We start from the raw sequence: 101,170 nt of genomic DNA, 5'->3' as shown, positions 1-101,170 counted from the left end.
TCCTGGGTCCTCACCCAACAAAGTGCTTAAGCACATGCTTAACTTAAAGCATGGATATAAGACCTATTGACTTAAATGGGACTAGTCACATGTGTAAAGTTAAGCACACGCTTAACTGCTTTGCTAGATCAGGGACCCTAAGTGACCATATCACGGAAAAAAACACCATCAGAATTAGCAAAATTGGCCTCCACATGGGCAGTCTCAGCAGAGAGGCTGAGGATAGACTGGGCCAGGAAACTGAAATTCCTTCTTCCTGCTTGAGATGGTCAGTGTTGAAGCACATTGGTGGAGCAGCATGGGCAAGCTTGCACTACTGCTGTGCAGATCAACAGAGGGATTTGGTCTCCAGGCACCTCTCAAACATGAGTCATTTCAAAACAGGGGGAAAAAGCAGCAAGGGGCAGCTCAGCACTTGCGTACCTATTGCTCTGCACAGCCATGAGATATAATCAGGTTCATTTCCCAGGCCCACTCCCTTCCTGGGTAGCAGTGTCTGAGAGATCTGCAGAAGTAGGGCCCGACACTGGTGGGTTTCAGGATCAGGAGCGCCTCACATTGCTCTGTAGTGACTGCCTCTGACTATTTTAAGAGCAGTGATGGATTTTGAAGGGTGTCTTGCCCAAAGGAAAGTTATGGTAATATAAATCATAGGGTTTCGACAGGGTGGTAAATGAGAGAAGTAAGTGGCTGGGTGACCTAGGAGGAATAGTCCTTAATTTCTGTGCTAGAGGTATTGGGTTCAAATTCCAGGGTTGCTCTGGTGGACAGGAATTACATTTTAGGCTCCCAATTTTTTTGGGTGGAGGACGACACTAAGAATAAACCACAAGTGACAGATGTTAGTTACATCATTTAAGACACTATTGGAAGGTGATCAGATCTACAGGGATGAGGGCAGTGTAAGAACCTATACAGAACAGAATTCTCCAACACAGAGCTCCTAGATTTTCATTTTACATTACAACATTTTTGAGGCAGCTGCTGTGTGAAAAGGAACTGAAAAGCCTATCTGAAAAACATTTTTTTAAGTGTTCATATGGTTCAAATTCCTGTGTAAGCAGGTGTTTCATCCCAAAGAGTTTTCATAATAAAATAAAAAGGATGATGCTAATATGAGCGACTCTGATTAGGGGAAGAAATTTAGGCCCAAACAGGGTGACCAGATGTCCTGATTTTATAGAAACAGTCCTGATATTTGGAGCTTTGTCTTATATAGGCACCTATTAACACCCCCCCCACACACACACACACACATACACATCCTGTCCAAATTTTTCACACTTGCTATCTGGTCCAAGATCCAAAGTGTGACACTGAAGTTGTTAGAAACTGGTCAGAATGCCCTATGGATTCTATTTTTTTAAAATATCCCCCCAAAAGCTGACCCCCTCGACTGGATCTCTTTTATTCACAATGTTGCTTTTCTTACCTGTCCACTTAGTTCAGAGACTGCTACCTCCCGAGTGGAAGTACAAGATCACGGATCCTGTTCCTTAGGGAGGGCAGTGATTCTCAACCAAGAGTTCACTTACCCCCAGGGGCAAGCAGAGGCCTTCCAGGGGATACATCAACTCATCTAGATATTTGCCTAGTTTTACAACAGGCTACATGAAAAGCACTAGTAAAGTCAGTACAAACTAAAATTTCATACAGACAATGACTTGTTTATACTGCTCTATATACGATATTAGTGTTTCTCAACCTGGGGGTTGCGATTTATTTTATAATTATACAGTAAAACAAGAAAGTAAGCAATTTTTCAGTACTAATGTGCTGTGATACTTTTGTATTTTTATGTCTGATTTTGGAAGCAAGTAGTTTTTAAGTGAGGTAAAACTTGGGGGTATGTAAGACAAATCAGACCCCTGAGAGGGAAACAGTAATCTGAAGAGGTTGAGAATCACTGTCTTAGTGCACATCCCCACAGTAAAGATTGCTAAGTTTTAACATGGGAGCATGCTGAGCAGCTTACAATATGGTTTTGTCTTTCCTGTGTAAACAGGACCCCAAACTTTTACTCATGTCATGGACCCATGCTACAGCCACTATGCAGTTCATTATTTTTAAGTATGTTTGCGCATCCCTTACAAATATTTATAATGTTACAGTAAAAATGTAACTACCCTAAACGTATCTACCAGAAATTCTAGTGCACCCCTGAGACAAAGGTATTTCAGGCACAGCTGTCATCACCACACCTCTCAATTCAACTCTCATTTGCCCATGTGGATTAGACCCAATGCTTGCAAGCAATACATTAGGAACTTCCAGTTTCTGTATCTCTGTACAACTCTTATGAGCTTTTTAAAGAATGTCCTTCACTCTACAATACTTTGGCACACTGGAGAATTAGGAGCATAAGCACATCAAAACCTATTTTGATCCTTTAAAATTATGTTCCATCTAAATGCTGCAACAAGACATGGCTATTTAGATAAATTAGTAGACTTGTAATGTCTTTAGACACTGAGTTAATAGCTTTGAAATACTGAAAAACTATTGAAAGGGACTCTGCCAAATTGAAACTCATGTTCCTTTAAAAGATTTCCCTGTGTTCCCAACACTATCTTAAATCATAGCACGGAAAGAATTGTACAAATCTAACTGCCTTGTCACAGTTCATGCTGTTAGTTTGCTTTTGCCACTGCATAGACTAGCCAATTTATTCTCACTCTTTTTGTTTTTTTGGGGGGGTGGGGGGAATTGTCAGGTTTTTACACTTAGGAAACAAACACTGCAGATTACTGGGATTCCTTTTCAAGGATAGTGTTTCCATTTAAACTAAGAAAGAAAATAAAGGAAACATTCCCCCCACCACCATGTACTGCTTTCTGAAAGCCTGTTTCAACAAAGCTTATATGTTGGTCCTACAATTACTTCTCAGTGACCCCTAGTCTCAAGAGGAAAGATTCTTGCCTTAATGTCGCATCAACCCTTAACCTGTATAGTGAACTATGACTAACACTTACACTCATAAAACCTTATCAGTAAATGAAGGGATGCAAATAAGATTACAAATCCCTTTTTTAAAAGTCCAACTCAGCTGATCCTTGCAAAAGGAGGAAGAGAACCAGTATCGAGTGCCCTCCTCTGCTATTCCAGTCTTTCCATAACTATTTAATACATTCCAATAGCTCTCACTAGATGCTACATTTAACATCTTTGTTGTGCATGCTTTTGTGCAATACCATTTTCTTAGTATTTTGAGATCCAGACGAATTTTGTGATCATTTTCCTTTGCTTACCGTTTCAATAACATATGATAAGCACTCCAGCTGTCTAACTGAGCATGACTGCCCTGTTATATGCACATGCCAAATGTCCATTATCCATTCATGGTTTAGTAAATGCTCTACAGAATTGCCTTTCTGCGATTCCCAAGTTTCAGATGCTGAAATGTAGCTCATTTGTTCCCTAAATCCTCTTTTGACCCTTTCCCAAATAATGATAGGTTCTACTACACTGTAAAATAGTGACCCAAGGGAAACAATGGAAACCCCAACACTGAAGACATTTAAAACTAGAATGGGTAAAGCACTAGAAAAATAAACAGTTGGGAACAATTCTGTGCTTCTGACAAGGGTGGACTAGATGAGCAAAAAGGGCTTCTATCTTTGATTCCCCTTTCTATCTCCATTCACCTTCAGAGATCTTCTCAAGCTCCCTAATTGATTACTATTGCTACATGTTGAACATTCTGAAAGGGACAGTAATCTGGTTGAATCTGTTATTTTGTTCATTGTTTACTATTTTGTTTTCTCCTCCCCAAATCTAATCCCATTACTGGCATAAAAACCTCTCTCCTCTAGCTGAAAATAAACAGCTCACTAGCAGCTTCCCCCAAACTAGTACATCCCTCAGGCAATTCTTTCATCTCCTCAAAAAAGTTCTAAGATCAGCTCTGCTTAGGGCTTGAGGAAACAAGTTTACTATCTTGTTGGGTATCCTAAAAAAAAGCTTGTAAGGCATGCAGTGTAGAACAGTACATATGTCCATTCAGAGAAAATATTTTATTCATAGACGTTAAGGTGGGATTTTCAGAAGTGCTCAGTGCTGACCTAACTCAGCCCCTCCTGACTTTAATAGGAGCAGAGTAAAGGCAACTTGAGGACTTTTGAAAATCCAACCCTTATATGGTGTTCATATCACTTTGCAGGAGAAAGTTCTAGGTGTGTGCAGCAGTACGCAACTAATGGCAAGGCATTTCTGGGAAGAGGCTTATCTACTACAGTACTAGAGTCTGCTGAGACTTGTCAAAAGAATGTAATTCCCTTAGGTTGACTGCTCCCTTTATCACAATCCAAGATGTATGCCTAAAAACAACATTACTGCAAATACCCCTAAAAGAATACCATTGCCCTGAAAAAGACACTGGACTGTGACATTGAGGGACAAGTTGAAAATACTGCTCTAAGAATGAAGAACCTGCCCGAGACACCTCTGGGGAAACAGCTAGGTCCTGTTCAACTGACCATTTACTCATCTCCCCTGAGGTTATCAAGGGGAAGTTTTGCTCAATTTGAACACACCACAGTGGTAGCCACATACAAAAAGAAAACCCACACTCGCTGTTTAGAGTGTCCTTGTTTCTATAGCTCTATAATTTGCTCAACTATTTCTGAAGTGACTAAAGAAACCATCTTCTCTGTTGATCTTTGAAGCATATCTTTCTTCCAGAAGGTCAAACCATATACTGTAGTAGCATCCAAATGTCTCAGTCCCATTTTATAAACTGCCCCAAAGAGTTTACAACCTCCAACCTACAAACCTTACAATCTTTGATATGTTGGCATTTCCCATTCTATCACTACAGTCTATTCTATAAAACCCTCTGCTCCCCTACTGCAGATAAGCCTCACTGGCTCTCACCCAGCTGTAACCGTAGTAAAAGCCCAAAATAAATCACACACTTGAGGAACCAAATTGCCTGTCATTAGCAAATATGGAGGCGTGGGGGGTGAGCTAGCATAAAGCACATTTAAAAGTTGATGGGAGCCTATTGACTCCCAGTGGGCTTTGGATCAGGGCTACTTTTAAACTAAGATTCAATTACTGATGTTTGAAAGGATTTTATTGTGAGAAAAAGGTTATCCAGATACCTCTGCAGCATCTAACGTGCAGCAGTGACCTCAGCAGAGGATGTAGCTTTCTTCATTCTTCTCCGCTGGTTTTGTTGGACACTGTGTCCAATAAATGCATTCTCTTTCAGATTTTTTTTTCTGTGCAACAAGTAGCACCGTATGTCCTGATATTTAGGTAAAAGGCGTTAACTAAAATAAATACCAGGAACACGTTAAAAAATAGATTTTAATCTGCAGAATAATCTCTATTCAGCAGCATAAATATTGGTAACAGAGCTTTAATACTAATTCAGAGTATTATATTACTTTTCAACTCAGGAATTCAAAACACTTTACAAACAAATAAGCCTCCATATCCCAGTGAGTCAGGACAGTGTTATTATTCTCATTTTATAGATGAGAAAACCAAGGGAAAGAATTTAAGTGATTGGCCTATGACCAGCAAGTCAGTGGCTAAGACCGAACAGAACACAGACATCCTGACTCCAAGTCCCATGCACTAACCACTAAAAGATATCCCCGGCCTTTTTTATTTTACATTCATGAGTTTTATCATAAATCAGGCTTTGTCCACACAGGAAAGCTTTTTCTGTATAACATAAGGTGTGAATTTGAACAGATACCGTTATCTGAGTATTATCCCGGTGGGCAGACACTATTATTCCAGTATGCGACTCATTTTCCAGTTTATCTAATGTTGCTTGGAAAGGGGTTTAAACTAAACCGAATAATGCGCTCATACCAGAACAAGTGACACGAGGGGGTTATATCACAGGACTATGCCTGTGTAACTGGGGAAACTTTCTCATGTAGACAAGGCTTCTTTTTGGAGTCACTTAATTATTCTAGGGATGTGACAAGTAATGACTGGCCTGCACATGATAAATCCAATAAATGACAACCATTCAATCCTACGGGGATTATAGAAATTAGATCTGGAAAATATCTAAACTCTATTAGATCAATTGGGCTGACCCCAGCTGGTGCAGGATTCTTCCCTTGGATATGTTCTCCAGTTATTTGCCAGTCTGGAGTGACTCAGGTAACAAATTTCACTTTCCCAAATACACATGACATGAAGTCTCTCTCTGAACCTAGTGCTGAACTCAGAGAAGCTACTTCTGTGGCCTCATTTTACATTATATATGGTAAACAACCACAATAATTAGAACTAGATTTTTCCCACATGGAATTTTTCACAGGAAAAATATCTCCATCAAAATTTTGGGCCTGAACACATATTGTTTCAAACTGATATATTGAAATAAACATAAAATTTCATTTAAATTTCAAATGTCATCTACTTCTGTTTTTTTAAACTCCAAACATAGGATTGTAACATTTGAGTTTTTGGTGTTCACATGCTTCTCTCACCTCCATTTACTTTTCCTCCTTTTTTCCCACTGGAAAAGGTTGGAAGACAGTAACACAGTGAGAGAAAATGGGGAAAACCTATTTAATTACAACAGTAAACAGTGTGAAAAAGTAGTTTTTCTCCACTTTGTCAGTTTTCTAACTTTTGCAAGTCAAAGATGTCTTCCCATGAATAATCTAGTTTTCAACAACTCCCTATTTTTCTATTAAAAAAAAATGTCAGGAAATTTTCAGCCACCTCTACTACTTATTATCCAGACATCTCTGAATGGTACATTCCAGACGTGCCAGTAACTCAATTTAACCACCAAGTCTTGTTTTAGACTCACCACTGTTGTTGCCACTAGTTCTCAAGAGACCCCCTTTCCATTCTCCCAAGTTATTCTGGGATATTTAGCTCGGTGGTGGCTGACTACAGACTGCAGTTCCAAACCCTTCCATTTCAGCAATGAGTGGCTAGTGAGTCATCTCTATTCATGATCTTGATCTTCCACTAAAGCAGAGATGGGCAAACTATGGCCCGCGGGACCCTCCTGCCCGGCCCCTGAGCTCCTGGCCCGGGAGGCTCGCCCCCGGCCCCTCCCCTGCTGTTCCTCCTCCCCCGCAGCTTCAGCTCACTGCGCCACCGGCACAATGCTCTGGGCTGCAGGCTGCGAGCTCCTGGGGCAGCGCAGCTGCAGAGCCTGGCCTGAAGCGGTGCTCTTTGCTGTGCGGTGGCGATGGCGTGGCTGGCTCCAGCCAGGCGGCGCGGCTTTAGCGCCGCCAGCCGCCGGTGCTCCAGGCAGCGTGGTAAAGGGGCAGGGAGCAGGGGGGTTGGATAGAGGGCAGGGGAGTTTGGGGGTGTGGTCAGGGGGCGGGGGTGTGGATAGGGGTCGGGGCGGTCAGAGGGCGGGGAACGTGGGGGGTTGAATGGGAGCAGGGATCCCCGGGTGGCAGTCAGGAATGAGAGGGAGGGTTGGATGGGGCGGCGGGGGGCAGTCAGGGGTGGGGATTCCAGGGGCAGTCAGGGGACAGGGAGCGGGGGAGTTGGCTGGGGCAGGGGTCCCGGGGGGGCCCTTCAGGGAACAGGGGGGGTTGGATGGGGCAGGAGTCCCGGGGGGGCGCATAGGGGGTGGGGGATGGGCCACAACCCCCTTCCCTAACCGGCCCTCCATACAATTTTCAAAACTCGATGCGGCCCTCAGGCCAAAAAGTTTGCTCGCCCCTGCCCTAAAGCCAGACAGCCAAGGGTGTTCAGTCAAGCGTGCACTGTGCTGCATCCTGATTCTCTGACTCACTGTCCCAGATACCATACCAATAATCCTACATTTACTGTCACTGTTTGTATGGCAATAAAGAATGAAGGGATCCACCCCACATTCCTTCAAGTCATAAACAAACAAGGCTGAGGACACAAGTAGAATTTGTGAAGAGATCTCAAAGAGTGGATGTGTGCATAAGGTCACCACCACCCAATGGCTTAGAAACAAAGCCAGTGTATTAAACCAGCCTAGTCTACAACACACTTTTTAAACACAGTTCTACCCCCCACACTGGCTAGCCTATCAACCTATGCTAAAAACAAATCTAGCTGGAACAACGTTTACGTATGGGTCCTTAACTCTGAAGTCCAGCATAGATGGGACCTAGTAGCAAGAATGTCATGAACCTATACAGAAGTGCTTTTCTACAATGGCTGCTTAAAGGAAAATTAAGAAGCGAAAAACCTCTAATTTGAGAAAAAGCTAAAGAAGACAGACAGAGGAAAACTATAAGGGGCATAAGTGAAGTGGGACAAAGGCCTGAACAACAAGGATTTTAGTAGGACCTATCTACATAACGCTCATCCTGAGAATGCATGGACTAGCAAAACAGCTTCTTCTTTTTTTTGGCTAGCCCTTTGGATTACCATGCTGCAGATCCATTTTTCACCCATTGCCATATCCTAAAGTTACAGCATATTGGCATAGTAGGTGCATTCTAAGTGTGACACCTGTGCAGAGATTATTAGGACGATGCTTTAGCCCAGGGGTCGGCAACGTTTCAGAAGTGGTGTGCCGAGTCTTCATTTATTCACACTAATTTGAGGTTTCGCATGCCAGTAATACATTTTAACGTTTTTAGAAGGTCTCTTTCTCTAAGTCTATAATATATAACTAAACTATTGTTGTATGTAAAGTATATACGGTTTTAAAAATATTTAAGAAGCTTCATTTAAAATTAAATTAAAATGCAAAGCCCCCGGACCGGTGGCCAGGACCCTGGCAGTGTGAGTGACACTGAAAATCAGCTTGCGTGCTGCCTTCGGCAGCTATACAGGATTGGGTAACCCCTGCTTTAGCCCAATCCTGTATAGCTGAAACCTCTTAATTTGGAAAGCTAACAGGATGATAGGAAACAGGTATGATGATGATCTTCCACCTTCTAGGAAGGGCTTTATGAAATCCAGCCTGTTAACGTCCCATGCTTTTCCTTTCTTGGCTTTGTCAGTTACTGGCCATTCCTGTGAGCACCACATGCACAGCCCACACGTTGTCCCTTTGCACCTCTGCAGAACCCACCGGTCACCGACCTATTTCCTTTCCTCCCTAAAAGTCACAAGCAGGAGAAGGCACCAGATGGATAAATCACCACCACCCCCGCCCTAGGTCCAGCCTCACCCCCTGGGACCTGGGAAGGCACCGCGCGCTGACTGCTCCAGGGCAGACGGTCAGGAGGCGAACCCGGCGCTGTGATGTCAGGGAGCTGGCGGAGCACTGCCGGGCTGAGCCCTGCCGCACCTGCAGAGCCACCCACCGAGAAAACCCAGCAGCAGGTGCCGACCCAGGCCGGAGGGGCGGGCAGCCTGCCACGCCGCTCTCAGCCCGGGGAGCAGGGCGCCCTGGGGACGCAGGCTGGACAGCCCCCGCCCGGGGAGCTGTTCCAAGGAGAAACAGGGATGAACCCTCGCTGCTTCGGCGGGGGCCAGGCAGCCAAGCCTCCCAGCCGCCTCCACCAGGCACCGGCCGGAGCCGGGCGCGGGGCAGAGCGCGGCGGGGTCCGGGGCGGGCGCTACTCACCGTGAGGAGCCGCAGTGTCCAGGCGCTGATGCTGCCGGCTGCTCTCCCTGCGCGCCGCTCCAGCCGACTCCGGCTGGCCGCAGCGGGGAGGAGCCGCTCGGGCCAGTGTCAGGTCGCGGGAGCAGGCTGCGGGCGAGCCCGGCGGGATGGGGAGCTGAGGGCGCCCCCTGCCGGACTGCAGGTGCGGCGAGCAGCCCGTGTCCCACCAGCCCCCTCCTGGGAGCGCTCAGGCCCCGCGCCCCCTCGCTAAGCTGAGATGCCCCAGAAAGCCCAGCTGGGCGCCTGGGGGAAGGGCAGTGCCAAGAGGTTTGGGGCCCTGTGCACTATGGAAATGAGGCCCCCACCTTTCTGCCGGGGCCTGGGGACTTCTCTTTGGTGCCTGGTTGCAGTAGCAGTGGTGGGGCCAAGTGCCAGGTTAGCCAGGCCTGAGGCCACCCCTCCATTGTGCCGGGGGCGGCCAGGCCACGTCGGCTTCAGTGGTGTTGGAATGTGGCAGATGGGGTCACAGCGCTGCTCCCGCTTTGTCTTGGTTTTTTTTTCTTGTGGCCAGGGGCCATCTGAACTGGGGCCCTGTGCAAGTGACCCAAATGCACACTGGTCAATCCATGCCTGGGGAAGAGGGGGTGTTATAGAGTGGCACCAAGCTGGTCATTCAAGGGGTTTTTAAACAACTAGATGATCAGTGTTAAAAGAACCTATTTTGTGAGTTCCTGATAATTAAAGGCAGAAATTAAACTATTCCCCCTCTACCCACGTTGGTGAATGTCTGTGTTGTAGATTAGAGACACAAAGTAATATCTTTTATTGAACCAACTTCTGTTGGTGAGAGAGACAAGCTTTGGAGGAGCCACACAGAGCTCACTCTCCCAGGCAAGGATTTTCTCTCAATTTGTGCCTAGTGCAGTAGAGAGCACTTTGTTGGTGCTCAACAAATACCAAATGAGAATAAGGCTAATACAACTTCTGCACATGCCCACTTACAACATTATGCAGAACTGCTATGAAAATTCACCAACCCAGGCAAATGTGCCCAGGCACCCCAGATTATCATCTGCTGTTCCAGGAACAGCAATGTGTCATTTCACCTATCAAAACATATGGGTTGCTTTAGAACTACAAAATATTTGTTCAGGATATATTGGTATACAGATAGCATTTGCTCTGTTTGCTAGGAACAAACAACCCCCTGGTAGGAATGCTCAGTGTGGGAACCATGCTTGTAGGGAAGAACAGAGACAAATGACCATTGACCCCATCAGAACAGTACTTTAGCTCAAAATGCAGTGTTTTGTGATGAACTCACTCAGAACGCTAATATAGTCTCCCTTGAGGAATATGCCCATATCACTTGTGAATCTGAAGCTGCAATAGCGACATCACACGCCCTTTTTAAAAAGAGTCCTTTTGTGTGACTATTTTACAAGTGTCCAGTTCCAGTATTGCTGATTCCATGTGTTCAAAAATCATGAGCTAGGAAGTGCCACAAAATCATGAGATTGGTTTAAAAATCACAAGATTTTAAAAATAATACGTTTTAGGTTCTTTTTATTTGCTTTTTGGTTTTTGAGCATTTAGGGTTGATGTTTTCAAGCTTTTCTCTGCAACCACGAGAGCCAGAAGCATTGTAGGTTAACATCCAATCCCAGAAACCATTAATAATACATATGCATCATTTGTAATTAGCAAACTGGGAACTGAACATCAATGCCAGTTTGCCTTCATTTCCAATTGGATACATATCAGTTTTAGAGAGAAACTTGCATGGGGCATGCTGGCTTCTGTCTCTCCAAGCATTGGGCTTATTCCCCTTCAAGAATTTCTAGGATCAGATGTAATGCATTTGAAAATCATTTCACTCTGTCACGTTATTGAACTGGAGCCAGCCTCGAGGCAGTGCTCTGCATTGCAGTTCAAAAGACTTGGCTTCATTCCCAGTCCCAGCCTCTCTCCTTCCTCCAAGTCAGCAGAATTCAATTGTGACTCCTTTTAGCTGATTAAGGAGTGGTGTTCATGGCCTTTGAGTGAGTTCCACCCAGTTCTCCCAATCCAAAAGGAAAGAGGCTGCATCAAATGAGGTTGGAATGGGGAAAGATGGAGGGGGAGGAAATGGGAGGGATTCTAAAGCCTCCAACAGGCCTCTGGAGGAATCCAGATTTCTTTAACAAGGAAAGAAATCCTTGTTAAAGCCTACAGGCTCTCTCTCAAACCTCATTGCTGAGGTTGTCATCTGATAGCATGAAACAGCCCTATGTCAAAAGCCACGTTAGTTACCAGAGGAATAAAGACACTCATGGAAAGCGTTTGCCTTTTGTTTGGACATGTCTGGAATGGAAGGTGACAAAATAACATGCCTTGTACTGACACTTAAAATTGCAATGGCTTTTCAAACCTGGGTGAGCTTTCCCTACCCACTCTATTACATTGAAGAGTGTAACTCCAAGGCCTGATCAAGCTGGCACCGATAGCCTACATTGCAAGCAGGGGTGGACTGGCTCTAAACAGATCTTTTCCACCTCTAATCTCTACACTTTAATCCAAAGCAATAATTATAAAAGATTAGGGGTTAGAATAAGCTCCCCTCCTCTCTGGGGCTTGTATACACCCCCCCTTCCCTGGCTGCTGCAGTGAGAGCTTCTGTTCCTATTTCAGTCCATTCTGACCACTGCAAAAGGTGCATTTCTGTGAAGCACATGGTATTAATCTTAATTTAAAAGAACACTGTGCAACCATAGCCTTAGATCTCAATTAAATTTATCTTTGACAGCCTGCTGGAAATGAATCCTATGCAGCCCCTATGGTCCAGTGGGTTTGTAAAAAACAATCTAGATCTTTCATCAATAGAAAAAACTGCCCTATCATTTATATAAACCCATCAGATGCTCTCAAAGCCCTTAGATCAGAGATTTTCAATCTGTGGGGCACGCCCCCCAGGGGAGCATGGAGTAATGTTCAGGGGAGCCCAGCTGGGGCCCAGCCCAGCCCCCACATGGGGCCGGAAGGTACTGCTGCCCAGCTCTGTTCCTGGCTCCAGCCCCAGCTGCCTGCCCCGCGCCTGGGCTGCCCGGGGATCTGCACACAGGGTCCCAGCTGCCCAGCCACCGTTGTAGGCTGAGGGTCCACTCCCACCCCCAATTGTGGCCCCAGCATCAGCCCCCCTACCACTGTCTGCATCCCCCCCTCCCAGAGCCATGGTCTCACTCCTAGTTGGGGGAGGGGGGCGCAGACAGGGGTAAGAGGGGGCATGAGGTAAAAAGTTTGGGGACCACTGCCTTAGATAGATATTAGCAAACTGCTTTAAGATCCAGAGATGCCTCTGTATGACACATTATTCTAACAAATCTCTAATGTTTCATGGCAGTTATGGATCCTGTGAAAAAGACTTAATTGTAGAGATTGTGCTCCAATTGCAGAGATCGTGTTGCAATTGCTGAGAGTAGTCATGTGCATGCAAGACAATAAGACAGGAAAGAGAACTGTGCAATTTGAATGGATCTCAAAAGAGAAGGCACTTTTCTGGTACTGCGCAGCACCATAAATCATTGAGCTTTGGAGGTCAGCATTGCTCTCTCTTCACTGGGCATACTCTGTCACACACATCCCTGATCTCATCTCATTTAGGAAGTGACAGAAAAGGAAGCACATATCCTACATTCCTAAAGGAGAGTTCAAACTTGATACGGACTGACCAAGAAAGCATCATCTGCACTTATACAAAGTGTGTCACTTACAGAATATTGACAGTGCCTTTATTGCTTCAAGTGTAATTTCCCTCTCTCGTATTTGAAGCTGTTATAAAAGATTATGTTGCAGATGTTACACATTATACACACACACACACACACACACACACACGCACAAAAGCTGTGTTAAAACATTATTAAGGTTGCAAAGTCAAGCATTCAAAAGTTACAAAATGCCAAAACAAAGGTTGCCTGTGCAATCTTATTTTAGTCCCCTTGTACATATGCATGATGATACAGCCTTTAATTACATGACCACATACTATCTTTTCCACAGGTCCCTGCAGGGAAAGTCCTGCTCAGCCCATCTTCGTCTGGAGCATACTCAATGTGGATAGAATCTTAGGGAATTAAGATGCAAAGCTCTAGCAAATCTCTATTGAGGCTTATAACTAGGCCAAATTTTGGCAGATTTTCGCTAAAACAACAAAAGGCACATCTCGGACACAGGGGCCCTCTTTCTCCACAGCCAAATTTCAAGTCCCTGCTGCATCAAAGCAGGGGTGGGGTGGGATGTGCTAGAGTTTTTAAAAAAATAGGTCACCAGACATTTTTAATATGGGCAAAACAATGAATTTTTCCCTAGTCTCAGAAATGGCTGAACCTGAACCCTTTTGGCTGAAATGATTAAAAAACACATCAGCCTGAGGCAGACACCCAGCATGGAAAATTTCAGCCCAAACAGTTTAGAGACTGACAAAGTTATAAGCAACTAAAACCAGTGTCTTAAAATAGGAATGGGCAACATTTAAAGGAGATGCTAGCAACCACGCTGCAATCAATGGGTATAATTTTTCAGAAATATAGCTCCTTCCTATGATGATGAAATGCCAATTTGGTAGCTTGCCTTTGGATTTTCTTTAACCTTTAGTCTCTCTGCTTCCCTGGGAAAAGTATTCAAGGTCCATTATGCCCTTTGTTTGTACTATCTGAATGAAATAAAGACTTCCGGTACTGGAGACTTCACTATAATTAATATGATCACACAATTGTTTTAGTCTTTTATTTTTTTATTGAAAGTCTAGTTTGATAGCCCACCCAACCTTAAGGGATAGGATTTTCTAAAGCACTGAAGTCAAGTGGGAGCAGAGTTAGAACAATGCTAAATGCTTTAGATTAGAAAATCCCACCCTAGGGGTGAAATCCTGGTAAATGAGATTGGTATAACGAGGTCCCCAGTGGACTTCACAGTGTCTTCTGCTCTTCTCCAGTTAGAAGTGACTCTTCCCTTTCACCCAAGTCACTGGGGCAGATCCTCAGGCTAACTATGGATGGTTTGTGCCACCCCAGAGGTCTGGGTTACCTACAATTTTTAGACAAAAGTGCATAACAACAGTGGGCATATGGATAAGATCATATAAAAATAATTCCTATTAAGGGTACAATTATTTGTCACATATGCTCAAATACTAGTGAAAATCATATTTGCGTTGCCCATTTATTAGACATGTTCATGATAAGAGCTTCAAGGCAAAGTATTTGCATAAGTAAACATGAGCATCAAACTGCAGTTTTGTTTTTTAACTGAACTGGCCTACATGGCTCCTTAAAGCACTGCAATTCTTAAACAAGAATGACAACTCTGGCTGCCTATTAAATCTAAAAAGACTCAACTTTTCAACATGAAAATTCAGTCACACACTAACCCAGGATGTTTTCAGAACACAGGTTGTATCCTCCAGACTTTCCTAATATAACATCCCCAAAATTCTGATGCTGCATTCATTAGCTCTCATGACACTAATGCTCATCTGTGTCCACTCTTCTTGTACGTTCTTTTGGCAGAGGGTTTTTCCCGGCTGTTTTACTTCCTCTTCTTTCCAACTCTTTTAAACCAAGCTGTAAAGCCAGTCAAAATTTTTTCATATAAAAATTTTGTCTGTACAATGCCTAGCACAATGCGATCCTAGCCCAACACAGGGGCTCAGAGGTGCTGCTGCAATACAAATATTATTATTTTTTTAATTTTTAAAAATGGCTTTTCAACTAAACCAAAAAAAATTTTTTTTTTCAGAAAAATGTTTGTCCTGAGTCAGGACATCACCTCTGTATACTTTACTGATGCATCTGAATGCCAGAGCTGGTTACTCCTTATCCCTTCAGATTACCATCTTCAGCACACAAGATAGAAAGTCCTTAGGCCACCTGCAGCCATCTTCGGTCTCAGATGCTCTTCTTTATCCTTTACCCTGTTTTGTGATTAGCATAGATTTCCCAGTTGAATGAAATCCCACACCTTAAGAGCCTGCTGTGCTCTGACAAAGCTAACGTCCTATCAACTGCCAGTGATATGTGCTATTATGTCACTATGAAATAAAGTGATCATGCTAGACATACATCTAACTGGTTGCATAACACTGTTGAAGGGAACAGCACTAGCAAAGGGTAACATTTTCAAAACTGCTGAGTGACTTTAGGCTCCTAAGTCCAATTTTCAAAAGTGACATAGGCGTTTCAGAATTTAAATCTCATTAAAAGTCAATGAGACTTAGACTACTAATTATTTTTTTTAAAGGGGGCTTAGGGACAGATTTTCCAAACTTATTTAGGAAACTAGTAGTATTTTCAAAAGCACTTAAGTAGATTAGGCAGCTAACTAGCGCACATTTCAATGAGAGTTAGGGTCAGATTTTCAAAGGTATTTAGGTGTCTATGGGATTTTCAAAGCCCCCTACACAGGTTAGGTTCTTAACTCCCATTGAGATTATGGTAGTAGTTAGGTACCTGACCTGCTTAGGGATGTTGAAAATCCCACAGACACCTCAATATTTTTGAAAAATCTGGTCTAACATACACATTTGCAGTTTGGATCTTCCAAGTTCAAATCCAAATTTGCATGTTTGTTCTTCTATAGAAACTTTTCCATACCCCACTGCATCGTGCACAAAAAACAGACTTTAAATACTGAATTTTTCAGTTCCAAACTAGCTTACCTTACAATCAGTGTAAGAAACACAGAATGGCTGCATTATTCAAGGAAAATTAGATTACTGCAGAATAAAATTCTCTTCTTTCCCTTCTGCCCCCTGGATCAATCACATCCACTATAGCTGTTGGTTGCAAAACAGTTCCAACTTCAGGTAGATGTTTTTCAAGCTCAGACTCTGCCTGAAGATGAATTTTTCTGGGAAGCTCGAGCAAAAGCCCTGTAGCCATTTTAAACTTAAGGGAAAGTGAAAAGAGAGAGAGAGAGAAGGGTCTAACCATGCTTACTGTAGAAAGGTCAACAGAAAAAAATAGCTGTTTGGGCAAAAACCCTCCTCACACACATACTTTGCAGGTCTTATAGATTTAAGTTTATAAAACTAATTTAAGGCTGTAGATTGGTTTAAGATACTTATGCAGCTTTAAAGCCTTCCATCAGTGTAACTGTAAACTAGCTCCAAAACATAATTTGGGGAGGAAGCTAAAAGCCTTGAAAGTTGGTCAAGGACAGAAGACACTCATGTGTCTTAAACATTGAACGTATTGTACTAGTACATGCATGCTCAGGCATGAAAATACATATTCAATCTACAATATAAACATGCCTTTGAATGACTAGTACCTATTATGCGTACAGGTGCATGTGAATGATAATCACATCACATTGAATGTTTGAAGTCTATCTAGGCTTCAGACTGTAGTGTTGCATTGAGGTTTGTCACCTTCTTGGCTGACAGAACCCTTCCCCACATCCTCAGTTCTTAAGGCAAGAAGTTTGCACAGCAAAACTCAATAAGTGTGAGCTTATTAATTAGCCAATGCTGATTTAGGAAGGTCCGTTACCATTTTATGTATGTGTGTTATTTTTAAAAGGGTGCAGAGGCACTACTGTTAGAAAAGGTCATGTTCCTATGATCAGGAATGGATGGTCAGACACTGCACAATTTATAAAATGCCATCTAAAGCAGTGTTTTTCAACCTTTTTTTGGGCAAAGGCACACTTGTTTCATGAAAAAAATCACGAGGCACACCACCATTAGAAAATGTTAAAAAATTTAACTCTGTGCCTATATTGACTATATATAAAGTAATTCTCTTGAATAGGAATCAAATAAACACAAAGAAAGTATTTTATAATTACTTTATTATGAAATAGTAAGTAAACAGAAATATGAAAAATTATAAAATACTTTATTCAGTGCGCAACCTGGGCCTGTTTGGCTGAACACAAAGCTGATATTCTGAGCTATTTATAGTCCTTAACATCAGTGGTGGGATTCAAAAATTTTAGTAACCAGTTCCGACATTCAAGCATGGTTTAATATTTTTTCCCACGGCACACCAGGCAACATCTCGCGGCACACTAGTGTGCCGCGGAACAGTGGTTGAAAAACACTGATCTAAAGCCAAAATCAGAGTTGAATGTTGATTGTGTATGACTGACAAGTTGAGAAAAACAATATGACTGAATGCCACAAAAGTCCTTCTGTCCCCTCTCTGTTCTTTCACTGAAAAAAGAAGAGCTCAAGACACAGGCGCCAATTTTTTTCTGTGCCGGTGGGTGCTCGCGCCCCCGGCCCCGCCCTGACTCCACCCCTGCCCCAACATCCCCGCCCTAACTCCGCCCCTCTGTGCCCCTATTGGACCCCTCCCCAAATCCCCGCCCAGCCCCGCCTCCTCCCCCAAGTGCGCTGCGTTCTCCCTCCTCCTTCCTCCCTCCCAGGCTTGCTGCGCAAAACAGCTGTTTCGCAGCGCAAGTGCTGGGAGGGAGGGGGGAGAAGCAGGACATGGTAGCGCGCTCAGGGGAGGAGGCAGAGCGGAGGAGAGGTGAACTGGGGCGAGAGGGCGGGGCGGGGAGCTGCTGGTAGGTGCAGAGCACCCACCAATTTTTTCCCGTGGGTGCTCCAGCCCAGAGCACCCATGGAGTCTGCACCTAGGGCTCAAGAGTGGCTTTTATTTATTATAAACCAAACTCACAACTTGATGGAGACATCTAGTGTTATATATCATTTGAATTCCAACCATAATCAGAAGAGACAGTGAAAAATCAGATAGTGACCTCGCACAGCTGGGAAAAATGAACAAGATGGTACTATCTTAAATAAGGCACCTACCTTAAATAAAAAGTTTCATGTTAAGAATCTCACCCATTACAAGACTTTTTTTGGGGGGGGGGGGGGGGGGGGGAAGGGGAGTGTGCATGAATTTACCCCTAGAAAGCGCAGGCCACTGGCTAAGGCCCTGATTCAGCAAGGAGTTTTAAACAGATGTTTAAAGCATAGCACATGCTTAAGTGCTTTGCTGAATTAGTAAATACAGAACCAAACCATTATGTGCTAGAAGTGTAAAGCTTGTGTGTAATATTCTAGATATAGAACTGTACTGCACATTAAGCAGGGGAGGTCATTGTTGGACTTATCAGAGGAAGGTGTGTACCTCTTTAAAGGGTTAGAGAGGCATGGAGTGATTTTTACAGCAGCCACAGAGCAGGTCAGCATCCCTCCCCACCATGTGACCGGAAGAGAGGGGGTACTATATAGGTCCATGCTGGGTAGGAAAAGCCCTCTTTTACCTGGGCCAGCCAGAACAGCATCCACCATCCCACCCATGGAAGTGGTGAAATACCAGGTTGTCAGGATGTGCTATGGGCATTACACTAGTTGCTCCTTTCTCAAGGAGGCTGGGAAGGAATTTTTCCCTCACCGCCAGATTGGCCAAGGCAAAGTGGGGGTTATGTCACCTTCCCTAGAGAGTATTCAGGGGAGCTTAGTTGGAGCAAACATTAAATGGGAGATAGGTTGTGACATCACAACCTATTATGTAAAGGTGGGGCAGATGTCCTGTGCAGGTACTGCATAGGGAAGGGATACAGCGCTCAGATAAAATGGATAAAGGATTTAAAGGAAGTATTCATTAAAGGAACAGAAACGAGGGGTTTGGGACTCCTATGACTGTCACGGCAGGGAGCCAACCCCTCCTCCTTTATAACTCCCCCCAACTCTCATTCAAGGGAGGGGATGGTGAGGTCCCAGCAGCAGGTTGGCAGGGGTCCAGGACGGGTTAAGGAGAGGGCTGATGGAATCCCTCCCTCCGTGGACAATAATGGAATTACTTTCACTGTACACTTATCTGCTGGGTATTCCCAGACAGTTAAGAATAAAGTTGTGGCCTAATTAAGCCATATCAAGTGCCTCCTGTACTTCTGGGATAGGTGGACAGCCTTCAAAATTGCATCAAATGCCAGTTGTTTTGATTAATTCAGCCAAAAGAAATTTCATTAAAGAGAATTCCTGTAATATGATTCTCACTCTCATTCCCTTGTTCTGTTTGCTTTCTTTTCCTTCATTCCAGAACAATTGCAATCAGACAATACTTGCTCCATCCCTAGACAAGAGCATTCCACTACAACTAAAAATTGGTGATCTGAACTAGTGTCAAAATGTATTCCTCTTCTAGATGTTTTAATGGCTCCAGCACGTACGTCTGTTAAAAATAACTCAAGCCAAATTATAATGCAAAGTAATAAATGGTTTATTTTTCTTTCAATCTTACAACAATCTTTAGCAAAACAAGATTAGTTAAGTTTTGCGATTGAAAGTGATTTATTATACCATACACCATTGATTTTGTTTATGAAATATGGTACTTAAGTTTTATTTAAACATCTGTATATAGCTCCAGAGTGGAAAAGTGACGAGTTTCATTTCTCAATAGTTTAACAGAACAAACTAGCATGGATGTGAACATGACTTATTTGTCAAATTAAAGAATGCTCTTACTCTAGCTTTTTCAAACCACAAAATCCTATTCTTATTGCTCAGACACCCTACCATGTGTACATACCTGTACATCTACAGAAGAACAATGAAAAAGCAAATTCTGTCTACTTAACTACATATATACTTTTAACTGGTAAAAGAAACTATCCAATAATAATGGATTATAATACTGTAGGCATAGGTGGAACTGGAATACTGTGCAGTACTAATAATAGCTAAGATGTATAGTGCACCATATTTCTCTGTGTAATGTAATAGAAGATAACATTTTTTATAAGTAATTGGAAAGATACTTTGTATTTTGAATCATGCATAATAGGTGAGGGAAGAATAGTCTGCAGGATTTTAATTTAGTGGTTTGGTCACATAAAATGTGAGCCATGCATAACAAATATTTTGCACATATGTACATAACCTTGAAATTATTTATTTTTTAAAGTCTGTAAAAGTGTTGTAGTGAAGAGATATGAAAGCACTAAACAAGATGTTAAACATACAAAAAGATGTTTGGTCACCAATTTTAAGTTGATCTGTATTATTTTCATTAAGGGGTTCATTTCCAAAACAATGGCAGGGATGCACACTTAAATCCTCATGCATTGTTTTGAAAGTTGGCCCTAAATGTTAACATTATTTGTTGACACATTCCAGTTTTGCAGGTTGCTCTGTATTTGTCTGGTGTCACCTGGTGAAGATACTGAATGTGTGTAACCTTGCATGTTCATTTAAAAAGGTGAACATTAGTGCTCTTGAAAGCTGCCAGATTAAGCAGCACTCAAAATCCTTTATTTGCCCACAGAGCAGGATGGACAATAGCAAAGCAAGCTTCCCCTCCCACTGCCTCCTACTATTTGCACCTCACTCCTGTTCTATAGGGATTTCTAGGGATGAGAGTGCAGTTCAGTCTTTATTGCCCATTTAAATGTTTGGCCCTTCTGCCCAAGACAGCAGCAAGGATGCCAACTGAGATGTAAGCACCAGGCTACGGGGAACGTGACTGAAGCCATCAACTAATTTCACATACGGTGCCCAACAAAACAATTTGAACAAATGGTATCTGTGTATCAGATTTTACATACTTGCAGTTCAAAACAGTAAACAGTCATTCAATGTTACTGTACAACTTTTACACCCCCGTAATAACATTTAATACGAACTGCAGGAACACAAGAAATTAAATTTAACCATCAGCAACATCATTTCTTACAAGGAATGGGCCTCCAACATTGCAAGTCAACTCTACTCCTCCATACACTTGTCAGCTATGGGGAACGTCCTGAACAGCGGTTCAAAAGTCTTCATCACCTGAGGGCTTTTGTGCATTCAGTTTGAAAACGTTTATAACGTCACTAAACTGGTCTGTAATTAAGGCTCAAAATAGCAAGATCTCCACAAATGGTAGGCTAGCAAAATGTTCCAACCTAGTATTTTCAATGTTGCTATACTAAGGAAGAACTTAAACAAGTTTACAAAAATGGACGGATTTCATTTAACGCTTGAAAACAATTTTCTTTTTAAAAGAAGAGACACAGATCTGGTTAGAGACCAGCTCCTCCAAGACACTGACAGCAAACAATCAGAACATTTAAAAAGTTGGTCTGATTTGTATATTCAAATACTCATTGTAGTAGAAGGGTAACAGGAATACAGAACATGCAATAATATGAAAAACTTGCCTAGTAAATTCAAGTATAAGGTAAGAGGTGCAAGTAAGAAATTTACTGCTTGTACTATGCATGCTAGAAATGTTTTAAAACACAACTGAAATAATTCTGTGGCTCATTTCAGGTTTCTCTAATACGCATAAGGGCTTGTTGCATATTTGAACTTACATGTTTTGCTAGTTAAACAAACAAACATGTCTTTCAATATATATCTAACTAAGATTTTCAAGTTACATGATATGCGTTGATCTTATTCTGTTTAGGCTTAACATTGGACAATTTCTTTATAAAGGAAATGTTTATTGAAAAGCAAAATATCTTTAACCAAGTTTCAGTTAAGCCAACAGGAAAAAAAAAAAGTTGTGAAACACCACCCCTCTCCTCCCCACAATCTTCTAACCTTTTTTACATGAATAGGACTGAAATAGAAGAGTCCTATCCAATTCTAAATAAATATACCATCTAACAGCTGAATGGAAGGTTATTGAAAGCTGACACTTTAAACTGCTACTGCAATTCTCACTGCTTTATTGCCAAGGAAAGGAAAACACCTTTGAGAGAGAGAGATATTTAATGACTTTTGTTTGAATTCTTGTTTTCTGTTGCTCTCAAAAAGGTAACGTTTAGATCAAATGGACATTCTGATGATTGAAAAGCTTGGGAAAGAAGATTATAAACAAACCTAAACAGAATGAGAACAAAGTAAGAAAAATCCATCAGGTCCTCTAACAGCATACATCACAAAGTGAAATAACAGTGGTATCCAACAAGCTTTTCATAGTAACAATGTCAGAGACAATGCTAAGTGAATAACACTGTCTGTTTCCTGAGCTCTCTCCTGGATACATATGCATACAGCATTCACAGCAGCATGTTTCTGGAAGTGTGTTATATGGTTTATTTCCACAAAAAAAGAATTTTAACCAACTTCTTCACAGGCTCTGTGGCCTTTAGGCTTCTCTGATGAATAGCTAAACATTTGTTTTCCTTTCTAAGAATACTGTAATGTAAACATTGCAATATATAGATTATATTCATGAAAAAAGTTGTTCCCTTGGGTGCTTTTCTAAAATCCAATCATCATCCTAGTTTAGACCCCAAACTGGGAGAAGAATAGGACTTCATAAAAAACAAACTTTACAACATAAGCAACAGAATATCTGCTAGATGTTTGTGGGACTCCTGTGGTGAACTCCATCCTCCTTAACAGCTGCTTGTCATTTTTTGAGAAGTTGTGGCCAGAAGAAAAACAAAAAGATTAAATAACAGAACTTGGTGGACATTTTCCTCTGCATTAAGGGGAATCTGATAATATAAAACAGCTGTTCAAAATAAATACAACCGTTATGTTTTGCACTGTAATTAAAGTAGTCTGAAAGATTAAATGATTATTTGTTTTCTATTTTAAGTGTACACACACACACACTCTTTTTAGCTATCCCATTTTCATGCTGCCTTTAAAGAAACAGAGCAACATGAAAGCTCTTGCTGTGTTCCATTCCATATCCTCTCAGCTGTAACACAAATAATGGCTGATTTATTCATGACAATACTATGAAAGCCAGTTTTGTGCATCTGCCAAAACTGAAAAATGATGTCTTTTCATGTTGTGGGGCTGTGCTATAAAAATGTATAACTATGTTCAGTATAATATACAAGTTCAGAAATGAGACAAAATGGTATATTAAAAGAGCAAGGACTTTTCTATGCTACTTCTTCACATACAGACACTGTGACGAGGCACTTCAGAAGAACAACTGGCAGCTCAGCTGTTTAACTGATTGAAAGAGATATTAATTTTTAAGTGCTCTATACAGTTGCATGAACACAGGTGTAAACAGAACTGTTTGGCCTCCGATACAAAACAATATTTTTGAAAGAAAGTGCTGAGGTTTGGAAATCTGTCCTGCATATTTCCAAATGCCACTATTTAACATTCAGTTTTAAAGGATTAATAAAATAGAAGTGTATTTGAAGTTAACCCACTCAATAAGCTTTGGTCACGATTCCAAAAGAGAGTGTAAGTCAATGAATTCTCTCAACTATCTTCTTCGTCATCACTGATAAGGTCCCTTTTGTCTAGGCTGGTCTCCCGTTCACGCAGGAAGTCCTCACGAATGGCTTCAAGTTCAGTTAGCTCCAAGCGCACTTTCTCCAGGTGGTAGGTCCTCCGGTTCCTGATCTGACGCAGCGGGAAAGGATTCAGATCTCCAAAAGCAATGTTGATCAGTTTCCTGAAAGATTACCTAGCATTAGATGATCACCACTGGATCTATGGCTTTTAATGGCAGTTTTAAGCTTCATTCACTTTAGTGCTTTATACATGATGTGAAATGAATCTCTGGCATAGCCCTCCCCATGTACCTAGTGTGTCTTAGATGAAATGTTGAAATTTTAAGGTAGCTTTGGAAAAGAAGCAGTTTTAAAATGACCACTTTAGTTACAGAATGTCCCCTTAAATGCTGGCCAGACCGCAGAAGCAGCTGCCAAGTCTACACTGTACTATGGTTTTATGGACATTGAAATATTGTGAGCAGGAGGTGTAACCAAGCTTTGATTAACAAGAGTTTCATCAACCAGGGTGGTTACTGAATATTTACTTCCTAAATATTCCTTCTTTCAGATCTTCTGCTTTAGTTCTGCTGAAATTAATTCAATACTATTGCCTTGAGAAATCTGACATTAGGTTACTGTACAAGTCCAAATGCACTGCACTTTCAAAATAAATGGGCTACAACAGTAGTTGCATTCTGCATTTCATGGCTCCAGAAAGTACTGCATCAGTTTCCTTATTAAAAAAAAAAATACTATAATTCTATTTAGCCTATCCTTGTAGGAGAATAAGCAATATTGCTGATCTGCAACTGTGATAAAACAGATCTTTAATTATTATATCTGAAGTTCTCTTTTCCCCTTAATAGCTCATTCGAGCACCTGATTAATTTCAATAACAATTGGGATCAATTTGTTAGCTTCTCTTAAGATGGTCTGCAGTTTACAGATTGAAAGGCTGGGATTTTCCTACATTCATATTGTATAAGACTCAGAGGTCTTACAGGTTAAAACAATAATTTCCTTGTTTCTATGCACACAAACATCAATAACCTCTCACTAAATATATACTCTAAAACAGGTCATCTGAAGTACAATTTTTATCATAATGAGACAATTAGATATACACCTCTACCCCGACATAACGCTGTCCTCAGGAGCCAAAAAATCTTACCGTGTTATAGGTGAAACCGCGTTATATCGAACTTGCTTTGATCCGCCGGAGCGTGCAGCCCTGCCCCCCGGGAGCGCTGCTTTACCGAATTCGTGTTATATCGGGTCGCGTTATATCAGGGTAGAGGTGTACAATTCTTATTTCCCTGTACATTATTCTGAAGTTGCACCAATGCACATATTAGTCGGGACTTTTCCAATTAGGCAGCTTAAACTTCAGAAATGTGTTAGTGCCAATTAATTATTCCAGCCTCTGGAAAATGTCCAGGAATAACATAACTGAATGTCTATCTTTCCTGTACTATGAATAGGATGATGTGTGTTTTTCCACAAGACTGGACTCACATCTATAACAGTCATTTTTAAACATTTTTTTTTATCACTTAGCTTTACAAGTTCAAAAATATTTTTTATAAGTAAATTGTTTGTAAAATGGTGAACTTGAGAGGCTAGAAGGGCATGAATCATATAGCCTACTTTACAAAGATTGATTTTTAAATTAATCAATTCAGCTTAAATCCACGAGGTGGCACTATACTACTATAAAATATTTTCATACAAGTGTCAATTTAAAAGTCAAATACAGAATGGGATTTAAAAAACAGAACGCAGTGTGTATGTATTACGAAGCTTTTCTACACCGACATGTGCCTATAATTTTTAAAAAGTAAATAGTTGGGGCCCCAAATTTTACAGACTTAAGCCAACTTGGTTTAGTAAACATGCCTCGGTAATACAAAAAGGTTTCTGTGGGAGCTGCAGTAATCCAATTTTAAAAATCAATATTGAATTCCATCACTAGGTGTTAGACACATTTATAAAAAAGAAGGTCCAGCTTTACAAGTCTTGTAAGCCTCAAGATTGACATTATCTCAAAGAAAAAAGCACTACTGTTGAAATTAGGGAGAGACAACAATTCAGTCTGCACACATCAGTTTCTGGCAGTGTTGTTGTGGGAAGTCATTTTAATTCAAAGGAGATTATAGGTTAAAAATTCCTGGAATACTCCAAAGGCTCAGATTTAGTAAGCACTATTTATCTTTCTGTTGCTTTGTGTGTTTAAAAACATTTCCACCCACCTCCCCAAACCCACACACACTTTTCTCCACTTGTAGGTTGGGAGTCATGATCATCATTTTCCTTTGGCCAAGAACTAAGCACAACTCTCTGCAATCATTCCTTAAATCATCATCAAAGGGTGGGGCGAGGGAGTCAATGCTGAGGCACACAAAACATTGTGTACCATCCCCTCAGAGCCACTTTATTCTGGGGAGCCAAAGCCAAACTTCCCTCTCTTATGTGGAAGTGCAGAAGATTTTCACTGGGTCAGCCCCTCACATTCATCTTTAAGCACTGGGTGAGACTATACAGACAAGTTAGTCTTTTCTTCCATTCAGAACTCCCAAACCATACAGGGAGCTCTGAACAGGAATCAGATTTTAAACCCTAATTCACATGCGATTTATTATAGTAAATAATACCCCACCCGCCCCCTCAGTTTAGCTGTTATCAGAGAACAGCCAAGAATGTTTAAAAAGTTTCAAGTGTATTACTGTTGTTCTAATCCAAACAAACTGCTATTTTATGAAAAATAATTTTTGTTTGCTGTTATTTAACTTACCACCCTCCCTGTATCAAATATTTAAGAACATTAGGTGCTAATTTATGCTGAATACAGTGCACATAAACTGCACTACCTATGCAAAGAAGAATTAAGGACAGAATAGCACTTATAGCACTGTCTAGTTCCCATAATCTCAAACACACACACATGCCAGAATATAAAATTTTCTGACAACCCAATGCTTGCCTATGTACATGTATTAGTAGTACACAAGATAACCTTGATTCAATAGGACATGTCCATATCTCTTAACAACTTATAATCTAAGCATAAAGTAAGGGCAGGGACTATCTTTATGTGTGTTTCTACAGCACCTAGCACAATGGGGCTCTAAGTGCTACTATTTATTTTATTTGCAATACAAATATCAATAAGAGTAAATGGCAACACTACATAGTAAATATAGTAATATGGGGTTAAATTGCCGAATTGCTTAGAAGATGATGCTTTTATCATTTTATCAGCAGCTATTTTTTTGCTTTTATATTCTGAATGGGGGAAGTCTTTCACATACACATTTTAAGGAAGAGGATAGACAAAAATTAAACCAGTGACTAGAAATCTCACTAGATATTCTTCTGAACAGATGTCATTCATCTAGGTGAAATGTCTCATTTGTGCCCCAACACAAAATATTGTTGATATTAAATATGTTTTTAAAGTACTTACCTAGCATCAAGAATGGTGCGAGTGAAATATCGGAGGTACTTGAATATGGACATTGAATCTTGCAGTTTTAAGATCTCCTCTTCTTTGTATTTAAAAAGAGCCAGGGCAAAACGGAAAATGACCTGGATATTCAAAAAAGATTTATATATATACACACACACATTACATTCTGAATACACTTTTATAATAAAACTGGTTTTTAGAAATATTGTGGTCTTCCTGCATTAGTGTGTGCTGTTTAGCATAATGGCAGCTTTCTGTAGGGGAAACAGCTCCATTTGTGATGTTCAAACATTTTTTCCCAGGTACAATAATAATTTGGGCACCATCAAAACTAATGCCCAAAGGCTTCTGAGCTCTTTACAAAAACTAATCTGTAAAGCAAAGACAATATGGCCTAATAAACCACCAAAGCTGTTTCAGAGTTGAAATAAAAAAAATGTTCTGCATCATATTTAAAAAAAGTAATTGGCTTTTCAGTGCCTGGGACCTCACAATCTTGTCTTGTGGGGTATTTGAACACTTGGGAATATATGTTATAGGGAACTGCAAGCCAATTCAACTTTTGCCAACAGCTGCTCAGTCAGTCACTGGTAGGAGTTACAACAGTCTAGACACTCTGTCTATGATGGAATGGGTTCAGCAGGCCTAGCACTTTGCAACTCTGTACAGGTATATCTTATCACAGTATTGTGGTCGTTTGAAAGTTATTTTACACAAACAAACAAACAAACACACACATAAAAATAAAAAAAAATAAAAGCCACATTGTAAACTGGAATGTTCACTTAAGAGAAGGTTATGGTAGTGAACTTACTACTCTTGCCTATTTCCCCCCCCCCCCATCTCTCTTTCTTCCCCCTTCCCCTATTTGCTTAAGTACTGTGTTCCTGTTGTATCTATGTCTGAGAAAAATAAAACCTTTTAAATAAAACTGTCAGTTTTATTCAGCTACCATTTCATATGCGAGTTTCTGCTGAGGTACATTTATAGGCAGCTGTTTGTCTCTTTTTAATGCTGCAATTTTTAATTAATGGGTTACATGCCCCGAGCACTAGATGGGTGTCTACAGAAATAAATTTAAAAAAATTGCTGTAGGGTGACAGGAAAACAAATGCCACCTCCCTATTCTGAGCCAAGTCTTGCACTTTCCTACACCTCTATTTTAGAATATTTGTAACCCAGGAAATACTGGTTAGATATCTGCTTATTTCTCTAAAAGGACTGTGATGCATTTAAAGTGTTATGAAAGGGAACTATCTAAATACTTGGTTTTATTCTGCTTATTGAAAGTTGTGGAAAATTTCCAAGTCCCAAAATTTCGACTTAAAATGGAAGAATTTGTTGGCTGGAAAAGCTGTTTTGTAAATTTCCTCCTCACTCCATTTTTTGACCAGCTCTTAGAACTAACATACTCTTGTGAAATACAACCATCCCCCACCTTGAATTTCTCAACACCACAGTGTCTTGTTACAACATCTAATACGAACTGAAAAACATCTAGCTCATACAACTCACCTTTGATCCCTCATATAGGAAAGAGTCCCATATTTTAAAGAGGATGTCACTGACCACGCTGTCCACAAATACCACCAGAAACCAGTTGAAAGTTATGAGTGAGTAGTCAAGTTTATATTGTTCAAAGTGAGCATGCAATCGTGGCAGTTTCTCACTCATTAGATCCTTGAACACTCGCTGGTCAACCTAAAGACGACAGACATGCTATTACTGCTGCTAAGCACTTACATAGCTCTGTACGTGTTTCAAAGCACACCACTTTTTATTAGACATTTATACTGTAGTAGTACTTAGAAGTCTCAGTCAGGTCTGGGTCCCCATTGTACAAGGCACTTACATATACTAACCAATCTATTCTCACAATAGCCCCATTGTTGGAGGCAAGCATTATTACCTCCATTTTACCCAATTTCTAAGAAGTAGCTTTCAAAGTCAGGATTAGATTGAAACCATATTTCAGCAGCAGTTTTCAAGACTGTTTTATTTTGGCATAATGCATACCTGAGAGCCTAGCAGAGTTTTAGTATAATAATCACGAGGCATGAAAACTTCCACTATTGTAACCAGACACCAAAAAGCATCTTCCTGTTCCAAGTAGAGAAGTGCAATTGCTACCAATCTAAAAATAAAAAGAGACAGTTTTGAAAACAGGCCCACTAAAACACAAATCAAATCTATTAAAACTAAGTTTTAAAATAAAACTACCTTACTTTTTGTTCATCAAGGAATAATGGACTGATAATAGGCTACATTAACCAATTTGCTAAATACATTTAAAATTATTAGGATAGCTCGAACAGGAGGCATGTCTTGGGCGTCAGTACTTCTATTCAGCTAAATAAGTGGACAAATTAAGGCAAAAGGAAGCAAACTGATTTGCTGGAAGCCATTCTGTCAGTGGCTTGGCCAAATTAAAGTATTGGGAATCTGTTGGTTCCAAGGCCATTGCTGTGGTTCCTAATCCGCACAGCCTCCTTTAATGGCAGAGTTGAAAATAAAGACCCTCCTACACATTATACACAAAGGAAGTCCTGTGCATTATTTAAATAGCCTTCTGTAACAGAATTAAAGGAGTTAACATTTCTTAAAGCTATTGTTTTATGTACAACACTGCCAACTTGAAATTTACCATAATTTTAAAAATGAGCTAAAAGTAATTCTAAGGGCTATGCATGCCCGAGACCCCACGCCAATATTTATGGATGTATGATCACAAGTTACTTTAAAAAATTCTCCCCCTTTTTGCTGTGTGTTTCACACAAATAATCAGAAAAAACTAACTGACTATATAGGGGAAACTGTGACAATGATTACACATAGTTTGGCAGCAAACTCACAAAATAAATTAACAGAAAAAAGGTAAAATCAATATTTCTCACCAATCCCTTCCACGTTATAGTCATTGTAGGTCTTAGTTGAGAAATTAGGCTAAAAAATTTCCAATTGAAGCATGATATTTTCCTTTGATTTCCAAGTTATTTAGTGAGCTTTCCAAAAGTATCTAGCATCTAAAGTGAAATGACTGTGCAGCTTTTCAAGGTATTTTGTGATATACTAAGGCCCACTCCTGCAAGCTGCTTTGGCACAGGAGAACCTTTGTGCCTGCAGAGAGCCCCACTGAAGTCAATGGAGCACCATGCGCTTGCAGGGATCAGCCCACATAGAGCATCTTGTAGGTTTGGAGCCTTAGAAGTTTATTTGCCAAAAGCTATGGAAAAAAAAATACATTGATTATATTTTGTTGTATAAAGTGATAATCGTCTCTCTTTTCTGGTAACAGAGAGAACTGAATTTCATTTTTGCCTTTTGTGAAGAAGCTGGGATGGCCACTGAGTCAGAAAAAAACCACAATTAAGGAGTGAACTGTTTGAGGAAAAATTCCCCTAGGGCTGTACTATAAAGCATTCTAAGTGAAGGAGCTTTCAGGAATGTAACAGCAAGTGTGGCATATTCACGGCTTCCGAAAAAGTAACTGGTTGGGCTGTGTAGTTTGAAAAATAAAATAAAAATACTAATGTGTCTGTTTTACTTTTCCATTTCATGAAAACCATAACATGATCAAAGGACATTTAGCTGCATTTCTGGTCTTCCTGTTTGCACAGTCAAGGGGAGCGATGAAAACCAAAGTTACATTAAGTGCACATAATATCAGACTTGACTTTTCTTTTTCAAGTCAGATTGCCTTAATCTAACATCACTTGCTTGTTGAAACTTCTGAATGTGGAAACAGTAACTGCTTAGGACATCATAGAACTATGACAGCTTCTCAGACTTTGCAAGGTGAAGGAAACTACAGTGAGGGCATAGATATTACCTTTTCCTTAAGTTTTGTGAATCTGCTGAAGTCTGAGAATTAACGTTCAAAAACAGCAAAAACATTTTATAATTATTTTATTAAGTTAGGTCACACTCAGTCTGAAATTCTAATTCAGCCATGAGGTTTCTTGCATTGTCTCCTTAATCACCTGGTGTTGGCCAAGAGCATGATGGCTCTGATCCAGAATAAGCCATTCCTTTTGTTATCTCCAAGGGTAGTTCATTTTTGAGCACAGTACAATTACCTTCAGGACCCAAGTTTTTCTAAGCACAAGTGACTGATAAGCAATCAAAAGGGAACACTTCTGTTCCCTGTGCCCTCCACCTTTGTGTGAAATCCTATAGACCTTGTTTAGGCTCCCAATCCTTGGACAAGTCCAGTGGCAAAGTTGTTTAACTAGTTATTTCTTTCATTTATCTACCACTGTAAGCAAAACTGACTAACACACTTCATTCCCCAACTCCACTTTTTGCTAGGTTCTTATGTCAGCAGCTATCTCTATACTATTTAAGCATTCCAAACCAACAGATTTCTGGGCTTTCGAGATAGCAACCCGTCTGCCTTGATTTAGGAACTTTGTTTTTTAAATCTAAAAAAAAACCCCAAACTATACATAATTCTCTCTAATTTATGAGGATTTCATTTCATTACAAAAATATGATTTTATATAATTTTTATATAATTGTATAATTTATGAAAATTTCTGTGTCACACAGTGTTATTAGATTCACCTACATATGAACCAGATTGGATTGCATTTCCCCACTCTCTCCTTTTGCCCTATCTCTTTCTTCTCTTTACCAACTGCCAGTACAGCAATATCCCAATTAGGTGTCTCAAAACAATCAAGGAGAAGTGACAACTTTAAAAATGTTGGTGGTGGAGACAAAAGAAAACCAGGAAGAAAGTTACAGAAGAGAATATCACTCCCCTCCCCCACCTCGCGGCCCCACCGAGCCAGTCTCCCCTACCACCAGATTCCTGCAATCCTTGATTTTATTTTATTTCTGGGTCACATTTTCTTAGTAAAAAAAAAGTAGAAGTATCTGTTGCATAGTGAATACTAAACAGAATGTTCTTGCTCTAGCTGAGGCTTATGTGAAAATAACTGGGAAAATTTTGGAAACATTTTGCACACATTAAGACACAAGATTAATTTACCACAAATTCCTCCCAGAGAGGAATCCTTTTGGGATTGTCTACACTATTTTTTGTTGTTTTTCTTTTATGCACACATGTAGCTTCACCAGCTTCATCTGGTATAGATTTCAAACCAGGACAAAGCTGTACCAGGCAAGTCACTTTACACCAATGCAGTAAACTTACTAAACTCCACAGGTGTTAGCCAGTGTAATTACATCAGTGAAAAACTATATCAATGGGGGGAAAAAGTGCAGACAACCCCTTCTTTTACAGAGGACTTTTATGGATCCTGAATATTCTTCTGTACTTATGTTAGGAATGCTACAAACTCTTGAAATGTTTTTTAGAATGGAAACACCAGGGTCAGGATTTCCTGACTGGATTTATTAGCATAAGATGCACTAGGGCAAATGATAGGGTCTGTGGCCCTTTACTCCTGGGGGAAGTCTGTGCCAAAAAATTAAAAATTCTGCGACCAATATTTTAAAATTCTGCAAAATTCTGCATATTTTTTGTCAAAATAATGCAATATAATCCAGCTAGTTTCAATTATTTTGGTAATTTATTTAAACTACAATACAGTGGATGGAGAATGGGAGCGTGGGGCATTGGAGGAAATCATCAAACCCTCTTCCCTCCCCCCACATCTAATAGTAATGTAGCTAGTATTGACCCTTTACATCTAATTATTAGTCAAAAAATATATGCACCCATATGCTCAGTGTTACATCATAGGCAACTGAAGAGCAAGTGAGGGCCAGAGACTCAAACTCACAATCTATACTGGCTATTGACCATCTCCAAAAAAGTTAGTAGCAAACAGTTCATGGAGCACATTTTGATAGGAAATTTTTTCAGTCCAAAAATTTAGACCAATTCTAATCACTAAAGCACCATAAGCATTTATAAGGCCATACTGTCCTTTACAATAAGGCTCCTTTACACCAGTCTGGCAATGTAAAGGAGTCTTAAAATTTTTTACACCTGTTTTATACTCTTGGGGGAATTCGCTACGAACAATTAACTAAGCAGGGAGGCTGCTACATTCTCCTCTGCCAGAGGGAACAGAGCCTGCCCTACAACTACCTCTTCAGAAATACCCCAAAGCCCTGCCCCTCCACATCAAGCATGCTGCAATAGCGAGTGAGAGGGACAGAGTGTCTCTCTCTCTCTCACACACACACGACTACCTAGTCCCCACACCTCCAGGCCGTGATTTACATCTCTACTGGCTGCTTTGGGTGCCCAAACTGACCTGTCTGCACTGCCAGGGAGTGGGCGCATGACCACTCTTGCGGCTTCCCTTTGCTTCCCTGTCAGAAGTAATTTTTCTGTGGGTAAGCAAAGAAATCTGCGGGAGCAATGAATTCTGCGCATGCACAATGACGCAGAATTCCCCCAGGAGTAGCCCTTCTAGTGCCAAACGTTTTTAACCATCAGCCAGAACTTTCATTTTTTTGTTTTAAACTAAAGACGGAGATAAAAGCAACACAAAACTTCAACTCAATTAAACACCACATTCATTGTACAAGTTCCCTCCAATCCTACCTCTTCTGCAAAAATCTATTTTACAGATTTCTGTCAGTCTATGCTTATGGCCCAAGCATGGATTTTTCTCCTCATTAAAAAAAGCCAACAAATTAAAGCACTTGATCAAGTTGTCAACTCCTCTGAATAGAAAAAAAACTGTTATAATCTAGTGCATGTCTTTGAAAGATGAACAAGTATGCCACAATATGGCCCTTAGATGAACTTGTTTCTCATATTATAGGAGGGAGAATTAAGCCCCTTATTTTTCAGGAAATTATTTATCAATTTTATGATCACTGTCTTAAAATGGCACTTTTAAACATTATTTTGAATGACTTTTTTTCCTGCAAATTCTTCCTGTTAAATAATTCAACTATTTGATACATTTACTCCCAAACTGTTACCAACGTTTGAAACAGCTTCCAAATTAGCAAATCAGCAAGATGAGGAATTTCTCTAGTGAAGTCAACTATAAAAAAATTCATCTTCCTGAGGCACAGTGCTATCCTTACTGTACAAGTCTATTAAATGTTTCACTATACAGCTCTTTTATTTATCAGATTTGAAATATAATACCTATTGAGACCTTGGCAATATCCTATATCAGGATTTCTCCATGAAAATGCCAGAAGGACATTTCTTAGCTTCTGGATCCCTTCAGAAGTGGGGGAAGAGTAATGCTTGTTGTTTGGCAAAGTTCGCAAGAGATCCAGCTCTATTTGTTTGGATGCAGGATTCTGTTTTTCAAGGGCATTCTGAAGCAGGGTTTGGAAATATCCAGGATCAGTGCTGTCCTTGCATTTTTTAATGTGGAGGTTGATGCACCACTTCCACATCTTGGAACGATGTTCATGCGGGATTCCAGAGCGGATAAGGGTCTTCAGTTCTGGACAGCATATCATCTCCCTGTTCATTGTGCTTGCAAAATAGTTTTCCCATTTTACCCCTGTGGAAATCTCCTGGTTTTCAGTGAGAGAAATGGATTTCAGATCTAAGGCTCGCACCTTTGCTACTAATTTCTCTTCCTCATCGTCTTCTGGGACTGTCTGAAACCCATAAATATCATGTTCACTGTAAAGAAAAAGAAAAAAAGAATATGATTTCTACAAAAAGTTTGCAGTCTGGTATGTTCTAAGGAAATTCCAAATAGTCATTCTTAAGTTACTTTGGCAATAGTTTATATAGCAATATCCTTAAAACCATGCCAGAGCTTTCATACTATTTTAATAAAAGTGTTAAAGTTCCCTATTCAGTTTATTACAAAATATATTTTACTTTTTGAACCATTCTGTATTCAAAGGCTGTATCTACATTTGGAATTAATGTTATCTAAGTCACTGCAAGGAGTTTAAGCCACAGAATTATGGGTCAACCATGTTGCATTAATATCTGGAATAGTTAAATGTATTGGATAATTTTGCCGATATTTAATTTGATACCAAATTATTTAATATAATTGAAACAAAGTATTGTGCTTACAAGGCCTGTTATGTGATTTCACCGATATAGTTATGCTATTATTCATGGAAGGAAAGTAAACTAGAAATTAAAAAAAAAATTACCACTATCAATTTTCATATGCAAATATCTTTGGCCCAGCAATACACATCAGTCAAGAAGCCTAGGGTATAAGTGTACTGTTCAGAGGGGAAATGGAGGATAAGAAAACATTGTATATTCATTCTCCTGAAGTACTTTTAAGATACTTAAGACTTTACAATATATATGAAGTTTCATATCTGAAATCCATTCTCCGCCCATGCCTCCCTCCAAATACAGACTGGATGCCCTCAAAATAATTAATTAGCCTAAGGTTTACCTGACAAGGAAAGGTTTAAAGAAAGCTTGTTCTGGATGCTCACTGCTGTCCACTTTCAAAGCATCTTCAAGCAATCGAGTAATGACATCACGAGCAGGGCTCTGTTCCTCAGAGCAAACAGGATTCTTCATTTCTTGAAGCAAGATCAAGTATTTACTTTCTATCTGACAAAGTTTGGCTTCCAGGCTAGCACACTGTAGAGAATAACATGCCAAATTACTGTACTAATTTGAAACACAAATACATGTCACACTAAGTATTTCTAAACATCTGGTTCAAAATTCACACAGCCTAAAGATCAAAAGGATACAAATCTATAACCTGAAAATAGTCCATTTTCCTTTCCTATTTTTACATGCCCAGAATGCACAAAATGACTCAAACATTTGAACAAACATTTTGAAATGGATTTTATTTTATTATACTGTTTATGATAGCAAATACTATAATTAAATGCTGCATACTCAGACTGGAATGGATCTTTACAGTCACAACTTACTGGTGGGGGAGGGAGAGGGTGTCTTATTTTGGGCTGAGTTGTCATATGCCGAGTATCAGCACAAAGGTGATTTTTTGGGGGGGCTGCGGGGAGAGGAGGGCACTTTGAACAAAATCCATTCAGCCACTGATGTGTGATATGAGTGGTAGCACCAATCTTTTATACTCTTAGGGTACGTCTATACCCAGCCGCTAGTTCGGCAGCTGGCAATCGAACTTCTGGGTTCGACTTATTGCGTCTTGTCTGGACTTGATAAGTCGAACCCGGAAGTGCTCGCCGTCGACTGCGGTACTCCTGCTCGGCGAGAGGAGTACCGCGGAGTTGACGGGGGAGCCTGCCTGCTGCGTCTGGACCGAGGTAAGTTCGAACTAAGGTACTTCGAACTTCAGCTACGTTATTCACGTAGCTGAAGTTGCGTACCTTAGTTCGATTTGGGGGGTTAGTGTAGACCAAGCCTTACAATTTAAATACAACTGACATTTTAAAAATCTAAGCTTGTGTGTGCGTGTAGTCCTCAAAGTTTGATAGATATTGGTTATATATATCTTCAAAATTATAAAATGTTTCAAAATTCCTTGCTTTCACTCTCCACATACAGACTCCTCTAGAGTCCAGAAATTATGATCCTGCACCTCCATGCCAAAAACCTAGCCCCACACATACTTATATCATTCAGGCCTGGCTACAACTTCATGGAATCCACATATGAAACATACAAAAACGCACTCCACGTCTGGACATGTCCTGCTCAAACAGTATATCCACATACATAAACATACCTAATTAGCCCCAAGCAAACAATAACTTGACCACATTCATTCAAATACCCTACTCATCTGTACACAAATGTGCTCTAAATCTACATACGCTGACACAGGCTACAAAAAAAATTTATTCACTCTTCCCACTCACTAAAGCTTACTGTACTCAATGTGACATATTTAGTGTACTGTTGTACATGACAATACAGTCTCATCCTTAACTGCATTTCCTGACTTGTGTGTCCTGAAAAAGCAAAATGTTGCAATCTTAATGTTGCATGAAATATTCTGTGCTCATAAATTAAGACTGCAGTTTTTAATTCACTGGTAATGTCAAGTCATACAAATCTCTGAGAAATCATTCATGCAGCAAGATTAAATAGATTGTAACAAGCACAGTGGCATTCATCAGAGAGTCGCCATACAAAAAATATCTAAACAGTTCCATTTCTACTGTAGAGTGGAGTTTCTTGGGCAGATTTACAAATGAAATTGCAACACAATGGAATATAAACAGCATGTGTGTGGGGAATAAGTCATGCCCACATTACCATGTGTCACTCTTCAAGAAAACTGAGAAATAAAACTTTTAAAAAGACAATGGATTTAAGGAGCTGTGCAGTTCTGAGTGCTGAAAGGATCATTTTCACTGTTTAAACATTTCTCCAATATCTATTTTAGACATTTTCAAACAGAAGTGGAACCCTTCAAGTATAGCAAAACTGAGTTAATCGGACCTTTGCATTCAAGTCTCTCTCCCTTGTTTCTGCATTTCTTCGTAGAGCAGAAAGTTCCAAAATCTCCTTATTTAAAAATTTATTCTGGGTTTTGTAACCCTGAAGATTGTCCTGTTAATAAAAATAAAAATTGAAGTTTACCATCTATAGATATTGACATTTAAACTTCTACTTGACAACATACAGTAGAATATAGGACAAGCAGTCACTATTAGATCTTGACTTGACCTGAAGAAAAGCTCTGTGTAGTTCGAAAGTCTGTATCTCTCACCAACAGAAGCTGGTCCAATAACAGATACTACCTCGCCCATCTTGTCTCGCTATTAGATCTTGTCAGTTAAATATCACTACCAAACCACATAATATTATTTTTCTAGCCTTGCACAAAAAAAGCCAAACTTACATTGCCAGTACAAATCTCCAGGAATAGGTTCAATCAATTGGTACCATATATATGATTACTTCAAAGGCTATGTCCACGATGCAGAAATACACATATCTAGCAAAAAGCTCACTCACTTTAACCTGTCTAAACCCTGACCTCCAGAGCTTGAAGTTATGTGGTGAGTGAGAGAAAGATGGTACTTTTCAAACAAACAATCATCTCTTGCTACTCCCACATCTTCAACATTCCTCATCTGCTACATCCACTTCTGTTAGTAGATAAAATACTATTTGCTTATTCATTTCTGTAGTTTAATCCCTTATTATCCAGAATTCCTTATGCTCTGATGTAGGAAGTTGCGGATGAAATGACAAAAAGGGATTTTCCCTTTGAAAGTTTTATTTAAATAGGAACACATTCATATTCCAAATTGTTTTGGAGTAGAGTAATTATCCAATGGCAAGCAAGCTTAAATGGTAGTTTACCAAAAATACAAATTTTGTTTGAACCCAAACTCCAATATCCTATAAAACTGTGAAAGGAGTTAGGGGAGAAAGTAGGTCACTAGCAATAGGGTCAGCACTATTAATTCTGACTTTATTGCTGGTCTATTCCTCCTTTTACGTCTAAGTCACCTTTCCGTCATTTTACATTGGTCTTTTATTTCCCCCCCTTATTCCTTTTACTCTCATTTATGTTTACCATCTGTTCTTTGTTTCTGACTCTTCTTTTACATCCTTGTTTTCTCTTAGGGTTACCATATGTCCGGATTTCCCCGGACATGCCCGGCTTTTCAGTCTATAAATAGCTGTCCGGGGGGGATTTTTAAAAATCTAAAAATGTCCGGGATTTCCCCCGGTCGGCTATTTATAGACAGAAAAGCGGCGGCCAAGCGCCGCTGGGCACCCAAAGCCCCTTCCCGGCTCCCCCCATCCCCTGCAGCCTTACCACGCTGTCCGGCCCTGCAGCTGTCTTCCCCCTCCTCCACTCCCCTGAACGCTCCGCCCACCTGCTCCTCCCCCTCCCCTGCTTCCCGCAAATCAGATCTTCGCGGGAAGTCTGAAAAGAAGCAGGGGCAAGCGGGAGGCAGCAGCAGGTAAGCTGGGGCGGGGGGCGCGAGAAGGAGAGCTCCGGGGAGGCGCGGCCCTGGCCGAGCGGCTCCCTCCGGCCCGGGCCGAGTGGCGCCCGGCAGCCCCAGCGGCTCCAGCCCAGCTCGGGCCCCAGCGACCCCGGCCCCAGGGCAGCGACCCCGGTTCCGGCCGAGCACCCCCGGCCCGGCTCGGGCCCCAGCAGCGCCGGCCCCGGCTCCGGCGGCTCGGGCCCCAGCAGCGCCGGCCCCGGCTCCGGCGGCTCGGGCCCCAGCAGCGCCGGCCCCGGCTCCGGCGGCTCGGGCCCCAGCAGCGCCGGCCCCGGCTCCGGCGGCTCGGGCCCCAGCAGCGCCGGCCCCGGCTCCGGCCGAGCGCGCTGGCCCAGCCCCGGCCGAGCACCTCCGGCCCGGCCCCAAGCCCCGCAACCCCGGCCGGAGTGCAGCCCGATTCCTGGGCTCTTTAAAGCCGGCCCTGGTCAGAGGACAGGGAGGGGGGGTTGGATGGGTCGGGAGTTTGGGGGGGGGGGGCTGTCAGGAGGGCAGGGGTGTGGAGAGGGGTTGGGACAGTCAGGGACAGGGAGCGGGGGGGTTAGATAGGTCGGGGGTTCTGGGGGGCTGTCAGGGGGGCAGGAGTGTGGAGAGGGGTTGGGACAGTCAGGGACAGGGAGCAGGGGGGGTTAGATGGGTCGGGGGTTCTGGGGGGGCTGTCAGGGGGGCAGGGGTGTGGAGCAGGGTCGAGGCAGGCAGGGAGCAGAGGGAGTTGGATGGGTCAGGAGTTCTGAGGGTCCTGTCAGGGGGCGGGGAGCAGTTGGATAGGGCATGGGAGTCCCCGGGGGTCTGTCTGGGGGTTGGGGTGTGAATATGGGGTGGGGGTGTGGATAAGGGTCGGGGCAGTCAGGGGACAGGTAGGGTCGTAGGGGGTTCTCAGGAGGGGGCAGTCATGGGACAAGAAGCAGGGCGGCTTAGATAGAGGGTGGGGTCCTAGGGGGCAGTTAGTGGCAGGGGTCCCAGGAGGGGGCAGTCAGGGGACAAGGAGCGGGGGGGAGGTTGGGGGTTCTGAGGGGGGCAATCAGGGGGTGGGAAGTGGGAGGGAGTGGATGGGGGCGGGGCAGGGGCGGGGCTAGAGCGGGGCTCCTCCCCCCCCGTGCCCTCTTATTTGCTTGTAGAAATATGGTAACCCTATTTTCTCTCTACCCCCTATTTTTTCCCCGGTATTCCTGATTACTTCTCAAGGTATTCTTCCTCCATAGCAATTACTGTATTCACAGGTGCCGACTTTCCAAAGTGCCCGGGGGGGGGGGGGGGAGGGAGGGGTGCTCAACCCCAGTTCACCCCAGACCATGCCCCCACTCCACCCCTTCCCTCAAGGCTCCGCTCCGCCTTTTCCTGCCCCCTCCCCTGAGCGCGACGCGTCCTCGCTCCTCCCACGCCTTCTGAATGCAGCGAAACAGCTGACTGCGGCAGGCGGGAGGTGCAGGGAGGGAGGGGGGGGGAGGTGCTGGGGGCGAATTGATGGGGGGCTGCCGGTGGGTGCTCAGCACCCACCATTTTCCCCCCGGGGGTGCTCCAGCCCTGAAGCACCCATGGAGTCAGCGCCTATGACTGTATTACTGAAAACACAATATACTGTACTACAGCAGAGTGGACCAGCACAACACTTTAGTGGCTATGGATTATATTGTCCTGCAGGGAGCAAAATGTAGATCCCAAGCTCCACTGGGAAGAGAAAAAAAAATCTCATGGGTGTGAGTATTCTAGAGCAATTCTGAAGGTTCTAGTGATCTCTTACACAGGATGGCCTATTGTGAAGCATTATAGAGAACTAGGGATTCCTCTACCCCCAACGGAGAGGCACACTGCTCTTACTTTTAGTCTGTCCAGCTCCTGTAGTTCCTTGTTAAAAGAGGATGACATGGAAGAATTTGCTGTTCCACTTTGGGAGGATGGATTGTCCTCACATTCACTGAGCTGATGAGAGAGTTTCATGATCACTTCATCTTTGGCTTGAATTGTTTCCATTAACATACCCAGCTGCTCATTGAGTTCTCCAACTTTGCATTTCAGATTCTTTACTTCCTGCTGAAGACTATCTTTTTCCAGATTTAGCTTTTCAAGCTGGTTGTTGAGACCCAAAATCTGATCATCTTTTTGGTGTAGCAGCTCTAATTTGTCTTTTGGAACCCTGTCACAAAGATGGCTTGCAAAGTATTTATCGTACTGGGAAGACCGGACTGTCTGCTGCAAGAGTCGCACAAGTTCCTGAAAAGAGTAAAGTAAAGTAAAGTGAGGGTGGAGAAAAGGCAGGAGACATTACAGCCTAAGAATATAATTATGTAAAACGAAAGAAAAAAAGACTTGGAATATTACATGAAGTAACAAGTGCAAATGGAATAAAGTCAGTGGGTTTTTGGAGGCCACTGAAGCAAAGAACAATAATTCTAAGTGGGTACATACACCTGGCACACCATTAACTGATGTATGTATTAAGCTATATTATGTGTCAGGCTTGCAGAAAGCAGTGTCAGCTGTGGCCCATTAGGTAGCTGAAGAGTGGAACTGAGCTCATTAAGAGGAAGCTCTAATAGGCTATACATTTCAATAGGATGTAATGGGGCTGTACTTCTGGGATAGAGGAATGGAACTCCTCCCCTAAACTAAGATGAAGGGTAGAGCCTGGGAATGAGACTAGTGTTCTCTCCTGGGGGCCCAGTGAAGATGGATCTGGAAGTTCACAGTGGTTTGAAGAAACGTGTAGATGTGTCTAGGTTGAACCAGGGCCTCACGACAGTGGAGATACTGGTAGATTATTTTGTTCCCTAGAATAAAACAGGATACAGCAGAGAGAACTGTGCCTATAAGCCTACCTATCAAGCCTGAGATCCTTGGAGGCATTTGGAGCAACCCTATGGATTTCGAGAGATAGGTTTCCCATGTAACAGGAAAGCCAGACTCTCTTTTCTTCATCCTCCCCTGGGGTTTATCACCTTTCTTTGGGTATTTTATTCCAAAGAGCCTGAACTGCTGAAGAGAACAGTTGGAGCCCTAACCCAGCTGGAAAACCTCAAGTCTCTTACAAAAGTGCTCTGCACAATCAAGGAACCAATGCTGAATTGACTGGTCAGAGATGAGGTCACTGATAACCGAATGGCTATCAGCATATCACATCATCACCTGGGGTTGGTAGTCAATAAGGAAGCGGATGCTAAGAGAATCTATCAGTATACAGTGTTGACTCCAGGCTTGATTATTTTAACTCATATCTAGGAATGAATGTACATACCCTAAAAAAGTTTCGACTGCTACAAAATGCAGACTGTTTAATCATATAAGTTACTGTGAACACACCCTTCTGGCGCTCATCTCCCAAAGAACCCCAGTTCAACATATCTGTCCTGATATTCAAAGCTCTCTGCTAGATTAGCCCTAGCTTTCTTTAAGATAATAATTCTTGGCTACGTAAGAAGTAGCTATGACAGCTATGTTCTATTGGACCAATGAAACTATCAACCAACTGGGAGGAGACCGGTGAGTGTAGAAGTAAGAATTCTCACAGGAGCTGGATCTAGAATAGGGAATTCACTCCTACGAGAGGACTGACTGCTTTCCACAAGTAAATGTGGAACTCATTTAAATTTAGTTAGCTTTCCCCTCAATAAGGTCACATAGGAAAATTCAAAACAACCCGCCTCATAATCTAATAAAGTTGGAAAGAAACAGAGTTGTTTCTACTAGCTTTAAATATGTGGAAAACACTCATTTACTACAACAATAGGGGCTATGTAAGTACCTACACAGAGTGTGGATCAGTACTTAAAGCTGCTGGTCTAAGCCTTGTACCATGCTCTATCAAACCCTGTTGGTGATACAGACTGTATCCAAATTAGGCATAAATGCTTGTTTTTCTCTAATGTGATTAGGAAAGAGATGGATCTCAGACATGAGAAGTTCTCCGAGGGAGAACAAAGGGGGACTGCAGATACAGGGGGTGAATAGTCTTTAATTCCCTGCAGACATACTCTGGAAAGCTGGTTTCAATGGGTAAATAAGGGAGGATATAAAAGCCAAAAGAGCAGTTACTGAACCCTATGCAACCTAAAGACTTTTCCATCTCTTGGTACTCTGTTTTGAGATTTTCAAATGCACAGGTACATTTAGCATTGGTGTTTGTAGTTTAAAAGGGTGGATTTACTCTCAGTTGTGGACAGGCCTGACAATGCTGTGCTTGTCCTTCTTGTGTGAATTACCTTTTGGCTCGACAAATCTTTCTTTAGCCTTTCCAACTCTTCTTGCTGGCTTTGAAACTTCAGTTGCATTTCAGAAGCTAGTTTGTTGCCATTCCCAGAATTCCATTCAACTGGAGATGTGTCACTGCTATTCCGATTTTTGCTTGATCCAATCATTTCTTTCAATGGACGTCTTGCTTTGTATGGAATGCGGCCAAAATCAAATGGAAAGGCTGAACTAGTCACTCCTGTGTAAAACAATTTGTTCTAGAGGTTTCAATGCATTCAAAAAGTTTCTTTATAAAATATGTCTGCATTTGCTCATTAAAATTAGACTTATACCAAAGTTTAAACACACCCAACACATCATTGTTGAGTATGACTCATTTTCCAAGTTGCTTCCTTTGACATCTCTTTTGGCATTAAAGGTCTTTTTTTAGAGAGACCATGAATGTGAGACTGAGGAAATATGCTTGACGAATTAAACAGAATTTTACATACTCACTACAAAAATGAAAGACTTTCCAAGCCACCAAGTTTACTTTGCCATGGAAGCAAACTACAGTTAACTGTTAAGATTTCTTCTGTTTTAAACAACTATGGCCCTAACCTTAAAATCAGACCCAACAGGCAGCCACACCTGTGCAGCACCATTTAAGCTACTAGTGTTCTCCATAGGTGTGAGGGTCCTCCTGAATGGAGCAGATTGCAGGGATGAGTGCTTTTGTTTAGACAGAAGGATGCTATCTCCTACGTTAACTAATGCTTCAGGACAACCGAAGAGCTCTAAAGAGTTGTGCAAATTTTCATGAAGTTACTCCAAAAACTTATGACTATAAGAATTAATCAAAGCATAGATACATTTCCCACCCATTATCCCCCTCCCTCGTCAAGTAGCAGCAACCAGGAAGTTGCTTCATCCACTTTGGATGAAGAGTGACACCTCTGAAGTCTGAAGCCAGTGACTCCCCTAAGTGGCTGGCTCTACATAAGATTATAACCAAAGATCTTGACTCTTTCCTTCCCTCTTGTAGCCCTGCGTCTCAACAACAAAACAAAGACACGCCTGCCCACGGAGTCAAATACAAGAGATCTCTCGTATACCTTCGTCACATGCACCACAGAATACAGTACTATGGACAAACCACTGTTTGACCCTTGAATACATCACAAGGAGATAATTTCATGTGCAAAGGAATGGTTGTAGATACAAAGATTTGGTTTGCAAAGAAATGACTGAATTCTTGTTATATTTTCTGAAGATACAGCTAACAGTGTGGTATATTAACAGAAAAAGAATCTTCTGGTACCTTTGTTTCCTTCTGATGCATGTTTCCGCCTTTCTTCCAGTGCCATTGACTCCTCTAAGTCCTTTTGGGTTGGATCTAACATCTCCCACTCTTCGCTGGTATAAAACACACTCTTACGATTTTCACTGTTTCCTTTTCCAGATCTTAAGGAAGACATTGAATTTCTGTGGAATAAAGAAAATAATCACAGAGATGCCATTTTCTCTCTTGAGGGGGAGTATATTTTTTTAAATTTACCTTTTTAGTCACATCATACATGTACACCTTATGAAAATCACCCAAACAACATACACTTTCAAAACACATCAATGAATCCTCTTTGTTAAACAGAGCTTAAATTAACAAAACCAACGCTAAATAAAATGCAAACAAAACCCAAGTAGTCGTGTCCTGTAATACCTACCATCAGTATTTAAGCACTGATCATAACATATTCAAGGGCCAGGAGAGTGGCTTTGCTGCAGCACGTGGTACTGTGAGGCAAATGACCAAAATACATGAGATCCCTATGGTCTTTCACTCCTGGCCCTGCTCTATCCATTTGTTTTGGCAGTGAAACATTTGGTTTTTCTGGGGAGTGGGGCTTTGTTTTTTTTGTTTTTAATCTATTTATTTAAATAGTTCTTTATTTTAAATTTAGGGTAAACAACTGCTAAGTGTTAAACAGAATAGGGAGTATGCAGGTCAAAAGGCTACTGTGTATTATCGTATCACAAACTGAATTAACATAAAATTGGGGTCATCCAAAAGCGGAATCTATTGTAGTTACACAGATGTTGAGGAGAGAATCTCCATGCTAGTTAGAATGCTGCCAAGCTATTCGAAAGGGACTTGCAAAGGCAATCTCTAGGGTCCAATCTGACAGTTTTGTAGGAAGCGTAACCTATTTTTCATATGAGTAAAAGATTTTATGCTGTAGAAGCACTGTAGTCACAAAGGCCTAAACCAACACTGCATATCAATATATTTGTGCACTTCAGACAGATCTGAACATTGCATCTCAAGTCTCTTTCTAAATGTAGCACCGCTACATTTAAGGATCAGTTAACTTGTCAAATACAAGTATGTTTAATCTCCAGCCTTTAAGGATGGAGGCCCCATCTTCACCCTTCCCTGGAAGCAGCTCACCTCCCGTTTACGGAAAAGTAATTGACTTACAATGCGTATTTGACCATATAGGTGTCTCACTATTGAGACTATTTGCTGGCTTGACCCAATGCTTCCCTAAAGTTTTACAGGAAATCTGTCGTCTGAGCTAAGTGATCCGATACACTATACATATCACAATACCATGATTCCAAATAATTTGGTTCAATTAAGCAGTCTGATAATGATCATTTTGATACAGTTTTTTTAAACCACAATGTAATCCTTCATAAAGCAAGGAACATCTGATTTGCAAACTTGGCTGGGATTTGATTATGTATTCAGTAATCTTTTCACGGCTATTCTTTCTGTGTATGTAGGACTACATGATCCACATGGGAAAGTGAGCCAGTTATTTCTAAGTCACTGGTTCAGATCCAGCCCCGGTCCTTAGACAGACATCTACAAAGTCTGTGTGGAGTGAATGTGGCAGTCTCCGACTAGTTCCTGGTGAACAAGAATCCACATCACAAAACTCACAGACATCTCTCTAGGAATTCTCAGTATAGAAGCAAAGGATTGAGCTATTCTCTTTCCACAAGAGGTGAGCTTTCCACTGTCCATGCCTGTCTTGTCCTGTGGCTGGAGAACTTCATTCTTAAAGGCCATCAAACCTCCACCTTTCCAGAGTTTTAAGATAACTATGTTTAGAAAAAAAGAACAGTACTTGTGGCACCTTAGAGACTAACAAATTTATTTGAGCATAAGCTTTCGTGGGCTAAAGCCCACTTCATCGGATGCATAGAATGGAACATATAGTAAGGAGATATATGTTCCATTCTATGCATCCGATGAAGTGGGCTGTAGCCCACGAAAGCTTATGCTCAAATAAATTTGTTAGTCTCTAAGGTGCCACAAGTACTCCTGTTCTTTTTGCAGATACAGACTAACACGGCTGCTACTCTGAAACCTATGTTTATTTAGAAAGAGTAATGAGGCAAGAGAAACAATAATAAGCAAAAGGTACTTGAGAATGTTTTTCAAATATTCCCCATGAGGGCAAGTATCATCATAGTTGGTGTTCAATTTCTACATGTACTTTTCATAAGGACTTTGTTTGCTGACTCTTTGAGGATTGAGGATTAAGTATGTGCTATTGGACTACAAATTAAGAGTAGAGAGTAGCTGGTTGAATTCCTTTATAATATGTATTTAAATAATTAAATACAGCATACCTCCCCCCGCCCCTCCCATTACTGAAATTTATGTAAAGCAATAGTACCACAGGACTTTAGATTTACAGAGCTACAACAGCAAACCAAGGTAGTTTATTCTTTTAAATAATATTTTAATTATATATAGTTACACAAAATCTGTGAAAGTTCAAAATGATCTACTGGCTCATTCTATATTATGAAATCCCATCATATGATTAGGTAACTCAGGGGTTAGTACAGTACATCCTTTTAAACAAGCAAGACTCTACATAAACAAATGAGGTTGCAGGAACTGTCAGCATAAGAAGGAAGGACTATTCAGCTCTGAACATTTATCTGATCCAATTAGTTTTTGGTGGCTTTAATTGTTGAAAGCTGATTTAAAATGAAAGCAACTTCCAGCTTAGGCAAGTGCAATTAACGTGCACATATAGTACATTCTTTATATGAAACATACTCTCTTCACTTCCCTCTTGTTATTTCTTTACTGTTGCTTAGGGCATATGCAGATATTACAACAAGCCCTTGCTGTCAAGCAGATGTTAACCATATGTTAAAGCTCTACACAAAGAACTACTGTGATGAAATTGTGCTGCATAGCTAAAGAAGCAAGAATGGTCTTGTGTTTAAGACACTGACCTAGGGGACTCAGCAAGTATGGGCTCCCAGTACTGCCACAGACTTCCTCTGAAACCTTGGATAAATCCCTTCATCTCTATGCCTCGGTTCACTTTCTGTACTATAGAGTTAACAATAATTCCAAATTCACATCCATGAAAAACGCGTCACGGACCATGAAATCTGGTCTCCCCACCGTGAAAACTGGTCTTTTGTGCACTTTTACCCTATACTATACAGATTTCATGGGGAAGACTGGTGTTTCTCAAATTGGGGGTCCTGACCCAAAAAGGAGTTACAGAAGGGTCCCAAGATTATTTTAGTGTGGTCATGGTATTGCCACCCTTACTTCTGCGCTGCCTTCAGAGCTGAGTGGCCGGAGAGCAGCGGCTATTGGCCAGGCACCCAGCTCTGAAGGCAGCTCCCCACCAGCAGCAGTGCAGAAGTCAGGGTGGCAGTACCATACCATGCCACCCTTATTTCTGCCCTGCTGCCTTCAGAGCTGAGCTCCCGGCCAGCAGCCACCGCTCTCCAGCTGCTCAGCTGTGAATGCAGCCAGCAGCGCAGAAGTAAGGGTAGCAGTACCGCAACCCTCCCTACCACTTCTTTTGGGTCAGGACCCCTACAATTACAATACCATGAAATTTCAGATTTAAGTAGCTGAAACCATGAAATTTATGATTTTTATAATCCCATGACTGTGAAATTGACCAAAATGGACCGTGAGTTTGGTAGGGCCCTACTAATAGTGTGTTGCAAGAATTAATTACTCCATCTTTGTATAAGGCACACAGATACTAAGGTGCTGAAAACCACAATATGACCTATACAAATAAATAAAATTGCTTAAAGTTTAGATACTATCCTTCCCATTCCTCAACTACATTAGCTCTGCATCTTGGGTATTTCTAGGTTGTCTATCACGTCAATAGCCTGCTTAGCCATCATTAACTATTATATTACAGTAAAACTCAATTCTAATCAGGTGAAAAACTGATTTTTATTTGTATTTTAAGTTTATGATTATGAAGATGTTATTAACTACCCCTTAAGGATTGGATTCCGTAAGCACGCTATAAGCAGAAATTGCTTACAGCTAATCAGAGTTCTATCTTACACACAAAAAACTATGTTAAAAGAACATTAAGATTGCAAAGTCCAGCACTCAAAAGTTAGGAAGTTTAAATAAGGTTGCCTATGCAACTTTCATTTGGGTCCCTCATGCATATGCATTATGATACAGTCTTTACTTACATGATCACATACTATATTTTTCCCCACAGGACGCCACCTTATTCAGTGTACTGAATCGACAGTGCTCAGTTAATGAGCAGCTCTACAATATTTTCTTTTATCCTCATTATTCAATGCGTGGGCCTAGACCTTATTTACTGCACACTATTCAAACCCTGCTCTGAAGACAGAATTATTAATTTCCTCATGGGCTTTTCCATGGTGCGCATCTCTACGGTATTGATACTTCAGAAACAATTAAATTATCTTCATGAAACCCTGTGAGATGAGGGAGCTTTATCCTCATTTTACAGGTGGGGAACTGAGACGCAGATATTAAGGTCAAGAGTAATCACTAATTTTGGACGTCCAACTTGAGATGGCTAGGATTGGATTTTCAAGAATTATAGAACACTTTATATGTTCAAAGCATAGTTCCCAATGACTGCAGATGTAAGTGCTCAGCACTTCTGTATATCAGACACTACAGTCTCAGGCTGTGCACCCAGAATATGAAAAAAACACAGTCAGTGACCACCTGTGAAAAGTTTGGTTGAAGTGATTTGCTTAGCATCACACAGGATCTCTCCAGCACAGGCAGTGATAGAACCCAGTTCTCCAGGGCAGCACTCAATTGCCTTAACCATGAGACCATCCTTTCTCTTCCTGCAGCCTCCTACCTCATTCACGACACACCTTCCAACTTCTATGCCTAACTAATTTCATTTAAAGGTTTCCTTATTTAACTCAACTGAACCGGTAAAAAAAAAAAAAAAAAAAAAAAAAAAATTATTCTCAATGACGGAACAAGAAGGATGTGGCCTAGTTGACAGGACAGCAGCCACTGCATCATGAACTTAACCTCATGGGGAAAGGATCAGCTGTCTTTTGAACAGTAGCGGAAGGTCACTAGACAGATTATATGAAATGTTCATAAAGAACCTACAGTAATAGGAGAGCCAGAAGTCAGTCACTGTACGACTGTTATTGAAAACAATTGGTGTCAAAGAGTGAACTCAAGTAAACTTGTCTTAAAATAGTTACTTCCATTCCATGCTTTTAAAAAAATTGTTTCTTACTTTAAGAAAGTGGTTGTCATAACTTGCTCAATGTTGGCCTGAACTTCTTGTATTTAATCTACAGTACATATCTTTTTTAAAAATGGAACAAACAAACAACTAAGAATATTAATAGGGTTTTTCATCTCCAAACTACTATTTTAAGTATTAACTAATGAATCACCATACCGCCACTGAAGTAAGCAATTACTACTCCCATTTTACAGAAAAAGGATAGGATGCAGAGTGGTTAAGTATTTAACTTGCCCAAGGGTACAGAGAAATAGATCCTGGCTCCTTGTCTTGTGCTCAGACCATAAAGCTATTGCTAACTATCTGACAGATTGTTCATTTTACATCAGATGTTTTACTAACACTACTGTATCTCTATACCCAACTCTACCTGTTAAATTAGTAATCCTAGTATGTATAGACAGTCTACTTTAAGAGATATTGTGGCAATGGACAGGCCACTAATTTTTCCAATTTCTTGCTTAATTTGTACATTGCATCTCTCCATCTTATACTGGCCCCATCACCACAGTATCTGAGCAACTTGTAGTATCATTGTCCATTTGCTAGGGACTAGTACAATTCTTATGTGGAAAAAAGAACTTACTTGATCTCAGTACCCCATTGTTTTAGGGAGAAATTGATGGCACTTTGTTGGACTGGTGCTGGCTGGCAAGCTGCTTGTTCTCCTACCAGTTCCGTGGGAGCAGTCTCCACAGCTAGGACATTTCTAGCTTTCTCTGCTGAGACATTTGGATTCAGGATATTCAAATCTGAGAAAGGAAAGCAACATTTGTTTATTATGATGATTTTATCACCTTAAAAATTGCACAAGGCCCCCACAAATGCCATGTTCTTAAAAAAGTGTATTTGAACAACAGAAAAATAACAGGACTTAGTCTTTATCCTCAGTATGCGAAGATCTCATTGCATTCATATTGTTGTGCACTAGCTAATAAAATCTCAGAGGTACACAGTGTACTACATGGCTGAAAACAATATATTGCAAATGCGTAAGCTGAAGAATGTACTATGGGTAGCACAAGGTATTAGTTTGAGGTTTTTAGCAGAGGCCTTCTGCTAACCCTCTGCATAGCAGTTATTTTCACCCCAGTGCAGTTTCAAAGTAAAATACAGCCTTTGCTGATGTTAGCAATGAGCAGGCTTACAAATATCCTGCTTTGAAGTCACACAGCAGATAAACAGGAAGATCTCTCAGATTCTGAAATGTTAAAAGGGAAAGTAGAAGATAAAACATTTAAAAAATATTTGTTAGGATGCAGAACTCTGAAGAACTGTCTAACAAATCAGAAAGGTAGCTGGTACCTTACACCTCTGAAAATCTGGGGTGAAATCCTGAATAGGCAACAGTGAATTTGGTGCTCTCATTTTATATCTTGTGCTGATAAAGTCTTGCAAAAAGTTCCCACAGGGCCAAACCTTAGTCTTACAGAGTCCTAAATTCTATTGGACCATCGTTGAATGAAGGCCAGCATCTAGTTAAAGGGTCCTTAGCCTGGTCTACTGCCATGTGCACACAACACCTTTGGGTGCACCTTTCAAGCACTAAGACTGACATGTTTTTATGTGTACTTTAAAAAAAAAATCATCTGTGCATGCAGATGTCGGTGCTTGCTTGGTCTGCATGTACAGTTGTCAATGTTGCACAAGCACAACTGGATGCAACCTTCTGAAAAAAAATCAAACCCAAGCTATGTGCATATATTTAAGAGTGCAAGTTGTAGAGTTCATGAAAAAAGCTAGAGTATATGCTGAGTACACAGTTTTCAAATACAATTTTGCTTAGGCAAAACCATTCCTTCATACACCTCATTCGCCCCAAAGTCCGTCCACAACTTCTCAGTGAGGACTATTTTCCAGCCAAGTTTCAACTTTCAATCTTCAGCCACTTTTGCTGTAGCCCTATTAAAAAAAATGGTTGTCAAAATATTCTTACCATGACAAGAGTGAAATTTTGCCACTTCTTCCTAACTCAAACAGCTGATTTGAATAAAAAAACAATCTCTGATAAAATTCATTTTCTGGAAGAGAAAAAGTATGGAAAATTTCAACCCAATAGCCAAGTTCTTCAAAAAACGATGGGCATCTGCGAACGACATTATAAGTAACAGCAACATACATTTTCATCAAGTCCTCACTCATCTCCAGCAATAGTTTTCATCCAAAACCACTATACAGTTCGGCACAACTGACAAGAATCTCTGCTCCTGATCACTGATATAGCAAGCATGTTTCAGCTCCAAGAGTAGTGTGTACACTGGCAAAAACTGCATAAGGCACCTGCCTCAGCCCATAACTTTCAAGAGTAAACTCAACTGGTTACAAAAATTAACAGCTGCAATCCCAGAAAATCATCAAGACTCTCTGCTTGAAACTGGAAACACTTTGGTAGCTAGGTTTATGCTGGTCAAGACTGGAAACACGTTCAAGATTTTCATTACTAGGAAAAAGGTTCATGACAAAGCAGGCCTTACATGTAAGCCAGGGGGGTAAATTAGAGTAAACAACCTTGAAATATCTTTATGACAAATATTTAAAAGTTGCCCTGTGCCACAGGAAAAACAAGTGTAAATCCAAATGGTTGTAACCAGAAGCTGAAGTTTTATCAATTCTACTTGCACTCACTTTCCTGAATTACAGAAAGTAAAGGTAAATCACAGACTGATTTTGTTACCTCTTATGTTTTATGCGTATGCTTTAGAGTGTGCCTTTAGCAGCAAGACAATCTGAAGCAGTTTTCTGAAGCTCCATGTGTATAAACAAAAGTTCAGATTTACAGCTAGTCAAACAGAAAATACAAGAGCTCATGTACTGAATGGAATTGTTTTACCAAGTATTGATTTTTGTTTCCGAATACTTCATGTAATATTCCAGTATTTTCTTTTTAATGTGTGTGATTGCCTTCCTTCAGTTTCAGTTCCCAGCATGGACTTCCATAAGCTTTTGGCATTTCTACAACCACCACCACAACTCTTAGCAGAAAACCTCAACACTGCTACAGAGTTTCTTGTACAAAGCTTTACCAGCCAAGACAATTTATGCAGTTATGCACTGCGACAGCAGAACAAATCTACGTTTGACTAACTGCAGGCACTTGGCAATGAGGGCCGTAAGAGAACCTGAATAGAATGCTTATGTGAGGCAGAAATCATTGTAGACCCTGCTGCAGAATACAACCAAATGGCTCCAATACTAACAGTACAGTTCTCCTATATTGTGTACCAGTCTTAAGCAAAACTTGCAACTGAAGTCTTTTATAGAATACTTGTGATCATACTGCAGTTTTGAAGATGGTAACAGATTACAAGTAACTTTAGTAACTCTGTAAATTGTGTGCCAGATATGGGGTGGAAGAAAGAAAAACAACATCAAAACCATTCTCACATTTTCCCTCCATTACATTTTGGAGAACTAGGTTGCATAACTCAGTGACTAAAGTATAATTAATGAACTCTTACAGCCACTTGGGATGACATCTTATAGTTCCTGGCAAACAGTAATTCACCTCTTAAACCAAACACTCAAAACTGGGATTATGGAACACATCTTCCAGTCTCATGCACAACAAAATAGACAGTCACAGGTCTATCTACTGTAGGTAATTGTACAGTAGAGAACATTACTAGGGTCATGAACAAAAGTGGATACCAAGCTCTTACAGCACTACATATGGCCAACCTGAGTGGATAAACGGAGTATCTTTTTTTGGTGGAGTTAGTCCATTTACAGTCATGAACGAACGTTCCACAGAAAAAATATTAACTGTACACATGCATTGTGTAAAAAAGAAGTTAGTTTTCATCATGCTGTGTGTCTACCGATTCTGCAATTGTTTTCTGACAGGTGGCACAAAATATAGCATGCAACAGATGATAAAAACATCTGCTACTAATTACAATGCAAGATTGTAAGCAGAAAAGGACAGCTTAATTTCTTCTCTCTGGAAATACTGTGATCCATGATGTCAGCAGTCTGACAGTCTCTTAAAAAAATGTTCTTATTTTAATTGCTGCTTCAGCATGGTTTTCCAGAACTCACTACGGGTATGTCTACACTGCAATTTAAAAACTGCAGCTGGCCTCTGCCAGCTGACTCGGGCTCGTGGAGCTCACGCTAAGGGTTGTTTAAAAGCAGTGTAGACATTCGAACTGGAGCGTGGGCTTTGGGACCCTCAACCTCACAGGGGTCCTAGAGCTCAGGCTCCAACCCAAGCCTGAAAGTCTAACACTTCAATTAAACGGCAGCCCCCCCATCAGCTTCCCTAAGTTCTCTATGCAGCAGCTGCCCAGCAAGCTATCAATTGCCAGGCAGTAGAAGCTGTCCCTCCCCCCACTGCACTGTGCTGCTCCTGCCCTCTGCCTTGGAGCTGCTCCCAGGAGCCTCCTGCTTGCTGTGCAGGGAGGGGAGGGGGGAAGAGGTGTGCTAATGTCAGGATGTCCCCCTCCCCCTGTACCCTATCTCCACAGAGCAAGGGGGTGGGGGACACGACAGGGCTCAGGACAGAAGGAGCTTGCTGGTAGCAGCTGCTGTCTCAATTTGCTGATCTACTTAAAAAGGCAGTGTTCTTAGAGTGGAGTCAGTGTACTTAAAGGGGCAATGCGCGTCTCTCTCTCTCTCTCTCTCTCTCACACACACACACACACACACGGTGTGTCTCTCTGTCTCTCTCTGCCATGCTGTGTCTCCTCCCTCCTTTTGTGCTGCCTTGTAGAGTGTGAGGCTACATTAACAACTATGCTGTAACCCTTGAGGGCTCAGCCGAGTGCTAGTTCATCATTTAGCAGTAAGGCATTCCCTGGGAAATCTCTCACCCTCTTCCACCCCCTGACTCCACCACCTCAACCAAGCTTCACAATCATCATTGCTGTGTACAGTATTAAATTGTTTAAAACTTTTATATTTATTTATATTTAATTTAATATATATAAAAATAAAAAAAGAGAGAGTCTTTTGTCTGGCAAAAAAAAATTCCCTGGAACCTAGCCTCCCCCCCCCCCCTTTACATTAATTCTTATGGGGAAATTGGATTTGCTTAACATCCAATCATTTCGCTTAAAGTCGCATTTTTCAGGAACATAACTACAACGTTAAGCGAGGAGTTACTGTATATATACTGAAAATATGTTCTTAGATTCTGTATCAAGGTATGAGTCACCATCAGAAACAGGTTTTCTGTCAGACAAGAGATGTTTATTCGCCCCTCTCTCTCTGTAAATGTAAATGTAAATTAAGCATAGTAAGCTAACACAAAGGATATCAATTTACATACAAAGTCAATAGAGTGATGTGAAGTCAACTGGGAAGGAGCACACAGGAAAACACAAGTCCCACTGGTTATACTGTCTCTGAGCAGAGTCAATGAGCTTTAGGGAGTATAAGTAGAAGACAAAGAGGACATCCCCTTGTCCTGCACCTAGGAAGTAAACTTACAGTGCATTTATATTAATGAAAATGGAATCTCAGCCAAACGTGGCTGAAAATACTGCAGAGGACTTCAGGGGTGAGAAACTTCTTTAGACAGGAGGTTAGCCTGTTACTTAAGGTTAGTCTCTAGAAAGCACATGATGATTTTGTTTTATATGTAACCTTTTGTTTCCAATATTCTTACTCACTATCACTTGACCCTTTAATAAACTTTTGTTGTTTTCACTATAAATATATCTAAGTGTTGTGATATTTAAGCAAGGTGCTGAGCCTGAGTTGAATCACACAAGATAGTGTGTACACCGTTCCGTTGCGGATGGCAGACCTGGTATTTCTATGGGTGTTCAGTGGATAAGGGACTGGACACTACAGGGAAATGTTTCAAAGGGACTCAGGGACTGGGGTACAACTATTGTTAATATGCAAGACAAGGGCTAGCATTGCCCAGAGGAAAGTACTTGAGTGGTTAACGAGCTGGTGGTGTCGGAGTGGACACCCAGTTAAGCACAAGCAGGACTCCCTCACACTGGAGGCAGTGAAGGTGATAACATGACCAGTCTCGTGGGTAACCTGAGAGCCGTTAAAGAAAGGTACGGATCCCGTGTCAGTCTAGCACTTCTAACAAGTACCTATTTGACTCCAAAACATCCACATACAAGTTGATTGGGGAGAAAAGCAAATCTTGCACCTGAACAGTGAGTCACTTTACTCACCATCTAGAAGTTTTTGGACAGATGCAGTAGCAATTACAATATGCCTCACTATACTATGGTGAAGATGTATGCAAAGGATTTTAAAACCACATTACATTTATGCACATTCCTTTGTTGAAGCAATTAAATATATATAGCTCATCACTAGCACAAAATGCACACAATTGTTTGACTACAAGAAAAACAAGTTACTGTGTAACTATCTAGGCTCTCATCATAATCTTCCCTCTTTTTTAAAGTGGTGTTTTATTTAAAAAAAGTTAACACCTTTTTTGTTGTTTTCTTTTAAAAAGAAAAAAATTAAGCTTGATGAGTTTCTTTTCTTTGAGAAGATTTCCACATATACCTCCACAGCGAATGAAAAATGTCAGTCCGGGTTTGTCACACAAACAATCTGACCCAGTAAAAAACAAAATGTAGCTTTAAAACTTTTGTTCTATTAAGGAGATCACTAGATAAAGCACTAATAATGGAGATCAAAAGTTAATGAGAAAAGTAGACATCCCCACCACTATTAGTCTGAAGCAAGCAATCCAACATTTAAAAAGAGGCTACATCCTTCAGTCTTGTGGTGAAACAGAATATTTGAATTATTTCATCAGATATGAAGTATTTTGCAGGAATTAATGTATAACACAATATTATTGGAAACAATGGTAACTGCAATAGGTCATTTGGGGTTTCATTACCACTTTACCACCTTCCCTTAATAATCAAGTACTTGATATCAAAGTCAAAATAAAAATGGATTCAATATTATAAACAGTGGAGGATGTCAAAAGATTAATGTGTAAGATGTGCTCTGGTTGAGCTCCAGTTTACTTATGGCTTTTGTGATACAAAACAAACTTGGCTGCAAAAAAATAAGATGGAAGCAAATGAAAGCCTCCTATCCCACCTGAAATTTTTTAAAACCAAATTTCAAACAGGAGGGTGCCATTTTCCTAAGGCACCACTGAGGAATGGTGGAATTCAACTCCAGGTAGTAACAAATTCTGTGATGACAGCTCAATCCATTAAATATATAACAGGAAATAAACACCACACTGATATGCAAATGAAGTGATAGAGATTGATGTATATAAACAAACATCTAAATAGGATTTTGTGGTTGGGGGGGGAAAGAGATAGCTTTGTCCCTCTGTCACGAAGCAGTGGAAAGAGAGTGATTTCCTTGCTCATCTCTGGCCTGGTTACAAATTGTTGATAAATTAAATTAAATTAACGGAGATATCCTATCTCCTAGAACTGGAAGGGACCTTGAAAGGTCATCGAGTCCAGCCCCCTGCCTTCACTAGCAGGACCAAGTACTGATTTTTGCCCCAGATCCCTAAGTGGCCCCCTCAAGGATTGAACTCACAACCCTGGGTTTAGCAGGCCAATGCTCAAATCACTGAGCTATCCCTCCCCCCGATACAAAGTCTGGGCCTCATTCTGTCACATTACTTTGAATAGTACCTTATGCTGTGAGTGGTCCCACAGCAGGAGGTGGCATAAGCAGGCCCTCTATGAAGAAAACACATCTCATCTCCTCCATCTCATCTCTTCCCTAGTGTTCTACAAGAGTTGTAAAAATTAAAGAACTCCAATTGCCACCTTCTTGCATTTATACAGCACTTTTTATCAGCTCACCACAAAGGTCTTTGCAAATAATAACTAATTAAGCCTCACAACATCCCTGAAGTTGGTAATTATTCCTATTTTGCTGGCCATAGAACCTGAAGCCATAGAGAAATTGTTCTCATGTGCTTTAATAACTACTCACTTACTGAAAGGATTTTTATTCAAGTTTTCCAGAAAGCTTGCCCACTTTCTTGGGCAGAGACGCAGCAAGAGAAATTTCAACATAGTAATTTCCCCCAAAATATTATTAGTATAGAACTTGAAAATAGGAGCTTATTGAAAATGCCTCCTCAGCCATAATTATAGCATCATTATTGGGGTGCTAGAAATATATTTTAAGATATCAATAATTCAAAGAAACTGAGTCCAAACCATGCTCCTTTAAAATATCGGGATAACCTTGTGTCTGGCCATTATATGAACTAAACATCAGTGTTACTTATTAGCTGGAAGGGAATCTGAAACGAAAGACATCTACCACTGTTCAACACTTTTGCTAGATATATAATCAGAGGAAATTATCCACTAGTCAGTGAATTCGTAGACTTCAGAGCACCTTTCGTAGACTCCAGGGCAGGGTGAAGAAGAATGCTCTTAAACTATTTCTCTTCTACTCCTGTCTTTCTCAGACTAAGATAATTGGCTTCTAACTACTTAATATGGGTGTGCAATTTTGAATATACAACATCTCCATTCAGTTGTTTTCCTTTATGTCTTAATGCTAGATATATTGATAACTTCTCAATGAATACTTAATTGATGAAGCATTAGGCATGGTGCACTGTTGTAAACAGAATTGTGAAAAGCTTACTGACATTGAAAGCAGTTGTTACAAGTTATGTCAAAATATATGGGGCTTGTTATAAATACACAGTGTACCAATATTAAGAAACTAAATGTAGATGAATGCAGTAATATCAGATCACCTAAAAACGAAGAACCAAATGAACAAACGGAAGCTATATGAAATTCCAAGAAACTAAAAGTTCAAGGCACTGGAAAGAACAAATTATTTACTTGACATCCATGAACAGTACAATGGCTCCATTACAAGACATACAAAAGTAGTATTACTATATTTGCTTTTCATAGCCCACTTCTTCATAAACATGAATATTAAAAGAAACTAGTAACAAGAATGCCTCCTTGTCAAGGCTACATCAGACAGAATGGTAGGATAACCTCTACTTTTCACTCTAAAATGGTTTAAATTAGAAATCTGAGTAACTGAAAGAAAAGAAAAATTACTTCTCTCGTATAATCTAAATTTAAAAAAAATGTTTCTTGATCTGAAGAAGCACTACTTCACCATTCAGATGATTAGTAACTGAACCTGCTTTTAAAGACTCACTTTTGTAATGCAGCTTGTATATTCTGCTACAAAGTATGTAATCAATAGTACAGTAGGAGGTTTTTACAAGTTATAGACATAATTTACAGCCTCTGATCAGAGGGGAAAAATCCCCTCCCTTTGTAAAGCACCTAACGATCTACAGATATAAATCACTGTAAGTGGCGCGTATTATTTTTAGAAGTTTAAACAAGTAGTAAGAAAGGGAGACCTAGTAAAAATAACTAGTCTCATATTTTCAAACTCTCTGTGGTAGAGAACAGTCAAACTACAACTACTCTCTCAAATGTAGGCAAGGAATGGGTTAGAGGGTAGTGCTGCAGCAGGCCAACAGGGGAATCTGAACTTTGGGGAGCAGGGGGGAAGACGGCTTAAATTTCCTGTTACTATGGAATGAACCAGTCTAAGCCAATGAATTTTAAAGCCTTTTGAGTTTTGCCAAATATTGGAAAAATATACCTGACCTTAAAAGTCTGCATTAGCCCAAGGGAGCTTTCTTTCACATCCCATTTGGAATACAATAGAATTACTTCAAGATCTACTTCCCCATTTCTGGATATGATGGAAGGCATCAGTTTTCTGCAATAATCAAAGAGCAAACCAAATCGAAGTGTCTCTCCTACATCAGCAAAAACATAAAAGTTTGAAAAATGCATTGCTGCACTTTCTAGACCTCTTATATCTCTGAAAGTTTATATTAAGCTTGACTAAAGATATTCTCTTTCTGTCAAACCACACATGCAAATTTGAAGTAAAAAGTTATCTTTCACTGTCTGAAAGGTTGGGAAAAAACATCAAACTTCTAATGAAAAAGTAGATTACTAACTAGAGCTGCTTCCACCTCTCCACACTTTCATAAGGACAACTATCAGAATTAGTTCTGAATATACTAGGGTTACCATATTTGCACAATCAAAAAAGAGGACACGGGGGGGGGAGGGAAGGAGCCCCGCTCTAGCCCCGCCCTGCCCTGCCCCGCCCCTATCCACTCCCTCCCACTTCCCACCCTGACTGCCCCCCTCAGAACCCCCAACCCCCCCCTGCTCCTTGTCCCCTGACAGACAGACCCCCGGGACTCCCATGCCCTATCCAACTGCTGCCCGCCCGCTGACAGGACCCCCAGAACTCCCGACCCATCCAACCCCCTCTGCTCCCTGCCTGCCTCGACCCCTCTCCACACCCCTGCCCCCTAACAGCCCCCCCAGAACCCCCGACCCATCTAACCCTCCCTGTCCCTGACTGTTCCAACCCCTCTGCACACCCCTGCCCCCGACAGCCCCCTCCCCGAACTCCCGACCCATCCAACACCCCGCCCCCGTCCCCTGACCAGGGCCGGCTTTAACAAGAGCCCAGGAATCGGGCTGTGCTCCGGCCGGAGTCGCGGGGCTTGGGGCCGGGCCGGAGGTGCTCGGCCAGGGCCGGGCCGGCCGCCCTGGGGCCCGACCCAGGCCGGAGCCGCTGGGCCGGCGCACTCGGCCGGAACTGGGGCCGCCGCCCTGGAGCCCAAGCCGGGCCGGAGCCGCTGGGGTCGGGGCCGGCGCGCTCGGCCAGAACCGGAGCCGCTGGGGCCGGGGGTGCTCGGCTGGCGCCGCTCAGCCGGAACTGGGGCCGGTGCCCCGGGGCCCGAGCCGGGCCGGGCTGGGGCCGGGGGTGCTTGGCTGGGGCCGGGCCGGCCGCCCTGGGGCCCGAGCCGGGCCGGAGCCGCTGGGGCCGGGACCAGCACACTCGGCCGGAACCGGGGCCACTGCCCCTTTGAGCCGGGCCAGAGCCGGCGCGCTCAGCCGGAACTGGAGCCAGGCCGGCGCGCTCGGCTGGAACTGGGGCCGGTGTCCCGGGGCCGGAGCCGCTGGGGCCGGACTGGGCCGCGCCGCGCCTCCCCAGAGCCCTCCTCCTCGCGTCCCCCCCGCCCCAGCTTACCTGCTGCTGCCCGCCTGCCCCTGCTTCTTTTCAGACTTCCTGCGAAGATCTGATTCGCGGGAAGCAGGGGAGGGGGAGGAGCAGGGGGGCGGAGCGTTCAGGGGAGGGGAGGAGGGGGAAGACAGCTGTGGCGCCAGGGGCATGCTAAGGCTGCAGGGGATGGGGGGAGCCGAGAAGGGGCTTTGGCTGCCGAGCGGCGCCGCTTTTCGATCTATCAATAGCCGACCGGGGGGAAATCCCGGACATTTTTAGAAATCCCCCCTGGATGGCTATTGATAGATCGAAAAGCCGGACATGTCCGGGGAAATCCGGACATATGGTAGCCCTAGAATATACAATATATTACCTGCATGTAAGTCATGTTGCATAGTAACACAGTAGAAAGTGAATATTATCACAAAATGAAAGTGGCCTATTTTGAAACTGCATTATTCAGCAAGACACAGTACTTTGTAAATTAGTTTATACCCACTCACTCTCATTAGGGCACCGTATATTAGGCATTTGATTAGACCTTAAATCAGGTTCTCTTTTAGTAAAGTATATGCTTTGGAAGGACAAGACATGCATGTCTATCAGTCTTTTTCAGATTGGGAACAAACGGGAGACTAAATCCATGATTTGGCAAAGCACTTAAGCACATGCTGTGACATTCCAGGGTACAATCTAGACTAATGAGTAGGTGTGCCACCCTGGCCCTTCAACTTTGAGTGCCTTACAATGCTTTGCTGAAGTAGTTCCCACCTGGGCTGCTCACAAACACACACAGCAAGCAAGTCACACCCTGAGTGTTTGTGTATAACTGCAGGCTGCCAGACACACTTGGGTTAGACTCTGGCTCTCACCAGCCTTACTTATACTGCAGGGTGACCCCAAGACACCCCCAGTCTTAGATTTTCCCCAGACATGCATGTCCTGTACTGTCCAGTCCACTCTTCTGGACAATAAAAATCCATTATTTCTTTAATAGAAATAATATGCACACAACATTCCACCATAACTGGAGTTTCCTAAACACTTCAATTTTAACATACTGATTAGATAAAACAATAAAACAAGTTCATTAACTACAAAGAGATAGATCTTAAGTGAGTACAACTAATGAGACATAAAACTAAGAAATGGTTACAAGAAAAATAAAGATAAAACACAACTGGTGCCGAACTTAAACTATGTTAAACTCAAAATATTCTCTCACCACATGCTTTCAGCAGTCTTGTTTTGCTTATTCTTCTCGACCATAGCAATTATGTTTACACCAATGCACTGCCCTTAGCAGTAAAAGCATGAGCTTTATTTGGTCTGCTACATTTGTAATAACTGTTCAGAATGTAGAAGATAATTTTTTATACTTTCTGTAGTTGACCAAAGTAATAAACCAACTAGACTCTTTCCATCTGAAAATATTTTTCTCCCTTCCCACTGAGGAAGTGGACCTTAAATGCCAAGAAACTAAACATGCCACATTTTAAGATATTCTGACAACAAAAGGATGAATTAATACCCTTTAAATTGAGCTCTTTCACACTATGTGACCCAACCTTAATGGTACTCCATTTTGCTTCCATTTACGAAATCTATTCTTCCAAGTGTCATTATGTTCCATGACTGAAATAAGTTAGGACAGCCATATGAACTTATGTTTATGTCTAAGAGGCACATTTATAAACACAAGAAATGAATATAAATATATTGATTTTAGAGATAACATGATTCTGCAAACTTTACAAGAACATTTGTAATCTGCTTTAAAGAAGGAAAAAAAGGAGGAAAATTGTAGAAAATTTACCATGAACAAAATTATAGTGGTAAACTCTTACTAAACAGAAATACTACATGCTCCATATGTGTATCTCAAGTTTTCAACTTACCTATATTGTCTTTGGCAACAAGACCTTTGGAAAAGTCACTGGGTGTAGGTGAAGTTCTGCTGTCCCTCTTTGCTACATCAAGGTTGTTACAATATTCCCATCTCTTCTGTTGAAGTTCTTGAAGCCAGTATGTCATGTCCTGACGGGTAGCAGCCTACAAAAAAAGAGACCAGAGTACTGAAAAACAAAGAGACGGATACACTTGTCAAGCATGGATATAATTTAACTTGCATTGAAAGAAAGACAATAGAGGTACCAAGTAGAGCCCTATGCGGATACACAATTTGTACACCTCTACCCCGATATAACGCTGTCCTCGGGAGCCAAAAAATCTTACCGCGTTATAGGTGAAACCACGTTATAGAGAACTTGCTTTCATCCGCTGGAGCGCGCAGCCCCGCCCCCCTGGAGCGCTGCTTTACCGCGTTGTAGCCGAATTCGTGTTATATTGGGGTAGAGGTGTATCTGCATCCGATCTGTAATCCGCAAACATGGTCCGCGGATGTAAAGCGGATAACTGCACATTTGCAGGGCTTTAGTGCCAAGAGAGCAGAGGTGCCAATAACATTCCACTAAATATGATAATCCAAAAATGGCTTTATTGTAATTTATTTATATACATATATATATATATATATATATATATATATACACACACACATACACACACACACACACACACACATACATATATACACCCCCCCCCCCCCAGTAATAAGCCAAATCTACCTTTAAAAATTAATCATGCATGCCTAGTTTCTCCACCTTTGCATCTCCATCTCCCCAAGGGTATGTCTACACTAAAAAATTAGGTCGATTTAATAGAAGTCGATTTTTTAGAAATCAATTTGATAGTCGATTGTGTGTGTCCCCACTAAGCGCATTAAGTCAGTGGAGTGAGTCCACAGTACCGAGGCTAGCGTCGACTTTCGGAGCGTTGCACTGTGATAGCTATCCCACAGTTCCTGCAGTCTCCGCTGCCCATTGGAATTCTGGGTTGAGCTCCCAATGCTTGATGGGGCAAAAACATTGTTGCAGGTGGTTCTGGGTACACGTCATCAGGCCCCCCTCCCTCGCTCCCTCCGTGAAAGCAATAGCAAAAATTCGTTTCTTGCCTTTTTTCCTGGGTTACCTGTGCAGACGACATACCACGGCAAGCATGGAGCCCGCTCAGCTCATTATCACCGTACGTCTCCTGGGTGCTGCTGACAGACGCGGTACTACATTGCTACACAGCAGCAGCTCCTTGCCTTTGCAAGTTAGCAAAGACTGTTAGCAGCCGTATTGCACCACCTGCTGCTGTCTCCTGGTTGCTCCTGGCCGACCCCGGTGAGGTCGATCGGGGGCGCCTGGACAAACATGGGAGTGACTCCAGGTCATTTTCTTCTTTAAGTTTCGTCTAATGGAGATTCAGTCCTGCCTGGAATATCATGCGAGCTGGAGGCTTTTGCCTCAGGCTGCTCTCCCAGCCGGCAGCACCGCGCGGTCGCACCTACCCCAGCCTACCCCTTGCTCCCATGGCTCATGAAGCCTGGACAGTAGTAAGGAGCAGTTCAACTATAGGCTAAGCAAGTGCAGAATGGTGGTAGAATGTGTCTTTGGACATTTAAAATCTCGCTGGCACTGTTTGCTGACTAGGCTGTTTGCAATTAGAAGAGCACAGCAAGGCGCGCTGCGCATCACAGAGGCTTTGAAAACCAGTTTCATGACTGGCCAGGCTTCGGTGTGACAGTTGTGTGTGTTTCTCCTTGATGCAAACCCGCCCTCTTTGTTGAATTTAATTCCCTGTAAGCCAACCCTGTAAGCCATGTCGTCAGTCGTCCCTCCCTCCGTGAGAGGAACTGCAGACAATCATTTCGCGCCTTTTTTCCGTGCAGACACCATACCACGGCAAGCATGGAGCCCGCTCAGATCACCACGGCAGTTATGAGCACTGTAAACACCCCGCGCATTATCCTGCAGTATGTGCAGCACCAGAAACTTCAAAAGCAGGCGAAGAGGCGACGGCAGCACGGTGACGAGAGAGATGAGGACATGGACACAGACTTATCTCAAAGCATGGGCCCTGGCAATTTGGACATCATGGTGGTAATGGGGCAGGTTCATGCCGTGGAACGCCGATTCTGGGCCCGGGAAACAAGCACAGACTGGTGGGACCGCATAGTGTTGCAGGTCTGGGATGATTCCCAGTGGCCGTGAAACTTTCGCATGCGTAAGGGCACTTTCATGGAACTTTGTGACTTGCTTTCCCCTCCCCTGAAGCGCAAGAATACCAAGATGAGAGCAGCCCTCTCAGTTCACAAGCGAGTGGCAATAGCCCTCTAGAAGCTTGCAACACCAGACAGCTACCAGTCAGTCGGGAATCAATTTGGAGTGGGCAAATCTATTGTGGGGGCTGCTGTGATCCAAGTAGACAACGCGATCACTGAGCTGCTGCTATCAAGGGTAGTGACACTCGGAAATGTGCAGGTCATAGTGGATGGCTTTGCTGCAATGGGATTCCCTAACTGTGGTGGGGCGATAGACGGAACGCATATCCCTATCTTGGGACTGGAGCACCAAGGCAGCCAGTACATAAACCGAAAGGGGTACTTTTCAGTGGTGCTGCAAGCACTGGTGGATCACAAAGGACGTTTCACCAACATCAACGTGGGATGGCCGGGAAAGGTACATGATGCTCGCATCTTCAGGAACTCTGGTCTGTCTGAACAGCTGGAGAAAGGGACTTACTTTCCAGACCAGAAAATAACCGTTGGGGGATGTTGAAATGCCTATAGTTATCCTTGGGGACCCAGCCTACCCCTTAATGCCATGGCTCATGAAGCCATACACAGGCACCCTGGACAGTAGTCAGGAGCTGTTCAACTATAGGCTGAACAAGTGCAGAATGGTGGTAGAATGTGCATTTGGACGTTTAAAAGCGTGCTGGCGTAGTTTACTGACTCGGTTAGACCTCAGCAAAACCAATATTCCCATTGTTATTACTGCTTGCTGTGTGCTCCACAATATCTGTGAGAGTAAGGGGGAAACGGTTGTGGCGGGGTGGAAGGTTGAGGCAAATCGCCTGGCCGCTGATTACGCGCAGCCAGACACCAGGGCGGTTAGAAGAGCACAGCAGGGTGTGCTGCGCATCAGAGAAGCTTTGAAAAACAGTTTCATGACTGGCCCGGCTACGGTGTGAAAGTTCTGTTTGTTTCTCCTTGATGAAAACCCGCCCCCTTGGTTCACTCGACTTCCCTGTAAGCCAACCGCCCTCCCCTCCCCCATTTGATCACTGCTTGCAGAGGCAATAAAGTCACTGTTGTTTCAAATTCATGCATTCTTTATTAATTCGTCACACAAATGGGGGGATAACTGCAAAGCCGGGAGGGGTGGGGGAGGAGGGAAGCACTGGGTGGGGTGGTGGAGGAGGGGAAGAGGGAAGAACAAGGCCACACTGCAGCCTTCTGTTGCTTGGGCAGTCCTCTGGGGTGGAGTGGTTGGGTGCCCAGAGGCCCCTGCCCACCGCATTCTTGGGCGTCTGGGTGAGGAGGCTATGGAACTTGGGGAGGAGGGTGGTTCGTTACAGAGGGGCTGCAGCGGCGGTCTGTGCTCCTGCTGCCTTTCCTGCACCTCAACAATACGCCAGAGAATATCAGTTTGATCTTCCAGTAGACTCAGCATTGCATCCGGCCTCCTCTCATCACGCTGACGCCACCTATCATCTTAATCCCGCCACATGTCCTCGCGTTCATTTAGTGCTTTCCTGTATTCCGACAGTGTCTGCCTCCATGCATTCTGCTGGGCTCTTTCAGTGAGAGAGGACTGCATGAGCTCAGAGAACATTTCATCGCGAGTGCGTTTTTTTTCGCCTTCTAATCTTCGCTAGCCTCTGGGACGGAGATGATATGGGGAGCGTTGAAACATTTGCAGCTGCGGGAGGAAAAAAAAGGGAGAGTAGTCTTTAAAAAGACACATTTTAGAGAACAATGGGTAGACTCTTTCACAGTGAACCAAGCTGTTAACATTACATAGCACGTGTGCTTTCTTTACAAGGTCGCATTTTGCCTCTTATATTGAGGGCCTGCCGGTTTGGTGTGAAAGATCACACACGCAGGGTCGGCGGGCAACAGAATTCGGCTTGCAGGCAGCCATGGTAAGCCACAGTCTTTTGGCTTCTTTAACCTTCATAACATGTGGGAATGGTTTCAAACAGCAGTGCCTTCATTTCACATACCAAGCACCCGTTGGGTTGGCCATTTAAAATGGGTTGGCCATTTAAAAGGAGGGCCTGCGGTTTTTGGGTTAACGTGCAGCACAAACCCAACTAACCCCCCCCCACACCCAATTCTCTGGGATGATCGCTTCACCCCTCCCCCCACCGCGTGGCTAACAGGCTTTGGGAGTACATCCAGAAGAGCTTCATTGAGATGTCCCTGGAGGATTTCCGTTCCATCCCCATACACGTTAACAGACTTTTCCAGTAGCTGTACTGGCCGCGAATGCATCCCAAGTCTTCAGGGCAAATTAATCATTAAACACGCTTGCTTTTAAACCATGTATTATATTTACAAAGGTACACTCACCAGAGGTGCCTTCTCCGCCTTCTCGGTCCGGGAGCCCGCCTTCAGTGGGTTGGGAGGGTACTAGATCCAGGGTGAAAAACAGTTCCTGGCTGTCGGGGAGAATCCATTGACGGAGTCCACGCACAGGGCTGGGGTAGTTGTAGGGGCACCCCCTAGAATGGCATGCAGCTCATGATAAAAGCGGCATGTCTGGGGCTCTGACCCGGAGCGGCTGTTTGCCTCTCTGGCTCTTTGGTAGGCTTACCTGAGCTCCTTAAGTTTCACGCGGCACTGCTGCAGGTCCGTTATAGCCTCTGTCCTTCATGCCCTTGGAGATTTTTTCAAATGTTTTGGCATTTCGTCTTTTGGAACAGAGTTCTGATAGCATGGATTCCTCTCCCCATACAGCGATCAGATCCAGTACCTCCCGTTCGGTCCATGCTGGAGCTCTTTTGCAATTCTGGGACACCGTGGTCACCTGTGCTGATGAGATCTGCATGGTTACCTCTGAGCTCGCCACGCTGGTCAAACAGGAAATGAAATTCTAAAGTTCACGGGTCTTTTCCCTGTCTACCTGGCCAGTGCATTGGAGTTGAGAGTGCTGTCCAGAGCGGTCACAATGGAGCACTCTGGGATAGCTCCCAGAGGCCAATATCGTCGAATTGCGTCCACACTACCCCACATTCGACCCAGCAAGGTCAATTTCAGCGCTTATCCCCTCGTTGGGGAGGAGTACAGAAACTGATTTTAAGAGCCCTTTAAGTCGACAAAAATGGCTTCGTCGTGTGGACGGGTGCAGGGTTAAATTGATCTAATGCTGCTAAATTCGACCTAAACTCGTAGTGTAGACCAGGGCTAAGTCTCAAGAGGCTGCTCCCATACTATAGCATAGCCCCAATATGGTTGCTACCTTGACAGCCTCTTGCACATTTAAGTTAGCCCAAGACACTATGAAGAATTCTTTATATACATGAATAAAGACTGCAGACAAATCCAAGTCTCCATACCTACAATCAGCAAGAACCTGATTTTAAGTATATGTAACGTGCTTGGCTGAAAGTGGACAAGAACATATACTGTTACAATGCATCCTTTAATATAATATATTTACATGTTCTGTTGTGTATCTATTGCTATATGAACAATTAACTCCTACAGCAAGAGGAAGTGTAACAAAACTGCAATGAAATAAATATTTAAGACATTTAATCTATAAATTTAAAAAAGAGTTAAGTCCTCTGCTAATTAACAGAATGGGCAATGGAAATGCAAACATCTTTAAACAATGCAGTAAAACCCATATCTAAATACATTTTTATCATATTTTACTTGAGAGTGTTTGTTGCCATTATTCTTATCAGATTGGTCTCCTCTGTTAAATTAATAAGGAAAAGTGACTGGGTAGAAGGAAGAGGATTATGGATCTGGTGACCAGATTTTACACAAATGACTCTCAGCACTTCACATGCAGAATGAGATAGCTTAAATCTCCTGTCATGGTGCCTTGTTAAACAAAACTCACAGAAGAGATGATACCAAAGTTTCATTTTTGTTGCCTGCTGTGCAAGACAAACATCCTGCCTGAGGTATTTCAAATTCCTTGTACCAGCAGAACTCAGTTTCACACTGTGATGTTGCAGTCTATATGGTTTTATAAAAATATGCTAATGAGTGAATATAATGTAACTGGACTATGCTTCATGCAAAAGGTCTCTTGTAAGGTATCATTACAAAGCTTATAATCTACTGAGTGTGATCATCCTATTTGTATAAATGTACCACTCTTGTATCTGAAACTAGAAATATGAAATATAACTCTGAGGGTCTATTGTAATTATGCAAAGTGTGGGCCATTAAGGCCTGGTCTACACTAGGCTTTTATGTCGAATTTAGCGCCGTTACATCGAATTAACCCTGCACCCGTCCACACCACGAAGCTATTTAGTTCGACATAGAGCTCTCTTAAATTCGACTTCTGTACTCCTCCCCAACGAGAGGAGTAGCGCTAAATTCGAAATGGCCATATCGAATTAGGCTAGGTGTGGATGGAAATCGACGCTAATAGCTCCGGGAGCTATCCCACAGTGCACCACTCTGTTGACGCTCTGGACAGCAGTCCGAGCTCGGATGCTCTGATCAGCCACACAGGAAAAGCCCCGGGAAAGTTTGAATTCCTTTTCCTGTCTGGGCAGTTTGAATCTCATTCCCTGTTTGGACAGCGTGGCGAGCTCAGCAGCACTGGCAACGATGCAGAGCTCTCCAGCAGAGATGGCCGTGCAATCTAATAGAAGGAGGGCTCCAGCATGGACTGATCGGGAAGTCTTGGATCTCATCGCTGTGTGGGGCGATGAGTCCGTGCTTTCAGAGCTGCGCTCCAAAAGACGGAATGCAAAGATCTACGAGAAGATCTCTAAAGCCATGGCAGAGAGAGGATACAACCGGGATGCAACGCAGTGCCGCGTGAAAATCAAGGAGCTGAGACAAGGCTACCAAAAAACCAAAGAGGCAAACGGACGCTCCGGATCCCAGCCCCACACATCCCGTTTCTACGAGGCACTGCATTCCATCCTAGGTGCGTCCGCCACCACTACCCCACCACTGACCGTGGACTCTGAGGATGGGATATTGTCCGCGGCAGGTTCCTCGTCGGACATGTTAGCGGACGGGGAAGATGAAAAAGGAGATGAGGAGGACAAGGCAGTCGACAGCGCTGGCACCGCTGATTTCCCCGACAGCCAGGAGCTCTTCATCACCCTTACCGAGATCCCCTACCAACCGTCCCCATCCCTTACCCCGGAGACAGAATCAGGGGAAGGATCAAGCAGTAAGTGCTTCAAATATCTAAACATTTATTTTTACAAGAACTGAAATATTTATAATATTAACAATGGCTTTTTCCTAAAGTGCTTAAACATGTAAACAATTATCTGCAAAAAAAGTGGAATATTTACAATGGTAACAAAGGGTTTTTCATGATTTGTCTGCCTTAGGCTCTTCACAATTTAGTCCCAAGTATTTAAAATTTTTTTTACAATGTCCGGTAAGTCATGATTATGCTGCCCAAGACGCTCCACTCTTTAGTCCCAGTGCACCTACGCGAAAATCCGGTCAATATGGCCGGGGATAGAGGCGAAATCCTCATAGGAGAACTCCTCGTAGGTCTCATGAAGGTACATTTCCAGCCTCTTCATCAGGTTCCTGGGTAGGGCGATCTTATTGGGCCCTCTGTGGTAGGGCGCCACGTTACCGCGCCACGACACCATCAGGTACTCTGGTATCATTGCCCTGCAGAGCATGGCGGCAAACGGCCCTGGTTTCCGAAGGCTTTCTCGAAGCATCCTTTCCCTCTGGGACTCCGAGATCCTCAGCAGGGTGATGTCGCTCATGACGCCCTGCTTTGAATTAGGGAGGGGAATGTTAGTATTGGGACTGCTTTACAGCCACGCGGTGGAGGGAGAGGGGCAGCATACAGGGATCTTTCCCTGGGACAGCCGCGAGGGGGTGGGACAGGGGCATAGTTCATGCTGTCCTGATTGCTGGCAGCAGAGACTGGCATTGCTTTCAATGTGAAAGGAGGCCAGTGCTACTAGTACAGTGTTAAGCAGCCAGAAGTCTACGGCTTACCATGATTGCACGCTACAGAAGTTCAGGTGTCCTGCCACGCTTCTCAGATAACTGCAAGACCACTGCAAGACCCCAGGCACTGAAGGCGAGGGCCGAAAATACGACCTTGTCCTGAGTGCGCATGTGAGAGGTGCAGTGCATGGTCTTGTTCACAGAGAAAGACTAGGTTCTTTGTACACAACTTCATTTATCTGTCTCAGGAATTCACTCCATTTTTCCCATTCACACAGACACATCTGCGACTGTCTCCCAACCCAGCCTGTCAGCACACTCCCAGAGGCTAGCGCAGATTAGGAGGAGGAAGAAGACGACGTGTGAGGACATGTTCTCAGAACTAATGAGCTGCTCCCGAGCCCAGGCAGCCCAGCAGACACAGTGGAGGGAGAACTTGTCACAAATGCACCGAGCAGTCATGGAACGGGAGGAGAGGTGGCGTCAGGAGGACCAGCAGGCTACTGAAAAGCTGCTTGGACTAATGAGGGAGCAAACGGACACGCTCCGGCGCCTTGTGGATGTTCTGCAAGACCGGAGGCAGGAGGACAGAGCCCCGCTGCAGTCTCTCTCTAACCGCCCTCCCCCGCCACCAAGTCCCACACCCCCCTCACCCAAAGTACAAAGAAGGAGGGGCGGCAAGGGCCGTTAAAACTTTCAGTCAACCCCTGCAGACTGTTCTAGCACTAGAAGGCTCTCATTCCCCAAAATTTCAAAAGTCCTTTCCTACACACCTCACAGAAGCCCCCGTGCAAGTTTCAACCCCCACGTTTCCTGTGTGGTTCATAATAAAATATTTGTTTCTGTTAATTACTGTTTCCATGATTTTCTTTTGGAGGACAGTCTGTCTGAAGGAGGGGAAGGGGCTTGGTAATTGGACAGGACAGTCACCTTTACCAGGGTACAGAGGCGGGGTAAGGTCCAGCATCAGGACACATACCCAGTGCAGTCACTAGTGACCCTGGTCAATCTGGGAGGTGGTTTTCATGTTCAGGGGGGGAGGGGGGGTTGCTCTGTGACTTTGTGGCGGGGGAGGGCAGTTACAGATCAAATGCATCACAGAGCCGCGCAGCAGGGGAGCTGTAACCCTCCTCCCCCTGCCAGACAGTCACATAGCCGACACATACACGCTGTCCCGCCCAGGAGGGCTGGCAGGCTCTGTTGAAACAACCAGTCCACCACTGCGGAACCTGTCATTCCTGGAGTTTAGAAGCATCATTTGCATCACAACACTAAACCCGCACCCCGCCACAGTCTGCGTCCCAGGTTTAAAACATTCCCGCGAAAACAGTAATAAAGACAACGGTGTTCATTAACAAAACAGAACAGATTTTATTTTTTGGGAAGGGGGTGAAGGGGGTATGTAACTGGAGAGGATAGTCAACGGTAACTGGGTAAAGAAACGGTGGCAAGTTCAGCTTCTGTGTCCACAAACTTAAAATTCACTGGTGACCCTGCTCAGTCTGGAAACTGTCTTTCAAAGCCTCCCGGATGCACAGTGCGTCCCGCTGGGCTCTTCTAATCTCCCGGCTGTCTGGCTGGGAGTAATCAGCAGCCAGGCGATTTGCCTCAACCTCCCACCCCGCCATAAAGGTCTCCCCCTTGCTCTCACAGAGATTGTGGAGCACACAGCAAGCTGCAATAACAATGGGGATATTGGTTTCGCTGAGATCACAGCGAGTCAGTAAGCTTCTCCATCTCCCCTTGAGACGTCCAAAAGCACACTCCACCACCATTCTGCACTTGCTCAGCCGGTAGTTGAACAGTTCTTTTTCTGTGTCCAGGGCGCCAGTATAGGGCTTCATGAGCCAGGGCATTAGCGGGTATGCTGGGTCCCCGAGGATCACTGTAGGCATCTCCACATCCCCAAGAGTTATTTTGTGGTCCGGGAAGTAAATACCTTCCTGCAGCCGTCTAAACAGACCAGAGTTCCTGAAGACGCGAGCGTCATGAACCTTGCCCGGCCATCCAACGTTGATGTTAGTAAAACGTCCCTTATGGTCCACCAGTGCTTGCAGCACCATCAAAAAGTAGCCCTTTCGGTTGATGTACTGGCTGGCCTGGTGGTCCGGTCCCAGGATAGGGATGTGAGTCCCATCTATAGCCCCACCGCAGTTTGGGAATCCCATCGCGGCGAAGCCATCTATGATGGCCTGCGCGTTTCCCAGGGTCACTACCTTTGACAGCAGTACCTTCACGATTGCCTTGGCTACTTGCATGACAACAACCCCCACGGTAGATTTGCCCACGCCAAACTGGTTCGCGACTGACCGGTAGCTGTCCGGCGTTGCAAGCTTCCAGAGGGCTATGGCCACTCGCTTCTGGACAGTCAGGGCTGCTCGCATCCGGGTGTCATTGCGCTTCAGGGCAGGGGACAGCAACTCACAAAGTTCAAGGAAAGTCCCCTTCCGCATGCGAAAGTTTCGCAGCCACTGGGATTCATCCCAGACCTGAAGCACTATGCGGTCCCACCAGTCCGTGCTTGTTTCACGGGCCCAGAATCGCCGTTCCACAGTATCCACAAGACCCATTGCCACCGTGATGTCCTCGGCACTGGGTGTCGTGGTTTCAGACAGGCGTGTGCTACTCTCGGAGTTCAGGTCCTCACCCCGCTGCCGTAGCCTCCTCGCCTCATTTCCCTCTATCTGCCTCTGGGAAAGGTCGATGATGAGCTGCGATGCGTTGACAACGGCCACAACTGCAGCGATGGTCGCAGCGGGATCCATGCTCGCAGTGCTGTGGCGTCCGCGCTGTCACTGACCAGAAAAGTGCGCGAACTGATTTCCCGCCGGCGCTTTCAGGGAGGGAGGGAGGGCGGTAGTGACGGACGGATGAGGACAGTTACCCAGAAGCACCCTCGACAAATTTTTTTACCCAGAAGGCAATGGCGGCTCGACCCAGAATTCCAATGGGCAGCGGGGACTGCGGGAACTGTGGGATAGCTGCCCACAGTGCACCGCTTCCAATGTCGACGCTTGCCCCGTTAGTGTGGACTGACAAAGTCGAATTACTGTCCTTAGTGTGGACACACACGTTCGACTTTGTAATATCGATTCCACATATTCGATTTAACTAAAATCGAACTACTCTCGTAGTGTAGACATACCCTAATGGTGGTTTGGAATCTTGATGACTCCCATTAACCAGGATAATTGTCTGCAGATGGCTGTGTTTTACCTGTAAGTCTTCCTGTATACGTGTGTGCTGGCAAGTGGACAATGAAGTCTTGCAGTGACATGTGATCACGTCACCTGAACTGGAATCCATCTTTAACCTGGTGTCTTTCCATTGAGAAGGAGGGGGTGGGAACCCAGAGAGGGACAAAGGATTCCCACCTTATGCAAAAGATATATAAAGGGGTGGAACAGAACAAAGCAGGAGGAGCCATCATGAAGAATCCCCAAGCTACCACCTGAGCTAGAACAAGAGCTGTACCAGGGGAAAGAATTGTGCCCAGGCCTAGAAGGTGTCCAGTCTGAGGAAAAAACTTACTGAAGCATCTCTGAGGGTGAGATTATCTGTATTCAGTTTGATTAGACACAGATTTGCGCGTTTTATTTTATTTTGCTTGGTGACTTACTTTGTTCTGTCTGTTACTACTTGGAACCACTTAAATCCTACTTTCTGTATTTAATAAAATCACTTTTTACTTATTAATTAACTCAGAGTATGTATTAATACCTGGGGGAGCAAACAACTGTGCATATCTCTCTATCAGTGTTATAGAGGGCGAACAATTTATGAGTTTACCCTGTATAAGCTTTATACAGGGTAAAACAGATTTAATTGGGTTTAGACCCCATTGGGAGTTGGGCATCTGAGTGTTAAAGACAGGAACACTTCTGTTAGCTGCTTTCAGGTAAACCTGCAGCTTTGGGGCAAGTAATTCAGACCCTGGGTCTTTGTTGGAGCAGATGGGAGTGTCTGGCTCAGCAAGACAGGGTGCTGGAGTCCTGAGCTGGCAGGGAAAGCAGGGGTAGAAGTAGTCTGGGCACATTGGGTGGCAGCTCCCAAGGGGGTTTCTGTGATCCAACCCGTCACACACACATTCTGTTCTTTTTCACCCACCAGTTGTGGAGAAGAATTTGCATTATAAAATGAGATGGAAAATGACTGGTTTGCAAAGTATCTGCCATGAATTGAAGAACAAAAGCGAAAAACAGAACACAAAGTAAAACACTCATCCATCCATTCAGCTATCATTGGGAGTGACTGAGTCAGAGATCTCTAAATGTCTCTCCTTTTAGATCCAATCTTTCACATCATCATAAATGAAAATGGAAAACTTCCTGGCTGTAGAGTCCTTGAGAGATTTCTAAACCAAACATTGTTCTCCACATCTACATCAGAAGTTATCTCCTGCTCAATTTTTATCCAGTGGCACTCTTAGTTACTAATAAATTATAGAGCCACGGTTACCTGGTAGATTAGTATTTCCCTTTAGGTCGCTCTATATGTAGACTTTGTCAACTATCACTTTATTGTCTTAAAGCAGAAGGCAACTGAGTATTTATAGGGCTATACATCTACACAGTGTTTAGAATTTAGAAAGCTGTTCTCTGTTTGTCACTCAGTAGCAGCTGCTAAGTCTCACTGCCTCAAGCTTTTTTTAAAAGGTATGTTTATTCATATTTACAGTGTTTCTGTTCACAATCGCTCATAGCCATTTTCATACTATACTCCTCCTCCTCCTTCCCCATATTAGCTACCTAGGAAGGGATAGATTAAAAAACAGCAACAGCTTAAACTCAAAGCCCTGGCTATATTTGATTTCCTTCTTCAACTGCACCCAGACATTCCCAGCTTCTTGGGATCCCACAGTTGTGTTTTAAGTCAGCAGGCAATTGCGCTTCTGCTGTAGTTGCCTTAGGGTATAGCTCACATCTCAGTCCCATTTTTAAAAACTAACTCATAATTTTCCCAGAAGAATTGTTAGTATCATCGCTGCCCCCCATATTTAATACCTCTCCTTCCCCCACCCACCCCCTCTCCTTTTATATTTGTCGTGACCAGATTACTGGCATGTAAAATTAAAAAGATCATAGAGGAGTTTTTAAACTAAGGGTTGGGGTTACCATACATCCGGGTTTTCCCACACACCGCCTCTTTTTTGAGCCTCCTTTCTTTGTCCGGGCAGATTTTTCAAATAACAGGAAATGTCCGGGGCTTTTGCAGAGCAGACAAGCTGCAGCTCAGAAAGAGCCCTGACTGGTCCACTTCCCACAGTTGCAGGATCCCACCCACCCAGGACCCAGTTCCCAACCCTAGGGAGGGGGTCCCGGAGGGAGGCACTGACTGATGGCTGTAGCTGCATCCTGGGCTTGCACCAGCCGCCCTGCCACTGTGACAGGGAGCAACAGTGCCCTCCACTTTCAGTGAGTATCCCTGTTGCAGGTACCCCTTCCAGCACCCCCAACTGTACCACCCTCCCTCACAAATACCCTCCCCTCCGGCAGTGTCCTTTCTTTGGGAACCTGAAATGTGAGAACCCTAGGCTGGGTGAAAGCTGACAGGTGCGGAGGAGCATGCAGTTCAGACAGAAACATCCCTTAGGGCAAGATCTATTAATGGAGGATTCTCTATATCCTAGTAAGGAGAAGAGGATGGAAGATGATTAAGTACAGGTAGGATCTGATGAGAAACAGTCAAATAAAAAAGAGTCCCATCCAATTACATCACATAATGGCAGACAGCTAAAAAGTGACAAGTTTTATAAGTGCTTATATATAAATGCTAGAAGACTAAATACTAAAATGGATGAACTTGAGTGCCTGGTATTAAATGAGGATATTGATATAATAGGCATCACAGAAACTTGGTGGAGTGAGGATAGTTAGTGGGACATAGTAAAACCAGGGTACAAAATATATAGGAATGACAGAATAGGTTGTGCTGGTGGGAAGTGGCACTATATGTGAAAGAAAGCATGTAATACCAAGTCAAATGCAGTAAAAATCTTAAATGAACCAAACTGTACCACAGAATCTCTATGGACAGAAATTCCATGCTTGAATAATAAGTCTATAGCAGTAGGAATATACTACAAACCACCTGATCATGATGGTGATGGTAACTGTGAAATGCTCAGGGAGATTAGAGAGGCTATAAAAAAAAATAATTATGGGGGATTTCACTATCCTCATATTGACTGGGTACATGTCACCTCAGGACGAGATGCAGAGATAAAGTTTCTTGACACCATAAATGACTGTTTCTTGGAGTAGCTAGTCCTGGAACCCACAAGGGGAGAGGCAATTCTTGATTTAGTCCTTAGTGGCGCACAGGGTCTGCTCCAAGAGATTAATATAGCTGAACCACTTGGTAATAGCGACTATAATATAATTTAACATTCCTGGGGGGGGGGGGAAACAAAGAAGCCCACCATGGTAGTATTCAATTTCAGAAAGGGGAACTACATAAAAATGAGGAAGCTAGTTAAACAGAAATTAAAAGGTACAGTCCTAAAAGTGAAATGCCTGCAAGCTGCATGGAAACTTTAAAAAAAAACACCATAATGGAGACTCAAATTAAATGTATACCCCAAATTAAAAAAAAACATAGTAAGAGGACCAAAAAAGTGCCACCATGGCTAAACAACGAAGTAAAATAAGTGGTTAGAAGCAAAAAGGCATCCTTTAAAAATTAGAAGTTAAATCCTATTGAGGAAAGTAGAAAGGAGCATAAACTCTTGCAAGTCAAGTGTAAGTATAATTAGACAGGCCAAAAAAGAATTTGAAGGGCAACTAGCCAAAGACTCAAAAAATGACAGCAAATATTTTTTTAAGTACATCAGAAACAGGAAGCCTGCTAAACAATCAGTGTGGCCACTGCACGATCAAGATGCTAAAGGAGCATCTCCAGGAAGATAAAGCCATTGTGAAGAAACTAAATGAATTCTTTGCATCGGTCTTCACTGTAGAGGATGTGAGGGAGATTCCCTTACCTGAGCCAATCTTTTTAGGTGACAAATCTGAGGAACTGTCCCAGACTGAGGTGTCATTAAAGGAGGTTTTGGAAGAAACTGATAAGTTAAACAGTACTAAGTCACCAGAACCAGATGGTATTCACCAAAGAGTTCTGAAGAAACTCAGATATGAAATTGCAGAACTACTAACTGTGATATGTAATCTATCACTTAAATCAGCTTCTGTACCAGTGGTGGATAGCTAATGCAACACCAATTTTCAAAAAAGGGTCCCGAGGTGATCCCAGCAATTACAGGCCAGTAAACCTAACTTCAGCACCAGGCAAACTGGTTGAAACTATAGTAAAGAACAGAATTATCAGACACATAGATGAACATGATTTGTTGGGGAAGTGTCAACATGGCTTTTGTAAAGGGAAATCATTCCTCACCAATCTATTAAAATTCTTTGAAGGGAGTCAACAAACATGTGGACAAGGGTGATACAGTGAATATAATGTACTTAGACTTTCAGAAAGCCTTTGATAAGGCCCCTAACCAAAGACTCTTAGGGCTGGTCTACACTGGGGGGGGGGGGGGGGGGGAAATCGATCTAAGATATGCAACTTCAGCTATGCGAATAACGTAGCTGAAGTCGAAGTATCTTCGATCGAATTACCTGGGGTCCACACGGCGCGGGATCGACGGCCGCGGCTCCCCCGTCGACTGCGCTACCGTCGCTCGCTCTGGTGGAGTTCCGGAGTCGACGGTGAGCGCGTTCGGGGATCGATATATCGTGTCTTAACGAGATGAGATATATCGATCCCGGATAAATCGATTGCTACCCGCCGATACGGCTGGTAGTGAAGACGTACCCTTAAACAAAGTAAGCAGTCATGGGATAAGAGGAAAGGTCCTCTCACGGATCAGTAACTTGTTAGAAGATAGAAAACAAAGGTTGGAATAAATGGTCAGTTTTCAGAATGGAGAGAGGTAAATAATGGTGTCTCACAGGAGTCTATACTGGGACCAGTGCTATTCAACATATTCATAAATGATCTGGAAAAAGGGGTAAACAGTGAAGTGGTAAAATTTCCAGATAATACAAAATTACTAAAGTCCAAAGCAGACCTCACAAAACTGGGTGACTGAGCAACAAAATGGCAGATGAAATTCAATGTTGATAAATGCAAAGTAATGCACGTTAGAAAACATAATCCCAACTACACCTCTACCCCGATATAACGCGACCCGATATAACATGAATTTGGATATAACACGGTAAAGCAGTGTTCTGGGGGGGCGGGGCTGCGCACTCCGGCGGATCAAAGCAAGTTCACTATAACGCGGTTTCACCTGTAACGCAGTAAGATTTTTTGGCTCCCGAGGACAGCGTTATATTGGGGTAGAGGTGTATATATACACAAAATAATGGGATCTAAATTAGCTGTTACCACTCAAGAAAGATTTTGGAGTCATTATGGATAGTTCTCTAAAAAATACCTGCTCCATGTGCAGCAGCAGACAAAAAGCTATCAGAATGTTAGGAAACATTATGAAAGGAATAGATAATAAGACAGCAAATATCATAATGTCTCTATATAAATCCATGGTACACCCATATCTTGAATACTCTGTGCAGATCTGGTCACCCCATCTCAAAAAAGATACATTGGAATTGGAAAAAAGGTACAGAGAAGGGCAACAAAAATGATTAGGGGTATGGAATAGCTTCTGTCTGAGGAGAGTTTAAAATACCTGGGATTTTTCAGCTTGGAAAAGAGACAACTGGGGGGGGAGGATACAATAGAAGTCTATAAAATCTTGACTGGTGTGGAGAAAGTGAATAAGTAACCATTATTTACTTCTTCACATAACACAATAACTACGGGTCACCCAATGAAATTAATAGGCAGCAAGTTTAAAACAAACAAAAGGAAGTATTTCTTCATACAACGCACAGTCAATCTGTGGAATTCCTTGCCAGGGGATGTTGTGAAGGCCAAAAGTATTACACAAAAAGAACAGGAGTACTTGTGGCACCTTAGAGACTAACAAATTTATTTGAGCATAAGCTTTCGTGGGCTACAGCCCACTTCTTCGGATGCATCCTTACTATTACAGGGTTCAAAAAAGAACTGGATAAGGTCCTCAAGGATAGGTCCATCAATGGCTATTAGCCAGTATGGGCAGGGATGCAACACCATGCTCTGAGTGTCCCTAGCCTCTGTTTGCCAGAAGCTGGGAGTGGACAACAGGGGATAGATCACGTGATTATTGCCGGTTCTGTTCATTCCCTCTGAAGCACCTGGCATTGGCCACTGACAGAAGATAGGATACTGGGCTAGACAGACCACTGGTCTGACCAAGTATTAGACGTTCTTATGACCCCTTTAATCTATTTAGTTTGAATCTATATGTGGGGTTTTTAATTATGTTGTTACTGTATTTTACATTGTTTTGTTTTATCATATTATGCCCTAAGCACTATTGTGAGAGGGTGCTTTTATAAACCAGGTCAATTCACTTGTATATTAGAATAGATCAAAGTAATTGTTAAATGTATAAGAGTGTATTTGGTGTTTAAACTTCATGAAAACTAATGGGATGCTACTTGCATTATTTTCACTTATCTATACCCTATTATAATGCAATATCAAACATTTACATTGTGTATACCCTGTAACTAAACAACACATCAAATGAGCCATCAAACAGGAAAGAAGCCTTGTGAAAAACAAATGAAGAACTCTAACACAGAATTGGGGAACCTACGGCTCGTGAGCCGAATCCGGCCTGCTGCTTAATTTCATCTGGCCCACAGCAAGTCTCCTCACCACGGGCCGTAAACCCCGAGCCTTGGCACTCCCCCTGCAGGGCTGGAACCGCGAGCGCCAGCTCACCCTGCTGCAGGGGGAAGCTAAGGTTGCCAGGCCGTTACAAGTCCGGTCGGCTCTGCGCAGCTCCCGGAAGCAGCCAGCCTGTCCCTGCGGCCCCTAGGCACAGAGGCGATCAGGGAAGCTTCGCGTGCTGCCCCTGTCCCCAGCACCAGCTCCGCAGCTCCCACCCCCGTGGGGCTGTGTGTGGCCCGGGACTGATTTTTTTCTGTGGGTCTATGGCTCCTGATAGACAAAAGATTCCCCACCATTGCTCTAACAGAAAAGTGCTATTTTCAAAGCAAGTGGTCATTGTGTCTGATGATCGGAGATCAAAGACTCAAAATACATTCCTCACTCTGTATCAGGGTGGATAAAAATCATTGATTTAAAAAAAAAAAAAAAAAAGAAAGATTTTTTTGATAAAATGCTTTTTGAGGAAAAACCTATCTAAAGATGGTTTTAATTAAAACTACATTATAGCTCAAAGATATCTCATAATGGAATAGGGATTATAAATTCTAATTCTATAGTATGAGACAATATATTCATGTAATGTTTAAGAAAAGTTTTGTAAATGAGTTCTAATAGTTCATGGATTAGGGATCCAACTTTATGGGATTCCAGGGGCTTCTATATAGATTATTTAAGTTAATCTTTCTATCTACCCAATGGGACTCAGTGCTCAGTCTAGAAGATACCATCAGAGATGCTTAGATTTGCGTCTCCAGAGGTAACATGCTTGTTAACAGCAAAAATGTTTATAAATAAATAAATAATATAGATGAGAAATAACAGACCTCAACCCTATTGTCCGTCTGCAAATTTGCGTATACAGAGTCAATCCCTTACCTCTCTCTAAAAGTGCAAAGTTTCATAAAGTTCAATGACTAGAAGATTGTTGGGGGTGGAACAGATCTGGACGAGGAGAAGAAGTCTGGAGATAAATGTGAGAAGGGAGGGACAGGCAGTAGAAACAAAAGTGAAACTGTTTGAGAAGCATATTCCAGAAGTCTTGAGGTCTTTCTGAGTGTAGCCTTCATTGATTTGAGATCTATCATACCATTCTCTCTCTCACTAGAAGGGAAAACCTATAATGGCAGCAGGCCGTAAAAGAGACCCAGTTTGGGAATAAGAGCCATTCAAGAAATATATGTTTGCTGATGATGTTTAAAGAAAGTCACACCAGTGAACTGGTAGAAGTCACTTACGCACTTGGATTCAGAGACTGTTGAAGTGATAATCTCACTTTTAACAGCAGTAGCTTCTTCTGCAGGTGTAGAAAGAATATTTTCTTCCTTTAGACTAATTCATTCCAAACTGAGAAATCGTTTGGGACCTGAAAAAGCAGGAAAGCTTGTTTTTCTTTTCCAGATTATGAACAAACAGGAAAATGAAGGTGAAGATGACAGTTAGCTGCAGAAGCCAATATTTTAAGTTTCTCATGTTGACCTGGCTGACATAGTTGATTTAATTTGTTTTTTTAAATATTTCATTTAACTATTTTAGTTAAACAATTTTAACAAAAACAAACCTGATTTTAAAAAACTTGAATGTTTAACTAAATGCAAAAATTCATATGCTTGTTTTGTTAAAATATTATATGTTTGCTGTTGAAGTAAAAAAATCCAGAATACATAACATTATTGTTTTAGTTAAATAAAACAAGTTAAATGTCTGTCTAGTGATGTTCTCCTCCTAATACAGCATGGCAAGAAAATCCTCCAAATATTAATGATTAACCTGTTGAATTGGAGATAGCTTATCTCCCAAATATCTACTTCAATTACTTTTGATAAATGAAATAACCAATCATTCATTTTCTGATACAGCTGTAAAACTAATCTGAAAAGTTTTCAAAATAAATCACTTAAAATGTATAGTGTGTACCTTCTAAAAATGAAACCTACATCTATCTCGGAGTTGTGAAGAATATGTATTAAGGTTATAACAACCAACAAGAATGCACTTTTATGTAGAAATCTATGATTAAATCAAGTCTTCCTGACTAGTGATTTAAATCAAATTGATTTAAATCAAATCCACCCTGCTCTTTATCATCAAAGGAAAAGCCCAAGTGGGTAGTGACCCTGTCAGCTTGTTTTCTGTGAGAAGAAGCTATAAGTATGGATTCAGGGAAAGATCCTGCATCTCTGGACTGTTTGGATTTTAACAGGGCAGAATAACTGAATGAGAAGACTGAGATCCCCAGAATTATTCTGGGTAGCCCTGAGACACTTTTGGGAAACTGGCAGATTATTACATCTCTGCTACCATTCAGAATTATAGGTTGTGACTCACCTGAACATATATTTTACCTGCTTTAAACTCTCAAAAACTCACTTCCTTTTCTTAGCTAATAAACCTTTAATTGGTTTACTGTAGAACTGGCTACCAACGTTGTCTTTGGTGTAAGATCTAGAGTACTAGTTGATCTGGGGTAAGTAACTGGTCTCTTGGGTCTGGAAGCAACCTAAATGTGATGTGATCGTTGGTATAAGTGACCATTTATCACTAAGTCCCATTTGTCTTGGTAGCAAGATAGACTGGAGCATCTAAGGGGACTGTTTGTGACTCCATGTAAGATTGGCATAGTGATCCAGGAGTTCACATTTGGTACTAGCTTGGGGAAATCTAATTATAGGCTACACCACCAGTTTGGGGTATCTGCTCTGTTTTCTGACAGTCTGCCATGAGGTAAGTACTCACAGTTGTGAGCCACGTCAGACAGTGTAACACTTGGTAAGAAATATTTATAGGATTTGTGGGGAGGAAGGTGACACATTCCATTCCATAGTCTTATGGAAATATGCCATATCCATATCATAAGCATAACTGAGATATAATTTATGCAAGATGTGCATGTAAGATATCACTGGAAAGGTTATAATATACTGAATGTGACTGTCCAATTTGTATGCCTTTATCATTTCTGACAGGTTTCAGTTTGGTAGCCATGTTAGTCTGTATCAGCAAAAACAACGAGGAGTCCTTGTGGCACCTTAGAGACTAACAAATTTATTTGGGCATGAGCTTTTGTGGGCTAAAACCCAATTCATCAGATGCATGGAGTGAAAAATACAGTAAGCAGCATATATATTACAGCACATGAAAACATGGGAGTTGCCTTACCAAGTGGGGGGTCAGTGCTAACTAGGCCAATTCAATCACACTTTTCCCTCTGCTGATACTCACACCTTCTTGTCAACTGTTGGAAATGGGCCACCCTGATTGCATTGGCCTCGTTAGCACTACAAAAGTAATTTCCCCTTCCTTGGTATTCATCCCTTGTCAACTGTTGAGAATAGGCCACTTCCACCTTGATTGAATTGGTCTCGTTAGCACTGACCCCCCACTTGGTAAGGCAACTCCCATGTTTTCATGTGCTGTAATATATATGCTGCTTACTGTATTTTTCACTCCATGCATCTGATGAAGTGGGTTTTAGCCCACGAAAGCTTACACCCAAATAAATTTGTTAGTCTCTAAGGTGCCACAAGGACTCCTCGTTGTTTTTGTATCATTTCTGTATCTGAAATTAGGAATGCTGACTATGTATCTGTATTCCAACTGTGTTACTTTGGGTGTCACCCCCAACTAGCCCTTCAGGTACAAACAATGGAAAAGCCAGACAGGGCTGATGGCCCATTAGCAAAGACAGTGGACTGTGAAAGGGGTTAGTCTTCCAGTGGACACTCCAGACAGCCTGCAAGTAATGGCTGCCTCACCCTGCAGAGACATGGGTCCGAGTCACCTGGTACTGGACCAACCCCCCTTCACACACACTTTTGGAATGCCAGTGTTTTTCCACTAGAAGACAAAGGGTTCCCGCCTTACCCAAGAGCTATATAAGGCAGGAGAGTGACATCACTGTGGTTCACCTCTGCCTCCCCACCAAAAGAGACACTGAAAAACACCTGGAAGCAAGAACTGAACTGTGTGGAGAAGAGTTGAGCCCAAGCTGGAAGGGTATCTAGCTTGTGAGTAATAATACCTGAGGTCTCAAGCTGCAGGCCAGTGCAGCGGCCTTTCAAGCCTTTCTGTAACACTGGTCTACAATTTTTGAGAAGTCGTCTGCTTCAGAGATAAAATGTGCTATTTATTATGTATTTTGATGTGCTGAATTCAAATATGACAATTAAAACAACTGATTGGCTACTGTTTCTAAGATATTTAAGTTTTTACATTTTATGTCTATGTATATTGTGTAGATAGTAGAGTTTTAATCATAAATCATAAACCTAGGTCTTTTCATGTGTTTATGGTTGCTTTACATGATAATATTTCACCTGTCCTGTTTATGTAACACTTTAAAAATCAGCAAAAGGGTTATATAAATAAAATTTATTATGAAACAAAAGGCAAAAAACTATTATGTACATAGTTTAGTCCTATTCAGTGTCTACTCGGCGCTTCTTGGCTTGTCTCTTGTATTCATTAAATGGAGCATCTCTTGTCACTGTTCAGCAATAGTCTGCAAGCATTGATGGGCTCCATTTGCCCTGATAGCGTTTCTCCATTGTTGCAATGTCCTGGTGAAATCGCTCGCCGTGCTCGTCGCTCACTGCTCCGCAGTTCGGTGGAAAAAAATCTAGATGAGAGTGCAAAAAATGTATCTTTAGTGACATGTTGCAACCAAGGCTTTTGTATGCCTTGAGGAGGTTTTCCACCAACAACCTGTAGTTGTCTGCCTTGTTGTTTCCGAGAAAATTTATTGCCACTAACTGGAAGGCTTTCCATGCCGTCTTTTCCTTGCCATGCAGTGCATGGTCAAATGCATCATCTCGAAGAAGTTCATGAATCTGAGGACCAACAAAGACACCTTCCTTTATCTTAGCGTCACTTAACCTTGGAAATTTTCCACGGAGGTACTTGAAAGCTGCTTGTGTTTTGTCAATGGCCTTGACAAAGTTCTTCATCAGACCCAGCTTGATGTGTAAGGGTGGTAACAAAATCTTCCTTGATTCAACAAGTGGTGGATGCTGAACACTTTTCCTCCCAGGCTCCAATGACTGTCGGAGTGGCCAATCTTTCTTGATGTAGTGGGAATCTCTTGCACGACTATCCCATTCGCAGAGAAAACAGCAGTACTTTGTGTATCCAGTCTGCAGACCAAGCAAGAGAGCAACAACCTTCAAATCGCCACAAAGCTGCCACTGATGTTGGTCATAGTTTATGCACCTCAAAAGTTGTTTCATGTTGTCATAGATTTCCTTCATATGGACTGCATGACCAACTGGAATTGATGGCAAAACATTGCCATTATGCAGTAAAACAGCTTTAAGACTCGTCTTCGATGAATCAATGAACAGTCTCCACTCATCTGGATCGTGAACGATGTTGAGGGCTGCCATCACACCATCGATGTTGTTGCAGACTACAAGATCACCTTCCATGAAGAAGAATGGGACAAGATCCTTTTGACGGTCACGGAACACGGAAACCCTAACATCACCTGCCAGGAGATTCCACTGCTGTAGTCTGGAGCCCAACAGCTCTGCCTTACTCTTGGGTAGTTCCAAATCCCTGACAAGGTCATTCAGTTTACCTTGTGTTATGAGGTGTGGTTCAGAGGAGGAGGATGGGAGAAAATGTGGGTCCTGTGACATTGATGGTTCAGGACCAGAAGTTTCATCTTCTTCCTCGTCTGACTCAAGTGAGAATGATTCTGGTGCATCAGGAACCGGCAGTCCTTCTCCGTGGGGTACTGGGCATATAGCTGATGGAATGTTTGGATAATGCACAGTCCACTTTTTCTTCTTTGACACACCTTTCCCAACTGGAGGCACCATGCAGAAGTAACAATTGCTGGTATGATCTGTTGGCTCTCTCCAAATCATTGGCACTGCAAAAGGCATAGATTTCCTTTTCCTGTTCAACCACTGGCGAAGATTTGTTGCACAAGTGTTGCAGCATGTGTGTGGGGCCCACCTCTTGTCCTGATCTCCAATTTTGCAGCCAAAATAAAGGTGATAGGCTTTCTTAACCATAGTGGTTATACTGCGCTTTTGTGATGCAAAAGTCACTTCACCACAAACACAGCAGAAGTTATCTGCACTATTCACATAAGTACGAGGCATCTCTGCTCACTTTGGCTAAACAGAAATGTGTCCCTTTGCAAAATCAAACACTGACAAATAAGAGAGCACGACACTGTATGATTTCTAGAGCTGATATAGGGCAATTTGTTCAGCAGAGTGATGTAAGCTTCGTTATGATTGCATCATCCATGACTTCTAGGAATAACATGATGCAATTCATATCATGTATGACGCAATACCAGCTTCAGATTGCATCATTCATTGTTTTGCCTAAAAAGCAAGTACTGTCCAAACCCAGTCATAGATTTATTCATAGATCCAGTCAAAGATGTATTTTAGTCATTTCTGGTTTAAATTGAGATCCCTTCCCTTTATAACTCACATATCCTCCGCCATTCCCAAGTCAAGGGTCGTATATACTGACCCAATAGCATATCTTGAAAACTAGAGCCAATCAACAATTTTAAGCATCATTTTCGTTCTCAGTGACCCAGAATTAGTAAAGTTTGACTATATTTCAGAAGCATTTTGGCTGTAGAGCAGTGTAATTTGCCTGTAACAATATCTAAGGTGAGAAATTACTATTTGTAACCAATTTTTTTTAGTGAATCAACCTTAGTATGCGTGTTTTGTTTTATTTGCTTAGTAATCTGCTTTGTTCTGTTTGCTATCTCTTTAACCACTTAAAATCTACCTTTGATAGTTAATAAATTTATTTTGTTTATTATTAAACCCAGTTTATGTAATTTCTAACTGGGGGGGGCAAGAAGTTGTGCATCTCTCTTCACATTGAGGAAGAGGGCAAATTTTTATGAGCTTGAGCTGTGCAGATTTTTCTATACAACACAAGACAATATACCTTTGGGTCTGCATTCCAAAGCAGGCGAGCACCTGAGTGCTGGGGCAAATCCCCTAAGCTGAGTCTTCCCAGAGCTGATCTCAGTGTCTGTGTCTTTCTGCAGCAAGGGGTGGCCCTACCTGTGTGTGTGCTAGAGGAGGCTTAAGAGCCTGGCTCAGCCAGACAGGTTAAAGGGGGCCCATGCTGGCAAAACAGGCGGGCTCAGTGATATCTCAGCATATCAGGTGGCATCTTAAAAGGGGGCAACCCATCAGAGCGGGGTTGGTTTTTCCCCCCCTCCTTTCTATGAAACAAAGGGCCTGATTCTGCAAACAGAAACTGATGTTCAATCTTGAGCATATCTAGTCAAATCAATAGCATTAACTGCAGGTAGCAAATGGTTCCAGGATTAGGCCCTATTATTCTAAAGCAAGGGTTCTCAAATTTTTCACGATTCGGATCACTAGAAGACATTATTTCGAGAACCACCTTCCTCACTCCACTCATCAAGGGCCTGTGATGGCAATTACAATAATTGCTTATGAAGCAAAGTAATATTAGAAAAAACCTTTAATGTTCTGTTAACCTTTTTTTATGTGCTTTAAGAGCTATAAATAAGAAGGAAAGCCAGCACCATGCAACCAGCAAATTGTCCAAGGACCACTGATGGTTAAGGCTACGTTTTAGTCATGGGTATTTTTAGTAAAAGTCATGGACAGGTCACGGGCAGTAAACAAAAATTCACAGCCTGTGACCTGTCCATGACTTGTACTATATACCCCTGACTAAAACTTGGGTGCTCTTGGGGGGGCAGAGGGGGAAAGAGGAACAGCCTGGGGACGCCACGGGTGCTCTGGGGAGTAGTGGCTGGGGGGCGCCACTGGTGGGGGGGGGGGCAGTGGTGCACGTCCTGGAACCACTGCTGCTGCTGGGGGGGGGGGGGGGGTTGGCAGGCTCCATACCAAGCGCCCCAGAAGTGGCGTCATGTTCCTTGGCTCCTAGGTGGAGGCGCGACCAGGGGGCTCCACACACTGCTCCCTCCCTGAGCGCCCGCTCCGCAGCTCCCATTGGCCAGGAACCACGGACAATGGGAGCTGCGGGGGCAGTGCCGCACCTTTGTATTGGCCGCCCCAAGCACCTGCTTCCTTAGCTGGTGCCTGGAGCCGGCCCTGCTGCCTGCTGCAGAAGTCCTGGAAAGTCACGGAATCTGTGACTTCCGTGACAGACTCGCAGTCTTACCGATGGTCCACCAATCCCATTTGGGACCTGCATATTATTTCATGAAGACTGACACTTTTCCTGAAACATTTGTCAAATGAGAAAACAATCTCCTGAAAGTAACTGAGCCGATTATCTGCAACTCCCATTAAGTTACAAGTGCTGAGCAACTCTGAGGATTAGGTCATGAATGTTAAAAAAGCTAATCTGAAGCATTTTGAAGTAGTAATATGTTCTTCAATAATACAGTCATTTCAGATTGGGGTGTTGATGCTTATTTCTTATGTAAGCTTATAAATACTGAATAAAGACTGTACCATGAGATTTGGAAATTATGAACAAGAAGCAAATTGAGGAAATTGAAGCATATGACATATGGGGAGGATGAAAGCTACACTTGACTCGACTTTCTTCCTCAGTAAGGTCCTCGTGCTCCTATGTGTAATTTTTTCTTAAATCAGTTAGGCTTTTATCCTGCATTAAAAATTCAGTAAGGGCCCAATCTAACTCTCATTGACTTAAACAAGGGATGGATCAGGCCACCAGTATTTTGAACATCAATTCATCTTTATTTTTATTTCTGCAGAACTTGGCTGAAAGACGTTTTAGTTCTTAAAGTATTATTGTTCTGGTTGCTTTTGAGTAAAGAGCTCAATTAAATCCTGGATCTAGAATTCTTTTTTATGGTTTGTGTTATCATAATGTCAAGGAGCCACAGTCATGGACCAGGACCCCACTGGTGCAGTACAAACACAGAATAAAAACCTACTAGTGCAGTGAAACAGACACTAATGACCAACTAAATCTTCACTTAACCAGTTCCCTCAAAATATCCCCAAGATTCCAGTATAAAAGTTTGCTTGATCTTTAAATAAGGACTACATATATTAAGCAATAGCTTTTTTGATGGTCAATCACATGGCTGCTTAAGACAAGCACCACAACCCTGTGAAAGGTAAAAATAGATGACAAAGATATTTGCTTTTATTTCTGGTACCCATACATCACCTCTGGCCTCTTGATTGTGCTTGAGCAAATGTAGACTTCTAAGGCCCTACCCTCACATAACCCCTCTCTTTCCCAGAGGGCCTCGGGCAGGTGTAGGGAACATCAAAGAGGGGTCTGAGACCACAGGAACCAAGAAAAGCGTATGCAGGGAAACCTGAGTAGAGGAGCTGCATGTTGCTTGCACTAGCATGACCAAGTCTAATATATATATATTTACTTAATTTTATTATTTATCTTATTTTACTACTTTTCCTACAAAACATGTTGCTGCAATATAAAATGTGTCATGTAAAAACTGACATTAAATGAATAGGAATAATACTCAAAGAGAAACACTTCCCCCAATAATGAACAAATATATTTAAAGCAAAACCTTGTTCTGTAAACTGAACAGACCTATGCAAATGTCCTTCATCATGAGATGGAACAAAGGATGCATACATAAAATACAAGGTCATAAGATTAAGGTTCCAATCCTGTGAAGGCCTGAGCTCCTGCTAACAGGAGTTGAGGCAGTTCACTAAAGCTGATCAGGAAATGATTCCCCCAAACCCTCCATCTTCTACCTCTTCCCCCTGAAAAAAGTGTTACAGTTTTTTTGTTTTCATCATATATAGAAATATTTATCTTTTCTATGAAAACCTAAGATTTTTGATAAAGCCAGATTTTTTCCATGAAATTTTCATTTAATTTAAAAGCCATTTTCTTTGGGAATAGCGTTTTGACAAAAAAAATTCAGCCAGTTCTAGAGCTCAGTTCCCTTCACAGGATCAGACCAGGTTCCACAAACATTTTTCTTTCTCAAGGTGTTTGCTTCTGGGGGTAGTTTGGGACTATACTTTTGGCCTGTGTTTTGAAAGCTGTTCTTTTCATTTCTTGGGAAAAGACAAAATGTATTGGTTATTTTTAAGTTCTGGAGGTGTACCTGAAGATGCATTATGGGGTACTTTCCACATCAAAAAGTGAGCACATATGAAGGAGAGCCTTTCATTTTCACAAACATATAAATAAAAAAATTATCAGCTAAAGAAGCCTTTTAGATCATTCAACAGAGGAGATCTTTGCCTGTAACCATATTGTATCACTACTTTAAAAATGAAAACCTGTTTAATAAAAGACATGCTAAAAAGGAGCAGACAGACATTTTTTTCTCTCTACTCTGGATAGGACACTTATACAAAGGAGTGGGCATGTCGCTCTGTACCTTACAGCTACCCATACTAATTCCCAGGTTTAGGCAAAAAGCCTACCAAGCAAACCCAAATGTTGGGCTTCTGAGTCGCATTTGGACAGCAGTAGTAAACCTAATCATACAATGAAGTGAACCTACTTAGAGAGAGTTGGAGATAGAAGAACAAAGTTGAAAAAGAAGCTAGCTAGTCTCAGAGTAGGCTACTGGACAATGGTGTTTTTTTTTTTTTTAATTTAAGCTTTAGGTACCGTTATTAAATGCATTATGCTTCAATATAATAGCAAACTAAGAGTAAGGACAGGTCTACACTTACAACACTACTACAACCTGACAGGAGAGCTTCTCCCAACAGCATAATAATTAATCCGCCTCCATGAGAGGCAGTAGCTCTGTGGAGCGTAGTTCATCCGCCTTCACGAGAGGCGGTAACTACGGGGACAGGAGAAGCTCTCCCATTGACATAGCACTGTCTACACTGGGCTTAGGTCAGTACAGCTTTGCCTCTCAGGGGGGTGGATTTTTCACACCCCTTAGTGAGGCAGTTATACCAATGTACGTTTATAGCAGGGGTAGGCAACCTATGGCACGCGTGCCGAAGGCGGCACGTGAGCTGATTTTCAGTGGCACTCACATTGCCCGGGTCCTGGCCACTGGTCCGGGGGGCTCTGCATTTTAATTTAATTTTAAATGAAGCTTCTTAAACATTTTAAAAACCTTATTTACTTTACATACAACAACAGCTTAGTTATATATTATAGACTTATAGAAAGAGAGCTTCTAAAAACGTTAAAATGTATTACTGGCACGCGGAACCTTAAATTAGAGTGAATAAATGAAGACTCGGCACACCACTTCTGAAGGGTTGCCGACCCCTGGTTTATAGTGTAGACCTGGCCTAACAGAGCACCTGACATTGACAGTGCTTAACAGTGACTGAAAGCAAGCCAAGGAGGAACAGTAACATCTCATTTACAATCGCGGTTGCAGACGGTGGGTAAGGGGAACCTGCTGGCTGGGGTCACACAGTCACATTTAGTGAGACTCCATGAGAAAGCCCCTTGTTTGCTACCTGGCACCTGGAGTGTCACAAGATCCTGTGTAAAAGATAGGCATCAAGTGGTGTTTTATAGAGTGAGGAAGCCTCTAGCAGACATCAGCTGTCATGGGTACTCAGCCGGGGGAAATCCCCCCGGAGCTTCGGATCACGAGCAGCTACCAAAGGGGTGAGGTGACTGAGGAAACGGGTCCCTGACTAAGCCCACTGGGGGGCGACAACAGGGATTTAAGAAGGCCCAGGCGCTATGGAGCTGGATCCCTGGCCCAGCCCCCCAGGGGATTCCTGGCATGGGGGCCCTGAAACAGAGGCGGGGGGACTGGGGTCTCTGTGGGGGATGTGAGGGGGAAGGATCCCTGCCCCAACCCCTCAGGAATCGGAGGACGTTCCCTGGCTGGGGGGCCTAAGGCGCGGGTAGGGGTCTCCGAGGGGGGCCCAGCAGGCAGCCTGGGGCGAGGCCCGGGCCCGTTGGTGGCGTGGGGGTACCTTGAGCACGGTGACGGTGCCGCCGGGACTGTGCACCTCAAAGGCGGCGGCCTCGTCCCCGCTAGCGGCGGCGGCCTCGGGCTGGTGGTAGCTGAAGCAGGAGGCGGCGATATCCAGGTGGCCGAGCGGCAGCGCCTCCTGCGGGCCCTTGAAGTAGTAGAGGTAGCAGCGGCGGGGGTCGAAGACGAACCAGCGGCTGCGGAAATTCCGCAGCGGGCCCTTGCCCGACAGCTTCTGCAGGTAACCGCACAGCTTGGGGGCGCCCGGCCCAGCCTGCTCCGCCGGGCTCAGCGGCACCGCGGCGTCCCCGCCGCCGCCCTCCTCCCCCTCGGCGGACGCCGCCGCCGGCATCTCCCCTCGCCTCCCTGCCAGCACTGCCGCGGGCACACGGCCTCCCTCCGGCCGCTCCGCGGAGCAGCCCAGCCCGCCGCCTCACGGGACTTGTAGTCCCCGGGCGTCCCTCCGCCCTCTCGCTGACAGAGGAGGGAGAGCTACGGGCGCTGCCCGGGCATCTCCTGCCCTGGCCAGCCTGGCTCCACAGCCGGGAATCTCCCCTGCTCGGCCTCGCTCCGCCCCCCTCAACCGCTACTTGTGCAATCGTGGCTGCATGTTCCTGCACACACGTTATGGGTGTGCACACTGAGCTAGGCCCCTTCCATGGGGAAGTTAAGTTGGGCTCTACGCATGTCTTTTCGGTCCTGAGTACGCGGCGAGCGTGAGCGTTGCTAAATCCTGCCTGCCAGATGTCCCTGGACATTTGACGTGATCCAGCTCAGGTTTCCGGCAAGGAAAGTCTCCATAAGCAGACACTACCCAAACCTTCTTGGGATACTTCCTGACTGAGGTACTGCCAGTAATCAGACCCCTGAAATTGGCTTTGCCCTTAACGCAGCCAGCAGCCCCTTTGCAGGAAATCAGTATGAAATGGGCTGTAATTGATGGGGAAGATTACCTTCTTCAGTTTTTGGCTATTATGCTCCATGTCTGCCCCTTTGAGGTATCCTCTCTTGGTGTATTGCTACCAGACTCACTATTATGACTACATTCAACTGTATTTTCCATCTCATAGCCTAACCTACAGATAAGATCAGATTAGCATCCCTCTCAGTCTTGTGGCATTGTTACTCATCTGTGAAATCTCTACATTCATTTCAGTTATCTCTAGTGTACTGAGTTAATTGAAAAACAATAATTATGTGTAACGGAAGCTCAAGATGTGCACATGCCAAAATGAAGTACATGCACAATCTTTTTGTAATGCTTGTATTTACTCGCAGGTCATTTTTTGTTGCCCACCCATTGAGCCACATAAAATTCAGCCCCAATTCTGCCTTGAGTTGCACCCTATGCAACCTCCTCGACTTCAGAAATTTGCCATGTATCTTTGAATCTGACATGCAGAAAAGCCACTTGGTCTATATTCATCTCTATATCCCTAGATCAGTCTCAATTACCATAACTTGTCTGATGTTCTAATTTGTCTGATAATTTTTTTCATACAGTGCCAAGACTATGTCGGAATAGCCAGTGCTTCTGTCACTAGATCCCACTTTAAGGCACAGATGAGGGACTAGAGCTTCTTTATTCCAAATCCCCTTGGTATAGCCAACATCATTAGTCCTCCATTCTGAATGTTGTGTAGAAAACTGTGGGGTTAAACAGAAGTAAAATGTTTAGTCTCAGTTCTTGGGTTTCCAGCCTTCACTGGGTCATGCTTCATTTCATATGTAGCTGGGGAGTTATTTTCTCAAGTTTGATTTCTACAACTGAATTACCCATTTCCCTGATAACAGAGCATAGCAACTTTCAGTATTGTTTATCAGCAGATGATACGTTATGAGGGGATATTTTAATCCTAGAGGACAGATAATACTTAACTGGCATTGATGCATATTCAAGCTATGTAGAGGTGGCTCAGCTAAAGGAGGCCACATCAGTGCAGTGCTTATCGTGGCATATCTGTTAAAGCTTTACTTGATGTTGAGGCTTTGTTAATAGACATGGAGGGAAAAGAAGGCTGATCTCACTTAAAGGGCAAGTAAATGTCACTTCTATAATATAGGCTATTCAATAGTTCCTCTACCAAATAGTCCCATAATGTGTACAAATTCAAAACCCTGCGACTGTCAACAATTGCCAAATCTTTCAAGGTCTGATCTTGCAAGGTACTGAGCAGTGTCAACTTCCATTGACTTCAGTGAGAGTTGAAGGTGTTACTGGGCTATCCCTTCTCGGGAGTCTCTGAGTGAACCTCCTTCCCCTACCCCCACAGGTGTCAGGCCTTGACCTCTTATGGGATGGAATTCTGCAATTCATCCACTTTTAGACCAGGACTTCATTTAAAGCCCCTTGGGTACCCGCTGACTGATTCAGTGGGTCCACTTGGGGTTGGACCCTGCCAGGGTTTCTCTGTTGGAGCCTGTGATGGCATGCCTTTGCAGTGAGACTGAAACAGCTTCTTCAGGCACAAAGCATGATTTATTTTGCCATAAAGTTACACAACACTTACAGAGATAGATTTAAAATAACTAATCTGCATTTCAAACGTAGATCAACATAGATATGGTGTTCCAGGACTTTGAGCGCCGTAGCTATGCCAACCTAACCCTAGTGTAGACACAATTAGGTCAACAGAAGAATGCTTCCGTCATCCTAGCTAGAATGGCTCAAGGAGGTAGAGTTCCTACAGTGCTGTAGTCTGTGTCTACACAATGCTGTAGTCTGTGACTATGGGGTTACAGCAGCAGCACCGTAGTGTAGACATGCTCAAAGACATATGCATATTCCCTTACCTAAACTTAACCTCTCTGTAGCTGCAACTCAGGCAGCTCTGGCCTACACTTCTTGCAGCCTTCTCCTTTTGTCTCTGTCAGACTGCCAGCCTTTTTACTGACATTCTGACCAGCCTCTCTGACCACTTCCCCTTCCTTTTCTGTCAAGGGCACCTTTTTAACTGGTCAGGGTCTCAGCCCTGGCAAAACAAATCCTGATAACTTTGCTGGCATCTAGAAATAGCATCTCCCAGTAATGGACCAATTGTTCTCCTTGCTGCTTTGAAGGTATGTACCTGCACCTGTCTTATCTGTCTCATTGTTTTAGCTTTCCTGTGTGGTTCTTTTACAGCCTCCTTTGATTTTGCTGTATGCATTTAGTCAGGCAGCCTACAAAATTGAAACCAAGTCACACATAATATTCATAATACAGACATTTTCCCAGTTTGTCACAGAAGGCACTCAGCATCTTGCAGGATCAGGCCTTTCTTGTAAAGTGTCATTTACCAGACAACACATGACACTTTCTTCTTCCCAGTTTCCAGGAGAGATGTTGGCACTATTTAGAAGTCTCACATTGACCTGGCTTCATTCATTCAGATATGTTTAAATACCAAAGAAATTGTCTCCAATATTTTTCTTTAACTTATCACCTGACTAGCAGTGGGCCCATTCCTATGAAGCGTTTAGCGCCCTGATCTTGCACCAGCAGCTGCTTCTGGCATCAACAGAAATTTTGGGGTTCCAGCAACTCACAGAATCAGGCTCTATACTCTCAAGACTTTTGCTCTCAATACTTCTCTTTTTTCATACTTGCTATACAGCTTCCTCACTTACAACACTCTAATCAGGCTGTACTGTTTTTACAGTTAGTTCATTGAAACAGAAAGTTCCTCTTCTTAGGAAGATAAGTTCCTTATTTCATGCATATCCTTTTTCTACAAATGTAATCCAGATGCGAACTGATAAACGATAGCTGCATCTTTCAACATTATTACTGTTTGTAGTGAGTTTGTACTTTCTTTACATGCTTTTTCTTTTACATCTTCAGCTCTAGAATGCAGAGTCCATGTGGGTGACATTCAGTTGTTTGGCAGATGTTTAGAAAATGAATATAAATAGCAAATTAATCACAGAGGGTGAAATTCCCCTTGTATGCAGATGGCCAATACAAGGCCAGCAAAGATCTCCATATAGGGCGAAAGTGGGAGTTGATGGAGTGTAGGCATTATGCTGGTCTACCACAAAGGTGTAAATTTCACCCAAAAAGTGTGACATACACGATGAGGTTTCTATGGTTATATTGATGATCAGCTCATAAAGCTTGACAAAATATTTACTTCTTCTTGTTTTGGTAAGTTTGACCTTTTTAAAAATGAACCAGTAATTTTGTAGGCACATTATTGGTTCAAACATGTTCATTTACAAAACATATCAAATGAGAGAGCCATTTTTACTCTGAATAATGAGAACCCTTCAACTATGTATTTCATAACATTTTGAGTGTTTTTCACCATGTTAAAAGCGACAAAGAGTCCTGTGGCACCTTATAGACTAACAGACATTTTGGACCATAAGCTTTCGTGGGTGAATACTCACTTCGTCAGCATGACGAAGTGAGTATTCACCCACAACGTCTGTTAGTCTATAAGGTGCCACAGGACTCTTTGTCGCTTTTTACAGATCCAGACTAACACGGCTACCCCTCTGATACTTTCACCATGTTGTGAATATAGGTATTTGCAGTGCTTGAAGTAAGTTCTCATTTCAATGTAAGAGAAACAATAAGGAAATCAGTATCTAGGGCATGTTATTTAATACAAACGTATCAAGAGTACAATCAGTGCAGATCCTTTGGCTCAGACTTTTGTGTTTACACAAGTGTAGGAAATTGGTAAATTCTGAGCAGCACAACATCAGTATTTTGCCTTTGGTTAAACACTTACTGCTTTTGGTTTACAGAGCAGTAGAGCCACACCTAACAAAAACAAAGATTGGGCCCGAGCTGCAAAATTCAGATCCAGTTTTGGGGGTCCCTCAGAATAATATCTTGCAGAGACTGAATCACAAGTACAGTCTGTCACTGTCAAAGATAATCATTTTCTCTGTTGCAAGAACCTCTGCAGGGTTCTAATGTGAAGAACTTCGACATAGCGCTATATTGTTTGTATTGTGGGATGGATGTGCCTGACCCACCGCACTTCAGGTTCTTGAGAGGGAGGGCACAATGCTGTGGAAGGCAGGAGGCAAAGGTGATCTAAGTCACTTTTACAACAGGAGCCAAACAGGTAGAAAGTTGCTGTAACCTAGGCCTGGTCTACATTGGGGGGGGGGTCGATCTAAGTTACGCAACTTCAGCTACGTGAATAACGTAGCTGAAGTTGACGTACTTAGATCGACTTACCGTGGTGTCTTCACCGTGGTGAGTCGACTGCTGCCGCTCCCCCGTCGACTCTTCCTGCGCCTCTCATGGCGGTGGAGTACAGGAGTCGACAGGAGAGCGCTCGGGGATCGCTAGCATCTATTAGCTAGACTAGACGCGATAAATCGACCCCTGCTGGATCAATCGCTGCCTGCTGATCCGGCGGGTAGTGTAGACATACCCTTAGGCTTGCTAGATGTTTGCAGTGTTGTTGATTCCAGGATATCAGAGAGACAGGGTGGGAGAGGTAATATCTTTTATTGGGTCAGCTTCTGTTGGTGACAGAGACAAACTTTCGAGCTTACACAGCTCTTTGTAAGCTTGAAAGCTTGTCTCTTTACTGACCAGAAGTTGGTCCCAATAATATTACCTCAACCCACCTTGACCTGCTAGATTGTCTCCTAGAGACTATTCGGCTGGCAGGGAATCAGAGGAGCACATCATGCTCCATATACTCCCTCACCTTTAGGGCAGCTTGAAGGTCATTTGAAAGTCCCTTATGAATATCAAATGTATCCAGTTTGCAACGCAAATCCCTCCTTATGTATGAGCTAATCACCCAAAATATTAAATGGTACGTACTATAGTTTAATTGATTGGAAGTGGTCAGGAGAGTTGATCAGTATTAACATACCATAAGGTGTTCCAATATTTTACTCTGTAGTTGTGGTTCTCAACCTGTAGTCTGTGGACCCTTGAGGGTTTGAAGACTATGTCTAAGGGATCTGTAAAAGGTTGTCATAGTCTGCAATCCCCCAGTGTTTTCTATGTCTAAGATTTCCAAAGGGGTCTGCACCTCCGTTCGAAATTTGTTAGGGGTCCGAAAATGAAAAAAGATTGAAAACCACTGCTCTGTAGAAACACTAGGTGGCGCTCCTCTGCTGTTCCACATTCTCTATTGCAAGTCTTACTCTCTTTTTCTCAAAATGGAAAAAATGTATCCTGAATAGGCCTGCAGATTAAAGCAAGAAAAATATATATATGTACAGCTCTAAATCGTCTGGCTTTTGTACTAAGAGCAATTAAGGCATAACACTATTTCAGTGGGAAAGATGTAATTTAGCTTTATTAGCTCAGCTTCAGAGATTAAAAAATGCCAAATATATTGTTAAGGGGAAGTTGTAAAATGTATCTTTTTGTTGTGGTAGAAGAGCATCTCTTGACCAGGAAAACTGCTTTTTGCTTGTTGTACGACAATGAAGGGGACGGAATCAAAGGAGAAAGGTAGCATAGGTTTCTAGTTATGTGTTTATGATCTGAATCTGACATCACAGGTGGCAGAGGCAGTGAGGATTTCAGAGAGAAAAAATAAACAGAAAACATTTTTTTTTAAATTACCTAAACTGGGGGGTGACTAAGACAGGGAATTAATCTACTAATTAAGTTGATGGATTCTTATGTTCCTTTGTAATGAGAAATTTTTTCCATTGTGTAATCTTTGATTTCAGATGTAGCATCTGAGAAAGTGGGCAAATGACTAAGACTAGGAGAAAGACCAAATGGAAAATGAGAAAGGAAGAGACATGGACACAAACCAACATTTCTGCATATGTCTTTGTGCAATTTTGTATATCCTTCATTGGTGGGAACCAGAAAAGATCCCAAAAGTTTCACTGTCTGCCATCTATGAAGAACTGGTTTATAGATGGAGAAATAAGATTTTTTTTTTTTAATTTGTACACTCCTTGATTAGACACAATGGTGTGAAATAAAAAAAAACAATTTATCTTTGTACTCCCTATGGCCTTGACCTTACAGTCAAATCCATATAAGCAGATCCTTGCAGACCCCCACTGACTACAACAGGTTTCTGCACAGGTGCAAGGAACTGCCTGGATCTGATTGCAGGGTGGGGACCTATGTCTGCAAAATCCATGTCCTGCTAGATGCATAGATCTCTACAATTCTTCTTGCATATTCATACCAATAAATGTTTTTTAAACTATCCAGACAGAAGAGGATGAAATGTAAGTAAAAGGGCTACCAATTTAGTAATGATGAATTTTCAAAGTGTTAATCATGGCTTTGGTTAAGTGCTGAAAACTTGGAACACTTAAATGAACCTCTTTGGTCTACATTGTTTTGGGGGTATAGATTAGAAGTATTATATCTTCTTGTGAACAAGGGGGAAACCAAAATGGCTTCTGTTCAGAATAGTGTCTTGTAGTATATATTTCCATTTCTGATCCAGGTTAAAATTGAGATGTATAGAAACATGGAAATTAAAAAAGAAAAGTTTACTAGTTTTTTTTCAAATGCCAGAGGTTTAGTTCAGTGCTTCTCAATTGTTAGCCAAAGTTTGCCTCAAACCTCCCCTGTAGTTTTCTCCAGGCAAAATTCGGCTGTCCTCTCCACACAGCAGATACCCTCTTTGAAGAGAGGAGAAATTATCTTGTAGGTAAGGTACAGATCTGAGAGTCAGGTTATCTGGGTTCTGTGTGGGCCACTGGCTCACTGTGACCTTGCAAAGGTCATCTTTTTGTTTCCTTGTGTGAAGTGGGAATAATGCTTCCTCATCTTGAGGTCTTCAGAGAGAATTGTAAAATATTTATTACATCCTGCTGTATCTGTATGTACAGAACTGAGTGTCCCATATATGTAGGGAAGGCTGGGAACTGCTTTGCAGATCTGAAAGCAGAATTTTACAAGTAGTCCACTGACGTAATATGAATAATGCAAGCAAATCTAAGGCTAGGTCTACACTGCAGCGGGGGTCCGACCTAAGATACGCAACTTCAGCTACGTGAATACCGTAGCTGAAGTTGCGTATTTTAGGTCGGCTTACCTAGCGGTGAGGACGCGGGAAAGTCGACCGCTGCCGCGCTGCCGCCGACTCCGCTGCCGCCTCCTGCCGAGGTGGATTTCCGGAGTCGACGGCAGAGCGATCAGGGATCGATTTTACCGCGTCTTCACTAGACGCGGTAAGCCGATCCCCGATAAACCGATTGCTACCCGCCGGATCGGCGGGTAGTGAAGACAAAGCCTAAAAGAGCAAGAGACTGAGGTAAATTCTGTTGGCATAAAACCTGCAATGATTGTATTGGAAATAGGGCCAGTGGCAACACTGTACACCATCTACACTGACTGAATAATCAAGTTTAAAAGCTGAATTTAAGCATGGTATTTACTTGGTTGTGGACAAAGGGAGCCAGAGGCAAGTAAAGACACAAGACCTGATACACCACTGCACTACTCCAGTTTTACACTTGGTTTCAAAAGAGTAAACACACAGGTCTACAGTCCCTGCCCCAAAGAACTGACAATAAGGGGCCAGTCCTGAAAACACAAGAATAACTCTAACCATGTGAACAGTCAGTTTAAGTAAAATGGGGCTAAATATTGTAATATTTGGAATTAATTCTGGGATGAATTGGGCTGATCACAGGTGCTGACTTTTGTTTTTGTTAGTGGGTGCTCCTCCCCTCCCCCTATGCTAGCAGCAGGTGGGGCCTCAGGGGGAAGAGGTCAAGTGGGGGTGGGACCTCGGGGAAGAGGCACTGGAGCCCATAAAAGATTGATCTTGCACATGCTGAGCACCCCTGTTTTTTTGGGGGTGGGTGCTTGAGCCCCAGAGCACCCATGGAGTCAGTGCCTATGGGACTGATG

At 42.7% G+C, this 101,170-nt stretch overlaps 1 protein-coding gene across 2 annotated transcripts; it reads right to left on the bottom strand.

The window, feature by feature from the left end:
- Nucleotides 1-23,642: 23,642 nt before the first annotated feature.
- On the bottom strand, nucleotides 23,643-92,722 carry TBC1D2B (TBC1 domain family member 2B). Of its 2 annotated transcripts, none has more exons than XM_065412840.1 (13): nucleotides 92,372-92,722; nucleotides 62,596-62,749; nucleotides 50,283-50,448; nucleotides 44,452-44,615; nucleotides 43,163-43,389; nucleotides 40,785-41,177; nucleotides 37,447-37,557; nucleotides 35,450-35,643; nucleotides 34,207-34,701; nucleotides 29,142-29,259; nucleotides 28,641-28,826; nucleotides 27,123-27,244; nucleotides 23,643-23,838 (listed from the first exon to the last, which is right to left on the bottom strand). In XM_065412840.1, the coding sequence occupies exons 1-13, from the start codon at nucleotides 92,720-92,722 to the stop codon at nucleotides 23,643-23,645; spliced, it is 2,877 nt and encodes a 958-aa protein (XP_065268912.1). The 2 variants fall into 2 exon arrangements, with proteins under 2 accessions (XP_065268912.1, XP_065268913.1); XM_065412841.1 differs by having other exon boundaries at nucleotides 23,738-23,786; nucleotides 92,372-92,620.
- Nucleotides 92,723-101,170: the final 8,448 nt, after the last annotated feature.

Source organism: Emys orbicularis, chromosome 10 (assembly GCF_028017835.1).
Source record: "Emys orbicularis isolate rEmyOrb1 chromosome 10, rEmyOrb1.hap1, whole genome shotgun sequence".
Lineage (NCBI taxonomy): Eukaryota > Metazoa > Chordata > Testudines > Emydidae > Emys > Emys orbicularis.
The sequence above is the reverse complement of the archived record's forward strand: the minus strand, read 5'-3'. Positions and strand labels throughout refer to the sequence as shown.

Excerpts from the sequence above, each read along its gene's own strand:
- TBC1D2B (XM_065412840.1), bottom strand. The coding sequence starts at position 92,722 with ATGCCGGCGGCGGCGTCCGCCGAGGGGGAGGAGGGCGGCGGCGGGGAC. Across the intron at positions 27,245-28,640 it reads TCCTATATGAGGGATCAAAG|GTCATTTTCCGTTTTGCCCT; the intron begins GTGAGTTGTATG and ends TTGAATATCCAG. Across the intron at positions 23,839-27,122 it reads CGCACCATTCTTGATGCTAG|GAAACTGATCAACATTGCTT; the intron begins GTAAGTACTTTA and ends GTAATCTTTCAG.